Below are 141,356 nucleotides of genomic sequence, written 5' to 3' on the forward strand. Positions count from 1 at the left end.
TCGAACTAAAGTTTTTTATGTAATCAATTTGCTTTAAATATTAATGCATGCACTGAATTGAGAAGATGATCAAAGTAAACGTAAAATTAAATGCAAAAAGTTGAAAAGGTGATATATATGTGCAGGAACAAGACCACAAGAGGTCAGTATTGGTTAGTGTAATGGGCAGGGGAGTGGCTAACGGCGGCAAGGCCACTGCCCCCCAAATTTCTTTTAAACCATTGTAACACGGTATCTCATCTTATCAAAAATAATATTTGGTTCCTTCTTTCTTAATAAAATTTTTATTTGATCCCTCTTTTCTCAAATTATTAGATTCGCCTTTGGTGACAGCCTGTGACTGTGATTTGAGTTGCCATTTTTCTTCCATTAACTAAGGTCCTATTTGGATTTAATTGCATCTTCAATAGAGGTGTGTTTGCTAAAAAAATTTGTGTCTATTGTTAGTAAATATCCATTTGGATGTCAAAGCAGCATCACGATTGGATCATTTTTGTTGCATTTTTCACTTATGATTTTAGCTCCAGTGAAAAAATGCAAATCTTCATCTTTTTTTTTTTCCTTTCTCATTCTTCATTTTATATTATAAAGATAAAAATAAACCTATAGTTTAATTTTTTTATTTTTTATTTGAAAATTACAAAATAATTTTTTATTATAATAAATTATTTATTATAATAAATTAACTAATAAATAAAATTCTTATTAATTTTATAAACATTAAATAATTTAAAATTTTTGTTAATATAATTTTAACTTTAATGTTTTTAATGATTATTTTTTTATTACAATTCACCTTATTATCACTGTTATTTTTGTATTTAAACATATATATTATCATTAACTTTAATCTCACTATTGTAATATCCAATATCACATTATAGTGCTAATTTCACCTTTATCGATATTTTTAATTTTATTAGAACTAATCTCATTATTCATCTAAATGGATTCTAAGTTCATGAGATGCCAAATTTTTTTTTTTTTTTTTTTTGAGAATCGACTTTGCAAATGTTCCTTTTCCCATATTCAAATAGGCGTTGAAATCTTGAGGATATGAAAGCTAATTCACAAGAAAATGTGAACAAAAAATGGGCCTATGAAACGATGCAATTGGTCCTAAACGATGTGACCATTTAATGGCGCAGATACAATATTAATTAGGGCAGCAATCTATTTCTTTTTTTCTTTGATTATAGGTATAGGGTGTAATTGATCCATGATAACTATATATATCTTCATTTCAGAAAATTTATCACCATCCTGTCAATATCATCACATAATCGAGTTGAAAAAAAAGGGTAAAGCTTCACTTTAATGGAGATTAATTGAAATCAGTACTGACCATATAATAAACGACTGTCTCTCCCCTTATTTGAGAGTAAACATTTTTTTTTTTTTCGTTTTTCCTGATCAAACATCTTTGAAAACATATATAAATATATGAAACTGTATGAACTATATACAATTTTAAATATAAATATAAGAAATTGTGTTGGGATGATGATATCAGGCTTTATATTAAAATGAAATTTATTACATGAATTATATACTTACCAGCTAACTAACTGCAATCTTTATCACTGTTAAATTAATCATGCCACATAAAATTGATGCTGAAATGGTTAATTTTCTATAGTAGACCTCATTTCTTGGTCAAAATACATTTTAAAAACCTCTTAGCCCTATGTTATTAATCCTGTTTTTCTACTATATATCAATGTGGCCCTTTGGAGGTTTCATCAATAGAAGTAGACAAGTCTATAGCAATGCAGAATTGTAACAATAGCTAGGAGAGAATGGCCTTGATTAATATTTCATAATCATGTGACTATTTATTTCTTTAGACTAAACCAACAATTAAGAATAAAAGGAAAGAAAAGATACATATATATGCTACTACTGTAAACAAGCCGACTGTGGACCGACAAGCTAGCTTTTTTGTTTTGAGTAATAATCCAATTGCATCAGGAAATTCAAAGCTGAGAGACTGAGAGATACAATGCCGGCATTGGAGTCCAGACTAACTCAAATTATCTCCGCGTGAAATCAATGCATCTAACCTACTTCTTCAACTGTAAAAGCTAAAAACATTATCACCTGCCTTGTCTTTTGATGATTTAATAATCTTCTCTCTCTCTATATATATGCTTACCTGTTAGCATTTATATTACTCACCCGGTATGCTATCATTTCCATAATCTTACTCTCACACACATTTCCATCATTCTTTCTTTTTACGATCAGCTGTAATTTGATACTTACAATTTGCTAGTAATATGGAGAGATGGTATGGGGTGTTTTTGGTTTTGAGTTTGTGCATCGGGGTTAGAGGAGCACCTCAAGTTCCTTGTTACTTTATTTTTGGAGATTCACTGGTGGATAATGGGAATAATAATCAACTATCTTCATTGGCTAGAGCTGATTACTTGCCTTATGGGATTGACTTCCCAAATGGACCGACCGGAAGGTTTTCTAATGGTAAAACTACAGTCGATGTCATAGGTGAGATTCTATAATTTAATTTCTTTTAATTTCCTCATCTGTTTGGCTAATTAAACTTTGGGTTTCTTTCACTAGTGTCTTTTCGAAAGCAACAGATTGAATAGATCAATTTGGATGATATTAATACAACGATTTATAGAGTTAATTTTTTACAATGTTTATTTTTGGAACTTCAAAACTGAAAATATTAGTGTAGTAAAGGCATGTTGTAATATCAATATTCCCCTTGATTTTCTGGGTTCTTTAATCAAATGATCAACATGGCCTCCAAAATCCTGAAGCAGGATAAGCATACGACACCTTTTCTTTTGCCAACAATAAATTATTTTGTGATTTCCATTAGTAGGGCAGCACAGTGAAGTGAATTTCATTTTTCTCTTCTAATCGTCGTCTATTATATGATTTTAACATTATGTTTTCTATCTACAGGTCAGCTTTTGGGCTTTGACAATTACATTCCTCCTTACTCAACTGCAAGAGGCAGACAAATACTCGGAGGAGTGAATTATGCATCCGCGGCTGCCGGAATCAGAGAAGAGACTGGACAGCAACTGGTAATTAATTAGTTAACATTGGATAGTTTCTTTAATATAATAATCTATCATCTATAATTATTGCATCAATAACCAAGCTAACAATTTTTATATGCAACTTTACTAGGGAGCTCGGATCAGCTTTAGCGGGCAAGTGAGAAATTACCAGCAAACAGTTTCACAAGTGGTAAACTTGCTAGGGAATGAAGATACAGCAGCAAATTATTTAAGCAAGTGTATTTACTCAATTGGAATGGGCAGCAATGATTACCTTAACAACTATTTCATGCCTCTTTATTACTCAACAAGCAGGCAATATAACACCGAGCAATATGCTAATCTTCTTATTCAACAATACTCTCAGCAGCTTCAGGTTTAGCATTTTCCAATTTCCATTGATTATTTTACATATATGTATTTCCTTGTTTACCCCACTAATCTCCTCTGATCGATGATTATAATAAAATGCTGTGGATATTTGGTCTCCAGGCTATGTACAACTATGGGGCAAGGAAGTTTGTGTTGATTGGGTTGGGTCAGATCGGATGCAGTCCAAATGAATTGGCTCAAAATAGCGGAGATGGTAAAACTTGTGTGGAGAGAATCAATGCTGCCAACCGGATTTTCAATAACAAGCTTAGAGGTCTTGTTGATCAATTCAATAACGCCAACTCTGATGCAAAATTTATCTACATTAATGCTTATGGAATTTTCCAAGACATGACAAGCAATCCTGCAGCTTACGGTAAATATTGTACCACAAATGTTAGACAGAGCCCATTGACACTGATTGAAATGATTTTTTTGTAAGTACTAATAACTAATGTTTTAATTGTACGTTTTGTAAATTTCAGGTTTTAAGGTAACCAATGCAGGGTGTTGTGGGGTGGGGAGGAACAATGGGCAAATAACCTGCTTGCCTTACCAAACTCCATGTCAAAATAGGGACGAGTATTTGTTTTGGGATGCTTTTCATCCAACTGAGGCTGCAAATGTGATCATTGGAAGGAGATCATACAGTGCTCAGTCTCCCTCGGACGCTTACCCCATCGATATCCGCCGTCTTGCCCAGCTCTGAAGAAGGAGATGAGGCTTTTAATGGGATAATAAATAATATATTATTCATCTAATCCACACTATTTTTCTTTACTTCTAAATTTTGCTACAATCATTAGTGTCATTGTTCTAAGGGATATGGCATTTAATTATAGGTTCAACTATATATCAGAGTCTACAAATGGGTGTATCTTTGTGAAAGTAATTAATGTATAATTTTGGTTTTGTATCATCAGTACTTATAATGCTAATGGCTTTTGGATTTGCAACACCAGATGAGAGTGAGTAGTCATCACAAAGAAATTTATTCCACTTCTCTTCTTTAATTGGTAGTTGGTACCCTAATTTCTAAACAACTTCTCTTTATCCAAATTTCTCTTTCTTTGCTTCCCTTTCATTTAAACATTGTTATTAAATTATAAATTATATTCATAATTAAATATTGTATTCATATAAAAATAATTAAATAAACAAATAAATAAACTAATCATAAATTAAAACATAACTAGACAAGTCCAACGTAAAATTCAATCGACTCTTCACATAATAAAACTTCAACTTAGAAACTCGTAATTGCCACCAAGTCAAAGCCCCCATGGCTAATCTAGACATAGTTTGAAGGTAACTTGCTGCTACTTTCCAGCGTTGAGTTCGGCCCAATAAGCCACTTTTAGAAAAAAGATTTCGTCCACTCCAGTTTGAGCTAGATCTGCCAATCTTAAGGCCCATATCTTCTCTTGTCTTGCCTATCTTTTCGTGATGGAGTTAATCCGGTTCAAACCCGTTAGCTTTTAAAACAAAGACATTAATAAATAAATAGCTTGCTTGCTAATTGTAGTCGGCAAACATTTAAACGAAACTTGTGTGAACGAAACTTCATTTCTAAACGAAACTTCTGGTCACTAACACATGAAATCCTTGTTCCCACGATTTCTAAACGAAACTTCCGGTCACTAACACATGAAATCGTATGTTTGACATTAGCCAACAATTTTGTATTTGGTGCTTGTCTTTTGCAAATAAGCTTTTGCTACGACTCATTTGCTGTCCTACTTTAATTTCTTACCTTACAATTTACAATCCTCAATTTGCCATTTAGTGCGTAGTATTTGTTTCGAGATCTAATTTTCTTCTTGATTCAACCTTGCATTTCTTTGCACCATATTTGCTTTTCTTCAAACTTGGTTTTGGATTTTCATTAGTTGAATGAATATGGCATGTAAAACGACACCCTGTTGGTTGATTCTTGTTCTTCTGGGGCTTTTAAACATTCAACAAATCGAACCTCGGGAACCAAAAGTGCCCTGTTATTTTATTTTTGGAGACTCATTGGTTGACAGTGGAAATAATAATAACCTTTCTACTGCAGCTAAAACCAATTACCCACCATATGGAATTGACTTTCCTGGTGGACCTACTGGAAGGTTTACCAATGGTCGAACGTTCACGGACTTTTTTGGTATGCCCTTCCTCTCTCACGTCTCTAACAACTCCATTTTCATTAAACCAGACTTGGGCTTTTGTTAAATAATTGATTCCCAGTTCTCCCCCCCCCCCCCCCCTCCCTCTCACATGATCAGGATTTTGCCTCAGATGCTTTTTTTTTTTTTGAATTAATGTTAGCTGCGGTGTAGGCATGCATAGTTTATACCAATCATGTCATGCTAATAGGACATTATTTCTCTGATTACAGCTCAATTCTTGGGTTTTGAGAATTTCATCTCACCCTTTTCAACTGCTAAGGACGAGGAGGTCCTCCAAGGTGTCAACTACGCATCTGGTTCAGCAGGAATTCTTGATGAAACTGGGAGAAATTTGGTAATTTCTGACTTGATACCCACATGCATGCAAATGTTTACACTTGAAAGAAAACAAAGGGGGTTTTAAGGTAGCCAATATACGCTTAACCATTTTGATTTACATTTTTTTTTCTTTCACAGGGCATCAACATTGGCTTCAATAAGCAGATAAAAAATCACCTTATAACCGTTTCACGCATTGTTAGCATGCTAAAAGATCAGAACTTGGCTACCAAGCACCTGAACAAATGCTTATATTCAGTTGCAATAGGAAGCAATGATTACATTAACAATTACTACAAGCCTGCTTTTTATACAAGTAGTTCAACTTTTTCCCCTGAGCAATATGCCACAGTTCTTATCAAACAATATGCTAAGCAGTTAAAGGTACTTTAACCCTGCAATTCAATTCTCTCAACGATTAACATCATATCGATTCCATATTTCTATTATTGATAATCATCCTTTTTGATGTTCGATTAAAGAATTTGTACGGTTTAGGAGCAAGGACGGTGACCTTGAGTGGACTGGGGCCGATAGGGTGCACCCCAGATGCAATAATTTCGCATGGAACAAATGGCAAATTATGCGTCGAGGAAGTGAATAATGTCATCCAATTTTTCAATAACAAACTCAAGCAACTCGTTGGCGAGCTTAATGAAACATTCCAGGATGCAAAATTTATCTTTTTGGATAACTTCGGGCCGTTGCTTCGACGTGTTTCTTTACTTGGTACAGGTGCTATCTCAATTCTCAACTACATACGAATTTGTTTCATCATTTTATTATACTAGCAATTTTTCTCTAATTCTTATGATATATATGTTTATATTTCGCCATTTTTGTGTCATAATTGTTCTTGTGGATCTCAGGTTCTTTGTTTAAATTGGCCGCATGTTGTGATGTCGAAATGCGAACAGGTCAATGTATCCCAAACAAAGCTCCTTGCAGGGACAGGAAATTCTTCCTGTTCTTTGATAATTTTCATCCTTCCGAGGCTATTAACTTCTTAGTTGCAAAAAACCACCGAACAAAATTATTTCGACCCTCTTTGAAAGATATCGCTTCTGACATTCGTGGCCTGATACCCTGATTACTCACCATTCGAAATAGCTAGAAGCCAGGAGCTGTTGTTTTCTTTCCAAAGCAGTGAAAACAACTGTTATTTTATTTATTTATTTATTTTTGGCATTTTGACAAATTGTATACTTTAAAGATTAAAAAACTTAAGTAGCATAAACGTTTCCACTTGAAATTTTGATTGCTTTGAAATTTGAATATGAAGTGAATTACTATGTAATAAATGGCCTGAGAAGGGACAACTTCATGTTTTCTTTTCCAACGATATTTCTGCATATGGAATTCAAGACAAGCAGTATGGAAGATTACTTGATTAGTTATTGCTCAAACTTTTTAATAATTATGGATGACTTTGAATTTATATTTGCATAATATTACTAATTTTCAGGAAACTGTCAAACAATGTTCATTCCAATCAACTTTCTGATTGGTATGCATTGTTATTAATGAGAACTAGTTATAGGTTACGTGTAATGATTGAGACAATCAAGGGGTTCATGGATTTTCAAATAATTAAGTCATGTTCTAAGAGTTAGAAAAACCCACTAGCTCATTCTGCACTAGACATGAATATTCTAATTTGTTTTGTCCAGATCAAAAGTTAAGACCCTTTTTATTCCTTTTAAACTAAGCTCTTGTGCTAAGTTACTCAGACAAGCCTTTAGTTAGTTCCCGGATATGTCTACAAAACTAACTAAAAGCTACAGTTCATGCTAATGGTGTTGAGTTATTTAGGGAACATGCAGAGCTTGAATTCTTGTCTTACGGACACAAGTCTTGTCTTTGTGGCTGTCCTAACCTTTAAATTCAACTGTAAATTTTGAGACAGAAAAATAGAATTAGTAAAACAACCACAAAGACAAAGACAAGACTATGTATGAGAAAATAGAATTAGGGATATATATGTATATCATAGAATGAGAAATGTCATGATGACTCATGAGGGATAACCTTTGTAGAATCATAGTGCATGCTCTGAACATATGGAAGAGGAGTTCTTGTCTGACAAACAAACTTATCAGTCTTACACACTCTACATAGCTAAAACATGGCAGAGGACCAGTTCTGCAGTCCTCCATTTAAGGGAAGTTGATTCCTGCCTTATAGCATTTTCATGATACTGGTACCTTTCATCTGACATAATACTAAGATGTTCTTCTCTAAAACAGAAACAGCAGAAAGTACCACTTACTCCGCGAGAATATTAGCTGCACAGGCATAGAAACAAGTTGTTAAGGTCAACTGGGATGGCCATTTGGAATCAGCATTATGTCTTAATAATTAACACTTCCATGATAAAAAATTGACCAATACATAGACATTTTACTAATAAGAAAACTTATATATATATATATATATATATATATATACACACACACTTAAGTATGAATATGGGATAGCAGATCCCAAATCAATGGAAGATTAACACCTAAGAAAACCTATCTAGACCAAAGGAAATAAATAGGAAAAGCAAATTAGAATATTAATATATTGGAAATTACAATTCATAGAGTGCTTGCTGGCAGGCTGATGAATCATATATATTTTGGTAACCGAATTTAGCATGGTTAACATTTCGCTAACTATCCTTCATGATCATTAAGTCAATTTAAAACCTAAATGATATGAGTTCTCTAAAACCTAATGATTAAATCGGATGATAATTGGTATCCAATAGGGCGAGTTGTGTGGTGCTCTCATGTGTTTAATTTTGAAGAAAGACGTAATATTCCATGAACATGGAAAAATACTGTAAATGGTGAATGTTGATTATGTAATTTTGATGTGCATTACCCCAAAAAAAAATGATGTGAAAGATTCTTACACTAATTGAAGGGCCATTGGGTCCTGCTCCGGGTAATGGTTGGCGGGTTGTAACGCATTGACTTGGAAGTAGTTCCGAGAGTCAAATGGTTGAGAATGCATGACATCAAAGTTAGAGCCTCCTGGCATCAAATTCATGTTTTGCTGCCTCTTCTCATTCTCAGCTATCTGCAGCAAACAGTAATTAATGAGGTCCTCATATCACTATATGATTGCCAAATACAAAGACACCAAAAGACTGCAAACTCACACCCACTGGAAAAAACAAAGAGAGAGACAGACCTTTGCTCGGAGAAGTTGGTTATTGTTATGCAAGTCAATTTCCTGCAATGGAGAAATTTACAAACACAAAAAATAGCGTTTTCAGAGGACTCGTGAAATGGTTTTAACAAAATAGTATGCTTCCATCCCTATATCGAGATCATCGCATTGTATATCTAGGAACAAAGTACAATTATATCTGTGGAGGGATTAAATATAGTGTTGCATACAGTAATTGGAATGCCAAGTCTCGGATAAAGCTGGAACTGCTTATATTATATAATGAATGCACTTTTTTTAGTAATTAACCAGATGGAGCTAGAAAATTCCATGTTTAGACGATTGAATGTCGTTTGCAAGACTAGAACAAGCAGCAGCTCCACCATCAGAAGCTATAGCTCCTTGTATTTCAGGCTTTGTACCAATCACAACATAACCGCAAAATTATATAGACATATTTCTGAAACATCATCTGTCTACATAGATCACCCCATACCATTCAGATCCCTTTCCACAGGCAATTAATCGTTTTCAATTAAGTTTGATAGGAAGAGCAACTGGAGTGCCAAAAAATTCTTACCCTCTTCTGCATATACTCAATTTCTGCAAACAGCAGCTCATTCTGGTACGATTTATGGGAAGAAAATTAAACGAAAAGGGAGAAATTGTCAGTGGCAATACCAGACCTAATATAATTAAAGATCACATTTTGCATAGTCATCTTAAAAGAATTATTTTTATAGACATAAGATATCAATCACAAAAGAGAGACCTTTTTAGAACGGATTCTGCTAATTCCTTTTTCTAAACGAGTCTCCAAGCCCCTAAGCTCCTTCATAGGCAATCCTACCAGGGACTCACCCAGCATATGCCTGGAAGCATATAGCATTTTTATAGAAAAAGGTTCCAAAACAAAATCATACATGATGGAACAAAATGAAAACCATAGGGAATAACCTGTTTGTTTTCTGCAAATTTCGAATTTGATTGCGTAATTTGTCAGCTTCTTGCTGGTAGAACTGAGATTTACATCCGCATGGCATTAGTTTAACTCAGGTCATCAATAACTAGAATTGAATGTATACTCTACCAGTTGAGTAAGTATATGAGGTTTATCATAAGACCAATCAATTTGCTTCAATGTTTAGAACTAAACTCAAATTCTCAATTTCCCTGAAAAAAATACTGCATAGACTCAAAATCACAGCAATGGAATTTTCATTTGAGAAGAAACTTTAGACCATGAAATACGACTTAGTTTTGATGCACAATTATATCTCAACACAAAACATTTGAACCTGTAAAAAAAAAAGGAAACTATTTTAAGTATTTTTATAAGTGGAAGGATTCTTTAATAAAGAATGAGAAATGCATAGGACCTATTGATAAATAACCCAACTTTTAATAAGGTTAGCATCTACCACTTGTTTAGCCGATAATTGATCTAAAAAAAAAAGAGCTTATTTCTTCTTTTTTTCATATACAGAAAAGACAAATCGAAGGATTTCAAGTAAAATATAAGAAATAAAATCTGCAAGGAGAATTGTCTGTCAGAGGTGAGAAGAAATAAAATCTATAAGAAGAATTATCTGTCAGAGGTGAGTAAATAATTTCTTTGAATTTTGGAGAAATAATATTGATTGTTAAGTATTGAGGTGTAATTTATAATAGAGAAACCCTAAAATTTTAGGAAATCTGTTATTCCTCTTTAAGATTGATTTGGATAAATCATTTAGACTTTAATTAAGGTCTAATAAAGTATTAGAAAAATTAGTACGTAATGTGATTTTATTCCTGTAAAAATAGGAAATAGAAATTTGATGGGTTTAGAAAGAAAATTTGTGGTTTTGTATGAACCCTAATGTTTGCAATAGTAGATTAATATAATATTCTATATTAAGTGATAAAATATTACTATGATTATTATATACCGTTAGAAAGTTTGTTGAATTTACTGTCTAATGAAATAAACAGAAGTCAATTTTAAGTTTTCTATGAAAATTAGTTTAATTTTTACTTAAAGATATATAAGCTGCCTAGTAGCAGCAGTAGGGATGAATTATAAAATTCCTCTTAATTTTTATATAAGGAATTAAAAATTAAGCCATATATGTTTAGAAAGTTTATTGAGCTTATTTTTCAATGAAATAAGCGAAATTGAATTTGGAGTTTCCTATGAATAAATGTGTAATTTTTATTAAAATGTATACATACTATTTGATAGCAGCATATGATGTGGATTGCAAAAATTTTTATAATTAATCTATAAAGAATTAAAAGATGGGCCATATATGGTTAAAAGCTTATCGAGTCGAGTTTTTAATGCATTAAAAATATCTTAATTTCGAATTGGATATCTTGAGATTGGCTATTTTAGTGAAAGAAGCTTAGGCTGTTAGTATTAATTAGTTGAGTTTATCCTTGTTTAACTTAACTTTTTTTTGTATCATTAGTCTTGAAATGGGTTGATCAATTTTTTTTATATTAAAATTATCTTAAATAGGCTGTTAATTATTTTGAGAGAAAAATTAAGTGGTAAAATCGAAAGAAAATAAGTAGAATCTCACACATTTTACTTGTTTTCGAATCTATGTAGATATGTATGTTTCTAAATGAATGAATGTTTTATTTCTTTATTTTTTATATATGAAAATAGAATTAAACATATGATTATTTTGTGTTTTGCTATATAAATGATGGATCACGCTTATGAATAAAATGATAAAATGATTTATGCATAAATAACGATTTTATAATAGCTATGTTTTTACATCCCTGAGAAGTGAGATCATTGACACCAGACTAGTTCTATAGTCCTGGATAACAGGTAATAATAGTTAGCATAGACATGATCATATGGCCCTGTTAATAGGTTATAGTAGTTAGCGTATGGCCCTAGCTAGCTGATTATAATAGTTAGCAATGATCATGAAGATGAAATTATCGATACAGCTAATGTCACGGGTTCTAACAGTGATCGTAGCTAATGATGAATTAATGATTATATTATGATTTGTGATTATTTTAATGATTGATCTATGATTTGGTTTAATTACGATATTTGAATGGTAACATATTTTACAATGATTTACGAATTAATATGTTTTGATATTGATTTATGAATTTGCGAATGTTTAACAGAACGATGGTTTTTCAAATGTTTTGACATTATGATTTGATGAATGTTTTGAATGATTTATATGATATGTATAAAAATGATGTTTGATCTGGTAAAGTGTGTGAGTCAATACTTGTTGGATTGTGGTTTGCTCATTCTCCCTTTTTTTTTTTTTTATAAATGATATAAATGATAAGTATAATTAGTCTTGTGAGGAATTAGAAGAATCTGAGCATTAGAAAACTACTGACGATTTGGAGACTTGTTATTTGATTGTTTTATAGATATTAAAACTTCTCGAGAACTTTATTTTATTTGAGGATTTTTCAATAGTTATAAATTAGACTTTGTATTACTTTACGATTTTATTTCAAAGTAATATGATATGAGTAATTCCGATTTGTAAGCAAAGACTATTTTTATAGTGGTAACAAACCATCAGTGAAAATAAGAAGTCAGTCAATTGCACTTTTCGATGCTGTGAATGATGCTCTCATTGGGACATCTAAACAATATTTAAGACATTGAATATGGACTATCTGGAGGTGTTAAATTTCAATCTTAGAGAGAAAAAAGATCAAGTTTATGAAATAAAGAGGGTTGCTTCTTCGTGTAGAATTCTCTGCACTTCCATATGTACAAGAAAAACAAACAAATGGAGTTTGACTTTATACCTGAGCATTAGCTTCAGAAACTGACCCAGTATTGGAGGAATCAGAAGAAGCTTTTTTATACCTCTCAATTGTTCTTTTAACACTGCAAACATCGTTAGTTACATAAGATAAATTAGATCTGCAAACAAAGCACGTAATACAGATAATGCTATGAATGACAATGAATGTCATATAAAAATGATTACTTCTACTGTATTTTTTAATCAATTAGTTGAGGAGTTACAATACGTGCAAGCTTTCACAACTATATATATATATATGAACACGTATCAACAATCATGTAATATGTTAATAGAGTATTATATTTTTAATTTTAGTTATGAAAATTTAAATCCTGACAGCATAATTAAAAAAAAAAAAAAAGAAAGTACACAAACACATCAAGATATATTCTATGAAACATAAAGAGAGCTGTTATCTACAAGAAATGTGATATGTGAACGCTTTTCATGGATAAAAGAATGAGCACCAGCACTATTTACACATTATCCTGTTAAACCTACATTAGTATTCACTACCGTAATATTGATGTCACCAAAAAAGAAATGGAATAATAAAAACCTGGCAAATTTTAGCAAAATTGTCTTATTGACCTAAGAGAAAAAATCTATAAAACATTCATGAAATGCTTGTATGAAACCAATATTACCAATCTGTAGCGATGTCATTATGATTAATTCAAAAAATTACAATTGAGTGAGACTGTCTAAGCATTATGTTCTTAGGCTCCATTTATATTGAATAAGCCTTTTGAAGCATACTGAACTGCATTGAATTAAATAAATTAGGAAGTGGCAATTATAATCACTGTAATGAGCACAAAGATTCTGAATGAAAAATTAAAAAAGAAAAAGAAAGAACTTCACATCACTATTTTTGGGTCAAATTTAGTTACATTATGTGAGCAGAATTTACAATAAAAATTGCAAATTCTGTAGAGAAAGAAGACTAATGGTTTTTATCCCCTTAATATCAAACTCTTCAAAAATTTATTTCAATCAACTTAATATTCTTTATATTTCTTCATAAGTCATCAAAACTAAGTTGATCTAACAGGCTGATCATGTATCTTCTCCATACGAAAGCATGAGGAAATTAAAAATAGTAATCACATCTATAGAATGATTGTATCTTTTAGAAAAAAGGGGTAATTATTAAAAACTTTATATAAAATGGTTATTTTACGTTAATGCATGATTTTTTAAAAATTAAATTATATAATCATATTTTTTAAAAATTATTTATTTATTATACATTATGTATTTAAATATATTATAATAAATATCTATCTTTTAATTATTATGTTTGATGTATAATAAATAATTCATTATTTATTATCATGATTACTAGAGAAGAAAGTGATATATTTATATTAAATAATAATTTTAATAATTTAAAAAAAAACTGATAACGTAAAAGAAAAATAAACATAATCAAGTTAGTAATTAAGCAAATAGTACGGTGATTGGAAAAATCAGCATCATTATACCTAAGACTAGCTGAGCTAATTATTAAGCTTAACGGTCAAATCAACCAAACTTTCTCAGTTCACTGAATCTGAATCTAATAGGAAACCATGAAGCCAAGTTTACATGGAGTAGAAAAATAGTTGTTTATTTATTTGACAAGACCCTAGTCACCCCCAACTAGTTAAAGTTCCTCGAGCATGCTGATACCTTAATTTCGTCGAGCAAGTGATTGGCTGTCTGCGCCATGCTGGCACTGTTCTAACAGTAAATTGGCTCAGAGCTCTCTATGGTCAAAACTTTTGCCAGGTTTCAAAATCCCATTACACAAGGGATAATACTCTAAGTCGTATGTTGTTTTAGTTATTAACCACCTCATTTGATAAAGAAAGAGTGTAAAAATCTATGATTTTAATAATATTTTAAAGGAGTAAAATAAAAGCCAAAACCCAAAAGAGATTTAATAATAAATATAAATAGAATAGTAATTTTATCAGCTTCTGTCCCTGTCTGTAACTCTGAGTACATCAGGGCCGTCCATTTCAGCAGCCATAGTTACATTTTTACGGAAGAAGCCAAAACCTCAGACCTCTCCCATTGGCTCTCGGTTGCCGTACGTTGTCTGTTTGAAACAACACTGCTGACTTCACTTTATCTTTTTTTTTTTGAAGTATTTTTTTTCTCTCCTCTCTATCCTCTCTCAAAACTTGCACGAATATATCTAAGCAAGATCTTTAACAAATGCAAACTGCAAAGCTAATGCCAACAGTGAGTCATTATAAAGATGAAACTTTCAGCAGTTTTTTGAGCCATATTTTCATTGGCTCAATCGACTCTCTTTCTCTCTCTCTTTCCAACATAATCTTTTGTAAAAGAATTTTACTTTAGTGAGAAAGAGAGATCTAAGAAGAAAAAAAAAAGGGTATTGGGTGTTTTCTCTATGTAACGTATTTAAGATAAATTTGGGGTTGAAACCATGAAAACCAAAGAAAAACACAGTTTTGGAATCATGTCATAAAACCCATTTATCAGTAGTCAAGAAACTGAAAAAATCGTGTGTGGTAAGACTAAAAGATTCTATAACTAAGACAAAACACCAGCCTAATCTTAGTCTGGGGTCATCAAAACCCTAGATAGATTTAACAGTGCATAGAAACAAGAAAAACCAAGGGGTGGTAATTGAAAAAGAAAGGCAAAAAAGATTTAAAACTATATAAAATTTTGGTGAGTTGTGATGGGTTGCGGGAAGATTACTTCACTTGATTTAAGGGTTACCAATTAAAAGTCTTAGGAAGAGTTGATAGCCTTATGTGGTTAATAATAAAAATAAATAAAAAACCCTAATATGGTTATGTTTGACTGTGAAGAAGGGGAACTCACGTGGTGCAAAGTGGGATTTAGTGAAATTTCGTGTAAGAAGAACCCTAATTTAGATGTGATTGAGTTGAGGCTTGATTTGGTTGTGATTGGTTGGAAAAAGGAGTTTTAACATGTTTCAAAAAAAAAAAAACTGGGTTTTTGAAAACCTAATATGATTTCTTTGATTGGGTTCTTAATTTGGACAAATTTCCTTACTGTTTTTATTTTGGTTTCATTTTGGCCAAGTACTTTTACTTTCTTGATGTTTAACTGACATGCCATTAAGGATGTGCCAAGAGAGCTTGGGAGATTTGAGCTAATGGGAACATGACAGCTTTGCTGTTCTAGGCCCTTCCTCTTAGCCCCATGGTTGAGACAGGCTCGTCCAAGAGAAAAGAGAGGGAGAGGAAATAATTTGGATAGGAAACAGAAGATTTAACAACAATGGAGGAGAAAGGAGCTGATCTTACAGGCCTGCAATGATATAATGTTCCAAAAACCTAGACTTTAATATGTTACTACCAGAAAACATAATGCTTCCCTATTTCTATATATTGCATCAGATCTATGTATCCACCAATGTAGGAACTCAAGAAAAGATCATACAGCAAAACAGAAAGGAAAAAAAAAAAAAGCCCAAAGGCTTATACAAATAAAAAAGACAAAATAGAAGTAAGAAAGACAAGTGAATCTTAGTTTAAGAGAACTCAATCTAAGCTTTACACCAAAATATACGAAAATAATTTTGCCCTTTTAGTTGAATCAACACAAAGATCTGTTGCAAAGCCAAAATTTTCACCCAGCAGACACCCAATATCTCCATTAACAAAATTTTTCATTGTATTTTTCAAAAAAAAAAAAAAGAAAATTGAAACTGAAAAATTCCCTTTGGAATAAAGTGAAAACTGAGGGTTTTTTTTTTTTTTTTTTCAAAAGAAGGAAAATTAAGATGAAAGGGATGAAAATATACCTATTATTAGCATACTCATAGAGGCGGCCACGGCTAGAGAAGACAATCAGGGCTACTTCTGCATCACAAAGAACTGATAACTCATAAGCCTTTTTAAGTAAACCATTGCGCCTCTTGCAGAAGGTAACTTGACGGTTCGTAGTGTTTTCGATCCGCTTGATCTCGATCTTTCCCCTTCCCATTTTCTTCTGGGGAGAGTTTTCATGGGATTCATTGGGGTACACCATGATTGCTAACTGAGAAACAGAAAAATCCATATGAAAAACAAAACAAAGATATCTAAAAAAATATACCAACTGACCATAGACAGTAACATTTACTATCTTCCTTTTATAAAATTACACTGTTAAGTTTACAGGAAAACAAATATAAAAATTCTTGTGCTTCTTGTAGGCTCAAACATATATATGGTGATGATCAAGGAGAACAAATAGTGGATGAATCAGGGTATGAAGTGAAAAAGATTGATTGAACCCCAAAAGAAGTGAAGCAATGGAAATGATTAAAAGGATTATGTTTCAGTTTATAGCTGACTAACCTGGAGAGGAAAGAAAATAAAAGGGCAAGTATGATAATTAAGGACAGAAACAGAAAAAAAAAAAAAAAGCTTTGAGGTATTTCTCTCTTCTTTTATTTTTTGCTACAAATCTGGCCAGAAGAGATGCAGAAAATGGAAGCAGGAAGGGTTGAGAGGTTTCTATTTATAAAAGTAAACAACCAACTTTACTGATTATCATCATTTATAAAAACCAGCCAAGTAATCTGCCATTTTTTTAATACTTCTATTATCTTTTTTTAATATTTGGTTTTGGGTTTTTTTTCTTCTCCTTCTAAGTGGTGTATTATATATATTAAAAAGCTGAAGGAATAAAAAGAAAGGTGAAAGGTGGGAATCATCACTTGTATGGTTCAGACTCCATTATCCAATTTTTTGGGCGTTTTCAAAAAATTTTTCTTTTCATGTGAATAGAAGGAGGGCACTGCATTAGAGAGAGAGAGAGAGAGAGAGAGAGAGAGAGAGGGAGAAAAGGACATTTTGAAAAGGATTATTAATGGTAGTGAGTGGTGACTGAGACGTTGGGCTAAGTTGCAAAGAAACAGACTCAAAGGATATGAATCTTTATGCATAAAGGGAACTCTTATTGTCTGTTGATTAGCATTTTCCAGTTAATCTTTTTATGCTTATTCGTTGAGTTATAGACAGCTTCTTTTTTTTTTTTTTAATTTTTTTCTTGGATAGACAAAAGAGATTTTTTTCATTTTATATTCTTCTTGTTTGAATTTTATATATACTTTGGAAAGATGTCTCTGAATAATGTTTGTTTTTAGTTAACCTTTTGTTTTTCTTGTGTTAAGCTTTGAACTTCCACTTTTCTAATGTTTTTATATGCATAATTTTTGGGAAATTGTTCAAAATTTCAAGTTAAAAAAATTAAAAATTTTATTGATTTCCCAAATTGACCATTAAAGTAGAACATTTCATTTGGAAAGAAGAAAACTAATAGAATGCAATGTTGTAACAATTTTGAACTATTTGAAGCCTAACTTATTGAGCAGCAAAGTTATGCATGGTTGACATTGACCTTGACTAAATAAAAATTATTTTTTATTATTAGTGCATGTATTTGTTGAGTAGGCTAAAATACTTAAAAACCCTTAAGTTTATCACTTACTTAAGATAAATCCATATACTTTTATACTTTAATTTGTATATAATAAATGCTCATTTCAAACTAACTAATGCAAAATTTTTTAGCTCTATTAAACCATGTAAAAATTGACTCTTTATATAAGAAAAGGTTTTACTTCAAGCATTTATGATAATGAGAAACCGATATTTTACATGCATTATGTATTATGTTTAAGGTTTATTTATGTACAAATTAAGGATTAATTAAAGGTTTATTTGTATATAAATTAAATGTTAATAGTTGATTTGAATGCAAATTAAAGATTAAGAGTTTATTTAAGTACAATAAAAATATAAGGGTTTATTTAAATAAAATGTTAAATTTCAAGGGCTTTTTTATTATTTTAGGGCTAAATACAAATACTAATTAGGCATTGAATAAACTATACCCATTCAAATTAAAATTTTGAGATTAAATCTCAAAATTTAACCGTTTCGATATATCCAACTTTTAGAAACCAAATAAATTATTGTTTTTTTATATAAGAGAAATTATTTCATTTTTTTGATAGTGAAAATTTTAAATTTTTCTATCAAAATTAGAAAGGTGACATATACTCCCGTTAAGATATAGTAAAAAAAAAGTGAGACATATGATAATATTTTCATCCCACTTGTAAAATTAAAAAAATTTCATTGTAAGTATAAAAAAATGAACTCTTTATATAAATAATCTACTTTATCACATTGGATAATTTCCTTAAGGTTAAAAAAAAAAATATAACCTTGTAAAGTTTTAGTTTTGACCAAAGACTAGTGATTTAAATCTCTTCCATGTGATCCTCTTTCTTTTCTTGTTTTTTGCTTTTGTTTTTCTAAGGAATGTCTTGCATCGTGAAAGTGTGGTTGTATCAATAAAGTAATGATAAAGGAAGGACTGACTTCCATGAGACATCATTCTCTATTATATGAAGATTAATTATTCATATTTGATGAGTTTTACCACAAAATTTAACTCTTTTATTCCTCATTTCGTAATTTCATTATCTATTTTTAAGATTCGAATTTTAAATTTTCTAATTGAAAATCTAAATTCTAATTGTTTAGGGTAACCCTAGAAGACACACACAAAAAAAAAAAAAAGACATTTGGTATTCTAATCATAAATTTATTCCTCATTTTTTCATAGAGTTATTGAGCTGAATAATATGGGGTCATTTTTTTCCTCATGGCTAGTTGCCAACCCCACTTGTACCACTTCTTCTTCCTTATGTTAATTATAAGAATAAAAAAAAAAAAGTTTATAACACCAATGAGAATTTGGCTTGGTGATAAAGAGGAAGTCTTGAAATCTTAAGTTCAAGTCTAACTATGTATAAGTTTGATCAAACTTTATATTAGATTTGTTCAATTATGTGCTTTTTTTTTTTTTTTTTGGTTTATTTGTTTAAGTGATTCTTTTATATAGATTTTAAAAAATTAGATACACATAAATCTATTTATCCTGTTTTAATTGTACAATATTTAACCTTCTTTCACATTATAATTGATTTGGACGTTACAATGGTTGTTGCAAGTTGGGAAATGGCAATGGCGACAATCATTCTGAAGGAGTTGTCACTCTGCCATACCCACCTAAGCTAGCCAGGCATTAATATTAGAACCATTTACCATGGAAATGAACTGTGTTTCAAGTTAATTTGGACAAAATTTATGGTCCTTTGTTTCGTTGCCTATATTTGGTCATTGATTACACTGTTGACTTTAGGCGTAATCTGTTCATCCATTGTTTTCATTGCTTCAGAATTGCATTCTCTCATTCATTTCAGACTTCTTAGGCTTCCAAAGCACTTTTTTTTTTTAAGTTTGAGATGCAGCTTGGGCACCAATTCTTGCAATCAAAGAATTGGTAGATAAATATTCTTTTTGGTTAGTGTTTTTATTTTTGCTATTTGTCTCTTGTTTTCCAAATTGCAGTATTAAAAAAAATGTTCTAGCAAAATCAATTCAAAGTATAAGTATGCTGATTATGTAAGTTTAATTCTTCAACCAAAGGAAGAGACCTTTTAATTTTTTGGTCTTTGGCACGTGCGTAATGTATGTGTAATTTTTATCTTTAAAATTTCAATTCAATAAATGACTTTTTTATACTATGATAATAATGATAAATATTAAAATTTAATTTTGATTTTGCTATAATATAAGTAAAATTGTATAACTTTTTTAGTATAATTTTGATTTTGATAATATTTGTTATGTTTTGGTAATTTTTGTAACTTTCAATGGTAACTTTTGGTATTAATTTAGTAATTTATGATATAATTTTATAATCATTGATACCAATTTGGTAATTTTTTATAAAATTTTGATAGCCTCTTAATGTAATTTTGGTGACCTTTCATATAATTTTGGTGATTTATAATATATTTTTAGCAATTATTGATAAAATTTGTACCATTATATATTTAACAATGGATTTCCGCAACAAAAGTGCATGTCTCATATAAAATAATTATTTTATATAATAATATTATTGTTTCATTCAAATTTAAAATTTTTTTACTAAATTTTTTTATTGAATAGGTTCATCGTTCATGGTTGATTTATTCTAACCTCCCAAAATTAATGTCTTAATTAACTTGATTTATATTAGTAACCAAGATTTAATTTTTGACAACTTCAACTATAAAAAAGATCACTAATTGAAAAATTAAATTATCATTGATTTACTACTATATTATTAGTGATTTACTTCTAAACTATTAATGATTTACTATCAAATTATCAATTATTTATTACCAAATTATTAATTGATTACTACTAAGTTATATAGATTACTTTTAAGTTTTCAATAATTAATTACTAAATTATCAATTATCAATTATCTACTACTATGTTATATTAATTTGCGTATATCTAAAAAGAAAAAAAAACACAATGTATGCTAAATGATTTGCTATCCATAGTTTAATATGTAATAATAAGTTAAAATCATAAGTTTATTATAATACAAGTATCAAAACTAAATTAAATAAATATATTAATATAAATTAAGTCAATATTTCTAAAATATTCTTCAAATTTTTTAGTTTATGGTAAAATAGTACATCTTAAAATAGGATTTATTAATGATTTGATTGAATGATTGGTGTATGAAATTTTTATACTTGTTAGCAAAATATAATTACATATAAATGTATTGTCAACAATGAAAGTAATAAACTTTGTCCTATGTTTTCATCTTTAAGTATATAATTTGAATATTGCTATTTGCATCCCAATAATTACTCAATACACCTACTTTTAACACTCTATTTTTTACTCAATATACCCCATACCAAAAACTCAAACACCCCATATTCCTTTTTTCACTTCCCATCTCCTTTTTCTTTTTTCCCAATTGAAAACTTAAAGGATTTTAAACCTTAATCAAGCTAAATTCAAAGAAAATTTTAACAATTTGAAGTTAAAAAGTATAAAATTAAAGTCAAATCATTTGTTCTTTCTACTTTTTCATTTGATTTCATATTTAGTTTCGTAAAATTTCATGTTAAAATGTTTGGGTGCAATTTGAAACTTTCCAAAATAGATTTCTGAAAGTTTTTAAAGGTTTTCAAAAATAGATATCTAGAAGCCTTTAATAACTTCCAGAAATCCAAGTTTTATGGAAATAGACATTTAAAAGTTTTTAAGAACTTTCGGAAGTTCTTAAAGGTTTCTGAACATTCATTTTCAAAAACCTTCAAGAGCATTTAAAAATAAATTTTCGCAAAAGGGTATGAAAGACAAAAATGTAATTAACTAATAGGTATTTAAATAATTTTATTAAAACTTAAAAAGTTGGGGTTTATGGAGAAGAAGCTTAGGTGCAAATAGAAGTACTCATATAATTTTAGGTGAAAATTATGTTATACATATACATAATGAGAAAATATAAATATATGACAATTTTAAAAAAAATATTAAGTTTATAATAATTACATTCATATATTTTTTTAAAAAATTTCTTCTATTAAACAAAAAATGGAATATTTTCAATTATTGCTTCATTTTTATTATCATCATTTAAAATGACTTTCTTGATATTTTGATACTAACTAATTTCCTAATTTGGAAAGAGCAAATTGTTGGGATCACTATAATTTTGATGCCACTTATTAGGCATAAAAGCTTCAATCCTATTAAATATCTAGCACAGTATAAGTATAATCAAACGATCAAATAAACACACAAGAGAAAATAATTTAATGTAATTTGATCTAATCGACTTATATTTACATATGAGAAATAAGATTTACTAGTTGTAGAGAATTATAAATATATAAATCATATCAACTACTCAACGATCAATAACCATAGGTCTTTTTAATCCCATCTAGTTTTATAGAGTATTCTTAACCTAAACAAACACATACCCTTATGCATCAATGCACTATACCTATATGGATCATTTTAATCTCCTCTAGTCTATTCACATGCACCATACTTATGTGGACCTTTTCAGTTTTCTCTAATCTACTCAAAATATACAAACATACATACCTATAAGATGTAAATCTACAGTAGTTTTATGAGGTGTCTATCCCTTAAAATCTTACAATTCTCTTATATATTTTTTTTATAACTAACTCTATAGAGACTTCATCTATTTTTAAGTATATATATTTACCTGTTAAGAATATTTTTTCCCTTAGAATTCTTTTTCTACAAGTCAAATTTACTTATTAAAAATTTCTTTCCTATTAAATTTTTTTTTACAAGTCTTTTTATCGATAAAGTAATATCTAACAAATTTCAAATAAATCTGTTATGAAATTTGAGTAATTATTCTCAACAATCTCTATCTTGACACAAATTTCATCAAATCATCTGTTTTCATGCTAGATATGCTTGACTCTACTTGCAATGAAAGTTCGATAATCATATTTTCTTATGTGTCTTTACATTTCATGCAAATCAATCTCCAATCTTTAAAATATAAACTCGAACTCTTCTCTTAAATCAAGCTCTCTAGATTTGTCTCTTCCCATGGCTTGTACCATATTTTGATACCAATTGTTGGGGATCACTGCAGTTTTGATGTCACTTGTTAGGCATAAAAGCCTCAATACTATTAAACATCTAACACAGCAGAAGCATAATCAAATAATCAAATAAACACATAAGAAACAATAATTTAATGTGATTTGATCTAATCAACCTATATCCACAAATGAAAAATAAAATTCATTAATTGTAGAAAAGTACAAACATACAAATCATATCAATTACTCAATAATTAATACCCATAAGTCCTCTTAATTTTTTTTAGTCTTATGGAGTATTTTCAACTCAAACAAACACATATCCTTATGCACTCATGCACCATACCTATATAAATCCTTCAGTTTTATCTAATCTACTTACATGCACCATACCTATTTGGACATTCTTAATCTTCTCTAGTTCATTCATAAACATACAAATATACACACTCATAAGACGTAAATCTTCATTAATCTTATGGGGTGTCTATCTCATAAAATTTTATAATTTTTTTATATTTTTTTCTCATACATAACTTTATAGAAACTCCATCTATTTATAAGTATACAAATTTGTCTATTAAAAATCTCTTTCTTCTTAGAATTTTTATTGTAAGTCAAACTTACTTATTAAGAATTTATTTTCTCTTATAATTCTTCTTCTGCAAGTCTTCTTATCCATGAAGTAGTATCTAATTAATCTCAAACAAATCTATTATGAGATTTAAGTCACTATTTCTAACATAAAAAAATATTGTAATTGTTCATAACAATCCAAATAATGTTTGACTCTTTGTTGTTTTCCTAAATAAGTATTAACTATAGTTGTTTTTGTCAACTCATATAGTAGTAATTTGATCAATGAATGAATGATTATAAATTTGTTAACCTATATTAATATTTTTGCAATTTGAATTTTAAAATCTTCAAATACATATATATATATCATTTAATCTCTAGAAGACTTGAGTATAAGGATTTTCTTCTAAAATTATCATTTGAATCTTCGTAAATTTGCACTTTAATTTTCAATATTACAATATAATTTAAAGAATAAAAATGAAAAAGAAAAAAAGAAATCTGTGGCTGGTCATCAACTGGATAAAAATGACCAATTGATGACTGGCATTTTAAAAAACACATCATTGGATCATTTGGGAAATAAAGCTCCAGTAATCACATATTCTTATGACAACTGCACCTCACTGGTACTTCAGTTGCTTCCAAATGGAGCCTTAGAAGAGGATTTTTTTTTTTTTTTGGTATATATAAAGAAGATGAGATTGATAAAGCTATAGATTTTGACCAGAAATTCATCTTTACGTTTATTCCATGAAAGCTAGTTCTTTCCCCCTCTTCCATCTACGAAACAACTTTTTATTCAATGAATTATATTCATTAATCATGTCCTAATAAATGGTACCGTTAAACACTAATTATTAAAGTAACATTCTTCACCGAAATTTCAATAGGATGATGCAATAAAGGACTGCATCAAGCTGGAAGCATTGATTTTCTTGTTTCTTTTCTTGCTCTATAGTTTGGGATGTGAGAAACTTTCACAAAATTTTGAGTGCACTTTCTATTCGTTGCTTCAATTCTAAACGTTCTCATTTCTAAAATGGAAAAGGTGCTGTAATTATCACTCCTCTCGTTGGTCAAAATCTCTTTGTGGGTCACAGCTAGAAAACTCTTCCCCGTATCTACATCAGGACCACCTTGACTGACGGCAACTATGGCCCTTTTCTCTCTTGCTTCACCACAAAAGCAAAAATAAATACCCGGGAATAAGATTTTTCATGATAATTATTAATACTATTTATTTTGACTATTCTTCGATTGTCTAATTTTATGTTTTTTTTTTTTAAATAATCGGTAATTAAAATTCTTAGATATTAAATTTTGTCATTAAAATTAAAAATTCAATATTTTACCAACAAATCATATGATTATTGGTTAATTTTATGAAATATTTAACTTTTTCGAATAATTAAAAATTCCGACTATTTGGACATAATTTTAACTTTTACCAATTTGCGTATGAATTTCTCAAAAGGCAGGGAAAAATAAATGAGGTAAAAACTAAGTTAAAATTCATCCATCCATGGCTAAACCTACAAAGAGAAAGGACAATGCACCTTCCTTGATGTGATAAATTTCTTGATGAAAAGGGTGAAAAGGGAGAGACAAAAAAGAGTTTTCTTTCCTTGTTGAAAACGTATAGCCAATGCTAATTTTGTCAAAAATCAAATGCCAAACTAAATTGATTGACATGACTTTAAGCAATTCTCAAAATGATCCACCCTTAGAATTAGGATTTTGATTTGGGTAGGCTGTGTTACACAATAATAGAGTAGGCCAATAGAACAACCAAAGCAAGAGGTTTAACATGTTTAGTAGAAAAAAGGAAAGAAATTTATTAGTTTGCTTCATTTTTTCTGTGATAAACAGTGGACTGGTTCCAATTCAAACCATATGTCTTCACTTTTGAGAAATCTACATGATGAGGGGATTCGATTTTCTTTCAAGGAGAATGTTATTATAAGTTTATATGATCGTTGAAAAATTAACAAAGGCTAAGGGAAGTACGGAAAATAAAATTGTTCCAATTACAACTAAACATTCTCTCTGAAATATTAAGAGATTTTTTCGATTGTCTTGAAATTGAATTCGAATGATTATGAGGAGGAGGTGAATACAATACTTTCAATGCAAAGACCTAATCCCATAAATGCAATTTTAGGCAGTCACCATCTCACCTTCTTTTTTCTATGTAAAATCATGCCTTAAGTTAAACTCACACTTATTATTGTGTCTTTGTCATTAATGATGTTAGAAAAAAGTTAATTGTTTCCTTCCAACCTCAATTATAGTTTGAAACTAGCTAAAATGAAATAAATACACAACACACCTTTTTTGTCAAAAAAAAAAAAAAACTTTTCTCAGCTTAAGCCAACAACTAAGCATAAAACTTGTAATTGCCTCCACATTATATATTTTTTTCAATAATATTTTCTCCTTGACCTCGAAGTTCATGCCTTAATTACCATCGTCTTTGTATAGCTTATACTAAAAAATTTTCATAGAGTACTTCCGTGGACTCAGTTCTTCTTCAATTGTTTGATCGTTAAGGATAAGAAAATTTTAATATGTATTTCTCAACTGAGAGGGTCGGGGAGCATGGTGACAAAAAATGTATAGTAGAATCAAGTTCAACCTCATAATATCCCCACATCCTTTCTCAAAGCAGCAGAAGCGGGCCATGCCATCAATTACTTTCGTATTATCATTATTAGTTAGCAAAGTAAGTCCGTATGACATTGATGGCAATTGGCGATAATCAATTTGTACTACAAACATCCCACAAGGGGTCCTACATTAATCGAGTTGTGGCCCCAAAGGCTTGTCAGAGGCAATTCCCAATCTAGAAACTGCCACCAAGCTTTTTGAAATTGTCTTGGGTAAGTCTCAGAAGGTATTTAATAATATGAAAGAATGTTAGGCTAAGTACTGGTTTTTACATAATATACCCGAAATTAATCATGCTTAAGCCAATGAATAATTATCAATGGGTGGCTAGGGTTTCAGTCCAAGTAAAAAATTTCATTCGGACATATTCAGCCCCCCCCCACATTAAATGAAGTTGAGCAGCAAAAATGGTGGCCATGGATCACAGCCACTGGAAATCTGTTTGAAAGAATCCAGAAAGTTTATCATCTGATCTTTTGTTGTTTTTAGAAATTTGAGAAAATATATATTCCTATGCAATGATAATGTTTCCTCTCCTTTTCAGTTTTACACTAACTTGGAGTAATCAAGGAGACACATCCTTGAACATGCATGTCTAGCTTCCAATTTGAAAATGTAATTATTTTTTTCTTTTCCATGTTTCCAGTTCGGTGTTTCTTTGGGCAAAAAGATATTGGCATTGTTACTTGTAAGCTCTTCCTGTTTGTGCTGGCTAGCTTTTGGTTATGAAAGTCAAAAACTCAGAAAATGTTGAATATAAATTCCCTTTTTCCCGAGAAAATCATAACAAACTTTTCATTTCCTTTTGGACAAAGAAAATGTGCCTAGCTACTTCAATTCATTTCATTAATTCACTTCTTATGGTTTTTATTTGGTAAAAGAAATTAAGGAATAGATCTATAGGCTGTCCCAATCTCCAAATTTGGTTACAAAAATATGCATTGTTCTTAGTCACCAAAACTTACATTCTAGATAGCATTCATCGGTGCTTGAACCTAAAACCTTTTTATTGTCGAGGCAAACAACAATTGAATCGATCCCTTGGTAAATTCCTATTTTTCATTAATTAGTCATTTGGGAAATTTAAAGAAAATGTTGAAGAAAATCTAAGAAAGTGATAATTTGTATCATTTCACAACTCTAAATTGGCTTGGGTAAAAGTAACAAAGACTCATTTTAGATGATGCATCCAACATGTTTAATAAGAAGTTAATAATTCGAATCAAAATGACTCTGAATTAGACCTTAGTTTTTTAGAGTAAAATGAATATCCCAACCATAATTTTGAAAGATCCATCCAACCTTTTATCAACTCAAATTGATAAATAGAAGTCAAATTACATTTTAAAAAATAAATAATCCAAAATCTAAAACAACCAGAAGGATAAAAAATTCCAAATAATTAATTAAGCTCCTGTTCAGTTGCCACATTTAACAATTTTCATTTATTAGACTCAATAAGCTAAAGGTTCAAGATAAGATTAAACTCGAGAGGCTCACACAGAAAAAATGACCTAGACACCTCTAAGAATGCCATCTATACTTCTTTTGTCCTGCTAAAATTGTTACCTATTTGCCACTTGTCTTAATTGAGGCAAGCATACATTACAATTGACCTACACCATACAAATCACTTACAAAAGCTTTCAGGTAAAGAGATGGAAGGTAAGTTTTTCCCTACTCCAAGCATTCTCAGCTACTTTCATCAGCTTCTTTTCACCTTCCTCCTTATCTAGTCATTTACTTGAACGTTGAAATGCACCCAAAGTCCTAACTCTACTGTCCCTTTAATCGTTCTTTCTTTCGTGGTAAAGAGTTGGAAGATAAATTTTTTTCTACTCCAACTATTCTTAGCTACTTTCACCAGCTTCCTTTTTTCCGTACCTAGTCATTTACTTGAGTGTTGAAGCACGCCCAAGAATACCAATTTTGACGTCGCTTTGATTATTCTTTCTCTCTTAATAAGTTAGATGTGTGCTTTTTCCAAAGGGCGAAGAGCCAAAGGGCGAAGCACGAAAGGTTGTTGTATCATTGGACTCCTTACATGAAAAAGGTCATACAAGGGAGAACCAGATTGTTCTGGAAGACCAAGAATTAGAGTTGGAGTGGCTGGATAAATGTGCTATAGCAGAGGTCAAGAATCCTCAATCCATTCACATGCCTCAACGACATATTTTTAGTCAAGGCGTTTCTCACTTTTCAGTTGTGATGATGGGGGGAAGTTTGGTGTTTTTAACATTTGAATCAAAAGAAGAAACGATCGGTATGCTGCAAGAAGGGAAAACATGGCTTAGCGAATGGTTCTTTTGGATAGTGCCATGGACTGCTGATCTCATTAGCAACAATAAGTTTGTGTGGTTAAAGTTAGAAAATATACCTCTTCATGCTTGGTCTTATGCTTTCTTCAAAAAAATTGGTGATCTTTGGGGAAGTTTTATATCAATTGATGACAGTACAATGTTCAAAAAACATTTGGATGTAGCAAGAGTTTTATCTCTTATGAACAAAGATGCTTCACCATCCAGTTCAATACATGTTGAGTTAAAAGGGATCCAATACAATATCCGATGTTCTATCGAAAAAAGGCCTGACTTTTTATGGAATTCCAGTGTGAAGAAGATTACAAAGGAAAAATTCATCCTATCCATGTCCAATGAAAGTTCTCCCAATGAGGTTAACTCAAGCGTCAATGGAGAATACAGAGAGGAAGAGAAGCAGTTCACATGCATGCAGGAATATGGAAGTAAAATGAAAACCAGTATTCTTTCGGGAATGAATACAACAGCTGGCAGAACAATATATAAGCCGTCCTTTTCAAATTTGTGACATTCTCAAGGCAGCATTGATGATGTGGGTTGTATGATAATAGATAATTTAGAGTTGCACTCAACAGAAAACAGGTTTATTCAAGTGGAGGAGTTTGAGGTTTCTGATTTGGGGAAATGTGGTAGGCCTATGAAAAAAATGGGTGGAAGAGCAAATTAGCCCAAATCCACATGATTGTGAAAATGAGCAGTTCAACAAGGAAAGACCCATTAATGACGGGGAAGAGAATTTTGGGCTCAATATAGCCTTATGCTCTAAAGAAATGTTTATGGCTGAGGGAAGTATTGTAAACAAAAAGGCTGCAATAACCAATATGGCCCCCAGTGAGAAAAGAAAAACGTTAAATGAAAACCCAACCAAGAAAACAAAAAATGCTGGGAGAAGTAGGAAATCGATGCTGGTGCTTGATTCTGATATTAACAAGAAGGTTCCAGTAAATAAGAGAAAACTAGCTCAGAAAAAAAGTAAAGAGGAGAAGCTCCAGTCACAAAATACAGCTGACCTTCTAAAGCTACAAATGCTAGAGGAAGCTTTCATTTCAGATGAAGATATCAGAAGTAGAAATAGAATCCTACGAATAGAGGCTGAGAAGACATTGGAAGTTGGTAAGCTCCTTGGATTAACTGGAGACATGGACGATGAGGATATAACTAAAAAGCTTATGGCTATGGAGAAGGACGAGGATGCAAAGGCTAACCCTTAAAAATTTCATGCTTTCTCTTCCTTCATGGGGTTTTATTTAGTTTCAATGAAGTTAATTTCAAAAATATTAGAGGAATTGGAAAATCAGAAAAAAGGAGGGCCTTTAAAAAATTGATTTCTAAGGAAAAACCTTCATTAGTATTCATCCAAGAATCGAAATTCCAAGGGGTATCGAACAGAATCATTCAACAGCTTTAGAGGGGAAATGACATAAATTTCAAACACAGTTACTCCATATATTGGGCTTATCAGTATATGGAGTAAAGCTCAATATATCTTCTGTGATTCAAGAAAGATACATTTAGTTGAAAGGAACTTTCTCGGGATTCCCTGGAGTCTTTAATCCTATTAATATTTATGCCCCTAATAATGTCAATGAGAGAAAGTTTTTCTTTGAGGAAGTTGCACAGTTGATAACTAATGATGATGAATTTTGGTGCTTTGCAGGTGATTTCAACTCAGTCTTAAGTGAAGAAGAAAGAGTCGGGACTTCAGATTGCTCCAAATCCATTAATGATTTCAATGTCCAAGGTTCAGAGCTTGTTGATCTGCCACTAATAGGGAGAAAATACACTTGGTACAGAAGGAATAACTTTCCAGCAATGAGCCGACTCGATAGATTCCTTCTATCCATGAACTGGTTATCTACTTTTACATCAGTTAATCAATAGAGCTTAGATGGTTCTTTTTCCGACCACATAGCCATTTATCCGGGCATTGATGTTATGGCCTGGGGACTGAAGCCCTTCAAACTCTTTAATCATTGGCTACAAAATGGTGAATTTAACATGCCGGTGGATGAAAATTGGAACAGTTACAAGGTGCAAGGTTTCGCAGGTTTTAGGCTTCACCAAAAACTGAAACGTTTAAAGCAGGACATTCAATCTTGGAAAAGCTATGTAAAAGGTGGCATGATGGAATCCATAGAATTCTTCAATAGTGAGATTAGCAGTCTGGAGAAAAAACATGAGGCCGATCCTTCCAATGTTAAAGTCAGTACTATGATCAATGCGAAGAGGAAGGAACTATGGCATGCACAGGCTATAGAAGAACAAACGTGGAGACAAAGGCAAGACTGAAATGGCATCAGGAAGGGGACAGAAACACAAAGTTCTTCCATTGTATTGCAAGTAGTAGATGGAGGAATAACTTTATTAGCCACCTATCTTTCAACGGCAGATAACTTAATAGCACTAAGGAAATAAAAAATGCAGTGAAAAAGCATTTCTTAGAGCACTTCGTAAAAGATAAAGGCCCATCTCTGGTATTCTCAAATGCATTTTCGAATGTGCTCACCCCTAGTTAAGCCCTTCAATTAGAAGTTCCCATTTCAGAAAAGAAAGTGCTGGATGTAATTATGTCTTGTAATGGTGAAAAAGCTCCAGGTCCAGATGGCTTTAACATGAATTTTATGAAAAGAAAGTGGAGTCTCTTCAAGTTGGAAATCATGGAGTTTTTCCAAGAGTTCTTCAACACGAGAAAGCTCACGAAAGGGATCAATAGCTTTTTTATAGCTCTGGCGGCAAAAAAACACTCTGCAGAATCTCTAAACGACTTTCGACCAATATCATTAATAGGGAGCATCTACAAAATTCTGGCAAAGACCTTAGCAAATAGATTGAAACAAGTAGTGGGTTCTCTCATTAGCCTGACTCAATCCGCCTTTGTGGAAGGCCACCAAATTATAGATAGCATCCTTATTGCAAATGAGGTTATTGACAGCCTCAAAAAATTAGCAAACGGAGGTTTGGTGCTCAAGTTAGATTTTGAGAAAGCTTTTGATAAGGTCAACAGGAACTTTCTCCTGTACATTATAAGTCTCATGGGCTTCGAAAATAAATGGATTGGATGGATTAGAGGTTGGATTTCTCCGGCTTCAATATCAATATTAATAAATGAATCCCTGACAAATCCTATCGAGATGCAAAAAGGTCTTAGACAGGGCGATCCCCTCTCTCCATTCTTGTTTGTAATGGTTACAGAAGCATTGAGTCTTTTACTCAATAAGGCTGTTGACTTGGAACTCATCAGAGGAATAAGTGTCAGGAATAGAGGTCTAAAGATAACTTATCTTCAATTTGTAGATGACACTATTATTTTTTGTCAACCAAAATTTGAGCATCTTCTTACAATCAAAAGAGTCCTCCGGTGTTTCCAGTTAGCAGCGGGCTTGAAAGTCAACTTCTCAAAAAGTGCGCTGATCGGAGTTAACATAGACTCACAGATTCTATCGGAATGGACTGATAAAATTCATTGCAAAATAGATAATCTACCCACGAAGTACTTGGGGCTCCCTTTAGGCTCCAATCCGAGGTTAATATCTACATGGCAACCTGTCATTGAATCATTCAGAAATAGGCTAGACATATGGAAGAGTAAGTTGCTGTCTTTAGGTGGTAGAATTGCTTTGATTAGGTCAGTTCTAGCTAATCTCCCCATATATTTAATGTCACTTTTTAAAGCTCCAAGAGGGGTTCTAATAGAATTGGAGAAAATGGAGAGACAGTTTTTGTGGGGAGACAATGAGAATAAAAGGAATATGAGGCTGATGGACTGGAACTCAATATATAGAAGTAAGTATTTTAAAAGGACTGGGTATCTCTAAAATGCTGCATTATAACTAAGCAATATTGTTGAAATGGTTTACGTGGTTTGGGAATAAGCAGAAAGCATTTTATAGGGCTGTAATTTGTAACAAATATAACCTCTCTGCTAAGGATTTGTGGCCTGCTTCCTATCCATCTCGCTCGCTTTCTCGGATATGGAGTGATATTCAAAACACTTGGGATGGGAGGTGCTTTTCTAACATTATACAATCTAGTTTTTGTTTTTGTGCAGGTGATGGTGCCAATATTCGCTTCTGGAGTGACAAATGGATTCAAGGTCTATCATTAAAGTTGGCTTTTGGATGAATATACTTTCTCTTCATTAATAAAGATGGTTTCCTAAAATACTATGGTGAATGGGATGGGTAAATTTGAAGATGGCAAATTTTACTTCGAAGGAATCTTTTTGATTGGGAACTTGAAACCTGGAGGCAGTTTACAGCTTTTCTAAATTCTGTGTCACTCTGTAACAAAGCTCAAGACCGCCTCATATGGATGCATACTACCAATGGCGTTTACCACCGCAAATCTTTTCGCATTCAGCTGGAGAAAGCCACATGTAACACAGTCTCTACAGAAAAATATATTTGGAAAGGTTTTGCCCCTCCTAAGTTGAAGTCTTTTGTTGGAAAGCTCTAAAAGGTGGCATTCCTGTGATTGGGGTATTGCATAAGGGAGGCTGTGTGATGAACATAGAAAGTAAATGTACTTTTTGTGGTGAAGCTGAATCCATTGACCATCTTTTCCTCTTTTGTAATTTGGCTTGGAACATCTGGTGCAAGTGTTGCAATCAGTGGAGCATCTCATGGGCTATTCCTGGTTCATTCAATTGTCTTGTCGATTCGTAGACTTACCTCTCTATTAAAAATCAACATCAGATTATTTGGGATACATTGTTCTATGTTGTTGTTTGGTCAATCTGGTTAGCCCAGAACAAAAAAGTCTTTAAGCAGAAAATCAATTCATTTGACAATATCTTCAGTCTGATTTGTACTAGACTGGCGTGGTGGATGAGTGCCAAATTTCTAGATTTAAATTCCCTGCCATCAAACTATGTATCTAGCTTCAAAAGTATATCCATTCCTCTCCATAAAAAAGAATGCAGGAGGAACATCGAATGGTCTCTTCCCCTGGAAAATCAATGTAGATGGATCAGCTATAGGTAAGCCTAGTCCTGCAGGAATATGAGGTGGTATCCGCGATTGGAAGGGAAAAGTATTGCTAATGTTTTCCAAGAATGTTAGAATCAAGGAGTCGAACCAGGCAGAGCTGCTAGCGGTAGTTGAAGCCCTTACTATTGTGGCAAATGCCAACCTGGATCCCTTGCTTGATACCATTATCGAAAGCGACTCCAAAGTTGTTACAGCTTGGCTCAACAAAGTAAGTGAATGCCCTTGAAAGTATAATGATTTGCGGAATAGGCTGTACAATCTCTTCGTTAGGGTAAACAACATCACTTTTGTACATGTTTTTAGAGAAACTAATTATTTTGCGGACTCTCTAGCTAAGATGGGAGTGCATAGATATAACAACTTTTTTTTTTTATAAATAATATCTTTATTTTAATCTTCAAAAAAAAAAAAAAATTGATGTGAGCTTTTTCCAAACACGCATATATTTATTAATCTGAAAATGCCTCAACGTTGTAGGTTATTAGTTCATATCCATTCACAAGTTGCCTAAGAAACTGCCCTTAAAAAAAGAGGGCACCTAAATCTCATAATTAAACCAAGAGATAATTGATTTCAACGCAATCTAATTTTTCATAAAAAAAAAATAAAAAAAATATATATATATATATAAACAGCAAGGCGAGGTATTCTTCGACATCTTGTTGAAGCTAAAATTAGCATCGAAGGGCACAGAGTTTTGAGAAAATAATTTAGCTTTAAATCCGTTAAGATTAGGTTATACTGTAATTAATTAATTTATCATTCGACTATATATTAGAAAGAAAAATACTTTGGGGGCTACATACAAAAATGCCAAAAAGACAAGGCTGAGATTTGTGAACAAATTAAACTAATTGATTATTTGTTGAAAAACCATTATGATGAAATTGAACTTAAAACAATAAAAAAAAAATAAATATGAAGATTGATTTGGATATTTGAGTTGTCACCAGCTTGAACGAGAAAAGAAATGGGTTTTTATAGTTATATGCTTTTTTTTTTTTTTTTAGAATTGAGACACCCAAATTTCATAAAACTGTTAGGTATAATATACCAAATATAATAATAACTAGGTGAAACACTTGTGCATTACTGTGGATTAAATTTATTTTATTTTATTATTTTTATTTATCAAAATCTTTTATAAAATTTATCTAATTAAAAAAAAAAAGAAATCATATAGAGCATCTGAATATCTAAATTGAATTTTTATTCTGACAAAATATAAAAAATAAAAAATGAAAAAAACAAATAAAAAAATAAAATAAAGTCATAAAGAATGCCACATGGACATTTCCATTAAGTTAAAAATATTAATTATTTACATTAAAATATTAAATAATAACTTTTATGAATATAATACATATATATAAATATAAAATTTAAATAATTATAAAATATATACTTTTATATATATCAAGATGACATTAGCAAAAAAAGGACAAGAATGAGTTTTTCTAAAGAATTTTATATCATTGATATAAAAAAGACCAAAAGAGGAGAAAAAAATCAAATTCGGATGTGATATCAACGTCTCCTGCTAATATTATTTTTTTAAAATTATTAAATTAAAAAAAATAACAAAAATACATATTTTTAATAATAATATAAAATGGATAAGATATTTTAAAATTTTTAAAAATATTTTAAAAAATATATTAAATATAAAATATAAATAGAAAAGAAATAATATAAGTAAAAGTCAAAAAACAAATCAAATAGATTAACACGTAGCATAATCTTGATATCAAGTGACAATTACAAAAACATAAAATTCTAAAAAAATATTTATTAAATATGTAAAAAATGAAAAAGCTAAAAAATACGTGACATATTTTTGGTTCTAAGCGATTCTTAAAAAAAATTAAAATAAAAAATATTTATTAAATATTTTTAAAAAAAAGTAAAAGAAAAGTAAAAAAAAGAAAGAACAAAAAAAATTAATATAAGTGGATCAAACAAAAAAGAATATAATCTTTAAAAAAATATATTTTTTATGTTTTTAAAAAATTAATTACATATAAAAAGGAAAAACCTCAAAAAGCAAAATTAAAAAAAGCAAGAGTGTGCTACATGACACAATTAAATCAAATCATACACTAAAAAAAAATTAAATCAGAGTATAACATTAACACATCTGTAAATATTTTTCCTTTAAAAACTACAAATTAAAAAATATATACGATATATTATTAATATCAAGTAACTCTTATAAAAAAAAAGATTGAAAAAAAGTTTAGTATAAAGGTCCTAAACATGAAAAGTAAAATTCATAAGAAATATATACTTTTATAATTTAAATATTTTAAAAAGCTCACTAAGTCACTTAAAAGAAAAGGTTAAAAAACCCTAGAAAAAAAGTATGAAAAAGATTTATACATGTAGACACCCAATTGGGTCCGGGCCCAGATCAATTGGGCTTGGCCCAAAGGGGTAAGGCCCATTTCAATCCTGTATTTTTTTTTCTTTTTCTTCTTTTGTATTTTATGTATTTTATTATTATTATTATTATTTATATCTTTGTGTATTTATTTTTATTTAGATTAGATTTATATGTATTGTATGTATATAGTTATATATTTATTATTATTATCTTTTTTTTTTCTTTTTTTTTTTTTGGAATATATTTTTGGGTTTATCTTATGTTTTTTTTTTTTTTTTATCTGTTAATTTTATCTGATTTTTTTTTCTGAATTATCTGATATTATTTTTTTTTTATTTTTATACTATCATATCTTTTGATTATCTAGTATTTTTTTTATTTATTTTGATTTTAATTCTGGATGGCTAAGATTCAAAGTTGAAGAATCCCACTCTGGAGGGGAATTCAATCAGAAGAGTCCAGTTGGATTCAAAGACTGAATTCCCGTCCAAGGAGGAATTGGGATTGATCAGGAACTCCTGATCAACCCCTATAAAAGGGATCCCCCTGGAACAGAGAAAAGGACACAGAAAACAGTAAGCAAAGCTACTGATTTGAGAGAAAAGGAGGTGTATAGAAAGCTAGGAAAAGTTTAGGAGTGTTCTGGGAGTGAGAAAAATTTTTTAGAGATTTTTGGCAAAAAATTTTTCTGGAAATTTCCCAGAAATTTCCAGATTCCGGCGAAAATTCCGACGAAATTTGAATTTTCCGGCAATAATTTCGGCGAACATTGAAGTTTCCGACGACCAGTCCAGTTTTCGGCAAAAAATCCCAGAAACCGGCGATCTTCCGGCGAAATTTCCAGATTCCGACGAAATTTTCCAAAATCCGACACCGGTGTTCTTCAGTTTCTAGAGAGAAGGGAGAGAAAAAGGAAGAAGAGAGAGAGAGGGGGAGGAGCGTTCTGCCAAAAAACGGAGGAAGGTGCCTTTTATACCCTCCCAAAACGACGTCGTTTTGGGCTTTAAGTTAACCAGGGGATCCGCGCGTTTTGCCGAACCCGACCCGACCCGGGCGTCGACCTGCTTTCTAACCCGTGCGTGCCAGCCCCCTCCGAGCCGAGCCGAGCCAAGCCGCCAAGCCGCTCCCCCGAGCCGTTTTCTCTTCCTTGAGCTGAGCCGAGCCGAGTCGCGATCCGAGCTGCTCCAGGTTTTTTTTTTTTTTTTTTTTTCTCTTTGAATTCTTTTTATTTCTTTGTTTATTTGTTTATTTTATTTTTTATTTATTAGATTAGGTTTATGTAATATTCTTTTTATTTATTTTTTATTTTCTTTAAATAAAAATAAAAAATTCCAAAAAAAAATATTTTTAGGGAAAAGTTGAAAGTATCAATTTTCTTTAAAAGAAAAATAAATTTCCAAAAAAAATATTTTTAGGGAAAAGTTGAAAGTATCAATTTTCCTTAGAAATAAATTTCCAAAAAATATTTTTGGGGAAGAGTTGAAAGTATCAATTTTCCTCAGAAATAAATTTCAAAAAAAAATATTTTTAGGGAAAAGTTGAAAGTATCAATTTTCCTTGAAAATCAAAATTTCAAAAAAATATTTTTTGGGGAAAAGTTGAAAGTATCAATTTTCCTTGAAAATCGAAATTTCCAAAAAAATATTTTTGGGGAAAAGTTGAAAGTATCAATTTTTCCTACAAAAAAAAATCATTCTTTCCTTCCTTTCTATCTTAATTTTGATTTTGTTTTTTTTCTTTTAAATAATCCGACGACGGAGCCTCTGCAAGTGAAACAGTAGTTCTTTCTTGCATACTCCTGAGGTGAGGGAATTTTCTCAATTTTCTGCTAAAAGTATTAGAGTCAATTGAGAATAATTTCCAACGACTAATTACTTGGTAAAATTTTAAGGCTTTTTGGATAACACAAGTTTAAGCTGGTACCATCTTTTGATGGGCGTTGTGAGGGTGCTATAACCTTCCTCACACGTAACCGAACTCCCGAACCCTGTTCTGGTTAGCAGACCTGAACCTATTCTTTTAGGGACCCTTAAACTTAGGTGTTCCCTGAAAGGACAGATTCCTTAGGTGGCCAATCGCACCTAGACAAAAAAGATTGGTGGCGACTCCCTAAAAGTCAATGTCTAGCGATAGATCCCCGGATCTAGACGTTACGACAGCTTGGCGACTCCACTGGGGACTTTGAGAGTCAGGCCAGCAAATAATTTGTGTTATCCAAAAGCCTAATAAAATTGAACCATTTTTGTATATATGTGTTATTATTCATTCCTGTTTATTTATCTTGTTAATTATGTCATTCATGTGCATGTGCATAACATAAGCTCTACACCCGAGCTCCGTCCCTCTAGGAGGGAGTAAAGTACCTATTGCTTTCGTGAGGTCTAATACCTCCGCAGTGGCTAGCGAAATACTCCCACTCAAATTGAACCTTTTTCGCTTGTAGCCTGTAATGGGTGAGGATTAGGGTGCCTTACTAGTCTGTGATGGACAAGGATGTAAGGAACAATTTGAGGACCTTTAGACTTTGACCCTAAAACCACATATAGTGAACCTTAAGAATGCCTAACCTATAGATAGAGCTATCACTCTTCCTTTTTAGAATTGACCAAAAGTATAGGATTCATCCCTTTTATTTTGTGTGATGTGTGATGTGTAAAATTACTTAGTTATTTGTTCTTTTTCTGGGTATACTAACCTTTTTCTTATTTCTTTTGCATTGGTTCATACGCATATCATAAGGTTGCATAAAAGAACATTTGCTTGAAAAACGGTCTTCAACAATTTTTTTTCATGGACACCAATGAACGCCTAGTTTGCTCTTCATCAGTATTAGCACCCTGTGGGACACCTAATGAAGTAAGGGCCCTATCAGAAAAGACTCAATTGAAGATGGGAGATTGCTTGCCAATTGGGTATGAGTCTACTCTGTCTCAAGAAACATCTGTCCTCCTCAAACAGAACAATTTAGAAGATTTGGTTGACATCTGGAAAAAGATGAGTCTGTCAAGACAAGGGCAGTTTTGTCAGAAGCATGGGCATATAGCACACCTTCTAGCAGTGGCTGTTGATGATCAACTAATTAGAGCTGCAACACAATTCTGGGATCCTGCATACAGGTGTTTTATCTTTAACGAAGCTGATATGACTCCCACCATAGAAGAATATTCGGTCTTATTGGGTTTGCATCTAAAAACTCCTGACAAGATATATGTCAAAAAACATAAGTCAGGATTTCGTAAAAGTCTGGCTCAACTCATGGGGATAGACAAGGAAGTTGTGGATTCTCATACAAAGAAGAAACAAGAACAGGTTTGCCTACCTTGGAAGTTCTTTCATGAGTTTCTGATGCAACACATCAATGAAGAACGAGGGTTAGACATATTTGCCTTGGCTATATACGGACTGGTAATCTTTCCAAAGGTTTTGAGACATATTGAGATAGCAGTGGTTGATTTCTTTGAGAGTGTGATCAATGGCTGTAATCCTTCAACGGTAATATTAGCAGAGACTATCAGATCTTTGAGTTATTGTCTTCGAAAGGGAGGGCGCTTCATAGGATGCATACAGCTATTGTACGTATGGATGAAAAGCCATTTTGAACAAGGAAATGGGGCTTTCTCGAAGATTTATGTCCGTAATCGCTTTTCGATCAAAGAGTTCTGTGAAAGTGGGTGGTCAAAGCAGAAGTCTAAACAAGAATGGATAACTTTCTTGCAAAAGTTGGAAGGTGCCAGGGTGAGATGGTTAGCCCCATGGATGAATCGAGAGCCTATGTTATATTAATGTGGAGATAATACAGTGGTTCCACTTCTAGGTTTATGGGGAGTGACGAATTATGCACCGCTCTTAGTGAGGAGACAATTGGGGGGAGAACAGTTTATTCCTATGACTTATGGGCTTCATCAGTTAGATTTCTCTTATAGTGAGCCTAAAGCATTTCAGAGGATGAATGGGATGATCAAAGCATGGAAAAATCCCCAAAGAGTGAGTCCTGGACCATTCACTGAAAAAGTCACTCCAGGTTACTTGGTTTGGAGAACAAAGAGAAGACAGGAAATGGTATTCACTTATGAAGTCTCTCAACCACCGACAGAAGAAAAGCTTGAAGAGATACCATCAGAGTTAGAGCTGGCAACAAAAGAATTTGAATTTGAAAAGATCAAGTTAAAGAAAGAGATTCAAGAACTTCAAGAAGAAAAAGCCCAGTGGAAAGGTAGAGCTGAAAATTATGAAGTTAAAGTTCATAAGATTGCTAGAGAACGTGATGCAGCTACTGAAGATCTAGCAAGGTTACACCAGGAGCATAAGAGGCTATGTGTGAGAGAAAGGGCCAAAGGGATAACCATTGTCGAGCTGACTGAGGAAAACACAAGACTGAAGCAAGAGTATGCCGAATTGGAAGAAGAAAGTACTGAAGCACAGGCAGAAATTAACATGCTAAACAGTTATTTGAGCGGGCTAAGTCAAAGGTTGGATGAACAAGGAGACCACATTGCTGCATTGGTTAGAGAACATAGAGAATTATCATACCAAGTCTGGTGTGGTAAAAGAGAGAACCTAGGGAGGCAGAAATACATTGAGCACTTAACAGCCCAAATCCATAAAGAGGTGCGTAAGGCAAGAGAGATGGTGGAAGAGGCAGAGGCATTAAGACAAGTGGTGGCCCCAGTAGGAGAACATGGACAGCGTCTCTTGAACTTCATAGAAGAAGCCAAAGCTCAGTATGAACAGATCAAACAATTTTATGGCTATAATGCTAGGATGATAAACTTAATGTAGACCAAAGTTTTTTGGAATAAATGAAATTTTTTAGTTGAATACCGTTTTGAGGCAAATGTTCTTTGCATACATGCATTTCTCATTCATTACATTCTCATTCATTGCATTCTCATTCATTACACTTACAAAATAACCATGTGATGATCATGCCAATTTACTGATTCTAAGATATGGTACTCAAGGTTCCAGGATAGCTCCGTCTAGCGAAAATCTTACTCATCGATTCAACACCAGATTCAGAGTAAGGCAAATGGAGCAGGAAAATTCCCAAAGATTTGAAAAGATAGAGAAAGCCTAGGAGAAGATTGAGGGTGAGCTAAGCAAGATTCTGGAGGCCCTCAATAATATGAATAAAGGAAAAGGAGTTGAAGGAAGTACAAGCCAGCAAATTCCCCCATTACAAGAAATAGCTGACCCCCTGTACCCTCCAGGTTTTGGCCCACCTCAAGCTCAGTCTGCTCAAGAGGTCCCACCACAACACTTCGCATATCCAACATATCCTGGAATGCCATCGACTTTCAACCCCGGGCAGTATAACAGCTATATAAATCCTGTCTTCACTGAAAAGGCAGTAGAACCAATTCCTGATCTAGATGATTTAAAAGAGAAGGAGAAGGAAAAGATGAGAGTAGAGGCTGAAGAAAGTTCCAAGATTAACATGCTAGAACAAAGGCTAAGGGCTGTGGAAGGATTTAGCTTCTATGGGTCAGTAGATGCCGCTGGGCTCTGCTTAGTTCCTGATGTGGTTATCCCCCATAAGTTCAAAGCACCAAAATTTGAAAAATATGACGGTACAAAGTGCCCCAAAACCCACATCACCATGTATTGCAGGAAGATGGCAGCTCATGCACAGGATGAGAAACTCTTGATGCATGTTTTCCAAGACAGTCTTACTGGCTCTGCGGCCAGATGGTATGTTCAGCTGGACAGGACTCGCATTCGCTCGTGGAGCGATATGGCACATGACTTTATCAGTCAATACCGACATATCATCGATTTGGCCCCAGATCGTTTGTCTTTGCAGAATCTGGAGAAAAAGGCGAACGAATCTTTTAAAGAGTATGCCCAGAGGTGGAGAGATATTGCTTCTCAGGTACAGCCTCCTCTGACTGAGAAAGAAACTACAGTGCTATTTGTTAGCACTTTAAAACCTCCCTATTATGAAAAGATGATAGGGAATGCAACAAAAAATTTTGCCGATATGGTAATTTTGGGAGAAATCATTGAGAGCGCCATCAAGAATGGCAAGCTAGAAGGGAATGAAGCATCTGGCAAAAGAATCCCGAAGAAAAAAAAAACTGAAGCTCAGGCTGTGAGTTTTGATAGACAGCAACTTAGGGGTTATTCACCCTACCCCCCACCAGAATATCTACCCTATCACCCCACTGTAAATAACACTTTTTTTCACCCATACCAACCACCATACCCCCAAACCTATCAAACCTCTCATAAACCCCAAAACACCATGTACAGTTCTAACATTCAACCTACCCCAAAACCACAAATTCGCCCAACTAACCCTGCTGGTGGCTCGCGGGAGCAACGAACCACTCACGAAAGACCTATTTTTGACCCTATTCCCATGACCTATACGGAATTATACAAGGAGCTCTACAACAATCATTTGATTGCTCCAAGTAAATTGGAACCCCTCAAGCCACCTTACCCCAAGTGGTATGATCCCACTGCCCACTGTGACTACCATTATGGGATTGCTGGTCACTCCACCGAAAATTGCACTACTCTGAAATATAAAGTGCAACGGTTGATCAAGGATGGGATGATCTGCTTTGACACTGAAGGGATGACTGCACCAAATGTTAGTGGCAATCCTTTGCCAAATCATAATGTGAATGTTATAGGTGAAGAGCATGAGCGCCATGTGAAGAAAGAAGTGGTAGATATTAAGACACCTCTCGATCAATTGTTTGATGTCTTACGAAAAGTAGACATGATACAACTGGTAAGTCCACACAGCTATCATGGAGCATATATAGCTGGTACTAGTTGTAAGTATCATAGTGGGGCAAGAGGCCACCCCATTGAGACCTGTAAACAGTTTCACCGAAAGGTGCAAAAACTTTTGAATTCACATCAGATGGAGGTCTACGAAGAAAAAAAAAGCTTGAAGAATGCTGAGGTGTGCATGACTGATAGGCCTGAAAAGCTGTTTCCCAAACCAGTGACAATTCGGTGTGGAAACAAACCAAAATCAGTCATAGACAAGCTCCTCCCTAGGCCGGTAACTTTTAAAGTCCCGACTCCTTTTCCATACAAAGATGATAAAGCTGTGCCCTGGAGATATAGATGTGACACTGTAGTGCAGGGGCAAAAAGAAGAGGTCTCCAAAGTTGATGCTTCCAATATTACTGGTGTAGGAGGCATTACTCGAAGTGAGAGATGTTACACCCCAGAAATGCTAGAGAAGGCTAGAAGGGAGAAGGCTAAAGAAGGAGAAAGATGAAATAATCCAGAGATAGAGCCTGAAGAAGATCAGCCAAAGCCAGTATCAGAAAGGGAGGTTTGTGAATTCTTGAAGCTGGTAAAACATAGCGAATATTCAGTTGTGGAACAGTTGAATAAAATGCCAGCTCGAATCTCATTGTTATCACTGTTGCTGAACTCAGAGCCACATCGGAATGCCTTGCTGAAAGTGTTGAATCAGGCATACGTGGCACATAACGTGTCTGTTGAATATGTGAACCACTTGGCTGGAAACTTAGTCATGCCAAATCATATTTCATTCAGTGATGATGAGATTTCTTTGGAGGGAAAGAGAAATGCTAAGGCCTTGCATATCACAGTAAAGTGCCAGAGCCATATCATAGCTAAAGTCCTTATCGATAATGGTTCAGCCATCAATGTCATGCCTATGTCAACTTTGGCAAGGCTACCCATCGACTATTCTCATATGCGAGATAGTCAGATGATTGTGAGAGCCTTTGATGGGACCAGAAAAGAAGTCCTGGGAGATATTGAGATGCCTTTACAAATTGGGCCATGCACCTTCAATGTAAAATTTCAAGTGATGGACATCTCTCCTTCCTACAGCTGTTTATTAGGAAGACCATGGATTCACATGGCAGGAGCTGTGCCCTCTACTTTACATCAAAAGATCAAGTTCAATGTAGAAGGTCAATTGGTAGTAGTAGTTGGGGAGGAAAACATGCTGGTGACTCAACCATTGAACACTCCATATGTAGAGGCTGCTGAAGAAGCATTGGAATGCTCCTATCGATCTTTTGAATTGGTCAATACTGTAGGTGAAGGATTCCAAAGTCATCCTTTTTCAAATATAGTGGTGAGCCAAGTCATCAATAAAGGTTGGTGTCCAGGACTAGGGCTAGGCAAAAATTTACAGGGAATTAAAGAACCTCCAACAATAGCAAACAATAGCGATAGGGCAGGCTTAGGCTATGAGATGGCAGAGTGGGAAGTCAAAATGAGGCCATCAAGAAAGACACCAAGACTGATGTTCATCCCACACTTGTATGAAACCTTCAGACCTGGAGGATTCATGAACCCAGATGCTAAAAAAAGTGTGGAAGATGATTTTGCCCAGTTAGCCATTAATGCTGTTGAAGATGAGGTGAGGGTAAATCAAGAAGTGTGGGTTCGTCTCTGTCCACCAGATTATGAGCTGAACAATTGGAGTGTTATCGAGATGCCTTCGACTTTTGATTTAGATGCAATGTAATTGTAGCATCCCAATAGCTATTGCCCAAGGCATTGGGGTGATCTTTTTGTTCGGGCCATTCATCATTTATTATTTTTAATAAAGTTAGGAAGTATGCATTTTCATTCATTTCTTCTTGTGTTTTCATTATTTCCATCTTCTCAAACACATCTTGCCAACATATCCCATTTCATTCAATTGCAGGTCTTTAAATGAACATGAGGATAATCATGATAACAATCAAGAGGTTAGCTTTGAGAATTCAATTAACACTGATGAATTTGATAATGAAGAGAATTCTGAAGAATATGTTATGCCTCCGGACCTAATGAGGATGATTGAATAAGAAAATAAGCTGATTGAGCCCCATCAAGAGTTAGTAGACTTAGTGAATCTGAGAGATGTAAAAAATAGGAAAGAGGTCAGAATGGGCACTTCACTTTCATCTGAAGATAGGCAACGACTGACAGACCTACTCCGAGAATTTGTAGATATATTCGCTTGGTCTTATCAGGATATGCCAGGGCTGAGCACAGAGATAGTGGAGCACAGATTGCCTCTAAGGCCAGAATGTAAGCCAGTTCAATAGAAACTGAGACGAATGAAGCCCGAAATGCTACTAAAGATTAAAGAGGAGGTGAAGAAACAATTTGATGCAGGTTTTCTACAAGTGGCTAAGTACCCAGAATGGGTAGCCAATATAGTTCCAGTTCCTAAAAAAGATGGAAAAGTACGAATGTGTGTGGACTATCGGGACTTGAATAAGGCTAGCCCAAAGGATAACTTTCATTTGCCTCATATTGACACACTAGTAGATAACACGGCTAAGCATTCGATTTTCTCCTTTATGGATGGTTTCTCGGGGTATAATCAGATAAAGATGGCTGCAGATGATATGGAAAAGACTACTTTTATGACCATGTGGGGAACTTTCTGCTACAAAGTCATGCCTTTTGGGTTAAAGAATGCTGAGGCAACATATCAAAGGGCCATGGTAACACTCTTCCATGACATGATGCACAAAGAGATCGAAGTGTATGTAGATGATATGATTACAAAGTCTTGTGGGGATGGAGATCATGTCACCAGCCTCAGAAAGTTATTTGAGAGGTTGAGAAAATTTCAGCTAAAATTAAACCCAACCAAGTGCACCTTTGGGGTAAAGTCAGGGAAGTTGCTAGGCTTCATAGTTAATGAAAAAGGAATTGAAGTCGATCCCGACAAGATACGAGCCATCCAAAATTTGTCACCTCCTAGCACACTAAAAGAAGTTCGAGGTTTTTTAGGTAGATTGAACTACATTTCTCGGTTCATCTCTCAGCTTACCTACAAATGTGATCCCATCTTTAAGCTTCTCCGTAAAGATAATCCTGGAAAGTGGAATGAAGAATGTCAAAAGGCGTTCGATAAAATCAAGCAATATTTATCGAACCCTCCAGTATTGGTGCCACCTGTTTCAGGAAAACCTTTAATTTTGTACCTAACTGTATGTGAAAATTCAATGGGATGTGTGCTGGGGTAGCAAGATGAGGCTAGCCGAAAGGAGAGAGCTATTTATTATCTGAGTAAAAAGTTCACTGAATACGAATCCAAGTATTCTTCATTGGAGAAAATGTGTTGTGCATTAGCGTGGACTACCAAAAGACTTAGACAGTACATGCTCTATCACACTACATGGCTCATAGCGAAATTGGATCCCATTAAGTACATCTTCGAGAAGCCTTCTTTGTCTGGGAGAATCGCTAGATGGCAAGTAATGCTCTCGGAATACGACATTATATACGTAAGCCAAAAAGCAATAAAAGGGGGTGCTATAGCAGAATTTCTTGCAGATCGTGCTACTGAAGAGTATGAGCCGATGAAGCTAGAATTTCCTGATGAAGACTTGATGACTATTTCTCAACTGGAAGAAAGGGAGCATGGAGAAAAATGTTGGAGAATGTATTTTGATGGAGCTGTCAATGCCTTGGGGCATGGAATTGGGGCAATTTTGATTTCTCCAGAAGAACAGTACTACCCTGTAACAGCGAGGTTAAATTTTAATTGCACAAATAACATCGCTGAGTATGAGGCATGTGTTATGGGCCTGCAAGCTGCTATAGAAAGAAGAGTGAAAGCACTGAAAGTGTTTGGAGACTCAGCTCTAGTTATATACTAGTTGAAAGGAGAATGGGAGACGAGAGACTCAAAACCCGTTCCATATCATAAGTATATTCTAGAGTTGATGAAATAATTTGAAGATGTCCAGTTCGATCACTTACCTCGAGAAGAAAATGTGATTGCTGATGCATTGGCTACTCTGGCTGCAATGATTCGAATTAATGAGGACATTGACATTCAGCCCATAAAGTTAGATGTTAAGGATATACCAGCGTATTGTTCTAATGTAGAGGGGCAAGAAGATGGAAAACCCTGGTATTATGACATCTTACAGTATGTCAAGGATTAGCAATATCCAGTTCATGCAACAGAAAATGATAAAAGGGTCATCCGAAGATTGGCTATGAGCTTTTTCCTGGACAGGGATATCCTTTACAAAAGAAGCAAGGATCAAGTACTATTGAGGTGTGTAAATGAGACTGAAGCGAAAAAAATCATTGAAGAGGTGCATGATGGAATATGTGGGGCACATACTAGTGGACATAGGATGGCAAGACAGATTATGAGAGCGGGATATTACTGGTTGACGATGGAGAATGATTGCATTGACTATGCTCGTAAATGCCATAAATGCCAGATATATGCTGATAAAATTCATGCTCCGCCGTCTGCTTTACATGTTATGGCACCATCATGGCCATTTTTAATGTGGGGCATGGATGTCATTGGTCCAATCACCCCAAAGGCTTCTAACAGGCACAGATTCATTTTTGTGATGATAGATTACTTCACAAAATGGGTAGAAGCAGCTTCATATGCAAATGTGACACACTCTGTGGTTTGCAAGTTCATAAAAAAGGAGATCATCTGTAGATATGGACTTTCGGAGAAAATCATTTCAGACAATGCCAAGAATCTGAATAGCAAGATGATGCAAGAAATATGAGCTCAGTATAAGATCAAGCATCATAACTCGGCACCATACCGTCCAAAAATGAATGGGGCAGTTGAGGCAGCCAATAAGAACATAAAGAGGATTGTGGAAAAAATGACCGAGACTTACAAAGATTGGCATGAGAAGTTGCCATTCGCATTGCATGCATATCGAACGTCAGTTCGTACCTCTACTGGGGCAACCCCATTTTCGTTGGTTTATGGGATGGAGGCTGTACTACCAGTGGAAGTAGAGATCCCCTCTTTGAGAGTCTTAAAAGAAGTCGAGTTGGAAGAGGCTGAATGGATTCGAGAACGTTATGAGCAGTTAAATTTCATAGAAGAAAAGAGATTGACTGCACTGTGTCATGGTCAGCTATACCAAAGAAGAATGATGAGGGCTCATGATAAGAAAACTCGGCCTCGTTGCTTTCGAGAAGGAGAGTTGGTTTTGAAAAGAATTCTTCCAATCCAGCACGATAGTAGAAGAAAATGGACTCCGAATTGGGAAGGGCCGTATGTGGTGAAACGGGCCTTTTCGGGTGGAGCGTTGATACTGACTGAGATGGATGGAAATGATTTACCCCATCCTGTAAATTCTGATGCTGTGAAGAAATACTATGCTTGAAAAAAAATGACAAAAATGGAAAAATGGAAAAATGAAAAATGAAAAAATGGAAAAATGGAAAAATGAAAAATGAAAAAATGAAAAAAGAAAAAATAGAAAAAAAAAAAGAAAAAGTGAACAAGGAGGACTCAAGGCGAAAACCCCAAAAGGGCGGTTTGAGTCATAGGGGGTTTGTCTAAGTTGAAAACCTGAAAAGGCGACTTAGATAAGGAGAATACAGCATCGAATCTGAAAGTCTGCTGATATGGAGGTTAGCAAATTCAGAAGAGTTCCAAGTTGTTAAATACATCAAAGGGTTGAGTTTTCAGAAAAAATTTTGAGATATGTTATCATGATTATCTTATTGTTCATTTTGGGCTTTGTCCCCATACCTATCCTTGTAATTCTTTCTTGGCCAAAGTTTACCGACATTTGCTAATAAAGAAACATTTTATTCTTTGCTCCTTTTTCTGATGACTGTTTCCCTACCATTCATATCCCTTTCTTCTTAATACCCCATCATGGAAGGAATGTGTAAATGCATTCTCCCTTTCTGAGTTAAAAATAATGATTGATGAATGAATAACAACATAAAAAGATTTTTACATTACATTGAATAAATCGAGAGTGATAAAGGCAGAATCGAGATGTTCAGCTCCTGATTAGGACATTGAATTTGGGAAGAGATTTTTTGTTACAGGAAGAATATGAATGGAAGAAATAATTAAGAGTCACACTAGTTCGATCTTAGAAGAGCAGTGCAATTGGATCCTTGAGGAATCAAAGGGCTTGACACCCAAGAAAGAAAAAAAAGAGCTTGAGAAACTTGAGTACCATACATTGAACAGGAATTGATTGACCAACATTTGCATAGCATGCATTGAAATTCATATGCATTTGCATAGCATACACTACTTTCAGGAAAGTATAGTGTACAAATTTAAGAAGCAGGGGTGTTCCAACATCCCACATGAAAAAGACAGATATGAAAAGACTTTGCAAGTTTGAGAAGAAACTTGTCAGGTAAGTTCCTAATCCTTGAAATAGGATGTCTCTTGGTATCGGGGTTGATTTATAAGACCTTTGGGCATAATCTCCTGAAATCCCTTCAAACACAACTTTCAACTCCTTCGGACATGATCGTCTAGGAGTATTTACTTTTCAAAGTTCGTTGCCTCTGTTTAGAGGAGCAATTTACTTTTTCAAAGTTCGTTGCCTCTGTTTAGAGGAGCAATTTATTTTTCAAAGTTCCGTTGCCTCTGTTTAGAGGAGCAATTTATTTTTCCAAAGTCGTGGTACCTCTGTTGAGAGGAGCAATTTACTTTTCAAAGTTCGTTGCCTCTGTTTAGAGGAGCAATTTACTTTTCCAAGTTCGTTGCCTCTGTTTAGAGGAGCAATTTATTTTTCCAAAGTCATGGTACCTCTGTTGAGAGGAGCAATTTACTTTTCAAAGTTCGTTGCCTCTGTTTAGAGGAGCAATTTACTTTCCAAAAGTCGTGGTACCTCTGTTTAGAGGAGCAATTTATTTTCCAAAGTCGTGGTGCCTCTGTTTAGAGGAGCAATTTACTTTTCAAAGTCGTGGTGCCTCTGTTGAGAGGAGCAATTTATTTTTCCAAAGTCGTGGTGCCTCTGTTTAGAGGAACTTCGGCAAAAAAAAAAAAAAAAACAAAACAAAACAAAACAAAAAAACAAAAAAACAAAAAACAAAAAACAGAAAACAAAAAAACAAAAATTTTAAAAAAAAAAAATCAAAAAATAAAAATGTTGAGTTGAGTCTTGATTGGGTGTCTACGTCTTTGCGCAATTTCTGTTTCACAGAAAATGTGCAAAGAGGGGCAGCTGTAGACACCCAATTGGGTCCGGGCCCAGATCAATTGGGCCTGGCCCAAAGGGGTAAGGCACATTTCAATCCTGTATTTTTTTTTTCTTTTTCTTCTTTTGTATTTTATGTATTTTATTATTATTATTATTGTGTATATCTTTGTGTATTTATTTTTATTTAGATTAGATTTATATGTATTGTATGTATATAGTTATATATTTATTATTATTATCTTTTTTTTTCTTTTTTCTTTTTTTTTTTGTAATATATTTTTGGGTTTATCTTATGTTTTTTTTTTTTATCTGTTAATTTTATCTGATTTTTTTTTTCGAATTATCTGATATTATTTTTTTTTATTTTTATACTATCATATCTTTTGATTATCTAGTATTTTTTTATTTATTTTGATTTTAATTCTGGATGGCTAAGATTCAAAGTTGAAGAATCCCACTCTAGAGGGGAATTCAATCAGAAGAGTCCAGTTGGATTCAAAGACTGAATTCCCGTCCAAGGAGGAATTGGGATTGATCAGGAACTCCTGATCAACCCCTATAAAAGGGATCCCCCTGGAACAGAGAAAAGGACACAGAAAACAGTAAGCAAAGCTACTGATTTGAAAGAAAAGGAGGCGTATAGAAAGCTAGGAAAAGTTTAGGAGTGTTCTGGGAGTGAGAAAAAATTTTTAGAGATTTTTGGCGAAAAATTTTTCTGGAAATTTCCCAGAAATTTCCAGATTCCGGCGAAAATTCCGACGAAATTTGAATTTTCCGGCAATAATTCCGGCGAACATTGAAGTTTTCGCGCGACCAGTCCAGTTTTCGGCGAAGAATCCCAGAAACCGACGATCTTCCGACGAAATTTCCAGATTCTGGCGAAAATTTCCAGAATCCGGCACCGGTGTTCTTCAGTTTCTAGAGAGAAGGGAGAGAAAAAGGAAGAAGAGAGAGAGAGGGGGAGGAGCGTTCTGCCGAAAAACAGAGGAAGGTGCCTTTTATACCCTCTCAAAACGACGTCGTTTTGGGCTTTAAGTTAACCAGGGGATCCGCGCGTTTTGCCGAACCCGACCCGACCCGGGCGTCGACCCGCTTTCTGACCCGTGCGTGCCAGCCCCCTCCGAGCCGAGCCGAGCCGAGCCAAGCCGCCAAGCCGCTCCCCCGAGCCGTTTTCTCTTCCTTGAGCCGAGCCGAGTCGAGTCGCGATCCGAGCTACTCCAGGTTTTTTTTTTTTTTTTTTTCTCTTTGAATTTTTTTTTTTTAGGAAAAAGTTGAAAGTATCAATTTTCCTTAGAAATAAATTTCCAAAAAATATTTTTAGGGAAAAGTTGAAAGTATCAATTTTCCTTAAAAGAAAAATAAATTTCCAAAAAAAATATTTTTAGGGAAAAGTTGAAAGTATCAATTTTCCTTAGAAATAAATTTCCAAAAAATATTTTTGGGGAAGAGTTGAAAGTATCAATTTTTCTCAGAAATAAATTTCAAAAAAAAATATTTTTAGGGAAAAGTTGAAAGTATCAATTTTCCTTGAAAATCAAAATTTCAAAAAAATATTTTTTGGGGAAAAGTTGCTTGAAAATCAAAATTTCAAAAAAATATTTTTTGGGGAAAAGTTGAAAGTATCAATTTTCCTTGAAAATTGAAATTTCCAAAAAAATATTTTTTGGGGAAAAGTTGAAAGTATCAATTTTTCCTACAAAAAAAAATCATTCTTTTCTTCCTTTCTATCTTAATTTTGATTTTGTTTTTTTTCTTTTAAATAATCCGACGACGGAGCCTCTGCAAGTGAAACAGTAGTTCTTTCTTGCATACTCCTGAGGTGAGGGAATTTTCTCAATTTTCTGCTAAAAGTATTAGAGTCAATTGAGAATAATTTTCAACGACTAATTACTTGGTAAAATTTTAAGGCTTTTTGGATAACACAAGTTTAAGCTGGTACCATCTTTTGATGGGCGTTGTGAGGGTGCTATAACCTTCCTCACACGTAACCGAACTCCCGAACCCTGTTCTGGTTAGCAGACCTGAACCTATTCTTTTAGGGACCCTTAAACTTAGGTGTTCCCTGAAAGGATAGATTCCTTAGGTGGCCAATCGCACCTAGACAAAAAAGATTGGTGGCGACTCCCTAAAAATCAATGTCTAGCGATAGATCCCCGGATCTAGACGTTACGACAATACATAAAAGTAAAACCTTAAATGACATGTCTTAATCCAGAGAAACAAGATTGTTGACCATACAATACTCAAATTAGTCTAAAAAAATCAACTTAAAAAAATCTTTATTAAATATTTTTTATTTAGAAAAAAATAAAAAGGATAAAAAAGTAAAAAAAAAAAGTAAAAATATTTAAGTTAGTGCTACACATAAAAATATAATCTTTTAAAAATATATATTTTTTATTGTTTAAAATATATTTGTTAAATATTTTAAAAGTAAAAATAAAGAATAAAAAATAAAAAATAAAAGCACTACACGTGGCAGTCCAAAACTAACTCTACTTTGACCGTATATTAACAAAACTTAGTTATAGGATATGCCTACACTGGACAATAAAAAAACAAAAAAATCAAAGCATAACTTGGGAGCTTACCAAAATTTATTGTTAAAATTTAAGTGGCCCATAAGATGTTCGTAAACGTCAATCTGTCTCTTTCAACTTCCAAGCCGAGTTGATTTCTTCAAACCGCATCAATTTCCTTTCTTTTTAACCCCATCCTTTTACTAATCAATGTGACTGGGCCCGACAGGGAAATATTTACCAGGACAATGGGCCTATGGGCTTTGAAGATTGAAGTAAAGAGTATAGATTTGTTAATAACTGGTCCAATACTTTTCTTTTTGGAATTTAATTGACTGCTTACAACAAAGGAATAAGATAAGTGCTGGGAAAAAAAAAACAAAAATTTAAGATCAAGAACCGGTGATATTCATATTTCCTTTCTTGTTTTGGGGCATGCGAAGCGGAGGCAATTGGGTTTCAACTTTTTTTTTTAATCATTAGAATTCTTACCCACAAGGGATAGTAAAAATTTATAAAAATGTAGATGAAAAGATACCACGCGATGGCCAGTTATGCAAATGACTTCTCAGCCCACAAGGCAAAGGGGGAGAATAATTCTGAAAGATTTCAAATTCAATGACTAAAAAAAATTTAGCATAGTAAAAAAACGGTATGCTCCTGTTTACAACTTCATCTTTCAGCCAACAAACTGAACAAATAAAAGCAAAAGCTTTTGCACATTTATTAGCTTTGGAAGATCAACCGTCTGTCACTCATATGCTGCTAGTAGAACGAGATGAACGACTACGGCTACTTGGACTATAATGATCTTTCTTCAGCATTGCCTCTAGATTCTGAAAGCATTGTAATGGTCTAACCTGTACGTATTGGAAGCAACCATAGAGAAAAATTATCAAACTAATGGTAAAAGAATGGCAGAATGGGGCTTCGGAGAAAGAGGGAGGATACCTTCCAATGCCTTTTATGACTGAAACTGTTGTGAATGGATTCCAGTCTTGTTATAATTTGTCTGAATGTTGGTCGCTTAGCAGGCTTCTCATTCCAACAATCCTCAATTAACCTGTAATCATAAGCATACCATCAGTATATTTTTTTATATATCTATGTCCAGCCCCTAGATGCATATATCGCCCTGACAGAGATATGCAATGACTAATATGCTAAAACCTAATTCATAGAATTAAAATTTTTTCAAAAGATTACAGGTACCTTCACATTAGAACATCGTTACAGAAAAGCATATGGGATTATTATTATTATTGTTTTTGAAGAGTTATGCATGCATGTGGAATAGGTGTGGTGCCATGACAAAGTTTGATGACAAAATAAAGACAGGTGAAAATTTACTATACATATTATAGAAGGCGGCAAAATTTAGTACTCACTCTTTGAGCCCATGGGCATAATGCTTAGATGGAGCTTTGAAAGGTGGACGCTCCCTTACAGCATATGCCTTAGAAACTTCATTGTCTTGCTTTGCAGAAAATGGTGGGTAGCCTTCAATCATCTGCAATATAGCACACAATACAATAACTTATCAAGCCTGTTGCAATCATTAAACTTTGCAAAAGAACAAAAACAAGAATAAAAAGAAAAAATAAAATAAAAAACAGGACAACACAAACAACAAAAGAAAGGGGATTGAGCACGGAAGAAAAGCTAAAACCCTATTGTGCCTTCCCTTGTCTTATGGGAAAAGTGGAAAGAGAAATGAATTTGTCCCGCTAATTATTTACAAGTGTCAAACCTTAGCCAAATTAACTACTTCCCAATATTGTTCTTTTAAGACAATTTAGAGCAGCAAGAATGAGTAACGTATTGTCTAGCTTCAGTTTTTCAATCATGATACAGCAATGAAAAGTGCCAACTACCCAGAAAAGCTAGACTTATAATTGTCATTTCAAATCATTTTTGAAATATTCAGGTTATTTATTTATGTATTTGCCTAAAATATTTTATATCCTCCAAGATTTCCCGTACATATCTTGACTACCACTCACTGAAAGTAGTGTACAAACAACTTGCACAATTAAAATAGTCCCTAACCATGGTTAAGAACTAATAAAAACTGCCGTAATTATCATAAACTCTGCTTTTTCCTTAAACACGAGGTAAAACAAGCATCCAACGTTCAGAAATATTCTTCTCGATGATCAGCTAGGCAACTGACTCAAAACTTCATACATTTACTGATCATAGAAGCTGAAGACCGAAAGAAATTTACCTCCTGTAGGATCAGAGCAAATGAAAACACATCTACTTTGGTATCATAGTCATAATTACTGAAAACCTCTGGAGCAACATATCGGCCTGTATCAGTAACAACTAACATGTTTCAGCTTACAGAGAAAAGAGTTTTCCAAATACAAGATAAAGTTCCAATTATCCAGATGATTTCAAAAAATGACTGCTTAGACATGTAAAATAGAAATAACGATGATAACCAGAACCAAATGGAAAGAAAACTCACAAGATGTCTCTAGACAAGTTAGAGGTCTATCTTCTTTAACAGTGAGCAGCTTGCTAACTCCAAAATCTGCAACTTTCAGATGTCCCGAGTCATCCCGCAAAATGTTTCTGTTATTTCAATTGTAAGCACATAAAAAGTGCTGACCATTCCAGAAATTCAAAGGCAAACAAAATGTCTTTTATAGTAACCAAAAGCTAATTTTTGTTCATGGATATGCATATTTGTTAGGGAAAGAAAAACCCATCAGAACAAGAACTTACGAAGGCTCAAGATCACGGTGAATTATTGGTGCTGGTTTATTCTCATGCAAATAATTCATTCCCCTGCAAAAAATTGTGGAAGATATCAAGTTCAACCATGAGAGACTAGCAGCCAGCAAAAACATGCATCAAGTAGATCATGCATTAATCAGTTTTATTTCTCTGACTTAACTATAAATTTAAGCTTTGGAGTGATCATCTCAACTACAATCATCTAAGACTAGCAAGCAGTCTTGTGTGTAACCACCAATTTTTTCCCTATGCTAATGCATCATCATTTTGCAGCTTTTACATTTGCCTATTCATATTCTTCACAAAGATAGCATAACATGCAACTGAATACATACTCATTTACAATTAGCAGTAACTTCCAAATGAAAGTTGACATCTAACTGTCCATATATGACAAGGAAAATAGCCATTTGTCAATGTAGCATACTCAAGAAATCATAATCAAGTCCAGTGCAATAACACAATAACAAACCTTGCGATATCAAGTGCAAATCTCAAAGCTGTCATTGGTTTCAATGCTCCTTTTCTCTTCAAAAATGCTCGTAAATCTCCCTGCAAAACAAAGAGCAATTAAGATTTCAAAAGCCAATTCCTAATGATCAATTTAGATTTAAAACAGATAAGCTAAGAGATAGCTCTAAGGCAAATATTTTACAAAATCTTATTATTCATCCGCAATTTTACTCTCCTTAAAACATAACAAACAAAATTAATGAAACAAAGTAAAGATCTGGCATTAGTATTCCCAATCAATGCCTTAACTGACATTTCATACACAACAAAAATAATTCATAACAACCCAATTTCACAAGAAGTTGAGATCAACATCAGCAAGCCAAAAAGCCAGACAGAAATAAATTATTTATAGAAAAGAGTCCATAGATGTGATGATAGCAAATAAGATGCTGGATTAAAACCTTGGGTAAATATTCTGTCACAATCATCATGGGGCTACTTTGAGTTATTGCACCAAGAAATTGGACTACATTTGGATGTCGAATTTTCTGGAATAATGCAAGCTCATCTCTAAATGCCCTCCTGAAAAAACCAAACAATTCATACATCATATTGCATGGGAAGAAAAGGAACAGTGTCTAGTCCAATGATTCTTAGCCCTAAAGGCAGGCATCAGGCTTTAGGATTTGAGTACCCAATAAAAAGGTCCAGGATCTAAACACCCACTATAACAAAAGACAAAAGTATATAAAGCAAAAATATGCCAACCCCCTCTTCATTTCCTCGTTTGACCCAAGGTCCCTTCCAGGAAAAAATAGAAACACTGGAAGGACACCTTCAGTTTTGAACAACTTACACTTTATCCTCATCTGTAAGAACTTCATCCCCAAGCTTTTTTACAGCAACATCTGTTCCACGCCATGACGCCATACAGAAGGTTCCCTGTAATTTAGTCATAGAGATGACTTAGATCAACAGCAGCTAAGAGAAAAATTGAAGATGTAATAGGTCGGACTCATCAGATTATGAGTTGACTGTTGCATTTATATGCAATATGAAGTTACAAAAACAGCCTAGTTTTTTTAGTAGGCACTTTGCTCGTAGACTTGCCTAATTGGCCTTTATGTGTCTCTCACCAAACATGCATTGCCTGAATAATGAAACATTTTACTCTATGCAACAAAAAATTATCTTCTACTAGTCATCTACTTACTCGCCATTGTCTGCTCAAACTTACCACCTCAACTAGAAGAAACAAAAGAACTTACAGGGCAACAATGGTCCCATTATTTTAAAAATTCCAAGCATTTTTCACAAACTTTGATAAGCATTAGCTTAGAGAAACAGGTCCAATGCAAAATTCTTTCCTCCTTATCAATGCAATGTGGCCAATATTAGCAAGTTCCCAAGACTTCTCAATTCACCAATAAAAGTAATCCTATATATAACTATGATTTAAATGATCAATTACATATAATCAGAAAAGAGATTACCTTAGTAATGTGAACGCTATTAGTAAAATCAAGTTCTTTTGGATCAATTTCATATTCTGGGACTTCACGCGCGTGATTTACATGCATTGGAGCCATCTATAACCAAAATTCAACAATCAATATCAATAAAAAAATCAGCAAAAAAGAAAAAAATTACTTCCAAATGAAAAATGCAAAAACTTACCAGAGGCTTAGCTCCATGTTTCTCCAAAAGCTTAATCACATCATGATTCTTATAATATATAGCATCCGCCAAAGGCTATTTAACCAAAATAAAAATATATATTAGAAATAAAAAAGAAATTTAAGAAAAAGAGCAAAATAGGAGGCGATTTTGGTTTTTGCTTACAGTGCTTCCCCAGCGATCTTTAGATTCGACGTTGGCGCCACGTTGAAGGAGTAAGGAAACGACGTCGGTGTGACCTTGACAGGCGGCAACATGGAGAGCCGTCCGATCATCGATGTCGCGGAAATTAACGTTGATCCCCGAGTCCAAGAGCTCGCGAATGCCGTCCAAGTAACCTTCATTGGCTAAGTACATCAACCTAACTCCGTCTATCTCTTCTTCTCCTTCCTCCTTCTCTACTCCATGCGGCTCGCCTCTGTCACTCTCCGGAGCCATCGATGATTGCCTCCCTAACATAAACCTCACCGCCGCTTTGTTTTCCATCACTTCTTTTAAATCAAGAACAAGGGAATCAAGGAAAGATTACTACTTTGCTTTGTATATCCAAAATTAGTATGATTTTTAATTCGATTAAAGTCTTAATTAGACAAGATTTAAACTGAATTAGGATCTAATCAGAGTCGAGAGAGAAAGATTTTGAGGAGGTTTTAAAGAGAGTTCAAAAAGGAAACGAGAGCTGGACCGACAGTTGTTGAAGTTTCAGTGGTAGGTAAAGTCGCGGTTTTTTTCCAAGGGATGTGGCATTGACGCTCTTCCGGCGCGTTAGGGAAACTTCAGCGAAATGGCGCAGGATAAGAGGTAGTTTACTTTCTACATTTTATATTTGTGGAAAGGTTAACAATCGGGACCATTAATGAATGATCGGACGGTTGCAGTGCAGGTGAGATGTGAATAATTTAACGTGGATCCCCTAGGGAAAACGATGTCGTATTGTACTCCATAAATTAAGACTTAACTGCAGTCGGGTCAAATACAGGTGTTTATAAACCTCTCTTAAATTATTTTAAATTCTTTTACATTTAATACATTAATTTCACCAAATTTGAAAAAAATAATATTATTTATATTATATTTTTTAAATATTATAACATTTTTCTTGTAGGTTTTTTTAGCACGTGAAAAGTTTATGTTTTATGATCTATATTCTGTATGGTAGGCAACATATGTGCGACAATGGAGTCTTGCTCAAACTTCTCAGCCGACCTTAGAAAAAAAAATTTATTTCTTTGAAACAGCCTCACCAAAAAAATTAAAAAAAAAAAAAGAAAAAAAAAGTTTTCGATATGGCAGAAATTGTTGGTTTTTGGATATAGAAAAGTCTGAACACAAAAATAAAATGTTTGAGATTTAAAAGCTTTATTATGATTACATTTTGCCTTCATATTTGATGTTTCCTAAAGACCCCAAACCAGTTCAAAATTTGTCTACTTGCAAGCAAAGGTTCTTTCACCTTTGCATGTTTGAATTTTGAATCATAACTTGGAAGAAAAAGTCACATTGTTAAAGGTTGCAAGTGGGAATTGATTATTATGTTCAAGAATTGAGATTAGAATCTTCATGGATAGATACTTTTGGATACCCTTTTGACTGGGTATGGGAATTGGTTAAGGTTCACTAGCCATTCCAAGTATTCACGATTATCCTGGGAAAAATGAACGAGTCTGTTTTGTTTTGTTTTGTCGACTATTAAACATGTAATAATAAAAAAGATAAGTATAACATGAAAACTTCCTGCATTTAGGCCGCCACTATTCTGAATCTATTTACATGTTTCCAGAGTATATTTCTTTCCAAGCTACGTTCCTGGTAGTTGAAAGTATAAGCAAGGAATAAAAGCTAGCTCATCCAGGATCCAAGATTGTTCAAGCTGTGAATTGACCGTTAGCCATTTGTTTTTTCACATATGCTTACTAAAAAACCTTTATTCCAATGTCAATGTAATTGGACAAAACATTTGAACAAGAATTTGTGGAGATTCACATTCAAAACTTTGTTCATTAATAACTAGGTTCCTCTTTAGTCATATTTTCCTAGGAAAGTTCATGTCAATAAGGACGTCAAAAGAAAAGGACATTTGAATATAGATCATGAATAAGGAATTCTAGAAGTTGAATTTTGTTAGCTTCTAGATCTCTTGTAATAAATTATGAAAGAGTCTTCAAATTGTCAACAAAGCTCTTGATAACCATGCAACTTCGCCTAATTTAGACATATGAAATGAAATTCCTTTTATTCCTTTCATATATTTTTCTCTTTTCCATTCTTAAATGGTAGAATTTTAGCCATATTAGATGGGATGTTTTACATGCTTGCCCTTTTGGTTTTCGTCTTCAAACTAATTAGAAACCATAGCAGACAGATCATTTTCTTGACATGTTCTCTGACGCCTTGCCTGTATGCACGAGTTATCTAATTATTATAGATAATGTCTATTTTAATTATAATCACATACTTCCTATTAAGAGAAACTGGCTCCATAAGACCGCTGCTTCTCTTCTTTAAATTATAAAGGCCTTGACTTAAGCAAACTTTCATTGACCCCAATAAACAAAGCAGAACACAACTAACAGTAATTCACTATGAAAATAAGTTGCAGGAGTCGATGGACTTGGGAAATTGCCTAGCAGGAGTTCTCATAACTCATAGTAATTACTCAAAACCGGCACAGTTACATTATTATTGTAGGCAAGATGATACGGTCAGTCTTATTACAACCTATATGTATTGTACAAAGGAGGTTATAAGGTAAACTCTTATTAGGTGCTGTATGCATTAGGAACCGAAGAGAAAGTGCTAATTGGGGCTGAGGTTGCATTCAGCAACCTTCTCCCAGGATTTGTGAGCTTTGTCCTCAGTGTCTGTTTTATACAATGCAAGGCGACTTACCTGGAAACTCAGGCTGCTGATGCTCTCATCAAGCATATTAGCTTTTTCTTGAGCTTTCTTCTTCTCTTCTTCTGTCAGGTCAACGTAAAGGAGGCTCAAATGTGGCTCGTATGGTACAAGAAAATAGAAGAAGTATTTGTCAATTTTCAGTTTGTGACCAACAGATTGAATGTCATAATAAAAAGACAAGTATAAATATATGATCTTTCCATTAAAGCTTTGTTTTGATTTGGAAACCTCAATTTCAAAAATCAGATGAGGATATCTAGAAAAGAGCCATGCTCCATTCTCAAAGACAAACAGCAATTACCAACCAGCTCATCTAACCACTGACCAAAAGAAAGCAAGGACATGGATTCAGGAACACATGATTCATGAAATAACAAATAACTTTCTTTTGCAAGTTGAAAGCAAAGAAATCAAATTGAGTATATGCATTTAGGCACAACATTAAAGAACTGAAACAAGTTCAACATGTGCATTTTGCCGTTTTAAAAATCAGCGGAAAGATGCACCAAGTAATAACAATTTTAAACTCACCCATTCTGCCCATTTTGCCCCTCCTTAGCACCCCTGGACCTCTTTCTTTCTTTCTTTCTTTCCCCCTCTCAATGGAAAACTTGTAGCAACTCAATGTGTTATCTTTACTTGCTTAGTTACTCCACATTCCATAATTCTAACCATCTCTGCAGCTGAATTGTACCAAAACCTCAGAGGCAATGCTTAGATGTTTCTTCCCTTTACTATTTTATAAGAGAGCACCAAGGTTTTGGTTGATAGCTTTCCAGGCAACCGTGACCTTTAAATCACCTAATATAGCTAGGGGTTACTCTAATGAATTCCAGCATTAGCAAGCAGTAGTACTAAGTCATTGAAAATTTTGGGTGCCCAAAGAGGTGTTCTAGAATATCTACCCCACTGTCTCATGATACCCTGATCCATGCCATGAAACATAACTGACATTCCCAAGACGTTAAAGACAAGGGTTAATGTCATGAATGTCTCGTGATCTATAGTGAAATGTTAAAAATGATTCCTAAACTTTAAAATCTCTGAAATAATACTTGAATTATGAAAATCTTAACTAACATGATACTTGCTCTTAAGATTTTAGTTAACATGAACAAACAACACTTAAAGTTTCATTTTAGTTAACAAATTAATCATTACAGATTTTTAAAGATGAAGTATCACTGTCACATTAAAAATATTTAACTATAATTAAGGTACCAACGGTGACGTTATCACTAAAAAAAGGCAACTTACGTAACCAAAATGGCCCGTACAATGTGCACTAGCTTCCACATCCAGGAAAAATGCATAAAAACCTTACTTCAACTACTCCAAAAAAGAACTGTTCTTTGAATTTTTATAAATTGAAGGAAACCCAAAGAAATAAAATGAAATGGGAATTACCTCAGGAGTGGGATTGATAAAGAAAGTTCCAGTGGCCACACAGTCGAAAGTAGCAATATAAGCCTTGAGCCCATCACAGGCTGACCTGAACTCGGCCAAAGCATCATCAGCCGTTAAACTGATGGCCCCAACAACCGTGACGTGGGGCTAGAACTGTGGCCCACCGAACTCGGATCTTAAACCTTCCATCAACTTCTTCACCCTGGCAGTAACGTCTTCCAGTAGAAGTGCCCACACCGAATACTCGTCTTTCTTAACTACGGCTTCTGGGGTTCCCATGAAGGTGAAAGAAGTGGCAGCGAAGCGAGTGGTAAGACTTTAACAGAGCAGTTAAAATGATGGCTTGGAACTCGAAGGCTTTCCGAGACTGAATTTGGGTTTTTGAAGATGAGAAAAAATGGGTTTGGGCCTTTTGGGGTAAAGTTGCAACTTGAGCAAGGTGGCACATTGGATTTTAGGAATAGAGGTTGTGATTAATATCGATGGAACATTTGAAATTTGACCTTTGTTTGAAATTGTGTTAATTATCAAATTTAATGATGAAATTTAAATTTATCATAATATATTTGCTTTGGGTGTTAAGTTTGTGACCAAATTTAAGAACGCAATTGAATTTTGGAATAAATTAAGTAATTGAAAAGTAAAAATTAATTACACAATCATTTATATTAATCAAGATTTTAAATACTACCCGTAATATGATATAACAGCTGCTATTTAGCAGTAGCATCACCTATCGCTTTCGTTATTCACCCACAATAGAGATGTGATTGGTAATCATTGAGATCATAAATAACGACATAACAAAAAAATATAATTGTAACGGGATTTTAAAGTTGTTATTTATGTTTTTCTTTCACCAAATAAAATGAAAATACATTTCAAAATGGTAAAAAATTCATACCCCAAGTCCAAATCATTTAATGAAATTTAAGTCTCAATCAAAATAATTAGGATATAGAGAGTATAAAAATAAAGCTTTAGTAAAAAAATTAATCTTCAAATCGTCAAACTCATTTCACCACCCTATGAGATCCTTGAATTTAACAATTTAAGAACTGTATGATTCAATAAATCAATTGCTAAAAGCTCCCAAATCAATTTAATAGAAAGGGAGAAAGTTGAAATCATTTGAGGGAAAGACAAGAAAGAGGTTGGACATGGTCGTGGGTGACTATGTTTTGGGATGAAGAAGCAAAGTGAACAAAAAAACAAAAGACAAGAGGAAGATTGATATCGTATATAAATTGATTTTTATTTTTTTATTTTAACCATCTCTTTCTTTTACTTTTGGGAAATGAGTATTTGAATTTTTTTTTTATGATTTGGATTAAAATTTAATAGAGTTGTTAGTTATTAAATAGTAAATTTAATTTTTAATTATCTAAAAAATTTTATAATAAAATTTTAATATTATTAAGTATATTTATTATTAATTTTTTATACGTAATATTTTTAGATAGAAAGTTTTACAACAAAAGCAAATAATAATGGGAAATAAGTTTTTGGCAATATTTTGAAGATTTTAAATTTTAGATGAAAAATTTGAAAGAAAATGAGAGATGATATGTACAAGTGTTTTTACATGTATTTATACCACATAATTAGATTTTAATCCATTTACCTTAATAATTGTACTTAAAAATATTTAAATGTTCATTATTATTCTTTTTAATTAGATTAATTTATAATATTAATTTTATAATGATAATTTCTCATCAATCATATGCATTTATAGCATTTATATCGATAAAATTCATAGATATATTAATGAACAACATTTTAGATATGTAAATTGATTTATGAGTCAAAATTAATATATATAATATTTATTTTAATATATAAATTAAAAAATTAAAAAATTATAAATTACTTTAAATAAAATAAATATGTTTATAATTATTATTTATTTCATTTATGATAAGTTATTTAAAATTTTAAAAAATACACTATTACGATGAACGTATTTATTATTATTATTTTATTCATTATATCCACGATAATAATAACCAAAACCCTACCAAGCGACCGCGCTTTAAATCCGAAATCCCTTACACTGATTATTGAAAAACTACACACACAATTTGAGTCAACTCAAGTTCCCGACTCCAAATCCTATAGCCAGTCGCCAAAGCGGATGCAAAGGCAAAGTTTGTTCAAGGGAAGGGTGCTCTCAACTTCATTTCCGTTGGCTCAATGTCAACAACAAAACCCTTCCCATGCTGTTTACGGTAGTCCGCCTGTGGATTGATCCACTCTCGTTCTTCAATCTCCAACCTTGATTTCTGAATTGCTTCAGTTGAGATGTTGTTCTTGTCATCCCTTTTCTTGACCAGCTCTGGGTCGATCTTGCCCAACTTCACTCCCTGTGGAGACATCATCAATGCTGGTGCACGCATGGGAAGCCTATCACCTTCACAAACACCCAATATCAATTTGTGCATTTGATATTCAAATAAAGGGATAAATGAACTTATATATATCTCTGTCAACCTGCCATGTGCACTAAAACTTGTCATAGGTTTTAGCCAAATTATCCAGTTCTAGTTTCCCTATCGTTTCTGGAATCCCCGGATTGACCCAGAGGCCTGATTTGATCTGCACCAAATTATATGCTCATGATCATGACTAATACTATAATTTATCAACCCCATTTACGGTAAGAACTAAGAAGAAAAGGAAAATAGAAAAAGGGATACAACATGCAACCTCATAAGCATGGTAATGCCAAAGCTTTTGCTCCTCTTGAGGAAGAGCTTCAAATAATCGATCGGAAATTATATATTCAATTCCTGCATAGAAATAAAAAACTTAATAAACCTTTCGTTTTATTGTCACTTACTTCAAAATTAAGGGGAAAAAAATTGACCAATCAGGCAGGCATTAGAGTCCTGAGAATCATAACCAGGGCACGGAGAAAGTCCTGGTTGAGCCTGCTAATAAAGTGGTGAGTCTCAATCTGACGACTCATGTCGTGACTATGCAAGGCAAAGTTGCATACGTGCTAGCTCATCTGCTTCACTGGTGTCAAAGACTGCACCATGGATGCACCCTTGTCTATTGCGTGCTGCCCCATCGTTATCGGTTGCCCGAGTGGGGTTGGCTCGGTACCTCGAGCAGGTGTTGGAGCCGGTGACTTGTCACTGGAGATCACCGGACAGGAGTACTTGTCACTAGAAGCCATTGAAACGCGGTGTTTTAACTCCTTTATTTCTATGCGATCACGCTAGTGTTTGGCGTCGGGGTGTGATTTTGAAGATTGTTCTGAAATGTTGGGAGGTTATAAGGAAAGAGAGAAAGTGGATGGGGAACGTGGGGGGTTATTTGGGGGACCACCTTGACATGCATGGAGATTAGGTGGCTGAGGATGGCGAGCTATGTGGACAGGGCTTGTGAGGGAAACTTGGGAACGACGGGGCTATACTGTTTACAGTATCTTACAAGTTCCAAAATGCCAAGATTTCCTGTGGCATCAAATTTGGTGAAACAAGTATTTAAGGATCGAAAAGAAGAAAAGGAGGAAAAGAAATGACCAGGGTTATCACTTTTTCATTTTCTCGCTCCTAGCCACTATCGTACAGAAAAGAAATTAATAAAATTAGTTTTGCGGGCTATTTGCCAAGTTAATTTGAAGAAATGCATACTTGATAAGTTGATTTTGGTGTTTACTGTCAAACAACTTGACATGAAACTAAATTGTTTCCAGAACATGGCATTTTAGTTAATGAACATAACAAACACGTTTCAAGCCCGCCACATTTTTTCACCAACTTAATTTGAAATAAACATCAAAAGAAAGTAAGAACAAATCTAGAAAAGAAATGTCCATTCGTAGATCAGTTGGATTCTTCTCATGATACTCTACTTAGTTTCCTTCTGTCTCGTCTCCAGCTTTGTTATCGACAGGAGAAACCACAGGGCTCTCAGACTTGTACGTATAACATCTTGAAACAAGCAAATAGACAATGAAATTGGCCAAACTCAATAAAGAAAGCAACAGGTAGAAGAGATTCAGATGATTCCTGTTAATATTGTTTCCTGCTAACCAGCCTCTACTTTTTGTTATATCTTTTGTTGTGCTATTGACTATCTTAACCAGAATGGAACTGAGATAGTACCCAAGCGCCATGGAAGTCCACAAAAAGCAAGTAGAGACCGTTTTTACTCCTCTGGGAGCCTCGGAATAGAAAAATTCAAGAAGACCCACATAGGTGAACAAGTCGGCAATTCCAAATATGAAGTACTGGAATGAGAGCCAGAATACGCTAATAGGCAATGGTTCGAGCACTGGTGTAGCATCTACCATATTGTGGTCTCGTGCCACCGCTTTGCGTTTCACTTCCATTATTGCAGCCGAAGCCATTGATATGGAAGAGAGAATGAGTCCAACGCCTATACGTTGAAGGTGAGTGATCCCTGTGGAATGTCCTGTGAACTTCCGAAGAAGCGGAACAACAATTTGGTCATAAAAGGGAATTATGACGATCAAGAAACCAAGGGGAATTATTGGTAGAGATGCAGGTGGTATGTGGAAAGAGCCAACGACGGTTGTGTCCATGGTAAGGCCTTGTTGGACGGAAAAAGTTTGGAGTTGAGCTAGGCAAAGGGTCATGATTATGGTACAAGCAAAAATTGGGATCATTCCAAGTATGAATTTTGCAGTTTCTACTTGAGTTACCGTGCAGAGTTTCCATGGATTTGGAGTCTGCCGTGTAGATGCAGTTTGAATGGCTGCTTTGTCCAGGAACCTGAATGCAATCATAAACAGTACAAATAAGACTCTTATACCTCTTTGATTGATTATTTATTCAATAGCACCGGGACTTCCTTTTATTAGAAGGAATCGAACAAACCTGTAAACGTCTCTGTGAGGCAGGAAATCATCTTCCAAGGCAGCTTCATTGTCCTTGTCAATCTCATAGAGCTCTCGAGGGTTCTCAGGCAGTTGAAGATTTCTGTTACGAATGGCTGCAACAAAAACCTTCAACAAAACCAAAACGAAGTGAATTAACTAATTTTTGACAAATAGAACATGTAAAAAAATGAGAAATTTGATTTTCATATAGAATTGATGGAGTTTTCATGCAAACCTGAATGATTTGCACAATGACACTAGTTCCTTGAGCAACATGTATCCTATACAATGGCCATCCTGCTACGGCAATGATTATACCCAAGAATAAGGTGATGGCAGAGAGCCCGAATCCCAAATCCCATCCTTTGTGATCATCAATCCAGACAATGAGCGTTAAACTAACTGCACCACCAAGGCACAATGCTAACAATAAAAAGTTGAAGAAACTGGACATGTGCTTAGCCTCTCGGGGGTCTTTCTCGTCGAATTGATCAGCTCCATGTGATGGCACCGAAGCTTTAATCCCTCCTGTTCCGGCAGCAACCAAGTATAGAGCAAAGTAGAGGAATGCAGCATCACCACTTTTTAGTTTCTCACAGGGAGATGTTGGAACAAAGACATTACAAGTAGGTGGCTTGAGGCTTGGATAGTGAGCTTGCACTGAGAGCAATGCTAGTCCCTAGATGCAATGATCATTCACAAACAAAACGAAATGAATTACTAAGTAGAAACAAGTTTGTCGGCTGCGTTATGAAATTTCTAGTCTTGAGGAAAAGAATGAGAGCGGTCCCATTCCCCTACTCCCAAGTTTTCTCTCTTGGGTCAATTTAGAGGAAAATGGATAACATAAGCTGATCATAAAATTAATGATAACAGCTTGCATACCAAAAATTCAATGGATCCTGATATGAGGACGGTTCTAAATCTGCCAATACAACTGTCTGCGAGGACGCCAAACAGAATAGAAAGGATATAACCGGTCCCCATGAAGTTGGTTAGAGCATTGGCTGCATCAGCTACTTCGAAGTGCAAAATCCCATTGAAGTAAGTCACCAGGTTTACGGCCAGATGAAGGTTTGCCAAGCTGTCAAATGCAAACATCGCTGCAGAAAACAAGAAATTATATCTATGAGTTTACAACTGAAACTTTCTTTTACTTTCTTTTTTCATATATATTTTTTCCTTTTTGCAGTACTAAGCACTATTCACTTACCTAAAATGAACAAAGCAGCTCTCATTCCACCATGCTTATACTTCACAGCTGTTTTCCCCTTCCAGTCCACCTTGCCATCAACAAGCTCAAGTTTCTCCTATAACAAAACCAGAAAAGCATTATGATTTTCTCCTTTTTTGGAAAGGAAAAATCCGAAATTTTCCAAAAAGACTGTGAGCAAATGAAACGAGGAAAAGAAGAAAATACCATAGCTACTCAATTAGCTTGCAGCTAGGACTTGTTATGCCTAGTGCAAAAGATATAATTATCAGTGTTAGGACTACTTAGAAGCAATGAGAGAGCTCCGTATATATAATGCTCCAAATACAGTAATTAGACCTGGGCCACAAGAGAATGACATGATACAAATTACAAAAGAAAAAAAATACAAAAGTGACATCGTAATAAATATTATATGAGTTTAATAAAATTTAAAAATATATATTTTGTGTTTTTCATATTAATATAAATTGTAATATATAATTTTTATATAAGATATAATATTTTACATATTAATATAAATTGTAATATATAATTTTTATATAAAATATAATATTGAATTCATAAATTATCAATATTTTACGTGTTTCAAATACTCAAATAATATTTACCAACTAGAACGTCTTCTGCTTTGTTTTAAAGCGACTGCATCTCTAGCTGAATATTGCCGACTTCACTAATGAGATATTCCCACTTGCAAAGATTGATCTAGCGAGGAATTAAGCATGCATGTAAATAACATAATGACATGAAAATTTTATAGTATATTATTTATACAAGTGTTTGACTGATTTAGAAATCGAGATCTTTAACAGAAGCAATGAACAAGCAGAAGGAGTTTGCGCTTATTCCAAATGAGTCACAACGCTGGAGTCTGTTGTCTTTGTTTAACCGGGCAGACTTGTTCTCCTGGGCAGAAGGATGTGGCTCTCACCGGTATTTATAAATCCAAGTTAAACGTCGCTCACAAAGCTGTCAACAGATTATGAAAATCACACAAATTTTTTATAAACCAAACGTCCCTTTAATTGAAGCTTTATGGCACTTGTTATTGTTACGTTGTTCTCCAATGTGGGTCCGATGGTGATTCAGAAAAGAGAGTATTTGTGTTGTTGTTACGGAAAACTGAAACAGAATCTGACAAACTCCGACTTATACACGGGATATATTCGCATTGAAGAATACGATCTGGCATGGATAGACATAGAGAACTTGGTGCATCAAGTGATGCTGACAAGGTCAGAGGATGCTGTTCCAAGACACCTCTTTTTGTCATTACACTCACGGATCAATGTCCATTGGATCTGCATTTTATCCTATCAGCCAGGTTTATTGAGTCCTTTCGAATGATGGCCGGCTTTAGTGTGTCAATTCTGGCTAAGACTTTATAGGGTCAGGCTTTAGATACATTTGCATGTGTGAATGTACATGTATAAGCGCCTGTGGTTCTACTTATTAACATTATGATGCAATATATTGAGATGAAAGTTGACTAATGAGTGATTGAAACTGATCTAAATATAGGAATGGAAAAACCTAAAAAAGAAAAGAAACATGACCACCCAACAATGTTGTGCAATCTTCAAAGGAGAACCAGAACAAGCACTTCATATAACAATGTGATGTTTATTGGGTAACATAGCCTGGTTTTCTAATAATCGAATATTGAAACTAAATTGAGGAAATGAGTTAAATACCTAATAATCTGACTATCAACTGTAACGACAAACAAAGAAACAAAAGAGCACAATGTACAATGAAGGAGGATCACCTGTGCAAAGAATGCTTGACTATACTTACAAGTGGAAAAAGGGTAACCTACCAAAAGAACAAAAAATGTGATCAGTAATTCAGCAATGAGTACTTAATGCGCAATACAATCTTCCCCTTGTCCACCCCAAGCTTAGCCCCTGTAACCAACCAATGACCTGGACTATCCTGTGGTCCTTTTGACATTTCAGTCGAGTCCACAATTTTAGCTAGTTTCCCAACATGCCTTGAATTATCTTCCTTCTTATCCTCAGAAGTTCTCTCATTTGAAACTGATGATGAAGATCCATTGGCTCTCTGTCCACTAGAAAGGCTGGAGGGACTATGATCCCATACAGATCGCCTTATTGTACACCCTGGTACCTTGGAGAAGAGGAGTTTAAGGTGTAATACATTTTTGGAACCGAAGTCCCAAACACCAAGCTGAGCCCCTGTGACAATATGAACGCCTGAGAGGTCTCCAATGCAAGTGTCAGTGTGTTCTATTGGCGCAGTGCTTACATGGGAGAAGTTTTTCCACTTGATGGGCTCGAACCAACGGCTGTCTTGCTCCTCAGGACCTTGCCACTTGGGTGCACCTATGGCCATGTGAGCATCCCAATGGGGTTGAAGGATTTTTGGAAGAGACACTAAATGCTGCAAATAAATTACAAGTCTGTTCTGCTTGTTGCCTTCTAATTTAAGCCTAAGCCCAGTGACTGGTTTACGGCCAACTGTTACCTGCAACACCGTGCCATGCTAATTTAGCTGAAGAAAAAACTTTTTGAGGCTCTTAAGTTATTTGGTGCGGCTCCAAGAAATATTTGTCATTTATTTACCCTTTTTTTCCCACTTGGCAATAAGGAAAATGTCAATGATTATAGTATTTGTAAATTAGAGACATCCAGCACAACCATAGAGATGGAGGTAGTATCCCAAAATGCTACTCAAAGGTTTGAAAGCTCTCTATATCACACACACAAGCATACATCTAAATGGTTCAACAATTTCCTTCTCAGGGTTCGTCTCTTAAATTTTAGTGACATAACTTATAATTGGGGCCTTACAAAACATTTGCAATAAATCAATTCACAGAGACGACAAACCAGAATTCAGAGATGTGTCCCCCAGGGGCATCCTGTTTTCTTTCAATTTATTAGGAGTGTTTTTTTTTTTTTTTTCTTTCGTTAAGGAGTAACAGATATTGGACTTTAAGGAGAGAGATGCAATCTAATATGCACACAAAAAAGCTATAACCCGTGCAGACTTTTTCTCATAACATCCAATAGTGTAGATTTTAGATTTACAGAAAATACCTGATCTGGGCTGATATAAAGCTTGGGACCCATTAAGCTAAACTGAAGGGAGGTACACACAGGTTCCTTCCTTTGAATGTTGCTCTGTTCTGGAGCCCAAGTTCGAGCAATTTGAAAATCCAGGAAATATTGTAAATCCTCAATAGGTGGCTTGTCTGTTAAAGGAAATAGAATCTAAAGAGGATGAAAGATAACATCTTCAACGTCTATGTAAGATAATCATAGTGGATGGCAAGCTGGGAAGAAGTTCACATTTAGAGTTGAAAAGTATGAAACTGTTGAATGAGAACTTACACTCCAAGTATAGTTCAATTGCACGGGCCAAATGTTTTATACCAGGCACTCCTTCAAGAAGAGAAACAATGGGAGTAAATGTCATGTTGATAACATTAGGGGCTGATTCTACAGTCTCGGCCCACTTGGCATGACTCTGCTCAAGGTCATCACCTCCTCTCCTCCTAAAAATGACTGTAACATCCTACAGCAGGAACTCTTTTAGCAACAGATTCCATCACATTAAGGCAAACATAATTTACCCAATGAAAGATACATATAACTGAAGCAGAAGGAAACTTTCCCCCCTCCCCCCCACCCAAAAAAAAAAAAAATAGCATTCACAGCAAGAAGGTTAAATAATAAACTGGAAGTTGCATAGTAAACTCAAGGGATCATTATATTTAGCATGTGTTTTGACATTGAATCTATGAAGTGAACAACACCATAATACTAACCTTGTCCTTGTATTTTAACAGTGCAGCACTTGACTGGCCTTTGGAATCCAGAAACCTTTGATCCCTAATGTCTTTCACATAGTTCTCAATGTCAATTACTGACAAAGGAGATGACTGGTGCTGTCTGATGTAAACAACGTCTCTCCCACCAATTGTAGCAGAGGTAACAATGTGTGTACCATAATTTTCAATAAAACTGAAACAAGGAAAACAGATCAATATCAACAATTATAACCTGAAGCTATCCACCAACGCGGAATTATCTATGGTTTCTATTACCTTGTCATAAAGAAGAAAAAAAGAAGATTAATGATAAATATGATACAGAACTGACAGAAAAGGATTTGGAGCAGGAATCAAATTTAGTTTGACCTCAGAGAATGCAAGCAACAAATAAAAAGTTTCTAATCTGTAAAGAGATTTCAATAAAAAGTATAGCAAGAAATGTACAGCTGAAGTAATAAACGTTCACTCTTTAAACATAACGCCCATGTCATTTACCTTGCCAAGGATGCGGGATCCCAAGTGTAAGGAACAGCACGTCTGACTTCCTCATGCAGAGCTAAATTTAGCTTTGTTAATTTGACCTTACATAGGGGAATTAAATATCCAACCATGGCAAGGGATTTTGTAGCTGCTGCATCAACTCGCCAAGAACCAGTGAAATTGAACATGGCATTAAAGCTTCCAAGTGGAACATGCCCTGATATACCAGATTTCTCATTAAAGTATCCTGACATCTGGAATTAAAAAATAAAGATGTCCATTAAAGGCAGGTTTCTAACTCGAGCTAAACAAATGCCACTAGAAGTAGAATGATTACTCTTAATTGGGTGATTTTGTCCTCTACACTAAATTGATAAAACTAGAAGTAGAATCTTTCTTTACCCTTACTAATACACCAATACATCAACACAGACAAAAAATTCCTACATATAGGATATTCAACCAGGTGATGCCATTCATAACCAAACAGAAACGAGGGAATGCTTTAACCAAACAGTTTGGAAGTGTCTAATGGCTTTAACCATAGGACATCATTAACAATGTGAGTCAAGTCCAAATCATAGATGAGGCAATGCTTGGGCAGTGCCCTGGTGAAACACCAATTGCAGTTTAACTTATGACAACTACATCTCAAATTGTTATATGAAATAATATTGCGCAAGTAGAATATATATATTCATTGAATGCACTCAAAGCGTGTATTAAAATATTAGGAATAACCACATCATGACACCAGATGTTGCAAGCATGCCTTACTTAATCTAAAAAACTAAATGGTGTAAATAACAGCATTATACTGGCTAAGCATTTACCGTTGTCACATTCAATTTCATACTGAACAACTGTCACCAGCATAAGAAAATTAAATTAAATTCATAAAGTCGATTTCATATGTTTCAAGAGTCAAAGTCAACTTGTTTACTCTAATGCTTTAGAGGTGGCACAAGAAAATTTTTGCAATCAATAATTACAGTATGCCATGAATGTGCAATAGATAATAGAAAAGGAAGTTAATCCAGACAGACACCATGGAATATACTTGCCTAAGTGGGTTAAACTGTACCGAATTCATATAGCATTTGCTTGGAGGAACAGAAAAAGTCCCCTTGCAACTATCTGTTTATCTCTCACTTTGCTAATCAGAAAACCTAAGGCTGGGAATATGTCAAATAATTGCAATTTTCAAATAACTAAGAAAAATGGAAATCCCAGCATACCCAAATGAACATCAAATTTTAAGCTTTGAAACAAATACCCAGTAATCCCTTTGTCCATCCAACCAAGACAGAAGGCCAATAAAACAGCCAAACAGGGAAATTAAAACTACACAGATAATGAATCATAAATAGGAAAAGATATGAACACCATACAAAGCAAACAAATAAGATAAGAAAAAAAAACCCAACCAAAAACAGATCAAAAAGGGAACAGCAGCAGCCTACCTCATGAAAGCTACAAACTGATTTTCTCTCGATGCCACCTTTGCCCATTGACCACTCAATGTCAACAGACACATTGGGCACAATAACACCACCAGACAAAACAAGATCGTTGGTATGATCTTCATCAAGTTGAACCAACCTTGACCCAGGTGCCCCTTTGCAATACAACAGCCTTGTATCTGAAGTGACATCAAATCCACGACCCAGAGCTTGAATTGAGCTACTAAGTGTAGTAGTCAAAGCATCTAGGCTAGAATATGAGCTCAAGCAGCTGCCACCTCTTGTTCTTGGGTTTTCCATAGAAAAAAAAAGGAAAAAGTGTTTTTTTGCTTCACAGGACTCTACAAAATGAAAGGTTTTTAATTTGTTTCAAGCTTCTGTTTCATGTTGTTGTTTATTGAAAAGAAATGTAATAAAGACAGGGTTTTTTTTTTCTTTCTTTGTGAGTTTTGGAGTTTGGGAGAGTTGGTGAGTTTTGTTAATGTTGTTGCTTTTCTTGTTCTTGCTCCAAGGGGAGGAGTAGGAAGTTGACTACAATGATCGCGAAAAACGCGCTTTTCTCTTTTTTTTTTTTTTTTGTGTTATGTATGAACCAGAAAGGATTCTGAGTTGACTGGTCTTTCCATAGATCTTGTTTTTTCCGTAATCTCTTGTTATTATTTTTTTTTTTTTTCAGTGTTTGTGGCCCAGGGTTCCCTACAAAGTACAAAGTGTGCGTAACCCTGTGTTATCAGATAGAATGTGCTATGCTTTTTTCTTTGACCTATTATCGATACAGTACTACAAGTACAAGAAAATCTCTTCTTTGGGCAAAAAACCATCCTCGGCAATCAAAGTCCTATTTTTGGTTTAATTTTCAATTAATCGCAGTACTTGAATGAATTAAAAAAGGCCAGTCCTTTTATTTTTTCAAATTTATTAGATAAGTTTCTATCTTTTTAATTGTTAAATCCAATTAAAATCTTAAAATATTATTTTTCTCCTATTAAATTTTTAAATACTAATTTTAACTAATTAAACTCTTAAATTATAATTTTTATTTAATTAAATCTCAAATTTTCTAATAAACTTTAGTAATTTTCATAAAAATTAATTGCTTAATTAAAAAGAAATAAAACTTAAAGATATTAATTGAGTAGGATAAAGAATAAGGCTATATTTGAAAATGTGAGAAAGTATATGGACTTTTTTAATAATAAACAAAAAATAGTAGTTTTCATATTATATTTAAACATGTTGGATTAATAAAATTGACCATTTTATAACCAGAAAAGCTTGGCTAAAAACAAGGTACCTAGGAATGAAATTAAAGCACAAATAGTTTTTTTAAATGCAAAAATAATAATAATAATAATAAATAATCATTTGTAATAAATTTGTGAAAACATGGTAATAAATTCTTAATAATATAGTAGCAAACAAATTATAATATAATAGTAAATTTGATAAATATAATGATAAAAAATTTACATAAGCTACAATAAAAGAATAAAAGTATTTCTTTATATTTTTGCAGATATCTTCATTTTTATAATACCAAGAACTATATTTTTAAATTTTAAAATTACGTCAACTTAACATAATAACTCGTAATTAACTCACAAATTGGGATACTAAAATAAATTTGTTAGATTTTTTATTATTGTTAATCCTTTATAATTTAATACTCCTTCTATCCCGATTATTTTGTTACATGTTAACTTAACATAAGAATTGGTCAATATTTTTCTTTATCTTTTCTAGCTCTATTTTGCAGTTAGTTTCTAAAAATCCTTTTACCTCTCCAGTCTTTTACTCCAGGATGAATTCTATGGATATCCATACTACAATGGAGTCTGTAATGATAATTACAAATGGAAGACAACCAAATAAACACTTAACTAGAGAATAACGACAAATTTTATTTGAAGCTCTATTGAAATAGGGTAGTGATGGAAAGTTAAAAAATGGTTTTATAAGTAGAACTGCATACATGTTTTCAGTCTCAACAAGGACTGTGATTAGGCTATTGGATCAAGAAAAACAATTTGTGGAATAAGGTATTGTATTTGATGTTAAGAGTAAGTATCAACAAAGGGCTCTTTCAAAAAAGAGGATTTCCATTGACCAAATATTCAATCAATGGCCAAAGCTTTAAATATGTCAAAGTCGACTCTTCATCGTCGAATCGAGGAAGGTGTTATCAGGCCACATACTAATGCTTTAAAGCCTTATCTAACTTATGAAAACAAAATAGCAAGATTATAATTTTGTTTATCAATGATTGAGCAAGGTACTCTGACCACAAACCCTAATTAATGCATATTGATGAAAAGTGGTTTTATTTTTCAAAACCATCAAAGAGATATTACCTTCATCCAAATAAGATCGAACCTTTTCGTACTTGTAAAAGTAAATGATTTATCACTAAAGTGATGTTTTTAACTGCAGTAGCTAGACCACGTTTTGATGATTTTGGCAATTGTGAATTTTCTGGAAAAATAAGAAATTTTCCATTATCAACTAGCTGGAACTTTAGAGACCAAACCTATTTTATCTGTAACTAAATATTTCACAAGATCATATTAAATTAATAAAATGTTACTAGCAATCAGAGCTAAATGGCCTCCTTCCAGTGAAGGAAGAATTTTCATTCAATAAGATAATGCAAAGCCACATATCGACATTGATGATAAATAATTTCTTCAAGCTGCAAGAATGGATGGATTTAACTTTTACTTATTTTTTCAACCTCCAAGTTGTCCTGATTTAAATGTATTGGAGCTTGGATTTTTTAGAGCAATACAATCTTTACAACAAGAAGAAGCTCTTACAACAATTGATGAGTTAGTGACAACTATAGAAAATTCTTTTAATCAGTTGTCACTAGAGCTTGAATAATGTGTTTTTAACATTACAAGTTTGCATGGTTGAAATTATGAAGATTAATGGAGGAAACAATTATAGGCTGCCACATATAGGTAAGCAAAGGTTGAAAAGAAATGGAGAACTTTCAGTCCAACCTCATTGTAACCAAGAAATTATGCAAAAAGCTTTGCCGCAGATCAATTTCAAAGTTGAAAGCAATAGAAATGTAGGATTTATGAAAAAAATATATTTTTGGTTAGATAGATAATGATATTTTTGCATGTTTTTAGAAAATTAGAAATGTTACAAAGTTAGATAGGTAATGATCTTTTTTTTTTTTTTAACCATGACACTACTTTTGTAAATCTTGACTATATATGACTTGAGTAAATACGGTGCTTTTGTATAAAGATGAATTGATATGCTCCAGTAAATGTAAAAGGATTTTGTAAAGATTATGTAAGCACTTTGCGATGAAAAGTTTTAAATATAGATGGATAGTTTTGTTGTAGAAGTTGTTTTTTCTAATTTTACTCAATTTTATTACCAGATTACTTTCTAACCCTTGAATTTTATTTTTTAATTCTTGATTCACGTGACCACTAAGTATAATGGTGTAAAAAAGTTATAGTTATGATGTTGAAAATTTTTTTAATAATTTTAAAATTAATATATAATAAAGAGCAAAGAAGGAAATATAGATGTTAAAATTTGTTGATTTTTCAAATTGACATTTTGAATGGGACAATTTTAAAACTCTAAAACGACAGGTTTATTGGTGCGGAGAGAGTAGTAAATTCTTTATAATTTAATAACAAATCATTAACAACTTAAAGAAACTATTACTTATGATACACTAAGTAAATCACTTATAATTTAATAGCTAATCAAGAAAAAATAGATAAAAATTCAATAATATTTTCATTGTAAATTATTTATAACCTACCAGTAAATTACTTATAACTTAATAGTAAATCTCGAATAACTTTTTTGTAAATCACCTATAAATTTATAGTATATCATCTATAACCTAACAATTAATCACTCAAAACTTAATAATAAATCTTCAATAACCTAATAGTAAATCACTTATAATATAATAGTAAATCTCTAATAATTTAGAAGTAAATCCCTTATAATCAAGTTGTAAATACCATATAACCTAGTTATAAATCACTTATAATTTAATAATAAATCACTTATAATTTAATAATAAATCATCTATAATTTAAGGGGAGAAATCAACTTACACTAAAAAGTTTTATACTTTTTTTCTAATAATTGATTTTAATAGATCTAAGAAATAAGATTAATTTTTTTTTCCTTTTTTTCATTTGTTTCTTTCATCCTTTGAATTTATTGAAATCAATTATTAAAAAAATATGTAAAATTTTTTTAGTTTTATATCAAAATAAGTTAATCATTTCTTATAACTTAATAATAAAATATCTATAATAAAAAATTACCAATAAAATGTACTAAATCCCTTATACCTATAATTGTAAATCCCTTATAACTTAATAATAAATTACTTATAATTTAATAATAAATCACTTATAATTTAGAATAATGAATCACTTGTAACCAAGTAGAATGCACTTATAATCAAGTAATGAATCACCTGTAACATAATAAAAACTCACTTATAATCAAATAGTAAATTACTTTTAAATAAAAAGTAAATTACTTATAATCAAGTCTTTAATTTAATTATTAAAAACGTTTAAAAAGACATTAAAAATTTGATTTCGAATTAAAGTTTTTTTTTATTTATACTAAAATTTTATCTTTATGATATAATAAAAAAAAATCTCCTATAACCAAGTAACTGGTCAGTCATGTATAACGAAGTATTAAATGACCTATAATCAATGAATAAAACATTAGAGCGGTGGTCAAATCGATGATGAGACCTCTGGCCTCCAATTCAATGAGTCTAATAGGTTAGATCGGTCGGTCCAAAATTCTTTCAAAATTAAATTTTACAAAAAAAAAAAAAAAATCAAGAAAAATCTAAAAAAAAAAAAACGTAATTATATAATGCAACTAGGAGACAAGTCTATCCCAATCTAAAATTTAAAATCAAAGTTCCAAATTTTAACGAAAAAAAAAGTAAAAAAAAATTCATTTGCGTGTCTTTCATCAATTTCATCAATTATTATCATTAGGATCTGGGTTTTGAGATGAGCCTTATGTCTTATATATTATTTGGGTTAAAAAATTCAAAGTTCATTTTAATTTGGATTGAGAAGTAATTCAAGAAAATATAATTTAATAATAAATTATTATAATAAACTAAATAATAAATTTTGCAATTCAATTAATAATAAATAAATTTCAAATCTGTACCATGCACTAAATATATTTATAAATCAACAAATTTATTTATAAGTTTTTTTGTTTCTAAAATTATAATCTAAGTTTTAAAGTTTATGGACAACTCAAATTTTATACTTTTATAGATTATTTTACTAAAAATTCATTTAGTATAATTCTAGAATTGTCTATGATAATTTAAAATTACGTAAAAGTCTATTACTTATAAGTATAAATTTTATATAAAATCTTAATAGATTTCTTGTAAGTGAAACGCTGGTGGTATGGTCCTTTATTTTTTATTTGGATTTTGTACATTTCAATAGAGTAAAATAAGTAAATTATATGTTGGATATAGTTATGCAATCATTAAAATTTTTGAAAACTCAAATTATAATTTATTAAATCTAATTAATCTTTAAACAAAAGTCAATCATATTCTTGATTTCAAGGAAACAAAAGTCAATCATTTTCGTCATATGAAAATCAATTTCATGCAGTAACTTTTTTCATTAAAAATTCTTCCATAAATAATTGTTGGGACGAAAGTTTAAAAAATAATACAAAACAACTAAATTAATTATATTTATTTAATTTTATTTACTTTAATTACTTTTAATTAAATTCATATAAAAAATAATAAAACTTACAAAACAATATAAAATAAATTAATTAATTAAATGTATTTATTTATTTTCACTTATCTTAAATCACACTAAAACAAATTCATTTAAAAAATAATAAAACTTTAATTGTTATTATATAAAAACAAATTCATATAAAATTTAATTTCCCTCTCACTTATTGCTGCAAATGTCTTCGATAGATACGATCAAAAAAGGAGCAAAAGGTGCAAAGAAAGCAAAGAATTAGTTGCTTTTTGAAAATTTGATATGGTTTTGGCAATATATATGATCATTTTAGCAATGATTTTTAAACTATTGGATTTCATTAGCAGTTTAAATGGTACCAATCTCCATTTTGAATGTAAAACAATGTGGAAATTCTCTTGTAATTGAGGTAGTATTGAAAACTAACACATACTTAATATCTATGTGTAAAAATTAAAAACTAATTCATTAAAAAAATAAAAAATAAATACAAAAACAAATGAAAAAAAAGAAAAAGAAACAAACAAATGGAACAAATAAAAAAAAAAAAAAAAAGAGAAGCAAAACAAAATAAAAGTATTGAAATAGATCTTCAAATTAACCAATACTCTAACACACCAAAGCTATTCTTATTTATAATGAAGTTGGATCATAAAAATCAAGAATTTAATTTAATTTAATTTAATTTAATTGATAGTGATTTGAGATAAATAATAATAAGATAATAAATTTTGATTACAATTTGATTTAAACTTATTTATATAAGACAAGTAACAAATATTAGACAAGATCTTTTAAATTTGTGACATAAACGGAACTTAATGGTAATCTTTATAAAATCAAGTCTATATGATTTGCATTAATTTTTGGGCAGTAATACATATTATTTACTCCTTTATGTTCTGAAATTTGAAGTTTGAAATTAAATTATCATATATTTTTCATTAATGTTATCAATAATAAAGAATATTCAAACTCAGAATTAGATGATAAAAATAATATAAATTTAAATAAAATATCATCTTATATTTTATATAAATATATAAAAGTTAAAATTTTTTATAAAAATAGTAATCATCCTATGTGGATAATCTACTTTTTTGACATGTGAATAGTTTACATTAAAGTCATGTGTCAACTAATTAATGCATTTGATTTAATTTAATATATTTTTAATCTAAAAATAATTTATTTTAATTAAACTAATAATTAATTACATTTATTTGTTTTGAATATCTAATATCCTTGTCTTCTACGAGTGAATTATGATTAATTTGATTATTAATACAAAAAAATCAAAATTTAAGAAGAAAGCTCATTAATGGTGAATTTTTTTTCTATATCTTCCAATTGGTATTTATGATCATATGAACTCATTAGTTTTCTAGAACAATTAACTTTCAATATAAAATTTCAAATCTTGAATTATGGAGCGTGGAGTATGGACTTTCCAAAACAAAAACATAAACAAATTGATTTTTTTCGAAAAGAACCCATTATAATTGGTTTGCATAAGTTATGCTAAAATTTTTTATTTAGGTTATGCCTAAATTAATTTGCAATTATAACTTATATAATGCTTCCCTATTGATTAAGTTCTACCCAAAAAAAATCTCTACTATAACTAGGCTATCTTGATACATTAAACTACATAAGAGTATTCCCTAATTGCATTGGCTTTGCATTTGAGTACAGCTCCACCCCAATACATTGAGTATTTTTAATAATTTATATTTTATGTTATAACATATAGATCCATAAATTTATAACTAGACTTAACAAATTAAGAAGTCACTATCAATCTTTTTTATCTAGGTGTGATTAGTCACCTAAGAAATTTATTCTCTTAAGGAGCTCTTAAGCTTGACTAAGGATCCCTAAAAGAATAAGTTTGGGTCTACTAATCAAAATAAAGTTTGAGAGTTCGGTTACATATGAGAAATGTTATAGCATTCCCACATGCCCATTCAAAGGATGGTACCATATTATTTTAAATTTATCATATAGTCTTGAGTTTAATGGTTTCAAATTTTTATGTTTGAATATAGAAAATAATTCTTAAGATTTCTCTATCAATCTGGTAAAATTTATAAAAATATTTCATCACCTCAGGAATATTCAAGAATCCCGTTTGATATCTTGAAGAGGTTTCGTCGTCGAAAAAATGTTTAATTATTTATTTATTTTTTGTTGAAAATATATCTAATTATTTCATCATTTGGACCAAATTAGAAATATATTTTTTTTTGAATTTCTAAATTTTTCACCATTTAGGTCTATTTAGAAATTCTCTTTATTTCTCTCTTTTTTTTATTTCTAAATTTTTCACCATTTGGGTCAATTTAAAAATTTTTTTTTTTGAATTTCTAAAATTTTCACAATTTGGGCTCATTTAGAAATTCTTATCATAACGTCTAGATCCGGGGATCTATCGCTAGACATTGACTTTTAGGGAGTCGCCACCAATCTTTTTTATCTAGGTGCGATTGGCCACCTAAATAATCTGTCCTTTCAAGGAACACCTAAAATTAAGGGTCCCTAAAAGAATAGGTTCAGGTCTGCTAACCAGAACAGAGTTCGGGAGTTCGGTTACGTGTGAGGAAGGTTATAGCACCCTCACAACGCCCATCAAAAGATGGTACCAGCTTAAATTTGTGTTATCCAAAAGCCTTAAAATTTTACCAAGTAATTAATTATTGAAAATTTTTCTCAATTGACTCTAATACTTTTAGCAGAAAATTGAGAAAATTCCCTCACCTCAAGAGTATGCAATAAAAACTACTGTTTCACTTGCAGAGGCTCCGTCGTCAGATTATTTAAAGAAGAATCAAAATCAAAATGAAAATAGAAAGAAAGGAAAGAATGATTGTTCTTGTGTATGAAAAATTGATACTTTCAACTTTTTCCCAAAAATATTTTTTGGAAATTTATTTTTAAGGAAAATTGATACTTTCAACTTTTCCTCAAAAATATATTTTTTTAAAATTTTGATTTTCAAGGAAAATTGATACTTTCAACTTTTCCCTAAAAATATTTTTTCAAAAATTTTGGTTTTCAAGGAAAATTGATACTTTCAACTTTTCCTCAAAAATATTTTTTTTTCGAAACTTTATTCTTAAGGAAAATTGATACTTTCAACTTTTCCCTAAAAATATTTTTTTTTTGGAAAATTTGATTTTTATTTGAAGAAAATAGAATAATAAAAAATAGAAATAAATAATAAAAAATAAAGAAAAGTAAAACAAAAATAAAAATAAAACTAAGATAAAAAGAATATTAAATAAACCTAATATAATAAAAATAAAAAATAAAAAAAAAAACTTGGAGCGGCTCAGATCGCGGCTCGGCTCGGCTCAAGGCAGGGAAACGGCTCGGGGGGAGCGGCTTGGAAGCTCGGCTAGGCTCGGGGGGGCAGCACACGCGGGTCAGGAAGCGGGTCGACGCTTGGGTCGGGTCGGGTCACGGTAAAACGCGCGGATCCTCTAGTTACTTAAGGCCAAAACGACGTCGTTTTGGGAGGGTATAAAAGGCACTCTCCTCTGTTTTTCGGCAGAATGCTCCTCCCTTCTCTCTCTCTTCCTTCCCTTTTCTCTGCCTTCTCTCTAAAGGTTGAAGAACACCGATGCCGGATTCTGAAAAATATCACCGGGATTTGGAATTTTCGTCGAAAGTTCACCGGTTTTTGGGATTTTCACCGAAAACTGGGCAGATTGCCGAAAACTTCAAGGTTCGCCGGAATTGTTGCAGGAAAATTCAAATTTCGCAGGAATTTTCGTCGGAATCTGGAAATTTCCCAGAAATTTCCAGAAAAATTTTTCGTCAAAAATTTCTGAAAATTTTTTCTCACTCCCATAACACTCCTAAACTTTTCCTAGTTTCCTATACGCCTCCTTTTCTCTCAAATCAGTAGCTTTACTTACTGTTTTCTCTCTGTGTTTCATTCTGTTTCAGGAGGTGCTTTATATAGGGATTGATCAGGAGTTTCTGATCAATCCCAATTCTCCTTTGGACGGGAATTCAATCTTTGAATCCAGTCTGGATTCTTCTGATTGAATTCTCACTCTCAGTAGGATTCTTCAACTTTCAATCCCAGCCCTCAAAAATCAAATAAAATAAAAAGATAGATAATTAGAAAAGATAGGAAAAAAAATCAGATAATAAAAAAGGATTAGATAAAATTAACAGATAATTTAAAAAATAAATAAGATAAACCTAAAAATATATTATAAAAATAATAATAATAATAATATAATAATACATATATAACTATATAAATAAATTACATATAAATATTAACAAAAAAAAAATAACTAAATAAATCAATATATACATATGTTAGTACATAATAATGATAATAATAAAATAAATAAAACACAAAAGAAGAAAAGAAAAAGAAAAAAGAAAAAAATAATAATACAAGAAAAAATTACATCGGGCTTACCCCCTTTGGGCCAGGCCCAATTGGTCTGGGCCTGGACCCAATTGGGTGTCTACAATTCTTTTTATTTTTTTTTGGAAAGAAAATAATATGATAATTATTTTTTATTGGAATTTCATTTAAATTCTTATACCATTTGGGACAAATTTAAGGAAATTTCTCACCTAGAGATTTCTTAAAAAATTTATCATTTGAAATTTCTAAGAATCTCATACTTGGATAATTATCAAATATTTTCAATCAAAATTGTTTATTTTTTATTTTTTTTTGAATTGAAAATAAATATTAATTATTGTTATTGAAACTTTATCTAAATTATTTCACCATTTAGGTCAAATTTAAACAAAATTTATCACGTAAAAATTTTATAAAAATTTACATCATTTGATAATTAACATTTATTCTCCAAATTTGTTATTTTTTATTTTTTTTCTAAATTTAATCATTAAAAAAATTTAAAAAAATAAACACATAAAAATAAAAATTACCAAAAAAACGAATTGGCTCGGCTTGCGGCTGGAATTCGACTCGGCTCGAGATAGAAACAATGGCTCGGGGAACTCGGCTCGGCTTGAGGGATCGACTAATGCGCAGGTCAAACGTGGGTTAAAAGTTGGTGGTACTACGGGTCAGGTTACCTGAGTAAAAATACGCAGATCCTAGGGTCTTCTTAATGCGAAAATGACTTCGTTTTAGGCCTTGTATAAAAGGTAGTCCCAGCCTTTTTCCTCATATTTCACCTTCCCCATCTCTCTCTTCCCCTTTATTTTCTCTCATTTCTCTCTAACCCGGTTGAATCTCTAGTTGAATATCAATTGAATTTTGGAAAATACCTCTAAAATCTAGGTTGGTTTACCAGACGGTCATCGAAAAATTCAAACTTCATCGGAATCTTCACCGAATTCTAGAAACCTTCATCTAAAAATTCAATCGACATCGAAAAATTCACTAGAAACTGAAATTTTTCATCAAAATCTGGGAATTTTTTAGATTTTTCTAGAAAAATCTCATTTTTCCCCTAAACCCAAAAATCTTCGAAAACTTTTTTATTGCTTTCTGCTTATGATTTTTTTTTATTTCTGTTTTCATGTGTTCTTTTTTTTTTGTGTACCCATGTATTTATAGGGATTAAAACCCTAAACTTAGAAAGGATTTCAAGCTCTTTTGAGTTTTAACTCCAAATTTTAATTTGACTTAAACTCTTCATACACTTTCACTCAAACTCAACACCTATTTTTTCGATTTTTCCCATTTTTCCATTTTTTAATTTTTTTTTAATTTTTTCATAAAATTAATTAGACCTCCGGACAGATTGGAGTGTCTACAGCTGTCCATCTTTATACATTTTTTATGCAAAAAAAATTGTGCAAAGACATAGATACCTCACGTATGATCACCCTAACAAATTTATCTTTTTTTTTAAAAAAAATAAACAAAGCTCTTCTAAACAGAGACTAAATGACTTTTGAAAAAAATTAAATGCTCATCTAAACAGAGGCACCAAAACTTTAAAAAAGTAAAATGCCCTTCTAAACAGAGACACCATAACTTTGAAAAAGTAAAATGCTCATCTAAATAGAAGCACCATAAATTTGAAAAAATAAAATGCTCTTCTAAACAGATGCACCACAATTTTGAAAAAATAAAAGGCTCATTAACGATCATGTCTAGAGGAGTCATAGATCAGATATGATGAAATTTGTAATGAGAACTCAAAGATTCATAATTTGAGTTCGAAAATCAAATGTTCAGATTCACAAGAACCTTTCAGCTTCGTAAGAATTTACTGAAATTTGATTATCAAAATTTCAGTTTCATAAGAATTCAAATTTGCAAGATTTCAAGATTCTTATTTACAAATTGCAAGATTCGCATCTAGCATTTAAAGATTCTCATTTGAATTTTAGAGATTCACATTCAAAAGTTCAAAGTTTTTCATTTAAGTCCAAAGGCTTACATTTGACAAATCTTAGGGTTTCACACCTCAAAAATTCTCATTTGAGTTCGAAGATTCATACTCGACAAATTTTTAGTTTCACACCTCAAAGATTCTCATTTAAGTTTGAAGATTCACATTCAACCAATTTTGGATTTCACACCTCAAATATTCTCATTTGAATTTTAAAAATTTTTATTTGAGAATTCAAAAATTCTTATCAAAAGATTCTCAATTTCTTTTTCAAGTGACTTAAAATTATGCATACAATGAATGTCATGATCAATAATGTAAATGTTTTCTCAGTGATGCAAATGTAACAATCTAGAATGCCATATTCTTAACCATGATTCAAATATTTACTGCATAATGCAAATGCATATCCAAACTAAAGTTTTAAATATTCTCCAAAAAATAATGCCAATGTAATGCATGTAATGCAGATAGCAATGTCATGAAATTCTAATCAAAATGTGGTAATATAGTCCTCAAGACTCCACCATCTTATGTTTTCTCCTTGTTTAGTTTCTCAACACTTTGGAACAAGTTTCATCAACTGATCATCATTATTTTCATCGCTTGATCACTATTCATAGGCTTTTCAGCACTAACAATTCTAAAACAAGTTTCATCCATTGCCCCATATCATTTAATTACAACTCACAAGCTCCTCAATACTAGTAACTTCAGCATAAATTTCATCTATTAACCTATATTATTTTCATCACAATTCACAGGCTTCTCAATACTAGCCATAAATTCTATCCTCTGATCCATAGTATGTTCATCATTTAATCACTATTGACAGGCTATGTCGATTAATTCATCCCCATATTCATCACTTGATCATATCATCTTTTCAAATTTTTCCATCTCTTCATTTTGTCGATCAATCCATCACCATATTCATCATTTGGTCACACCATGTGCCTTATCAAATCATCATTTTTAAGTTTCTACCATCTCTTTCTTTTTTCCCTTATCATCTTAGATTTCTTTTTCAAAGAAATGCAAGACTCTTTTATGCACATTGTCATTCATTCATCATTATTTCAAATTATGATAAATATAATGTAACCATACATTTTCTTGATTTATTTTAGGGATATAACAGTAAGGGAGCATAAAGAGAATTGAAAGAAAGGTAATCAATGAGAAACGAGTTTGGTATAAAAATAATTGGGCAAATGATCAAATTTAAACATATCCTTGGGAATGGTATTGAATAAATAGAGTAACAATAATGAATACTCAGACAATTCTTAACATTAATTCAGAATTCTTTTTCAAAAACTCATTCCATTGACTTTTCAAAATCACATTGAGCTCATTGAACTTTGTCCCAACTTTGAGGGATTTTCAAATATCTTTGACCTTTCATATATGTGAACTGTCTATCCAACTCTTAACACAGAGATTTTATACCCAAATCAACCTTTCGGGTTTTCAATTTGAATTTTTTTCTCTCTTTTTTCATTTTTTTCTCTTTTTCATTTTTTCATCTTTTTTTATCCATTAGTGGTATCCCTCACACTTCAATCTCTAAAGAAATGTAGCAGGATTTCATTATTTCATCGCGAGCATGCCTTAGTCCAACATATGATCATTCAATTCGAGCATTCACACTTGATCCAAATAAACTTTTAAAGGTTATAATGTAGGCCATGGTGAGGGGTCATAAAAGAAATGGGTAAAATAAGCTCAAAACATGTGTTTAAAAGGGTTCAAAACTAAATGATCATTTCTCATCATTCGAAATAACTTGGCATTTTGCCCCATTCCACATCATTTACCTATTTTTTTCTTTGTTTTTCATCTTATTTCTCATAAAATGATTATCATTACTTTGCCCCAACTTGTTTGTGGTATTTTTCTTTTCTCTTTTTCTTTCATTTTGCTTTTTTTTTCTCTCTTTGAGATCTTTTATAATCTTTTACCTCTTTTTTCTTTTTTTAAAAAAATTTTTTCAGTGTAAAAGATGATCTTTGGTCAGAGTTCTTTAGAAAAAAAAATCATAATAAGCTCAAAGGGATAGCAATGAATGATTTTTTGAATGGTAAAAGAAAAATGACCATTTTTCATATCAAATGTGAATGCTTTCCTTGAACTTTAACTATTGAACAAAAATAAGCTCATGGATCTTTACACATTTTTCAAGACATATCTATTCCACATCTGCTAGTAGCTATCTTTTTTTGCTCAAATAATCTTCTCAGATCAATGTGAATGAGTTTTCAAAATTAAATTTCAAAATTATTGTTATCATTGTCTAAATATTTATCATTTGAAATTTAAGAATGGGAATGAAAAGTTATGAAAGGTGATAAAAGCATGGAATAATGGTTGAATGAAAAAAAAAATAATGAAATGCATTATCCTTACGTTTTATTAAAATGATAACAAATGAAATCCTATTGCATAAAAAAATCCTAACATTACTCTAAAAAAAAATCTTAAAATAACAAGAAACTTCCAACCAGCCTTATCTTCATTCTCCAAAATTGTATCCCTGTGCAATCAGGTGAATGATCTTTATTAACATATTACCCCTTGATTCACTGTAACTCTCCAGGCCTTTTCGGATCAACGAGTTCTTAATTCTCACTTAGAGCATTGACATTGTAATTAGGCAATGGATTGCCACTAACATTAGGTATTGTTGCTCCTCCTTGATCAAAACTTATCATTTTATATTTAATTAACCGTTGCACCTTATGCTTTAAAGCAGTGCAATTTTTAGTGAAATGGCTAGCAATTTTATAGTGATAGTCACAGTGGACTGTAGGATCATACCATTTGGGATAAAGTAGCTTGAGTGGCTCCATTTGACTGGGGACAATCTAGTGGTTATTATAGAGCTCTCGGTATAACTCTGTATAAGTCATGATGATTGGATCAAATACGAGTTTTTCTCGAGTAATTCGTTGCTTTTGTGAATCACTTACTAGGTTAACAGGACGAATTTATGGTCTTGCAAGAGGTTGAATGTTAAGGCTATATGTGGGAGCTTGAGGGCTAAAAACAGGCTAGTATGTGAATGAGTAAGATGGTTGTGGTATGGGCTAGTATGGGTAGGATGATGATAAGATAGGATAAATTTAAAAGTTTATGGTTTGACTCTCTATGGCAATCCTCAGTAGAGTTGTCAAACTGTCATAACATAAAGATCTGTAAATTTATAGCTAGACTTAACAAATTAAGAAGTCGTCACCAATCTTTTTTTATCTAAGTGTGATTGGCCACCTAAAGAATTTATCCTCTTAAGGAGCTTATAAACTTGACTAATGGTCCCTAAAAGAATAAATTCGAGTCTACTAACCAGAATAGGGTTTGAAAGTTTGGTTACATGTGAAGAATGTTACAGCACCCCTACATGCCCATCCAAAGGATGGTACCATATTATTTTAAATTTATCCTAGGGTCTTGAGTCTAATGATTTCAAATTTTTATGTTTGAATATTAGAAATAATTCTTAAGACTTCTCCATCAATCTAGTAAAATTCTTAAAAATATTTTCTTACCTCAGAAGTATTCAAGAATCTCATTTGATATCTTGAAGAGGCTTCATCGTCGGACAAAATGTTTAATTAATTAATTATTTTTTGTTAAAAATATATCTAATTATTTCATCATTTGGGTCAAATTAGAAATATTCTCTTTTTTAATTTCTAAATTTTTCACCATTTAGGTCAATTTAGAAATATATATTTTTTTAGAATTTTTAAATTTTTTACCATTTGAACCCATTTAGAAATTCTTTTTATTTCTTTTTTTTTTTTGAAAAAAAATATGAAAGTTATTTTTATTGAAATTTCATTTAAATTCTCCCACCATTTGAGACAAATTTAAGGAAAATTTTCACTTAGAGATTTCTTAGAAAATTTACCATTTAAAATATCTAAGAATCTCATCTTTGGATAATTGTCAAATATTTTCAATCAAAATTTTTTATTTTTTATTTTTTTGGATTGAAAATAAATATTAATTATTGTTATTGAAACTTTATTTAAATTATTCTACAATTCGGATCAAATTTAAACAAAATTTATTACCTATGAATTTTATAGAATTTTACAATTTGAAATTTCTATAAATTTCATCATTGGATAATTAACATTTATTTCTGATATTTATTATTTTTTTTATTCTTTTTCTAAATTTAATCATGCAAAAAAAATTTTTTAAAATAAACACAAAAATAAAAAAATACCAAAAAAACAAATAAGCTAGGCTTGAGACTGAAATTTGGCTTGGCTCGAGATAGAAACAACAGCTTGGGGAATGTGGCTTGGTGGCTCAGTTCTGCTAGGCTCAGCTCGAGGGATCAACTGATGTTCGAGTCAAATGCAGGTCAAAAGTGGATCAACTACGGGTCGGGTTACTCGAGTAAAAACACGCGGATCCTGAGATCTTTTTAAGGTGAAAATGGCATCATTTTGGGCCTTATATAAAAGGCAACTCACTGTTTTTTTCCTCAAATTTCACCTTTCCCCTCTCTCTTTTCCCTTTTCTTTCCTCTTTTGTCTCTATAACCTGGTTGAATCTCCAATTGAATATCAATCTAATTTTGAAAAATAACGTCAGAATCTGGGTTTGTTTGTCGGACAATCACCGAAAAATTCAAACTTCGCTAGATTCTGGAAACTCTCATTGAAAAATTCAACCAGAGTTGAAAAAGTCACTGAAAAATTCAACCAGCACCAGAAAATTCACTAGAAACTGAAAAATTTCATCGAAATCTAGAAAATTTCCTGATTTTTTTAGAAAAATCCCTTTTTTCCCCTAAACCTAAAAATCTTTGAAAAACTTTCTGATTGCTTTCTGCTTGTGATTTTTTTTTATTTATGTTTTTGTGTGTGTGCCCATGTATTTATATAAGGATTAGAACACCAAACTCAGAAAGGATTTCAATCCCTTCTAAGTTTTAAGTCCAAAATTTAATATGCCTTAAACTTTTCATACACTTTCAGTCAAACTCAACACCTATTTTTTCAAAATTTCCCACTTTTTTATTTTTATTTTTTTATAAAATCAATTAGATTCTTGGACAGATTGAGGTATCTACATTTTAAATTAGGAGTGCTTTGATTAGTTTTAATTTTTTACTTTTCTCATGTAATGAAAATAAAAGCTTTGCTTTTAATTTGAACGATTACCTTATTACTTTGTATCTTTTTTCTTTACAATTTCCATCTCTATTTTGTTTGGTCATGCTTGGTGCAAAAATCCCCAAATATATTTCATGAAATATGGCTTCCAACTTGAAGATTTGAGTGTAACCACAAAAAAAAAAAAAGAAGAAGAAAAACAATAGTTTTCAAATTGGATTAGTTTCACTCATAAGTCAAATGTAAGTGTTTTTTTTTTTATCTCCTTTGCCTAAAATTAAAAAAAAAATATTGCACTTTTTTTTATGAAATTTCGTTACAATATTTTTGTTGTTTTTGCTAATTTTCTCTTTATTACCCAAGTAATTGTAATGTTCTTGATATACACTGCTATATTGATTAAGGAAACTTTGTTAATTCAAGGTTCTCTACAATATATGTAGCTAGTATATATAATTGATAAATGATACCTATTTGTTATCTAACATTAGGAATTTTCTCATTTGATATATGTGCAGGGCTTTGGGCATCTACATTTCCTATTGATACAAAATCTGGTTTTTTTTTTTTTTAATATAGGCTATAAATACTTAATGATGATAGAGTAATTCTTCCTAATGATGTAGCAGATTTTTTGTTGTTTTATAACATGGCTTGCTTTATTTTGTATATTTCAGGTCTTTTAATTTTTTTCTTCTATACTGAGATAAAGAAATACGTTGATAGTAATGGACATTTTTAATATAGTCTACATGTTCTTTTTCATTTTTATTTCCATTCTCATTTTTTTGAGGCTTTGTTGTAATGTTATTAAGCATTTAGTTATTTGCTAATCCACAAACTAAATTTTTTTAATAACCAAAGTTTTTTATAAAAAAAAAAGTAATTATCCTACTAGATAGTCTAACTTTTTGACACACAAAAAAAAAAAAAAAAACCTTGATAAATGTCATATGTCTATTACTTAATTTTTCTTATTTAATGTGATTTGATTTTGATGGAATTAATTATATTGATATAAGATAACATAAATTTTTTAAAAATGAATTTTAATTCTTAATTGATTTAATTCTGATTAAATTAATTACACATACTTTTTTAAGAAAATATTATAAAATATAATTAACAGTACTATATTTCTATGTTTTAACATAAGAAATGATTTTCTGTTAATTGATATAACCATATTTGATTCAAATAAAATAAAATGTACTTTTCAATTAATTAATTGTTGCAGCCCTAAATATAGAAAGCCAAAAATATTTGCTTGATTTTTTTTTTCTATAAGCTAGCAAAGTCTCAATTTTTATCCTCAAATTTTTTTAATAATAATTTAGTGAGAATCAAAGTATCTCTTTTATGATCATGTGTGAATAATTTTTATTCTCAATTTTTTTAATAATAATTTTTATTCTCAACTCATTTTAATATAAGTAAATGTAATTGTGAATTGAACTACTTTATTTTAAAGCTTCATATTTATTGTTATGCATGGGTTTTGCAAATCATTTTTACATTAATCTTGATCGTTCTTTGATATTAATAATATTTTTTTTATTTTTGTTATAATTCTTGTTAAATGCATAAGGAAAAGGCTCAAACCTTTGAAGAGATTCAAATCTAATGAAAATTATATATGTTCTTTTTTTTTCTTTTCTCAATGAAAAATTAAAAGAATTTATTTCAAAGCATGAGTAATAGAAAAAGTAATGACCAAGCTCAATATAGAGGTAAGCTTATGTACTACATTTTCAATGAAAAGAATAAGCATGGAAAATTAATGTCATATATTTTAATCATTTTCTTAGTATCATATTTATATGTTTTTTTTTTCATTAATCTCCTCACATGTATTTTATTTTGCATTAAAATGAAAAAAATATGAAAAAAAAAAATCAAGACAAAGATGAAGAAGAAGAAAAAAAAAATTAAGAAAGAGTAATGAAAGATAGTGAGTGACCTACCTTTGTTCAAAATGCAATTTTAACAAAAAAATTCTTCATAAAATTAAGTGTTTTTTGTTTTTGCTATATATTGCATCAGTTTAATACTTTTTTTATAAGTTTTCTTTTCATTTTGGTTGATAGAAAGCTGTAAATGTTTCTTAGTGAAACAGCAATAATATAATTTCAAAAATTTTGCTAGCCAATTTTATAAAATTTAATTGATTTTGTTATCTATTAAATATTTTAAAACTAATAATTAAATTTGCAATAATTAATAAACACATGACTTCAAGTTAAGTAATTCATATGTTAAAAAAAAAATCTATTCATATTGGATTTTCTTTTTTACTAAAAGTTTTTATTTTTATATATTTATATAAAATAATTGATAATTTTAATTTTTGAGTGTTTATTTGTTTATTTGGGGCGCGTGTTGACCATTTGGTTGGTCATTTACCTTTTTTACTTCTGACTCTGATGAAATCTATCCACACTCACAAAAAGGGTAGTTGCATGGCCGTTATTCAACTTCAATTTTCCAATTTAAGCAATTACGATTTGAAAATGTATGCAACACGTGAATTTCATTCGATTTCAATAAATAATTTTTATTCATAATTTAGCATATATATAATTTATAATTTAATGAGAGAAAATTTTTTAATTTTCTATAAATGTCACCTTTTTTATCCGAAAATTTTAAGTTCAAATTCAAAATTCTGATTTTTAATTGATAATTAAATTAATTATGTCATCTTATCTTATATTTGATATACGTAAATATTAAGAAAATAAAATTTTATTTATTAATTAGAATTATCCCTCTTTAAAAATTTATATAATTTAAATTTTTAATTTAATTTTTAAAGATATAATAAAATATGTAAATTTAATATCATAAATTAAAATTAATCTTTTTTATTTTAAAAAGATTAAATCATCCTACGCTTAGAGGATGATTAATTCGCTTAACAATTTTAGAAATTATTTTAGATATATATTAAATATAATATAAAATAATTATTTTACTATCACATATATTATCTTATGTATAAAACATGATATATATTATATAAAGTGGGTCGGATAATCAAGGCCTATTCACATTGAATATAATATAAAATAAACTTTAAGTTGATGTTTTTTTCAAAAAGTTTTGATTTATCATATATTTTTCATAACATGTTTTGAAATTTGAAATGAAATTATCATATATTTTTCGTTATTATTGTCAATAATAAAAGATATTCAAGCTTGAAATAAGACCATAAAAATAATATAAATTCAAATAAAATCTCATTCTTTGTGAAATAGTAATAATATGATTCCAAAAATTTTGCTAGCCAACTATATAAAGAAATTTAATTGATTTTGTTGCCTATTAAAAAATTTAATAACTAATAATTAAATTTGCATTAATTAATATACACATGACTTTAAGTTAAGTAATCTATGTGTTAAAAAAATATCAATATTAATTTTTTTAAAAATTTTTGACTTTTATATATTTATATAAAATAATTAATAATTTTGTTTCTGAGTGCTTATTTGTTTATTTGGGGCGTGTCTTGACGATATGATTGGTCAATTACCCAAATTACTTCTGGCTCTGATGAAATCTATCGACTTTCACAAAAGGAAAGTTAAATAATTACATTTTATAGAAAGTGCCATAGCTCTGCCGTTATTCAAATTCATTTTTCCAATTTATGCAATTACGATTTGAAAATGTATCCAGCACGTGAAATTCATTTAATTTCAATAAATAATTTGTATTGACAATTCGTGTTATCATATCTTGTGTTAGACATGATTTTAAATATAATATTAATAATCTTAACATAATCACGATACGAATATTTAAATGATACAAATAATTTAAATACGAATATGATATATTTACTTTACATGTTATATGTAATACAATACGATTAATACATTTAAAAATAATTTATACTTGAATAATATGACTTGATACGACACGATTAATACGATTATAAATGAATAACATGATTAGACATAATTAATCAATTTATTTAAACAAAAAAATTTAAATTAGTATTTAAACGAAAAATTATTTAAAAATTAAAATTTTATAATCTATTTAAATATTAAATGATACGATAAATACGATTATTAATTTATTTTTAAATAAATTAAAGTAAATTATAAATTTTTTATGTTATAAATAATACTGTGTTTTAAGTGTGTTATTCGTATCAACATGATTAAAACATGAAACACAATTACATTAAATCCATATAAAATTTTTTTCGTATTATTTTTGTGTCATGTTTAAAATTACTAGATGTATTCGTAATTAAGCATACATATAATTTATAATTTAATGTCACCTCTTTTATCATATGATTTCGACATGAATCCAAAATTTTTAAGTTTAAATTCAAAATTTTGATTTTTAATTGGGAATTTTATCATAAATATTTCTTTCAATTCATTTGGGCTATTTTTTTATTTTTATGAGTGTGATTGGTATATAAAATTATGATAAGATAAAATAATATTATTAATATAATTAAATTAAATATATTATTTTATCTTATATTTGATGTGTGTAAGGATTAAGAAATGATAATTTTATTTATTGATCAAAATTATTCTTTTTTAAAGTTTATATAATTTAAATTATTGATTTAAGTTTTAAAAGTATAATTAAATATGTAAATTTAATCATATGAATTAAAAATAATTTTTTTTATTTTTGAAGGATTGAATCATCTTATGCTAAAAGAATAATTAATTCTTTTAATAATTCTATCAATTTTTTAAAATATAAACTAAATATAATATAAAATAATTATTATCATATCATTATCATTATCTTACGTATCAAGCATAATATATATTATATAAAGTGGATCGGATGATCACCGATCCAAAAGCTTATGGTCTGCCCAAGTGTTTCACATCCTATATGCCCACTATATCGATCATTATTTCCCCTCATGTCCACCAATTTCCACTGAGCTCCGGACCCTCCAACCACTCCAAACTTAGGTGACGGTTTCTCATCATGTTTTGCATTGTTCAAAAGACTAAGATGAAATTAATGGAGCATACATTACAAATTGACCTTCAAAAGAGGTGCGTGCTTCATTCATTCTAGGAATTGTAATTGGTCAAAATTATTTATCCACACTCCATCGGAATCGTCAATTTCTTCATCATTTCATTCCATTAATAAATTGTTCAATGGTCAGTTTCTTCACTATTTACTTCCAATACATTGTTCAAATCTTCACTAGTTTCTCCTGCAACATGTATCTCGTGTGGGTTACGAGCAAAAAACCCATAGAAAGAATTTTGGACATTAAAATTGTAACGTTTCAATATTACATTGGGATGCTTTAAGAATTTATTATGATATATATGTAAAGGTTTAAACTCAAATTTGTAAAGTGTCTTTTATGAGATAAAATCATGAGAATTTTAGGCTAAAGTAAACAATACATCTTAAGTTAGATGCAGATCTCTATAAATGGTATTAGAGTTGTTATTAGTCGGACGGAAGCTAAGTGTTACACAGTAAAAACCACCTATAGAATCCTAATGTCTGATCACCTATGTGCTTTGTGTGTTGAGCTTGACGTAGCTTTAACAGGGGTAGTTTGTAATGCCCCAATCCTATAGTAAGATGCTTTAAGGATCTGTTATGATATATATGTAGAGATTTAAAATCAAATTTAATGTCTGGTGTGATCTATGCGTATTTTATGTTAGACTTGCCTAACATTTAGTATAATTAACATTTAGTATAATTTGATGGATTTGTGTGATTTGAGAATCTGTTATGATATATATATATATATATATATATTTAAATCCAAATTTAACTTCTGATCTGTGTGTATTTTATGTTGGGCTTGTCCAACGTTTAGTGTAATTCACATTTATTATAATTCGATAGATCTGTATGCTTTGTGTTAAACTTGACGTAGCTTTAATAATAGTAGTTTGTAATGCCCAAATCTCACATTAAGATACTTTAAGGATTTGTTATGATATATATATATATATATTTAAACTCAAATTTATGAAGCATTTTTTGTGAAATAAAACTGTGAGATATTGAGTCAAAACGGACAATACCTCATAGATTGGATATAGACATCCACAAAAAATGCACGTGGCACGTGGCTTAGTCCTTAATCAAAACATCATGTTTCCCCCAATTTCCAGTGATAATTTACCCCTTTTTGTTATTTTTTATTTTTATTTATAATTATTAATATTTAAATTTAGATCATTAAAATTAAAAATTCAACAATAAGGGATGCTTTTCAGTTACTTTGAAATCATGTATCTTCTATCATGTGGGAGTGGGAACATGCAAGAAATATACTTAGCACTGAAATATGGATTCAAAAGTGGATACGTCTTATAGGACTCGTTAAATGTTCATTCATTTTCCTTATAATTAAGTTATTTTTTTACTAATTTCCTCAATCAGTTCTACGCGTTGTGTGGTTGACTCCAAGCAAACTACATACCCTATTGGAATCTTCGAGGTGATTTCTAAAAAAATTAAGTTGGGAGATGAAGGAGATTTTAGATTTAAGAATTCCTAATTGAAAAAGAGATTTATAAAAAAAAATGATATGACAAATGAGTAATGACAGATATACATCAAGAATAAAAAAAATTGCCGTTTTATTTTTTTTTTAATTATATATTGATTCATTGATCCATTTATCTATTTATTTCAATTCATTAATTTTTTTATATGAAATGTATTACTTGATTTTTATTGATGTTTAGTTATGCTTATAATCTTCACATATGAAAACAAAAAGTAAATTTGAAGGAATCAAATATATATGCCATAAAAATGGGATGGCATGGAGGTATATATTATACTTTGCAGAGTCTCAAAGTCGAAAGAATAGCATGAGCAATAATATATATGGGATTGTAGTGTTAATAAAGTTGACCCGTTGGCATTAAATGGGAAATGTGTTTTCCATTTAAAAGATGTCTTGGTTGGTGCCTGTTATTTTATTCTTAATATATGGTCAAGTTGGCAGAACATATAGTTCCCCTGTAGAAGGGGGGCTCTTGGAATTAGTATATATATGTAGGTAGAAAGCATGCAATGCCATGAAAACCAATAGGTGAGAAAGAGAGTAGTAGCAGTAGTAGTAGTAATCAAGCATTGAGGGAAAATATGTTGAGAGGAAAGCTGTTAATTATTTCTGTTGTTTTAATTCTGCTTCTGGTAGTAAGTCATGAAGCTCAAGCCATGCAATACGAAGCTCTCACTCAAACTAGAGTTGATCTAGACCCCAGTGATGGTATTTTTGTTTGAGCAACATAGTTGACAAGACATTAGTTTTCTTTTTTATGTCGTATAGGCTTAATTATTGTAGTAGCTTCTAATACTAGGCTATAGAAGTTGATCTGTTTCAGATTTTTAAAAATTTTTGATCTATTTTATCAATCATTAAATTAAATATTAAGATATTTTTAATATCTAAATATTTTGTGCGGGAAGACTAACATGTTTATATTTGCATATATGCTAGTGGATGCTATCAATAGGGTTGCTCATGCTTTGAGGTTGACTTGGGAAAGCGACGAGAGTGAATTCTCAAGTAAGGGTTGTAATTCCTCATCGAAGGTGCTCTGCGATTGCAGTTTCAAAAATCAAACACTTTGTCGGGTGACGAGAATGTACGAAAATCTCTCTTCATTTTATACTATAAAAAATGTGCGTGGAATATATTTCTTTTCAATATCAAAAAAAGAAAAAAAATGATTTAATTTGTTTATAACTAATCTTTGGTTGATGGAAATTTTAACTTAGCACTTACTTTTTTAAAAGAAAAATTTTAACCGTTCTTAGCTGTTTGACATTGACAGTGATTTTTCTGACATGCATCTAAAGGGTGAAATTCCTCCGGCTATAGGAAATTTGACCTGCCTGATCTGGCTGTAAGTATTTTTTTTTTAATCTCCTCAATAATTATGTGATTGATAGTGTTTTTTAATTTCAATAATCTATATTTAAAATTTAACCTTCTCAATTATAAATTTTTGGTATCGTCTTTCAATGACTGGAGCACCCTAAAAAGATTTTCCAGCTCTTTCTAAGAAAAGAATCAAACAATTATCCAATCAAGATAAAAATCAGTAGTGTTTGATTTTATCAAAATAGGAAATCATTGGTGTTGTCTCAATCCGAAGGATTCTAAAATTTTGTTAACCGAGTTTGATATATATACACATATGCATGTTCATGTCTAGATAATCATGTTCATGTCTATGACTATTTTCATTTGGGTAAATAATGCTTTAAAAGTATTGTTTCATCCTGTTTCTTCTTCTTCTTTCTTTTTTTTTTTTTTTTTGGTTGTTGCTGCATTTTCAGCGACTTGGGTTCAAACAGGATCCATGGAAACATTCCTGACTCATTAAGAAATCTGAATCAACTTCAATACCTGTAAGTTCCTTTGTTGTTCACATCCCATTAAAATCTGTCTACTAGCAAGCTACGTAGTATAACTCGTGTTATTTTGATCATTTCTTTTGATTTTTTGACATAAACTCCTAAGTTTACAATCCTAATTTATGACAGCGATCTTTCATCCAATGATCTGGAAGGGCCTATACCTGATTTCTTTGGCGAAATGAACTCATTAAATGTTCTGTGAGTACTCCAGAATTCTTCACACATGCAATTTTTTAGTCTTGCCATTTGTTTCCTCACCTTAATTTGTCATTATGGATTACGTTGTGAATTTATTTGAACTTTTTGACATTTTCTTTACTAATTTTTCTCTTTCATGGTACTTTTGTTGAAGTATTCTAGCAGAAAACTGGCTAAAGGGTTCAATACCACAAAATCTGGGCAATTCATCATCTATTAAAACTCTGTAAGTAGCAGAGTCCTGATCGTTTTCTATTCACAAGCATGTCATATATCATACCATGAAAATTGATCTATCCTAATTCTGCAAAATAGGTTTTTAGTGTATTATCATTTATTTTTTTGCTTGCAGGGACTTAGCAGAGAACCTACTTTCTGAAAGAATTCCTGAGAGTTTAGGAAACATTTCGAACCTTGAGTTCCTGTAATACCTTGCCATCACTGAGCTCCCATTTTCTGCAACTTCTTGCCTATACTAACCATTGCACCATTCTGTTTTTGACTTGCTTTCCTCAGGCGTTTATCTGACAACCAGTTAACTGGGACACTTCCTAAATCTCTTGGAAACCTACAGAATGTCTATCGCATGTAAGGTTTTCTTTTTCTTTATCCTCCAAGTTGAATAGAAACTGAATTTTCTTGAATTTGATTGCCTAACTGGCATGAATATATATTTGCTTTCTCTATAATTGCAGGGTGCTGGCAAACAATAAATTTCAAGGACAGTTGCCTCCATGTCTGGCAAATCTTACAAACCTAAGGCAATTGTAAGGGAAAGTTTTCCTCTTTCATGTTCCTTTATCTCGCTTCAGACTGTATCTTTGATTATTGGTTTTTCCATTTGCAGCAATGTTAGGGGGAATGAATTCATTGGTCCAATCCCAAGATATATTGGAAACTGGAATCAGTTAGAAATACTGTAAGCACCAGTTACATTTTTTATGCTGACTGAATGTTCTGAACTTTGATCAGAATATTTGCTTAGAACATTTTGGTTTTAACAGGATACTTCAAGGGAACCATTTTGAAGGGCCTCTTCCGGATACAATATCCTCCCTGAAGAATGTCACCGAGATGTAATGCTCTTACTGCAGCTGGATGGGTCCGAAATTTGAATTGAACAAATATCATTGTTTCTAACCTCTGATATCCTGTTTGGTGTTGACTGTCCAGGCGCATTGCTGACTTGTATGGAAGAAATGGAGAAGTTTTTCCATTTCCAGATATTTCAAGAATGATACATCTTGAAACTTTGTGAGTCTTATTTCTGAAATATTAATTAGCCTTTTATCAGGACATATTTTCTTTATGGTAATTTAATTATAACACTTGCCTTTCGTTAGGGTCCTGAGAAACTGTTCAATCAATGATTCAATCCCACGATATATTGGTGGTTTCCAAGCCCTAAGCCATCTGTAAGTCACTTTCTCTAGAACATGCTAGTTACTCTTGGATAACTGTAAAAAAATTCAAGTAACATATATATAAATAATGATATGCTGCGTAAAGTTGTGTTGGCCAATGGCCAAGGAGTAAGATCACGTTGTATCATTTTGTAGATGAGATGTGCTCTCAAAAAAGATGAACCTCTTTGACTTAGCTTCAAGTAAATTTTTAATTCCAGGAAGTAATCATCACTTTTCACATTAGTTTCTACATATTGAAATCTTAACAGGCAGATAGAAGATTCCTGCCACAATCAAAAGATTAGGTAACTTTCATTGATATAGATTTAAAAAGAAAAACAGTTTAACAGAGATGGAAATATTATAAACGAAGTATGACAGAGACATCACCTTTCCATATAGAAGTGAGCTTGAGCCGTTAATTATTTCCACTTCTCGTCATCTGAATTATTAGAGTATTAGATGAGAAAAGGGTTCTTTGCAATATCAGCAATAAGCAAGCATCATATTCTCTGGTATTTCTGGTTCTTTTTTTTTTTCTCTCTTGTTTCTCTTTTTATTTGAATTATTTGACGTAGGGACTTGAGCTACAACAAATTGACTGGTGAAGTCCCAGATTTCCCCGAGTATGGAAACCTAACAAATATGTAAGAGAAGTTGTTTTAGATTTGTGTTTACAACATTTTAAAACTGTGTTTGTTTTGATGTGAAACTTAGTTTAAAGAATTTAACTATAACAATTTTCTTTTATGTAATTATTCATTGTTTGAACATCTAGAGACAATTATGTTATTTGTGTGGTTAATGTCCTTTTACCCTTTTATCAGATTTCTTCGAGCAAATAAACTAACAGGGCCGATTCCTACATGGTTTTCCAACAAAACAGAAGCAAACCTGTAAGTTTCAATTTCATTTTTACTTTCACCAATGTAGATAATTTTGGTATGTAGTTTTTTCATTTTAAATAAGGAAAACCAACTCTAATTCTTGCAGCTGCAGATAGTCTTGAATTATTTCTTTTGAAAAATAATAAAAACAAGCAGTCTTTAAATATATCATAAATTGTTCTTGAGTTAGAAATCATTCTGTTTTTAACGATTTTAAGTGTGATGCTGTGCAGGGATTTCTCAGAGAACAATTTCACATATTCATCTATAGTAAATTACAGATCCAACAGGAATATGTAAGGCAAATGAGGAAAAGAAAATTACCCTTTTCTTTATAGCTTCTCCATTAATTATTACTTTTTTCCCATGCTTAAATTTTCAGGAATTCATTTGCATGCTGCTCTCCGTCAGTAGAGTTGTAAGCTCCGGCTTCAGCTTCTTTCTCCATTTTTTTCAAGCACTGGTATATATCTTGTTTGTGAATTCTAGTTCTAACCCATTTTTATATTTTTATAGGGATAATGCATGGCAAAGGAATAATTTCTCCTGTGATGAAGACAAATTGGAAAGTAAGTAGCCTTTTTGTTTCAAATTTGTAATTTCTTTCCTTCATTTTGTTTTTTTTTTTTTGTTTTTAAATAGGCAAGTTGCTTTTCCTTGTGTTAAAATTCCTATTTACTAGTTGTTTTAATGGCATTTTGAATCCATCATCTGAGCTTAATCCGATTACAAGGTACTCACTTTACTAAAACCTTGATTTCTGGAATAAAAATTTGAAAGTTCCAACCATCAGTAGGCCACTGTCTGTGGCTTAAGTTGTTTCATGTTGACAAGATGAGTTTCACTGCATTTGAAAAGCAACGTGTGTTAATCATCAAGAGCAAAATTTGGTTTGCAGATGATCGGTTGTATATCAATTGTGGAGGTGAGAAGGTAACAGCAGGCAGAGGTACATTTGAACGCGATACGCAACCGGAAGGAGCTTCAACATTCTATATCAGTGATGACAGGAAATGGGGTTACAGTAGCATGGGAATATATGACCCAACGCAAAGCAAGTCCATGAGTTACACACACTCTATTGAATCCCATGATGAGTGTGGATTTGAAAACAAAGACGCATCATTATACAAGACAGCTCGTGTTGCTCCAGTATCTCTGAAGTATTTTGGATTCTGCATGAAAAATGGCTTGTATATAGTAAAACTTGATTTTGCTGAGATCACATTTAAAGAGGAAGCTGAACATAAGAGCAGAGGAAATCGCCTTTTTGATGTCTTCATTCAGGTAACCTTTTTTTTATTCATTAATCAATCTATGAGAATTCATTTTATGCTAGCTACAAAAGTTGTACTTAGCTGATTGGTACTGCAGGGTCGAAAGGTCTTAGCTGATTTTAATATCAAAGATATTGCTGGAGGTCTAAATAAGAACGCTTCTCAGGCGTTTCAAGCAGAAGTCAGGGAAAACAGCCTTGAAATCCACCTATATTGGGCCGGGAAAGGCTCAAAACGTGGCCCCTTTGAGCTTTATGGTCCTCTTGTTTCCGCTATTTCAGTAGAGCCTGGTATACTCCTCTCCCAGCACACCTCTCCATGCTAGCTGGTCTGGTTTCCTTTCTTTTATTTTCCCCATTAATTTTAACAACTACCAACTTCATGTTTGTATGCAGTTGTAAAACCAGTAAAGCCTCCCAAAAAACTTTCTCCTTTAATTATTGCTGGGATTTCAGGATCCATTGTTCTATTCTTGGTTCTGATTTTTATTTGCCTCTGGAAAATGGGTTATCTTCGTGGCAAGGAATCAAAAATTGAAGGTAAAGACTTAATAAGTTAGAGTTAAGAGGGGTTTGGCCACTAAATTATGTTGTTGAAATGGTTCTTACTTGGTTGTTTTTTTTTTTATTTTTGGACACTATCAGCACAAAAAGAACTTATTTCATTGCCTGGTGGAGGACTTTTCACTTATCGGCAACTAAAAGTTGCCACGCAAAATTTTAACAAAGAAAACAAGATAGGTGAAGGAGGCTTCGGAGCTGTCTTCAAGGTATAGACCCCTTTTTTCTTGCTGCTTGGCTGTCTGTCAGCATGGTTTTGATAAGAAAGCTTTGATTTTGGCATAAACAGGGGGTGCTTCCCAATGGGACAGTAATAGCTGTAAAACAGCTCTCTGCAAAATCAAAACAAGGGAGTCGTGAATTTGTCAATGAAGTGGGCGTTATATCAGCTTTGCAACACCTAAATCTAGTAAAACTACTAGGGTGCTGTATAGATGAAAACCAACTACTTCTAGTTTATGAGTACATGGAAAATAATTCCCTTGCACATGCATTATTTGGTAAGCCTTTATTTAAACAAGCTGATACACTTATATATGAAGATTTCAACATACTTATTGCATAGCATATGACCAAGCAGGTCCTGAAGAACTGAGGGTGCAACTTAATTGGGCAATCAGGTCTAAAATTTGCCGTGGGATAGCTAAAGGATTGGCATTTCTCCATGAAGAATCCAAACTAAAAATTATTCACAGGGATATCAAGACAACAAACATTCTTCTTGATAAGGATTTTACAGCAAAAATATCTGATTTTGGATTTGCCAAGCTTCATGAAGGGGAGAAGACCCATGTCATTACTAAGATAGCTGGAACCACGTACTGACAGAAAACCATTTTATCTCTGCTGTTATGCCCTTCTGAAAAATGAATTTCATAATTTCTTTCTTGACCAAACTTTTTAACATTTTTTTTTTGTTCTTACAGTGGATACATGGCTCCTGAGTATGCCATGCGAGGCCATCTGACCAGTAAAGCAGATGTTTACAGCTTTGGAGTAGTCTTGCTTGAAATTGTCAGCGGACAGAATAGTGCCAGTTACAGGCCAAATGATGAGAGTGTTTACCTTCTAGATTTGGTAAGCCATATATTAACTTCTTCTCTTCACGTTAGAGGATTACGTTCCTGTTTATCTTGAAACTGAACTTGCTAACTCTGCAGGCTTATGTCTTGCAAGAGAAGGGAGACCTTTTAGCTCTGGTTGATCCAATTCTGGGTTCTGAGTACTCAGCAAAAGAAGCGAAAACGATTCTGGAATTAGCAATGCTATGCACTAACCCATCTCCTACACTTAGGCCAAGTATGTCTGAGGTGGTAAAAATTTTGAAGGGAAAGAGTCGACTTAATTATACTCCATCTCTTGCCCCCTATTCAGCTGATGGTTTTGCACGGGCCAAGGCCATGGCTAGCCGTTCATTTTCCAATTATTCCAGGAGCATGTCCAGGGAAGAGCCATCTAACCCTGCAAGTTGCGACTTTAGCATTAAGGAGGAAGAAGTGCATATCTCTGCCGATTACACCCCAGAGATCACTGATGAAACTGGAAGATCACCACTTAATAACGTCTGAATCGGTGTGGAAGTAACTTGCATATGTTATTTCAATTCAGACATTTGCATCTGTTATAAATAGGTTTATCTTACCTTAGTGGCTACTGTTTTCGATGTAGCATAACCTAAATAAGCATGGTTTTGTGTCTGAAAAAAATCACTCTTAGGATTGATAATAACTTGACGGATTTTGTAGCCTAATGTATGTCATAATCATTCCCAAGTTAATGAATTTTCTTACTTTACCTATCATGCTGCTAAGCTCTTTTTTTTTTTTTTTTTTTTTTTTTTTTGTATAGCTGAAGATTTTATCAAAGGTAGCAGACTGAATCTGCTACAAGCTGGTAGACCTCCCAGAAACAACAGCTAACTAACCAAGTATCTAACAGTTATGCCCCAGTTTCTACAAAGAGTAATAGTAGCTGATTGAACATAAACAATAGGAAAACAGCAAAACCGAGCACGAATATCCATTACGGTCCTTGTGTTTCTTGTGTTCTTTAAATTGGCTGAACACATTCTGACACTAAATGGTAAATTAATAAATTACTTCCTAAGACAGTTCCGTAATGGTCTAGCATTATGGTCTAGCATTTTACAATAGCACTACCTAAGACAGTGCTGTTCAGTTCTGTTCCTTTTACTTGTATGAATTAGAAAAGTTGCTGTCAACAAGAAGTTAACTACAATGAAATTCAAAATTATTCTTCTATAGATCGAGGGCAGATGTAGAAGATGATCCTATACATATAGAATCTGATGATTGAAGGAGGGAGTGAGTTTCACTGCTCTGGAGTATAACTTGATCGAACTCTGTTAAGGACTTAAACCTCATTTCATCACCATAAAGGCTTGGTTCCCGGATTATTTCATGAACATCAGTACGACCTTCAAACATGCTCACAACTGCAGACATTGTAGGCCTAAGCGCTGGTGATGGATTAGTGCACAACATAGCTACCTTTATGATTCTCATTGCTTCTTCTTTGTTAAACTTTGTACCCAATTTTGGATCCACTAGCTCCATAAGATTGCCTTTCTGTTGTAAAACAAGAGCCTGAAATCGAACATATATAAAAGGGGATAAAGATGAGAAAATGAAGGAGAAAATTAACAAAAAAAAAGGTTCTTTTCTCTTCTTATATCATCTTGGCAAAACTCGAAATTGCAGCCTTATGGTAAAGAATTTTATGAGCTTTAAAATATTACTTTTATTTTTCCCAAGAGACTAGTTTCACACAATCTATATGGTAACTGAATTTGATCTTCTGGTGATATGTATTTTCGTTCGGTGTTGTGCAAGTGTTTCAGTAAATACAAAGGATGCAATTTCATTTCAATGTGAAAATGATGTCCGGTTTGAAAACTGAATGAACGCAATTTGACTATGCAAAGAAGATATTATGCTCAATGTGACACACAACACAGAGACAATCGCCAAAGCAAGTCACCTGGTCTAAACTCCACAGAATCTTCTTTTAATTGCAAGGAAAGTAGTGAAGATCATTCTTACCCAGTCCAGAAGGCACACGTAATTTTCATTTGGTCGGTATTTCATGTTGTTCTTGCCAGCAACAATTTCCAATGCAACTACCCCAAAACTGTAAACATCTGCCTTATAGGTCAAATAGCCCCATAATGCATATTCTGGTGCCATGTATCCTCTGCAAAGATAAGTCGGCCATTCTGTGAGCTATAATTTCAGATGTTACTGGTGCATGATTTACTTCTGTTGCTAGCTTTATACATGTTTATGCTATGACTAAAACTACAACGATTAGTGACACTCTTTTAAAACATACTTACACACAAGCACATGCACAGACACATACAGTTCAATTCTGGAAACCATCTACTGGATTACATACTCGAAAAAGTTCCTTTAAAAGAGATTACCTTTTATGTGGATAAAAATTAGTGCAATGGTGTATGTATTAGAAATCCTAGTTACTCCTACCAAATATTGGAGCAAAGAATGTTCTTGCAACTTTACTTTCTGAGCAAAACTTCTCTATATGCAGAATTTAGGTGCTGCATTATTCTTGTATGTGTAGCAACTCAACTTTAGGGATAACACTAAAGCCAATATTTATTTACTATGCTCACCCATATATCATTAGAAAAAAGAAGGAAAAAATGGAGAAATGAATATCTTGATATCCAATTGATTTTGAAAGTTTTCAGTTGGATGCTCATATAGCCAAAGGATGGAAATTATCTAATTATCTTGCAATTATTGAAAGAATGAGAAAAGAAGGAAGCTCACATTGTTCCAGCAACTCTGGTGCTGATGTGGGTGTTTTCCTCTTCATCAAGCCTGGCTAGACCAAAGTCAGAGATCTTAGGATTCATGTCCTTATCGAGTAATACATTAGTAGCTTTGATGTCCCTGTGAACAATTCTCAGTGGAGATTCCTCGTGCAGGAAAGCCAGACCTTTCGCGATTCCAATACAAATCCTCTGTCTAGTTGGCCAATCCAGTATCAGTTGGACTTCTTCTGTACCTGTCATTGACATAAATCACCAATCAAGTGATTGATTCCTTTCTTTGTCAAATAAGGAAAGGCTTTAAGCTTACCAAATAAAGCATGTGCAAGACTATTGTTTTCCATGTATTCATATACTAGCAATAATTGATTTCCTTCAGCACAACATCCATATAGTCTAACAACATTTGGGTGTTGTAGACCAGATATCATGCCTATTTCATTCACAAATTCACGATTTCCTTGCTTTGATCTTGAAGACAGCTGCTTAACCGCAATTATGGTACCATCCAATAGTACGCCCTGGATTGAAAAAAAAAAGTGAATTTTCATATTTGCATCTCACTCATGCAAGTTTTATCAGTATTTTTCTTGGATAACAAGGAAAGGTGGGGGAGAAGAGAGTGAGTAGAGTGTTAAAAAATAGAGACGAGCTGTTTGTTACCTTGTAGACAGATCCAAAACCACCTTCCCCAATTTTGTTTGCTGCATCAAAGTTGTTTGTGGCCGCTTTGATTTGTCTCAAGGTAAATATACCAGTTTTCAGATCTAATCCTCTAAGTTCTGTTCGAGGAACAAGGTCAATATGCTGCTTTATATAACGGATACGTAACATTGATTTCTGGCTTAGTGTTTTAGTGCTTTTCAGAAAGTTAAATCACTCATGACATCTGAACGAAAGAATCAGATACAACAGCTGCAGATACTGTTTCTCCTTTGATTATGCAGAAAAAAGAATTTGTTACAGGATTGTGACTAAAATATTACTATTCTTTTATGCCCTAATTAAAACTCCAAGTTCGTCACTTCAAATTGGAGGTTTTTCTTATTTCACTATCGTCAGACTGTATAGGATACATATTACCTTAAAAACTACTGTCCACAGTTTCCACACCTCCTCTATGCATTTTTATGGTATTAGTGAACTTGATCAATCGAATCTCCGCTTTGAGTTTCATTTTAATTTAACAATGTTATTGACACGAGTGATGATCTCAATTTCTATGGTAAGTAACAGAGAACATAATTGATCATAACTATGACAAATCATTTTTAATCCTTGTATAGTTTCATAACACCTTGAAAAAAAATGACAATCTGAATGGTACATCTGTTCTGTAACTTCACAGCTACTCCTCTTTGTTTTACTTTCAGTTGAATTTAAAATAATAATAATAATAAAGTATCTAAAAGAGTGCAGTAATGCTACTATTGATTTTCTTCCCAAACATAAACTTGATGAAGTTGATATACATCACCTTCTTCCCTTGATATTCTGTCCCACAACAAGCCTTTCCACCAAAGAGCACCCAAAATCATGAGAACTAGGAGTAAAAGCAAAACTACAGCTCCAACCACAATGAATATCTTCTTTTGTCTATCATTTGGAGGTTTAAACTCTACAGAAAATCAACAAACCAATCACATTCAAGTTGGTTTTTTTATATGCTAGTTCAAAGAGGCATGCATAACTAAAGCAATCCAACAATTCAAATTTGTAAATTAAGTTATTACATAGTGAACCAAAAGCACAAATTTTCTGATAGATATAGAAAGCAATATATAAAATGAACCTAGCATTGGCCTTGCTTGAAGCTTCAATTTTATGAAATAACAAGTTATTCATTCTTACTCAAAGATGTTTGCATGCATCTTTTTTATATCTATCACAAAATGAAAAATATCAAGCTCAAAGAAAGATACCACTGTAAGAAGAAAAAGAAGGCCTCCATCAAGAGTGTGTAACTTACCAGATTTCACTGAGATAGCTGATATCAGGGGGCCATATGTTCCCCTCTTTGGGGCAGCTGCTGTCCCTTTCCCAGCCCAAAGAAAGCGGATCTCCAAAGTCTTATCCCTCACAGTAACAGCCGTAAATTCATGAATGTATTCCTTATCAACCCCTTTTGCTTTACTTTCAATGTTAAAATCCTCCAACCTGCGTGTTCCCTGCAACAAACTAATTCAATCAAATTATTGCTGCAGCATATAGGAGAGCATGTACAATGAGATTTAATACCTGGATATAAACATCAAATAACCGCCTTCCAAGACTGTAGAAAGAACTATTGTCTCTTATTACTATTTCTGCAAAGTGAAGTTTCACAGTATAATTTCCGTTTCCTAAGCAGCGGATATAATAAATGAGCGAAAGGGGAGACAGGCGTGCTGTTGTGTACAAGTCAGAGCCATTCATCCTGAGTACGGATACGTTATGTGCTACATAGTCATCCGAACTAGGGTTCGTATCCCAGAAATGTCCTGTGCTACTAACTTCCCAATTGGATCCCGTGGGAACATATTTTGCTGCACCCCCTTGGTCATAATCTGCTTCATAGTTAATGTTTCCTATAGTAGTTTTTCCCCCACCACAATTTATATACAAAGAATATTGATCTGCATGGAAACATAGCAAATTAGTGGTTATTAGATATATACAAATTAACAAAAGAAATGTGAGGGAAATTTACAGTACTGTTGTCATCGGCAGGGTCTATGTAGGGAGCACCAAAATGAGGGAGAATATCAAAGTGTGCATGAAAATATAATTGAAGCATATAGTATGTTTTGATCAAAGAAATGTAAATTACGTTTTGAACACGGATAGCTCTGCAGGCACTCACTGAGTTGTCTGTATGATGATAGAATAACAAAAGAAATCAATTTATGTGAAGTAGCACGGGGGTTTTATTAAACAAAAAGTTTGGTGAGTTGGAGCTTACAAACTCTTTCCTCCAGTAGAGCTTTTGAACAAGTTTCTGATAGAACAACAAATAGTTTCTTTTCTAAGTTTTGAAAAGTTAAAAAGAAAGGATATGCATTTTGAAAGTTCAAGGAAAAACTTGGAAAAAATTGTTCTTACAATGTTTCCCGACAAGTGGGTAGTACTGAGTCTTCTGAAAAATTATTGTAAGAAAGATCTACCGCACTGCAAAATAAACATATATTTCCTTAACGATATTATAACTGCATGTTACATTGTTTTGATAAGAAATAATAGCTGCATCTATGAGATCTTGACAGAAAAGCAAACACTATAATTCGTATATAGCTAACTGAACATTTCAATGGATGCTACTTCAAGCTTACTTAGACAGTTTCAAAAATTTATGAACTTGCGGAGTTAGATCAAGTCCACAGTTTATTTTCCTATTTTATCTTTTAGACAGTTGTGAAGACATATTAGAATTGATCACTAATGAGGTTTTATTGGGCTACATAACAGAATCAAATATATACGTAATAATGATTCATCTACGGCATGCTGTATGTTGCAGCATTCCAGACTCTTCAGACTTGATCTCTGGCCAGGCCACATAGTTAACATCACTTTTTCATTATACCAAGTCGGGGTAGAGCCAAACTGAAGCTGTTTGAAATTGAAGACTAAGAATAGATATCTGTTGCCATGGCATAAGGGGGTACTTGGCCCTTTAAATGGCATGTTATCCATAAAACCTACGCTTATTAGTACGCGCGCATATTTTTTCATACAAGAATGTAGGAATGTAAATTTGTGCCAAGAAGTTATTAAGAATACGTGAAAATTTAATTTTCATTATTACTTGATTAGTTCACTTTGTCTATTTTAATTAAGTTTTTTATATTCAGAATGATAAGTGATTTGAGTAATTACATCAAATTTATCAGATATTTTTTTATTCTATATAGAGAGTAAATTATTCATTTGATTAACTATTTTAATGCACGAAAATTTTGGACTTTAATGCTGAGAATATTCAATTTTTAGCTTATATATTTTCATGCAATTCTAGCACTGTAATAAAAAAATATATAAAAATAAAATAATTTTATTCTAGAGATTTTTTCATGATATTAGAGCACGATATGAACTTTTGAAAATTTTTACTCAAAGTCCAGCATGACCAGTCGAAAAGAGAGTTCGACATCGGAGGTTATCTCTAACCTTGAAGCTAGCATTTTCCAATCACTACAAAATATTACAACTACTATTCAAACATGTTCTTTATCACAAAAAGGTAATTTTTTAAGTGTCTTGAGTGTAAAACTAAAGAAATCAAATTCATATATTGTGGATTTAGGAGTTTTAGACCATATGACTAGGGATGTATCCGTATTTAGTAAATACAACACATGTCATGAAAACTTTACAGTTTGAATTGTTGATGGGTCACTTTCAAAAGTGATCGGTACAGATTTTGTTATTATTTTCAAAGAAATAACATTTGATTCTGTTCTGTTTATTCCAAATCTAAGTTGTAATTTATTATCTATAAGCAAACTTACAAGAGACCTTAAGTGTGTTACTAAATTTCTTCCAAATATGTGTGAATTTCAAGATTTGGACTTGGGGAAGATGGTTGGCAATGCTAAGATGTGTGTAAGATTCTATATCCTAAGAGTTAATTATTCTGAAAAACAATATTAAAAGATCTCTTGTGTGACTTCATCCTCCTGTAATAATAAAGATAGTACTATCATTTTGTGGAACTATCAGTTAGGTCATCTAAATTTTTTGTACCTCAAAAGGTTGTTTCCATCACTATTCAATCAAAATCCTAACAACTTTTAATGTGAAGTTTGTCAACTATCCAAACATACTCGTACCACATATCTTAGTCAGCCTTATAAATCATTCCATTCATTTTTAATGATATACAGTGACATTTGGGATCCCTTCAAAGTAAATAACATTATTGATCATATTAGGGTTATTTAGGTATTCCTTATGAAGGAAAAATCAAAAGTGGGTAAGCTATTTCAAAACTTCAACAATATGATCTAAATTCAATTCAAAACCAAAATCCAAGTGTTGAAAATCGATAATGGGAGAGAATATTATAATTCAATTCTTAGATCATATCTAATAAAGCATAGTATAATTCATGAAAACTCATGTGTAGACACTCTTCAGTAGAATGGCGTTGCTAAAAGAAAGAATCGACATTTATTAGAAGTTGTAAGATCCCTCATGATGACTACCCATGTACCTAAATATTTTTGAGGTGAGACTGTTTTTACTACTATATATCTTATAAACAGAATGCCTTTTCAAGTCTTAAAATTTCAAAACTCTTGCCAATTCCTTTTCAGTTCCTATCCTCACTTTCGAATCATATTGTCTATTCCCATTAAATTGTTTGGATGCATTTCATTTGTTCTTACCAACCAAAAAAATCAAAGCAAACTAGGTTCTAGATCCATCAAATGCATATTTCTTGGATACTCTTCGAATAAAAAAAGATACAAGTGTTACTCACCAATAACAAAAAAAATTCTACCATTCCATAAATATTACCTTTTTATAAAATCAATCTTACTTTCTAAAAACTGTCATTCAATAGGAGAATCCAATCACACGAGAATATCAGCTTTAGAAAGATCCTATTACCAAACCACCAAATACTTCTCAAACTCCCTTTCAAGTCCAAAACATCTAACCAGATCCTCCAAACCCAAAGTCCACACAAGGGAAAACAAATAAAGAATTGATTGTCTATTCAAGAAGACATAAAACTGAAAGATCTAGGAGAATGGACATCTTCAAAGGAAAACCAAGAATCCGAACCGATTCTAGAGATACTTGAAATCAACATAGGTAACACTCTTATTGAATCTAATTCAATTGAATTTTTTGATGATTTTGATCAATTGATTGCTCTAAGAAAATGTGTGAGATCATATACTCAACACCCAATCGTAATATGGTTTCTTATAAAGGTTTATCATCCAGTTATTGAACTTTTGTTACCAAACTAAATAATATACAGATTCCAAATAATATTCATAAAGCACTCATGCAACCAAAATGGAAGATACTATTTTGGAAAAAATCAAGGCCCTAGAAATGAACAAAACACAAGAGATTTCAGAATTACCCAAAGGGAAAAATCCAGTTAAGTGCAAATATATTTTTATTGTCAAGCATAATGCAGATGAAAGTATTAATAGATTTAAAGCTCGCTTTGTTGCAAAAAGGTTTACTCAATTTGGTGGTGTTAACTATGAGGAGACATTTGGTCCATTTGCTAAACTTAATTCAATTTGGGTGTTGTTATCATTGGTAGCAAATCTAGATTGGCCACTCCAACAATTAGATGTCAAAAATATATTTCTTAGTGGCGACCTAAAAGAAGAAGTTTATATGAAAATTCCCCAAGGATTCGCAAATTGAGACAATTTTAGTAAGGTATGTAAGCTTTAAAAGTCTTTATATGGCCTCAAATAATCCCGATGTGCATAGTTTGATAGACTAACAAAAGTGATAAAGAAGTATGATTTTTCATAATGCCAAACTGATCACAACATGTTTGTCAAATACTCATCTGAAGGAAAAATAGCCATTTTTATTGTCTATGTGGATGACATTATTCTTATTGGAGACTATATGGAAGAAACTAACAACCTAAAGAACCTCCTAGCCAAAGAATTTGAAATCAAAGATTTGGGATACCTCAAATATTTTTTTGGCATGGAGGTAGCTCGCTCAAAGAATGACATCTCTATTTCTCAACGTAAGTATGTCCTAGACTTACTAAAGGAAACTGGAATGCTTGGATGCAAACCAGTTGACACCCATATGGACACAATAAATAAGGTAGGAATGGAAGAAGGAAGTCCACCAACAGATAAGGGCAAATATCAAAGATTTGTTGGGAAACTCATATACCTCTTTCATACAATACCAAATATCAATTTTTCAGTTAGTATGGTAAGCAGATTCATGAACAACCTAACTGAGGAACACTTAAATGCTGTGTATCAAATCTTATGGTATCTTAAAAAGAGTCTGAACAAAAGGTTATTTTTTAAGAAGACATCATGCTAAAATGTTAAAATTTACATTGATGCCAATTGGGCTAAATCCGTTATTGACCGAAGATCAACTATTGGTTATTGTACCTATGTGTAGGGAAATTTGGTTACTTGGCAAAGCAAAAGGTAATCTGTGGTGGCTAGAAGTAGTGCAGAAGCTGAGTTTAGAGCCATGTCTCATGGCACATGTGATGGAATTTGGCTGAAAAGAGTGCTCAATGGAGTTAAAGGTATTTGCAGAAGAATCCATGAACATATTCCACAACAACAAAGCTACCATAAGTATAGCAAAAAATCATATTCATCATGATAGGGCTAAACATGTGGAGATTGATCGTCACTTCATCAAAGAGAAGATAAACGAAGAAATTATTAGATTAGTTTATACTCCCACATGCCTTTAAAGTACAGACATACTCATTAAGGCTTTCTATTGAAACAACTTCGAGAATCTGAAATTTAAACTGGGCATGATTAACATCTATTACCCAACTTGAGAGGAAGTGTGGGAATCTAATTTTCATTATTATTCAATTAGTTGACTTTATCTATTTTAGTTAAGTCTGAGTGATTTAAGTAATTACACCAAATTCATTAAATATTTTCCTATTATATGTAGAGATTAAATTATTCATTTGATTAGTTGTTTTAATATATAAAAATCTTGGATTTTAAGATTGAGAATATTTTAATCTATATATTTTCATGTAATTTTAATATTATAATAAAAATATATAAAAGAATAAAATAGTTTTATTCTAGAGATTTCTTTGCTATATTAAGGCATCATAAAGATGGAACTAAACATGAATTACCTGCGACTATTTGAGCTCTTGATCCAGTCAGGAATGGGACCGCTGAGTGAGTTGTTTGTCAAATACCTATTTAGTTAGCATCATAATCACGTTATAATTAAAACGCTCACTGCTAGAACTTTGAAGCTTGAAATGTCGTAAAAAAAAGAACACAGAAAAATATAGAGGTTGAATATTTTACAAGATTAAAATATAATGCTTCAAGCCTTTCCACCCATGGAAGGCTAAATGCCACCCTTGGTAATTAGTCTACTTTATAAAGATGATAACAGAAGATATGCTTAGCATCTGAAACAATTCCTCCATGTGAGCTTCAGATAAGGAACGGAGGAAAATATACTGGGAAAACCTCAGTGAATCATAAGCATGACACTTTTGATTATGAAATGCTTACATGTACTCAATCTTTGTTGGATTCCCAAAATTTGGAATAATTCCTACTAATCTGTTGAAACTGAGATCACTGCAAGAAATTAGAACAGAAAAGAATATTTATTCACTGTTGGTGTAATGCATTTAGTAGGCAATATGCTCGCTACTTTTTGTGAAGCTTCAAGTCATATAAACATGAAAAAGAAGCATAACAAATAAATAGTTGATTATCTGTTTGATCAACGCAAATCTGAACTACTGTGAATGTCGATTAAAATTTAAAATATCAATTAACTTCATAAACAAGTGCCTGAAGCTCTAAATAAATATTAAGCATGGAAGGTTGCCAAGCAACAAATAAAAGGAAGTCTATCTGGAACAGACCTAATCACGAATTGTCAAGTTCAGTGAAAATGATATGTTCTGGGAAGATTTTTGTGTTCATAGGGCATCTTGTCATTACTTTAGAGCTGAAGCATGAAGATTTGACATCACTGAATTAATATGTTCTGGTTGGTGTTGCCAACAGTAATAAATTCCACAGAGTACAAAACATTGGGGTTATGAGCAAATTCACTAAAGGTTCATCTTAAACTCACTTTAAGTCCTTCAAAATAATAATATTTCATTCCTAGGATTTCTTCAGGTGCTTTTTCTTTGTTTCATTTTCATTTCCTCCTCTTTTTCTTTTTTATTTAATTTTATTGGGAAGGAAAAAGGAGACAGAGGGAAGTGAGTGAATATATGTAGCTAAAACCAACACTACATGATGAAATTGTTAGAAGTGAATATATTATAAGAAATATTATAATCTACAAGGCAGATAGTTGCAACTAGAATACAGGAAGAGCAGCTTTACATAATTCTTAGTTCTGACAATTCTGATAAATAATCAGGTATTTTTCCAGATATGCCACAGCTCCTCAACATCCTGCAACATAAATTAATTCCATTAAAGACCAATTACAGCAAAGTGTACATTCTTCTGAGTTTCAAGAATCTTATTACTGTAGAAATAACTCACAAGTTTTGTATGCTTTTCATGTTTCTTAAGGATGGAAACTGTGAAACTCCTCCATTTAGGTCACTAATTCTTCTGCATGAAATTAAATCAGAATACATTTGTAAAGGTAACAAAAGCTTGTTTATAAATCATAAGTAAATATCTTATCTTCCGAAAGGAACTTATGGCATTCATGGAGATTGTGACCTAAGAAGGCATGCAAACTTACAGTTCTGTTAAGTTATTTAAGGAAAAGATGCTAGGAGGAATTGGGCCCTGAAAACCACTGGCTTGGATCTCTCTGTTAACCAAGAATAAATTAACTACAAAAAATTGCACTGGAAGCCTCCTGAAAGAGGAAAGAGGAACAAGATACTTACAACTTTTGGAGTTGTTTCCAATTTTGAAAAAAATCAGGTATCTTTTCAGTGAAGTTGTTGCTGCTAATCCTACTGCACATTGACAAACATGAAAATGGGATTCAGTGACATCAAAAGCCGAACTTTTGTTGACAAAATCTAATACTGTAGCCATAACACTGAATAAGCACTAAGGTTACAAGAACTCACAATTCTCTTAACTTGGTCAAACTTGTGAGAGCCCAGGGTAACGTTCCTTTGAGATTGTTAGCATTAAGAACGCTGTAGTCACCAATGGAGAAGACCAAATCAGTGTCAAAATGGTTATACTCTGGGATTATTCAATCTGTTAGATGATATCTTTTGAAAACTAAAGAATTCATGCATAGACAATCTGTTCGACAATGAAGGGAAAAAGGGACCAACAGCTTCTCCAAGTTAAACAATTTCCCAAGTTCTTGTGGAATATGTCCAGAAAAATTGTTGCTCTCAAGGGTCCTGAACATGCAGCAGTCTATTAAAACTTTACACCAAGGAAAAAATGATAAGTAGAGATGAACAAAAAGATAGATGAACATACAGATTTACGAGTGTGGTAATATTCCCTAAGTAGGATGGAATAGGTCCCGATAACCGGTTGACAGTAACAGACCTGAACATGAATCTCCAGAAAAACCTCAATGAATGTGTTACACAATTACTAAAAAAACTTAAACATGAATTTCAAACGTCGCTTACAAGCTCTCTAACTTTGTAGATGTCCATTCGCGTGGTATTGTACCATTCAGGTAGTTCCGTGAAAAATCACTATAAAGAAATTAAGAAAAAAAATCCATTAACAAAAACAGAAAAGGGCCACCATTTGGAGTAATTTTTAATATCTAATGTTAATTAAAACACAGAATTGCGAGCCCTTCTTACGCGACCCTAATGTGCCGTAGCTTCACCAACGATGGTGGAAGTACACCAGGCAGATCCTGTCCTCTAAGATATCTGCAATATACAAGCACACAAGAACCAAGTATTATTTAGCTATATATATATATATATATATATACACTGTATGTATAAACCTACTAAAAATGGGTATAAGTGAATTTCCATATCAAAGTAATCACTGTCCCATTGTTTTTAACTCTAGAGATCAGAGGGGCATGTTGAGGGCGTCTGAGAATGCCAGTTTGCAGTAACTCATGCGAGCAGAAGCTCAACCCTCCATTACATCTTAGTAGTAAATGTTGGGAATATTGACCTAAATCCCATAAGAGATTTGTTTGAGATTTGTTAGAGATTTGTTTGGGATTTATCAGATATTGCTTGATGGACAAGAAGACTTGCAAAAGAAGAATTTCAAGAGAAAGAGGATTCTTAATAGGTAAGTTTGACTTGCAGGAGAAGAATTCTAAAAGGAAAGGAATTCTTAATAGGTAAGTTTGACTTGCAAGAGAAGAATTCTAAGAAGAGAGGGATTCTTAATGAGCAAGTTTGTATGGTTATAAATATGTGAAGTCTCTACAGGGTTAGGTATGAGAAAAAGATGTAAGAGAGTTGTAGGGTTTTGTGGGATAGACACCCCATAGGAGTATTGGGGCTCTACGTCTTATGGGTGTGTATGTTTGTTTGTGAGTGGACTAGAGGAGACTGAGAGGGTCCACATAGATATGATGTATGGGAGCATATGGGCATGTGTTTGGTTATGTTGAAAGAGTGCACAAGGGTTTGGGTTTGTGTTTGTTTGGGTAGAGAATACTTCATAGGACTAGAGGAGATTGAGAGTGTCTTATGAGTATTGATTGTTGAGTGAGGTTGATGATTTGATGTATGTTTGTAATTCTCTACAACTAGTGGATCTTGTTTCTCATCCGTGGATGTAGGTCAGTTGGACCGAACCACGTTAAATTGTTGTCTCTTGTATGTTTGATTTATTATTTGATTTCGCTTCCGCTGGTGTGATTGGATTGAAGGCTTTTAGCCCAACAAATGATATCAGAGCTGTAGTATTCCCCAACAGTAAATTATCTTAAACTTCTCGAAAAGAAATATATACTAGTTCAAAGATTGTCCCCTTCAACTCTACATATTATACCCAACTAGTGAAGAACAACATACCATAAGGTCCGTAACTACAATGTGAATGGCTAAGGTTGAAATTAACACTAGAATTCCAAATAGTTACGATTTATGAGAACAAGTGCCAACCAAGTGCCCAAAACCCAAAAACAAAATACAATCGGGTCTCGAGGTCGTGGGCTTTGTTGGTAGGAGCATGAGCCCTAACCCATGATCCCAGTCAAAGTCAAGCAGACAGTAACTACTAACCAAAAGTAGTAAATATGGAGCATACGTACATGCTATCGACGTGGCAGACATTACCAGGGAAGGAGCAATTACAGAAGAGAGTATTATTGTACAATTTCCTTGGATCTATTTCTGCAGTTCTCCAGCTTGAGTCATTACTGCAAGGGTCTACACTGAAATCCCAGTTTGTTTTCCCTAATTGTATGGCAATTTCACGAAGAGCACCCACTGCAGATATCAAACACTCCGGTTCAGTTAAACTAATCATCTAAACAATATGCTCAACGTTAAGGCAAAGCAAAGGCTCAAGAACAATTTTTTTCTTCCCTTTGGTGCTGTATAGCAACGAGAGAACCAATTATATAGTGTTTCCATAGGAAGGAAAATGAGAACAGGAGACCTTTAAAAGTGGGAAGAATCCAAGAAATGAACTTGAAAGGTGAAGGAATATTAGAAAAAGAATAGTTCCAAAAGCCCACTTAATTACCTTCACCACTTGCTAGCTTTCCTGCTTGTGCTTCAATTTTGAGAGCTAATTCCATCGACATCAACATGATTAGCAGCACAAGCATGCCTGATATAAGCTTGGTTCCTAACATATCACCGGCTCTTTCCATCCTCACATTCACCACCCGTTTTCACACTTCCTTGGGCTCCCTTTTAGCAAATTTATATATATTAGGAAAAAGATTGAGAATTTGGGATAGAATATGGGTTCATTTTATACTGAATAAGGTGGTAAAAAGTATGTAAGATACATATTATGGATAAAAAGTCCAATCAATTAAACATTCACGTTAACAAAAATAAAATAAACAATCAATTAATTACACAAAAAAATAATAATTTAACATAATTTGATTAAATTAATCTACGTTCACGAATAAAAAAAAATTATTAATTATAAAAAATTATAAAAAAATAATCAAATCAAACACTAATAATCAATATTTATATACCCTTTCAATCTCTTTTAATTTTATGAAATATTATCAATATAAATAAACACATACTTATGTACATCCATGTATCATCTCATTTTTCTTTTAATCCATTCAAATATACACACCTAAAAATATTAATTTTTTTTAATCTCATGAAATGTCTATCTTATAAAAACTTATAACTCATTTATATCTTTTTTTATATATATAATTAATTCTATAAAGATTCCATCAATTTATAGGCAAATAAATTTATTTATCAAAAATTTTTTAAAAAAATTTTTTTTTTTAATTTTTTTATTCATTAAATAATATCTAATCAATTTTAAATAAATTTTTTAATAAAATTTGAGTCATACTTCTAATAATATATATTTTTATAGTGAAACGTAAATCAAATTAATTGTAGTGCTAATATAAAAAAAAAAAAATATTGGGTTCTAACTCCAACATAGTTGCCACAAGCTGATCTTTCATTACTTTATATCTTTGCCGGTTGGGCTTACTGCCATTTGAATTTATATAGATTTATTACATGCTGACGTGTACTCAGTCTGTATCCTGAGTTAATGCATGATTTTGATTTTGATTTAACATTTGGAATTCGTTTGCAGAAGAATAAACAAAAGGACAAAGATACAATGTGAATGAAATGAAATTAAGGAGAGAGAACTACTTTTCTTATTTTCTAGAAACGAATAAAATATAAAAAACTATTATTTAGTCTTTTAACTTTTTTAACAGGCTTATATAATTTAAGAGTTTATATTTTATATAAAATTAATTTATACGTTATCAAGATATTATTTTATTAATAAAAATATTTTTAAAAAAACTTAAGTTTTTGTGTATTTATTATAAAAATAATAAAAATTTATATTTATTAAGTAATGAAATGTCATTATATAGTTCATTGATTATGTATAAAATTACATATTAATAATATATCAAATATAAATAATAATTTAATTGAATAAAATATAGAAGCAAATAAGTTCTTATTAGCATTTCTGTTATCACGATTTATTTGTGTTTGGATTTAGGGTTTATTTCATTAAATGTATTATTTTATTTATCAGAGTCAAAGTTTTGTCTTGGTTTATTTCATTTCATTCACATTGCTCTGTACTAAACAACTGGAAAATAATTTTTTCCGTCTGAACTTTTTTTTCTCCTTTTTCTTTTTTTTCTTTTTCTTACAATTGGACACAGTACTAATCAATATGAAACTGACATCTCAATTATGGCTATTGCATGGTTTCAGTGGCCTCTGTCAAGTGGCAACACATGTCGCAGTCATAGATTAGTACAAAAAACTTGGACCATCTCAAGCATATTATTCAGATGTGACAATGAAAAGAAGAGAGGAAAGTAGGGTTAAAAATGAAACTGGAAGTATGGATGTTGTTTGCTCAAAAGTACTGTTCAATAAGGCAGGCATAGTATATATAACAAACTTGATTGAAAAAAAAAAAAATCAAATTTACAACAGAAAAGGAACAAACTAATCATGGTAAATGCAAACAGAAATGACAGGAACAAAAAAAAAAAATCTTACCTTGTGCTTACCCAGTTCTGTGCAGCTAACTAATCTGATCACCTTGACTTTACGACTCCATTCATTTGTGAATACTTTTAGTCAGTGATTCCCTTGCCCCAGATGAAATAACCTGGGATTCCCTGGTTTAATGGTTTCTGATACTTCTTACCTTTCTTGTCGATTTAGGATCTTGCATGCAAGGATCGGCTCTGCAACATATATACATAGCATCATGATTAACTGATCAGTTGACTGTAATGTCCCTACAAATTTTTAGATCCTCTATTTTAACAAGGTGTTAATAATAATGTTAGCTCAAAGACTTCATGAGTTCACATGCAAAGTCCAAGTGTGTAACTTCTTAACCATATTATAAAATATTGTCAAATGTTTGATCCTAAAATCCTACATAATCCAGTTGCAGGGAATTGTTTGGTGTTAAAAAAGAGAGCAGAATGAAAAGTCAACAAATCGATAAATGAGAATTGTCAAAACAATGTTTTTTAATTTATAGACTTGTCCTTGTTAACATTATCTCGAAATTTTCAATTTTCCCAGCGACCTTATTAAAGAGAAAAAAAATTCCATCAAAAGTTTTGATTTAATTGATTAGAAAGTAGATACACGTGTCACGGGTCGAGACTTAAGCTTCGAACTCGTGCGGTTCCGAGACCCTGGCATTCACCCTTCCGGCGTCTTAGATCAGCCTTTCGTCACGGTTCACACCCTTGTGAGGTATTGTCCGCTCTGACCCCCTTGACCTCACGGTTTTGTCCTAAAAAAGGCACCTCACAAGATGAAAATGGTGTGAACCTTTTTATACCTCAGTGACCCTCCTATTATGTTCGATGTGGGATTCAGGACTCCTCCTTAGGTCGAGGTGCTTGGCGTGGATCGAACGGTTTAGGGCTGACCTGATACCACTTGTCACGGGTCGAGACTTAAGCTCCGAACCCGCGCGGCTCCGAGACCCGGACATTCACCCTTCCGGCGTCCCAGATTAGCCTTCCGCCACGGTTCACACCCTTGTGAGATATTGTCCGCTCTGGCCCCCTTGGCCTCACGGTTTTGTCCTACAAAAGGGGCCTCACAAGGGAAAAATGGTGTGAACCCTTTTATATCCCAGTGACCTTCCTATTATGTTCGATGTGAGATTCAGAACTCCCTTTAAATCCGTGACACATGCATCATCCTAATAACTCCTTAAGTTGGCACAAGCACATGCTGTCGGTTCAAGTGTTTATGGCAATGAAACAGTTAGGTGAGGGTCAGGCTTCATGACTTAAGTGAAACCAGTCAAAATCAACTTGCTTAAAGTCGCAGAGACAAAGGGTTCGATTAGTGGGGTACTACGTACTCAAGCTGTAGGATTTCTTCGGAAATTAGGCCAATGTTTGAATATTTGACTTGGTCCATTCCAATCTCAAGCGTGCTTGCTGTTATTATTATTAGCTTATGAACATTGAATTTTATTAAGTATAACATAAGAATTTGCTAAAGTTAATTTTGTAAATAAGATTCTTTTCAATGTTTTTATAATTATGGATACACTGATCTCGATTGCAAATCTGCATAGGATTTATAGTCAAAACTATATATATGCATAAATTATTCTAAATCATAAGCTTTAACTTTTAGGTGCCCCCTGGATCAAGCATCGCCAGACAGTGCTATTAGGCACCTTCTCAATTGTCACAATGTAAAGGAGGATACTGTTACTGAAACTATAAATCCTCTCCCGATCGTCTATGAAATAATAATCCATATATAAATACCATCTTTACACTACTAAGAACCAACATTCATTTGATATAATCCTAGACAGACATTGAGGAAGAGCCAGGCAATACCGCTGAATCTGATGACGGAGTGAAGGTACTAGTTTCACTAGGCTTCCGAGGTTGCATCTGGTTGATTTGGTCTCTTAGGGCTCCGAACCTTGACTCATCACCAAAGATACTTGGATCCATGATTAACTCAGGAACAAGTGATCGACCTTGAAGCATTTTTACCACCTCAGACATGATAGGTCTAAGTGCCGGTGATGGATTAGTGCACAATAAAGCTACTTTTGTCATTCTAAGTGCCTCTTCCCTGTTGAACTCGCTCCCCAACGTTGGATCTACCAACTCCATTAGATTTCCCTTTTGTTGTAAAACAAGAGCCTAAACATACAAAGAGGAAAGCAAAGACATTACAAGAGAACAAGGGAAAAGGGACAGAAAAGGCACGCAAGAACTAAGCTGCAATAATGTAACAGATGTAAAGTGAAAGGATAGCTAAAGAAGTCGTGATTCTGTAGAAGTTTTACAGTGAGAGCTCTATCTATGAAAAAGGAAAACAATAAATTAGCAGAGTGCATGGAGAAGTTCAATTTACCTTAACCTCAAGAACAGAATCAAAAATAGAATATTTAGAACTTAAAACAGACACTCGATCTTACCCAATCCTGGAGGCATACGTAATCCTCTTCTGGTCTATATCTTGTATTGTTCTTTCCAGCAACAATTTCCAATGCAACAATCCCAAAACTGTAAACATCTGCCTTATAGGTCAGGTAGCCCCATAATGCATATTCTGGTGCCATGTATCCTCTGCAAAATAGGAGCAATAAGCAAGGCACTGCCAAGCATGTAATATGTCTGATTTTAATTAAGTAGATTATCAAGATAGAAATCATTGGTTTCTTCTGCTTCACAGTATATTTCAGACGTGAGCATTAGGAGGTGAAGGAAACAAATGAACAATCTCTCCCATTTCTAGACAATAAGATTAAAACTCATTTATTATCCCTATGAATCATAATTGCATAAACATCTTTCAGATACTAAAGCAAAGTATTTATTAAACTTGTAATTGAATTTGAAACGAGAAACAGAAAAGGAAAAAAAAGGTAGAGTTTATCAGATTCAGCAGAAATATACATAACTCAAGGAAATGCACTGATGAGCAGAAGATTCTTTCAGAGAAAAACAGAAGTGAAAAAGGTAGCTCACATTGTTCCAGCAACTCTGGTGCTTATATGGGTGTTTTCCTCCTCGTCAAACTTGGCCAAACCAAAGTCAGAGATTTTAGCATTGAGATCCCCATCCAGCAGCACATTGGTAGTTTTGATGTCTCTATGAACAATTTTTAAACTTGATTCCTCATGTAGGAAAGCCAAACCTTTTGCTATGCCAAGACAAATTTTCTGCCTGGTAGGCCAGTCCAATTTCAACTGGCTTTCCTTGGGACCTGTATTGACACACATGGCCCAACCAATGAAATTCATCAAATAGTTGTCAATATACAGAGTTTAGAGCTTTTGGTTCCTATGGTTGATATGAGATCAACACCATTTTTTTCTGGAGGGTGGAGGCAGTTAAAGGGAGATAGCTGCTTCGGCTATGTAGTCAATAGGTAAAAGGATATATGAAGCTTACCAAATAAAGCGCGTGCAAGGCTATTATTTTCCAAGTATTCATACACCAACAATAACTGGTTCCCCTCAACGCAACATCCATACAACCTCACAAGATTTGGGTGTTGTAATCCAGCAATCATGGCTAGTTCATTCAGAAATTCACGGTCTCCTTGCCTTGATTTTGAAGAAAGTTGTTTAACTGCAATTATAGTACCGTCTAGTAGTACACCCTACAGCAATTGTATATCAAGATTAAATATTCAACACTGTAAGAACAACTTCTAAACATCATCAAACAGAAAGAAATGAAGACAAGATTGTCAAAGAGAAACCATGGAGTACAGGTACCTTATAGACAGATCCAAAACCACCCTCTCCGATTTTATTTTCAATGTCAAAATTGTTAGTAGCAGCTTTCATTTGTCTAAAGGTAAAAAAGCCAGTCTGCAGATCTAATCCCCTCAGGACTTAGCAAAAGAAGGGGAAAAAGTTAAATTATAATGTCAATAAGCATGCAAAGCATACAGTTGTGCAAAGAAACCATCTAAGATTAATTATTGAAGGTAAAAAAATTATATCTTAAAGTTCAAGTTTATTTAGAGTACCTTGTTCTCTTGAGATCTTGTCACCAAAATAGCCTTTCCACCATAAAATGCCTAATATTACTAAAATGAGGCATAGAACAGAAACTGCAGCTGCAACCACAAACTTCATCTTCCTCTTCCAACCATTTGGATCTGGAGGCTTAAAATCTACAAAGCGAGGATAAAACTGGTAAAAAAAGCAATTCTCAAACTACAACCCCTGAAGTAACACGGCATATACATATGTTGATAGAATAATAGACTTATTCACTATTTGAATTTTGAAGTACTTGGTAACTAGGATATATTATGGAATGGTTAAAGCAGATAACTAAATTGGATCTTTTGTTTCTGGAACAGTCTAAACTTCTGCTTCCAAGAACAAAGATCCTATGTCAGGCAAGAATAGTTAAGGGCAACTCCAGTATTGCTTTACATCCTTTTGCAAGTCAATCCTCCTCAAGCACTAAACTACTTAGAGAACAATTGGGACTCAAATAACTAGGAGATGGGAGAAAGAATACTAATTACTTGGCAGCTGGCACATATGAAGAATGAGAGTGTACATATATAGAATACCAAACTTACCAGACTCTACTGAGATAGCTGAAATCAGTGGACCATAGGTTCCTCTTTTCGGAGTAGCAGTTGTCCCCTTCCCAGCCCAGTGGAAGCGTATTGTCAAAGTTTTGTCCCTAACAACGGTTTTAAATCTCTTTATAACTTCCTGATCAACACCTTTGGCCACATTTGCAATATTGAAATCCTCCAATTCAAGTTTCTCCTGCAATAAATCAATTCAATTAAACCATTTCTGTAACATGCAAAATGCACACTTCACATATAATCCTATTAGCTACCTGAACATAAACATCAAATATTCGTCTTCCAAGACTTTGAAAGGAACTATTTTGTCTGATAACTATCTCTGCAAAGTGAAGTGTGACTGTATAATTTCCGTTTGCTAAGCAACGAAAATAATAAGTGAGAGAAAGAGGAGAGAGGCGCGCTTTTGTGTACAATCCAGAGTTGTTTGTTCTCAGCATGGAAACATTTTGTGCTATATAGGCCTTTGCCGTTCCGGAGGTATCCCAGAAATGCCCAGTGCTACTAGTTTCCCAAGTCTCCTTGATTGGAAAATATTTGGCCGGACCACCTGAGTCTTCATCCCCTTCATAATTGATGTCCCCAATGGCGGTCGCACCTCCACCACAATTTATATGCACTGAATACCGATCTACAAGTGGTGGTATAATGATGGTAATTATATTTGATTAAGCATAACATGAAAGAGAAATATCTATCAATGCCACATTTGATCTCTACAGTGATCTCAAATATGGCATCACCTCAGCTAGTGAAAATCTTCATAGTCTATTTGCATTTTAACTCAGAATTACCTCTCGAACAAGGGAAGTTCTTCAGGCAGTTATCAAGTCCTCTGAATTAGAGTAGAAAGACAAAGAACCATCAGCTTTCTCTAAGAGTGATCCAAAAGGGAAAGCATAAAAATAACAATAAAAATGTTTTTTGTACATTCAGTAATTTACAAACTCACAAGTGTTTCCCTCCTGAAGAGCTTTTGAACAAATTTCTGATAAACAGCAAACCAATCACTTCAATATCTTGAGACATCTACAAAGTTAGAAAAGTAAACACAGCACAAGGAAGCCAAGTATGGAGAGAGTTTTTCTTACAGATTTTCACGACAAGGATCGGGCTCAAAGCTTTCAGAGAAATTATTGTAAGATAGATCTATCTGACTGTAAAGAAGAATAATAAGTTGTAACTAACTGGAACTTGAAATGTTGAGGTATATATAAGGCCATTTTGATTAATATAATAGTTTAACTGCTATAACTTAAACAGTATTTCACAGGAAAATTGTTTGTCTTAGCCATATGGCCTCAAATGTATCTTTGATGTCTTTAGTGATTTAGTGAATCAGAATCACGCCATTTTTCCTGGATTTTTATTCAAGGGTGAGAAGGTTCAAAAGGAGGTTGTAAATAAGTAAATAACCTAAGATCAAATCAAACCATTACCAAAGGTGGGAGGGTTTAATTGCTAGGGAAGGATGCTATATCAACTCCAGCTACTGGCCCAAAAAGGGGCACAAAATTCCTCTCTATAAGTTGTATTGAAACAATAGACCTATAATATTTATCTGCAAGTTCAAATCTTTTTATTTTTAATGCTTTTTGTAGAACTAAATGGAACTTCTACCATGACAAACAAACATCTCAATGTCAATCCCCCTTGAGCCTGATTTTCAAAATATCAGTTTATCATGTGTACTTCGCCAATATCATGAAACATAAATAGACCTTTAGAAACCAAAACGGAAAGCAAATGATTCCAGCTAGATTAGCTGGAAATTCTCTAGGAATAATTCTGGAAACATGATACTAAATCCAGATCAATCAAAGATATTAGATGATTTTGCAGGCAGGCTTAATGCTCTGTAATTGGGCCTTGAAGGAAAGATAAATTAATTTTGAGAACTATGCAATTATATGTTTGTTAGCATGTGCAAATCATGTAACAAAAGTATGAGAATTCATTCAGAAGTCATTAATGAAATGCAGAAAATAAACTGCTATGATGTCAAAATTGCCAAAATAAGAAAGAAAAAGGGAAAGCAAACATACTAGCGGCCATCTCTGGTATTCAGCCAGTCTGGAATGGGGCCGGTGAGCAAATTACTTGTCAGGTACCTATTCAGTAAGCAACATATAAAACCACAGATATGCACTTGTATTGAAAAAATCTCGAAAGATTATTTTTTTAAAGCGACAGTGAATAAATTTAATCAAAATTTAGAAATTTTCCAATACTAATTTGCAATTTTTTTCTTTTATTTTTCCTGTTTCTGAAATTTTTCTTTTAAATGTTAGTATCAGCAGACTGGTTTTATTATGGCAATGATGTTTTCCATTTAAGTACACCACTCAGATAAATAAACAAATTATGATGTTCTATGTTACCATAGGAATAAAAAAGTTTAAATTTTAAAATTTAAACTAGCCTATTAAAAACTGTTGTTTAACATAAATACACCAATGGTTGTGTCAACAATCAACTTCAAGATCATGTATAATAAGTTTTCCTTCTCATGGATTCAAAGATGGAGGATTCTAGATTGCACACAAATACACCTCAGGAGTTCAAAGTGCTTACATGTATTCTGTAGTTGTAAGGCTGTTAGAACCTGAAATTTTGCCTTCCAATTTGTTGAAGCTGAGATCTCTGTAAGAAATAGACAAATCTGATATGACAACTGATGATTTAGTTGAAATGTGAAATCCATTAAGACATAGATGAGTGCATTGAGAAAGAATGATGTCAGGAAAAACATTAAAGCACATTATGGTTTGGAGTTCTCCAGCTGCTAATTAATATTTATAGTAGAGTTCAGGAAATGTCTGCAATAAATATTTCAGAGTAATGGAACTGAACATCACTTTAAAGGTGCAAATTTCTTTGAAATAATACAATGAAAAATTATCAAGAAGCATAACCGATAACTAAAAAAAGAAACAAACACCAAAAAGAAAGAAAGAAAGAAACTATTGTACATATTTTCGACAAAGCAAAATCAGGCCTAGCTGTGGAACATCAAGAGTTGGCATGCAAAGCTAACCATTACATTTAAACAATATAATGAAAAATACACTTAGCCTCCAAGTGCTTGAAGTACAATAAATTTATAAAAATACACATGTGAATGTATAAGAACTGACACGTAAAGAATGAAAATTGAGATGAAACAAGAAGAGTACAAAATCTGTAGTCGTGACAATTCCCATATATATTCTGGGATTGGTCCAGATATATTGCAGCTCCGTAGCATTCTACAAAAAGAACCATGTGACAATGATCATTGCAAGTAGGGACTAATACAACATTGTTGAAGATTTTTGCAAGCTTGGTAATGACTTACAATCTGCGCAAGTTTGTCATGTTTCGTAAATTTGGAAACTTTGAACTCTCTCCATGTAAGTCACTGATCCTTCTGAATAATATTTGCATCATAAACATTTGTTAAAAGAGAAAAGGCTTTTGGTGATGTAATTTGAACGTCTAAATTTGGACATGAGAGAATGATGAGGTTTTAGAGATTAATAGATTCAGATTACTTTACAAGGTCTTAAAAGGCAAAACTCACAGTTCTGTCAAATTATTCAAGACAGCTAAGTTGGGAGGGATTGGCCCTTCAAAACCACTAGCTTGAATCTCTCTGTCAGCAGAAGAGATAACAGCAATAAAGATTTCACCCAAAAACTGCATTGAACAGACTTCAGATATGTAATGCGGAAGGAGGACACTTACAATTTCTCAAGTTGCTTCCAACTTTGAAAATTGTTGGGTATCTTTCCAGTGAAGTTATTACTGCTAATCCTACTGCATGAACCCTCATAAAAGCAAGATTTCTTACCAAAACAAGCTTATTAACAGTATAACTACAGAAAGTTCTCTTGAAACACTTACAGTTCTGTTAGTTTGGACAGATTAGAAAGTGCTGAGGGAAACTCTCCAGTGAGATAGTTAGCACTAAGAATGCTGCATTTGCCAAAGAGGAAAATCAGGCCAACTTCAAGTGAGTCAAGTGTTGCTTGATTATTCTATTTGTTTATAAAGAGAAACGTCAATCATGTACAACTATATAAGAGGGAAAGGAAGCCTAACAGATTTTCCAGGTTAACCAATTTCCCCAGCTCAGGAGGAATAGTTCCAGAAAATACGTTGTTCTCAAGGCTCCTGAAAATATAATACTAATGAGAAACCTTATAATGTTATACAGAAAAAAGAGAGAAAAAAAAAAAGCAAAAACAAAAACAAAGAAGAGGAATAGAATGAAAACAGATATGCAAGAGAGACGACTGAAAAGGCATACAAATAGACAAGGGTGGTAATGTTTCCCAAATAGCCTGGAATCAACCCCGATAAGTGGTTCATAGAAAGAGACCTGAAACAGATACATTCCTATCAGTTGAATATGAAATATGAAAGCTAGAGTCACTTTCTACTCATGATCAATATAAAGTGCACTAATAGCTTACACAAATTCCAACTCCATAGCAGCCCATTCACGGGGTATTGTACCATTAATATAGTTTCGATGCAGATCACTAGAAGTAACAGAAAAGATGTTAACATCGATAAAAGCTAATGGTATTCATTCTGTTTTTAAGATTAAATAATCAGTTGTAACCTTTTCTTACATTGTTTTAAGGTACGATAGTTTTGAGAGTGAGCGTGGAAGAACACCGTTAAGATCCTGCCCTCTAAGATAGCTGTCCCAAAGGGTATGAAGACTTTTAGATGCATTGCCAAATTTATTTGTTCATTTCCAAATATTAAAATGTTTTGATTTCATAGAATTCAACTAGAAGAGAAAATCTTGTGGACATTTTTTTGAGCATTTAATTGCACCTCATTGATTAAAAGACAACAACATAGTCATCTCCATCTAGAAAAATATAATCAAAATTTCTGTGCACTGCTTATTACCTAATCAAGGAAGATGATTCTAATACTGATTTTTCATACAAAGTTCATACATCATATGCATTTTTCTGGAAGAGGTACCTCCATATTCCTTAGTAAAGGAACATGCTTTTTTTCACTGCTCAAATTAAGATGATAAATGCAACCAATCACAGATATATATACCAAAGCTACAGCATTTAAGGGTAAGGTTAATGAAATTAGAATAAGCAATTTCTTCTAACCAGTGAGTAGGAAATAGGACCTACATGCCATCAATATGACATTCACCATTGGGGAAGGAGCAATTGCAGGTGACAGTACTGTTATTTACTGCCAGTTCCACATTTAGCGGCGGTGATGGTGTAAACCAGGTTGACTTATTGTTGCAAGGGTTCTCATTGAAATTCCAATCCTTCTTTCCAAGATCTGCTGCTATCTCATGAAGAGCTTCCACTGCAAAGTAATAAAAATAAAACCCATTATTGCAAACAGGCCTCGACGCAATTATATGCTTTAATTGTGCAGGAAAGAAACAGAGCAAGTTCATTTCAAACATTTTCGTACTCTTTTCCTTCTTGTTGGAGAAGTGCAAATTGCGAAAGGAAATTTTTTGGACATTTATCAAAATCTCAATGTCATTTACTTTCAAACAAGAGATTTTTTTTTTTTTTGGCCAATTCAAACAAGAGATTGAGAGTTGATTTTTAAACAAAAGATTGAGATTTTTAAACTGCAAGCTGTGCTTAGTACTTACTTTCAGAATCTGGAGGAAGAGGCGGCTCTTGAGCTTCAACACTGTTTGTTGTCATGCACATGAGAAACAATGTAAGAATCATAAGCTGGAAAACATTGATTGAAACGCGACCAAAGGTTTCCATTTTTGTTTTTCTCCTATATGCTCAGTTACCTTTTTAAGTTTTTCTCTCTCTGCATCTAAGAATGAAGTGTATATTAGGACACTGAGACAAGATGGGCAAAGGGTGGTAGAAAATTGTTTCTAAGTTCCATTGTTGGAGGAAACTTGGGAGGACAAAACGTTGATTCGGTATTTTTCTATGATGGCTCTGTTTGACTAACATACGAAGCCTAATCAATTCTTTTTTATTTTTAATGAAAAAGTTAGTCAATTCTTTTTTTTAAGAAACCTAATCATTTTTCTTATTTTTTAGAAACAAATAAAATATAAAAGATTTTTTTTTTCATTATATTTTATATAACGAAAGTATGAATTTATATTTAATATATTACTAATATATAATTCTATACACTTTCATTTAATTACATAAAGTCATTAAAAGAAATGCTAATAAGAATTTATTTGCTTTTATATTTTATTCAATTAAAATATAAATTTATATTTGATATATTATCAATATATAATTAAATACATTATTATTAAATTTTATAAAGTCATTTCATTATCTAGCAAACATAAATTTTTATGATTCTTTAAAATAAACACACAAAAACTTAATTGTGGTCCTAATATAAAGAAGAAAAGAAAAATTATTGGGTTCTAATTCCTGACATAATTATCACAAGCGGATCTTTCATTACTTTATATCTTTGCAGGTTGGCCTTATTGTCATTGGAATTTAGATTGACTAAATGTATGTTGATGTATACCAATCTATATCCTGAACTACTGCATGATTTTGATTTTGACATTTGGAATTTGGAATTTGTTTGTAGTCGGAAGGAATAAACAAAAGGAGAAATAAGAAAAGATCCAATTTGAATGAAATGAAATTAACGAGTAAGAACCATTTTTCTTATTTTCTAAAAACAAATAAAATATAAAAGAAATTTTTAGGTCTTTTGACTCTTCTAACACACTTATATAGTTTAATAGTTTATGAAATACTAAACTCAACCACAAATAATACATGATAAAATAAATGTTGATAAGAATTTATTTGCTTTTATCTTTTATTCAATTAAAGTATGAGTTTATGTTTGATACACTATTAATGTATAATTATATAAATTGACATTGAATCATATAAAGTCATTTCATTATTTAGCAAACATAAATTTTTACGAGCCTTTAAAATAATAAATTGTATAAACTTAGGATATGTATGGTACAAAATATTAAGATAGAATAAGATAAAGTAATATTATAAATATAATTAAATTAAATAATATCATTTTATTTTGTGTTTGATGTGTACAATAATTAAAATAAAATAATTTATTTATTAATTAAAATTATCATTTTTAAAAGTCTATACAATAGAAAAGAAACAAACTAATCATGATAAATGCATACAAAAATAACAAAAATAAAAAAATCTTACCTTGTGCTTTCCTAGTTCGAATGTGTAGTTAATTAATCTGATCACCTTGACTTTAGGAACTCCATTCGTTTATAAATACTTTTATTCAGTGATTCATTGCCCCAAATGAAGTAACCTGGGACCTCCAGGTTTAGTGGTTTCTAATACTTTTTACATGCAAGATCAACTCGGATGATTTAGGATCTTGCATGCAAGGATTAGCTTTGCAACATATATACATAGCATCATGATTAACTAATCGTTTGATTGGAATGTTCTTGTGATACCTCCAATCTCACATTAAAAGAATATGAAGATATGATATGATATATATATATATATATATATAAAGATTTAAATCAAAACTTATGAAACATCTTTTGTGAGATAAAATCGTGAAATCTTTAGATCAAAGCCAACAATATCTTATATGTTGGGTACGAATCTCTATAAATGATATCAAAGCAGTCAACAATCGTATGAAAGTTAAATGCTACACCATGATATTAAATTATGTTTGATAAATGTTTTGAATATTGTGATGCCCCAATCACACATTAAAAAAATGTGATGATATGATATGATATATATATAGAGATCTAAATTCAAACTTGTGAAACTTTTTTTGTGGGACAAAATCGTGAAATTTTTTAGTCAAAATAGATAATATCTCATAAGTTGGATTCAAGTCTCTATAAATGATATTAGAGCATTTACCAATCAAATGACAGCTAAATGTTATATTGTGGGAGTCACATTTAAAATTCTACGAGAATTAAGTGCTACATAATGAGAGACGCATCTAGAAACGAGAGTTAAGTGCTACATCATGAGAGTCACCTCTATAATCCTAACATTTAGTGTGACCTTTATTTTATGATTCTGTATGTGTTTTGTACTACACTTGACATAGATGTTAAGCTTTAACGAGGGAAGTTTGTGAAATGTCAATCCCATATTGAGATATTTTAAAGATCTGCTATAATATATAAGTAGAGACTTAAATTCAAACTTGTGATATGCCTTTTATAAGACAAACTTATGAGATTTTGAGTCAAAACGGATAATACCGTATAGGTTTGGTGCAAATCTATACAAATGATATTAAAACGATCACCAATCAGACATGAACTAAGTGTTACATCATAAGAATCACCTCTAAAATCTCGAAAGAGTTAAGTGCTACACAGTATAAACCATCTCTTGAATCCCAACATCCAGTGTGATTATGGTATTGTGTGTGCTTTGTGTTAAGTATGATGAGAACGTCAAGTTTTAACAAAGAAAGATTGTGATGCCCTTAATCTCATATTGAAAAAATGTGAGGATATGATATACTATATATAGAGAGATAATCCCATATTGAAAAAACGTGAGGATATGATATGCTATATATGTAAATATCTAAATTAATATTTATAAGATACTTTTTGTGAGATAAAACTATGAGATCTTTAGGTCAAAATGAATAATACCTCACAGGTTAGGTGTAAGTCGTCACAAATAGTATAAGAGCGGTCACTAGTTATAATCCTAAAATTTCAAAAGAGCTACCTTTAGAATTTCGAAAGAGCTAAGTACTACGCGCTGGAAGTCATCTCTAAAATCTCAAAGTTTAGTGTGATCCTGATTCTGTAGATCTGTGTGTACTTTGTGTTGGGTTTGATTGGGATGTCAAGCGTTTACATAGGAAGATTGTGATGCTTTTAATCCTATATTGGAAGAAAATGAGGATATATTATGGTATATATATGTAGAGATCTAAATCTATACTTGTGAGACACCTTTTGTGGGATAAAATCGTGAGACCTTTGAGTCAAAATGGATAATACTCCACAGGTTGGATACAGGTCTTCACAAATAGTATTAGAACAATCATCTATCAGATAGGAGTTAAGTGTTATACTGTACGAGTCACTTTTAGAATCTCGAAAAAGCTAAGTGATATATGGTGAGAGTCATCTTTAAAATCTCAATGTCTAGTGTAGGAAGATTGTGATGCTTCTAATCCTACATTGAAAGAAAATGAAGATATGTTATAATATATATATATGTAAAGATTTAAATCTATACTTGTAAGGTACTTTTTATGAGATAAAATCGTGAGACCTTTGGGTCAAAGTAGATAACACTTCACAGGTTGGATATAGGTCTCCATAAATAGTATTAGAGCAGTCATCTATCATATGGGAGTTAAGTGCTATATCGTACAAATCACTTTTAGAATCTTGAGGGAGCTAAGTGATATATGGTAGGAGTCACTTCTAGAATCTCAATATCTAATGTGATTTTGGGCTTATGATTTTGTATGTTTTGTGTTGAGTTTAACGAGAACATCAAGCAGCTTAACAGGGGGAAGATTGTGATGCCCCTGATCTAAGGATGACAACGGGTCAGGTCGGGGTGTTTTTGCTCGCCCCGAACCCGACTTGACTTTATATTCATAAAATCCGAACTCGACCCAATTCAAAATTTTTTTTTATTTTTTCATACCCGAACCTGATCGACCTAATATTGTATAAATTGTATTTGATCCTACCCGACCCGAAATTAATAAAATATTATTTTTAAAATATAAAATATTATTTCTTAATATAAATATAAAATTAAATAAATATATAGAATTAATTAATTAATTAAAAATAAATTATATATATTGGGTCGGGTCGGAGTTGGGTTTTAAAAAAATCCAACTCCGACCCGACTCGAAACTTGATTTAAAAAAAAAAAAAAAACTCAACCTTACGAGGTTGGGTAAGATCGGAACCCATCAAAGACAGGTTAGGTTGTCAACATTACCCTGATTCCACATTGAAAGAATGTGAGAGATGATATGATATATATGTAGAAATCTAAATTCAAATTTATGAGACACATTTTGTACGATAAAATCTTAAGACCTTCAGCTCAAAATGGATAATATCTCATAAGTTGGGTATAAATGGTATCAGAACGGTCACTAGTGGGATGAGAACTAAATGTTATACTATAAGAATTACTTCTAGAATATAAAAAAAGTTAAGTATTATACAGTGAGAATCACCTCTAAAATTCTAACGTTTGATGTGATTCTAAAAACTAAATGTTACATTGTAAGAGTCACCTCAAGAATCCTAAAAGAGTTAAATGCTATACAGTGAGAACCACATCTAAATTTCTAACGTTTGATATGATTTTGGTACTATATGTGCTTTGTGCTAGGCTTAATGAAAACATCAAATTTTGATGAAAAAGATTGTGATGCCTCTAAAGAATGTGAGGATATGATATACTGTGTATGTAAAGATCTAAATAAATACTTGTAAGATATTTTTTATAAGATAAAATAGTAAGATTTTTTTGTTAAAATAAATAATTTCTCGCAAACTAAATATGAGACAATACTACATTATAAAAATATGAGGAAATAATATGATATACCACAAAAGATATAATTACTTTATATCTTTGTCGGTTGGCCTTGTTGCCATTTGAATTTAAATTGACTACATGCATAACTATACCAATTTGAGTTAATGCATTATTTTGATTTCGATTTTGATTTTGACATTTGGAATTCGTTTCTAGAAGGAAGGAATAAACAAAAGGAGAAATAAGAAATATACAATGTGAATGAAATGAATTTAACGAGGGAAAACTATTTTTCTTATTTTTTAGAAACAAATAAAATATAAAAGGATATTGCTGAATTAGTCTTTTGACTCTTTTAACACATGCTTTTATAATTTAAGAATTTATATTTTATATACAATTAATGTATAAGTTTTATATATTATTAATGAATCATATGATGTTATCTTAATCATGAAATTTTTTTAAAAAAAATTAAGTTTTTATGTGTTTATTTTAAAGATTAATAAAAATTTATATTTACTAAATAATAAAATATTATCATATGATCATTAATAATATATAAAAATATATATTAATAATATATTAAATATAAACTCATAATTTAATTGAATAAAATATATTAATTGAATAAAATATAGAAGCAAAAAAGTTCTCATTAGCATTTCTTTTATCATGTCTTATTTGTGTTTTGGGTTTCAGGGTTTATTTCACTAAACGTATTATTTTATTTATCAGAGTCAAAGTTTTATCTTCATTTCATTCTCTACTAAACAACTGGAAAATAATTTTTTCCATCGGGTCTTTTTTTTCTCCTTTTTCTTTTTTTTTTCTTACAATCAAATATTGTATTAATCATTATAAAACTGACTTCTCAATTTTGTCTATTGCATGGTTTCAGTGGTCCCTCTCAAGTGGTAACCCATATCGTAGTCACAGATAAGAAAAGAAACAAAAGCATGAAAAACTTAGCCATCTCAAGCAGATCATTCACATGTGACAATGAAAAGAAGAGAGGAAAGTAGGGTTAAAAATGAAACTGGAATCATGGATGTTGTTTGCTCAAAAATACTGTTCAATAAGGCAGGCGTGCTATATATAAACTTGATCAAAAAAATCAAATTTTCAACAGAAAAGAACAAACTAATCATGGTAAATGCATACAGAAATGACAGGAACAAAAAAAAAAATCTTACTTTGTGCTTTCCTAGTTCTGTGCAGCTAATTAATTTGATCACCTTCACTTTAGGAACTCCATTCGTTTGTGAATACTTTTAGTTAGTGATTCCCTTGCCTCAGATGCAAAATAACGTGGGACTCCCTGGTTTAGTGGTTTCTGATACTTCTTACCTTTCTTGTCGATTTAGAATCATGGATGCAAGGATCAGCTCTGCAACATATATACATAGCTTCATGATTAACTCATCTGTTAACTGTAATGTCCCCACAAATTCGTAGATCCTCTATTTTAACAAGGTGTTAATAAACATGTAATGTCTGGAGATCAATACATAATATGATCATATTATTTTAAAGTAAAACTTCAAAACAATATGAAGCTCAATTTATAATCATTGAAAAATCTTCAAATAAAATAAGATTTTCAACAAAATTTTAATATTTGTAAAATAACTAAATAATAAGTTTTCAAATAATCAATGTCGAGATTACAACTAAAAAAAATAATACTTCATAAAATCTTATTCACTAAATAGTTCTCTAATTCTCAGATTCTTATAGCTCTTCACAAGATTAATCATACTTATCATTCATATCATTTGTAAAAGAAAAGAAAATAGAGAATGAATAAACCACAGTTCAGCAAGTATAAACTCACACACCTTACCAGATCATATACCGTTTTCATACATACTATATAGATTATTCCAAAAACATTCATCAAATTATATATCAAAAATAATTCAAAAATCATCATTCTGTCAAACATTTCGTAAGTTTATAAATCAATATAAAATATATTAATTCATAAATCATTTTAAATATGTTGTAATTCAATATCGTATTTAAACCAAATCATAGATCAATTTGTAAAAATAATCACATATCATCATAAATCATTAATTCATTATTAGCTACGGTCACTGCTATAACATGTGACATTGGTTGTATCAACAATTTCATCATCATGATTATTGCTAACTATTATAACTCACTAGTCAAGGCCTAATGCTAACTACTATAACCTGTTAGCCAAGATTGTGTGACCATATACATGCTAACTACTATAACTTGTTAGCCAAGGCTGTAAAATTAGTTTTCATGTCAATGATTTCACTTCTCAAAGATGTAAAAATGTAGCTATCATAAAATCGTTTTTCAAACATAAATCATTTTTTCATTTTGTTCATAAGCATGATCTATCATTTATATAGCAAAACTCAAAATAATCATATGCTTGATCCTATTTTCATATATCGAAAATAAGGAAATAAAACCTTCATTCATTTAGAAACATACTTATATACATAAATTCGAAAATAAGTAAAGTGTGAGATTCTACTTATCTCTTTCTGATTCCACCATTTAGTTTTTTTCCTCCAAAATAATTAACTGCCTATTCAAGATAATTTTAACATAACAGAAAATTAATTAACCCATTTTGAGTACTAAAAAAAAATTAAGTTAAACAAGAGTTAACTCAATTAATTAATATTGACAGCCTGAGTTTCTTTCATTAAAATATTCATATCTCAAGATATCCAACTCAGAATTAAGATCTTTTTAATGCGTTAGAAACTAGATTCGATATGATACTAATGATTTTTTATTTTTTTTAATATTATGATTTGATGAATATTTTTGGAATGATCTATATAGTATGTATGAAAACGATGTTTGATTCAGTAAGGTGTGTGAGTTTATATTTGTTGAGCAGTAGTTTGCTTATTCCTCATTTTCTTTTTTTTTTTTACAGATGATATGAATAATAAGTATGATTAGTGTTGTGAAGAGCTAGAAGAATCTGAGCATTGGAAAACTACTTAGTTAATAGGATTTTATGAAGTATTATTTCTTTTTGTTGTAATACTCGATATTGACAATTTGAAGACTTCTTATTTAGTTATTTTACAGGTATTAAAACTTTTTGAGAATTTTATTTTATTTGAGGATTTTTCAATAGTTATGGATTAGATTTCGAATTGTTTTGAGATTTCACTTTAAAGTAATATGACTGTGTTATATTTCGATCTCGAAACGTAACATAAAATGGTATTAGAGCGGTCATCAGTCGGTAAAAACTAAATGCTATATCGTAAAAGTCACTAAGTACCACACGGGACAATAAGAGTCAATAAATACTATACAGTAATAATCATCTCTAGAATATTAATATCTGATGTGATTTTAATCTTATAATTGAACTCGAATTAACAAAAATATTAAGCTTTAAAGATAGAGAGATTCTCGAATTAATAAGAACGTTAAGCTTTAAAAATAAAAAAATTATAATACTCTCAATTTTACATTAAAAAAATATATGAATATAATATGATATATAAATTTAAATTTAAATCTATAAAATATTTTTTATGAGATAAAATTATAAATTTTTTAAATCAAATAAATAATATCTCATAAATTAAATATAAATATTTTCGTAACGTCAGTTCAAAATTTTCATAAGTTCACACGCAAAGTCCAAGTATCTAACTTCTTAACCATATTATAAAATATTGTCAAATGTTTGATCCTAAGGTCCTACGTAATCCAGTTGCAGGGAATTGTTTGATATTAAAAAACAGAGCAGATTGATCCTAAGGTCCGACGTAATCCAGTTGCAGGGAATTGTTTGGTGTTAAAAAAGACAGCAGAATGAAAAGTCAACAAATCGATAAATGAGAATTGTCAAAACAATGTTTTTTAATTTATAGACTTGTCCTCGTTAACATTATAGACTTGTCCTTGTCAACATTATCTCGAAATTTTCAATTTTCCCATTTCAGTGATTTTATTGAAGGAAAAAAAATTCCATCAAAATTTTGACTTAATTGATTAGAAAATAGATACATTCATCAGCCTAGGAGCTTCTTTAGTTGACACATGCACATGCTGTCGGTTCAAGTGTTTATGGCCATGAAACAGTTAGGTGAGGGTCAGGCTTCGTGACTTGAGCGAAGCCAGTCAAAATCAACTCTTAAAATCTCAGAGAAGGGTTCGTTCGGTGGGGTACTACATATTCAAGCTGTAGGATTTCTTCGGATATTTGACTTGGTCCATTCCAATCTCAAGCGTGCTTACTGTTATTATTATTAGCTTATGAATTTGAATTTTATATAGTGTAATATAAGAATTTGCTAGAGTTAATTTTGTAAATAAGATTCTTTTCAATGTTTTTATAATTATGGATACACTGATCTCGATTGCAAATTTGCATAGGATTTATAGTCAAAGCTATATAT

General features: G+C 32.2%; 10 protein-coding genes and 2 pseudogenes across 25 annotated transcripts; 4 read left to right on the forward strand and 8 right to left on the reverse strand.

Moving 5' to 3' along the window:
* Positions 1–1,924: 1,924 nt before the first annotated feature.
* Positions 1,925–4,365, forward strand: LOC111318679 (GDSL esterase/lipase At1g29670-like). Its single transcript, XM_022921554.2, has 5 exons — positions 1,925–2,505; positions 2,935–3,059; positions 3,166–3,411; positions 3,528–3,783; positions 3,893–4,365. The coding sequence occupies exons 1-5, from the start codon at positions 2,280–2,282 to the stop codon at positions 4,114–4,116; spliced, it is 1,077 nt and encodes a 358-aa protein (XP_022777289.1). The 5' UTR covers positions 1,925–2,279; the 3' UTR covers positions 4,117–4,365.
* A 624-nt stretch (positions 4,366–4,989) lies between these two features.
* Positions 4,990–7,238, forward strand: LOC111274929 (GDSL esterase/lipase At5g45670-like). Of its 2 annotated transcripts, none has more exons than XM_022859953.2 (5): positions 4,990–5,553; positions 5,788–5,912; positions 6,035–6,280; positions 6,379–6,625; positions 6,766–7,238. In XM_022859953.2, exons 1-5 carry the CDS (start codon positions 5,301–5,303, stop codon positions 6,984–6,986), a joined length of 1,092 nt encoding a protein of 363 aa, XP_022715688.2. In that variant the 5' UTR covers positions 4,990–5,300; the 3' UTR covers positions 6,987–7,238. The 2 variants fall into 2 exon arrangements, with proteins under 2 accessions (XP_022715688.2, XP_022715687.2); XM_022859952.2 differs by having other exon boundaries at positions 4,999–5,553; positions 6,379–6,631.
* A 611-nt stretch (positions 7,239–7,849) lies between these two features.
* On the reverse strand, positions 7,850–17,482 carry LOC111274930 (agamous-like MADS-box protein MADS1). Of its 4 annotated transcripts, none has more exons than XM_022859956.2 (9): positions 17,184–17,482; positions 16,646–16,881; positions 12,851–12,932; positions 10,016–10,077; positions 9,831–9,930; positions 9,639–9,680; positions 9,080–9,121; positions 8,799–8,965; positions 7,850–8,181 (listed from the first exon to the last, which is right to left on the reverse strand). In XM_022859956.2, the coding sequence occupies exons 2-9, from the start codon at positions 16,870–16,872 to the stop codon at positions 8,178–8,180; spliced, it is 726 nt and encodes a 241-aa protein (XP_022715691.1). In that variant the 5' UTR covers positions 16,873–16,881; positions 17,184–17,482; the 3' UTR covers positions 7,850–8,177. The 4 variants fall into 4 exon arrangements, with proteins under 4 accessions (XP_022715691.1, XP_022715694.1, XP_089611305.1 ...); XM_022859959.2 differs by lacking the exon at positions 17,184–17,482 and adding an exon at positions 17,002–17,134; XM_089755179.1 differs by lacking the exon at positions 17,184–17,482 and having other exon boundaries at positions 16,646–16,981.
* Positions 17,483–29,296: 11,814 nt separating this feature from the next.
* Positions 29,297–34,135, forward strand: LOC111318680 (uncharacterized). Its single transcript, XM_089755961.1, has 2 exons — positions 29,297–30,065; positions 30,524–34,135. Exons 1-2 carry the CDS (start codon positions 29,637–29,639, stop codon positions 30,542–30,544), a joined length of 450 nt encoding a protein of 149 aa, XP_089612087.1. The 5' UTR covers positions 29,297–29,636; the 3' UTR covers positions 30,545–34,135.
* Positions 34,136–53,247: 19,112 nt separating this feature from the next.
* Positions 53,248–58,246, reverse strand: LOC149511310 (serine/threonine-protein kinase 12-like). The gene is made up of 12 exons (XM_089755432.1): positions 57,710–58,246; positions 57,545–57,619; positions 57,361–57,456; positions 56,724–56,809; positions 56,329–56,449; positions 55,884–55,963; positions 55,400–55,462; positions 55,140–55,246; positions 54,894–54,979; positions 54,055–54,176; positions 53,618–53,729; positions 53,248–53,526 (listed from the first exon to the last, which is right to left on the reverse strand). The coding sequence occupies exons 1-12, from the start codon at positions 58,028–58,030 to the stop codon at positions 53,422–53,424; spliced, it is 1,374 nt and encodes a 457-aa protein (XP_089611558.1). The 5' UTR covers positions 58,031–58,246; the 3' UTR covers positions 53,248–53,421.
* Positions 58,247–60,177: 1,931 nt separating this feature from the next.
* Positions 60,178–62,253, reverse strand: LOC149511311 (cyclic phosphodiesterase-like; annotated as a pseudogene).
* A 1,533-nt stretch (positions 62,254–63,786) lies between these two features.
* Positions 63,787–65,033, reverse strand: LOC111318681 (oil body-associated protein 2C-like; annotated as a pseudogene). Its single transcript, XR_016334153.1, has 4 exons — positions 64,719–65,033; positions 64,559–64,641; positions 64,335–64,447; positions 63,787–64,264 (listed from the first exon to the last, which is right to left on the reverse strand). The product of XR_016334153.1 is annotated as an oil body-associated protein 2C-like (transcript).
* A 681-nt stretch (positions 65,034–65,714) lies between these two features.
* On the reverse strand, positions 65,715–68,271 carry LOC111274222 (protein NRT1/ PTR FAMILY 4.3-like). The gene is made up of 5 exons (XM_089755378.1): positions 67,918–68,271; positions 67,590–67,807; positions 66,940–67,383; positions 66,703–66,830; positions 65,715–66,597 (listed from the first exon to the last, which is right to left on the reverse strand). The coding sequence occupies exons 1-5, from the start codon at positions 67,940–67,942 to the stop codon at positions 65,715–65,717; spliced, it is 1,698 nt and encodes a 565-aa protein (XP_089611504.1). The 5' UTR covers positions 67,943–68,271.
* Positions 68,272–69,488: 1,217 nt separating this feature from the next.
* LOC111274931 (MACPF domain-containing protein CAD1-like) lies at positions 69,489–74,190 on the reverse strand. Its single transcript, XM_022859961.2, has 6 exons — positions 73,663–74,190; positions 72,215–72,453; positions 71,714–71,909; positions 71,277–71,460; positions 70,983–71,137; positions 69,489–70,407 (listed from the first exon to the last, which is right to left on the reverse strand). The coding sequence occupies exons 1-6, from the start codon at positions 73,960–73,962 to the stop codon at positions 69,760–69,762; spliced, it is 1,722 nt and encodes a 573-aa protein (XP_022715696.2). The 5' UTR covers positions 73,963–74,190; the 3' UTR covers positions 69,489–69,759.
* A 24,729-nt stretch (positions 74,191–98,919) lies between these two features.
* On the forward strand, positions 98,920–105,458 carry LOC111274932 (putative LRR receptor-like serine/threonine-protein kinase At1g53430). Its single transcript, XM_089755924.1, has 23 exons — positions 98,920–99,324; positions 99,460–99,531; positions 99,686–99,757; positions 99,884–99,955; positions 100,048–100,119; positions 100,227–100,298; positions 100,379–100,450; positions 100,536–100,607; positions 100,705–100,785; positions 100,875–100,946; positions 101,516–101,584; positions 101,765–101,833; positions 102,058–102,120; positions 102,207–102,242; positions 102,341–102,393; positions 102,723–103,111; positions 103,199–103,391; positions 103,497–103,640; positions 103,746–103,870; positions 103,951–104,161; positions 104,242–104,479; positions 104,588–104,738; positions 104,822–105,458. Exons 2-23 carry the CDS (start codon positions 99,512–99,514, stop codon positions 105,227–105,229), a joined length of 2,754 nt encoding a protein of 917 aa, XP_089612050.1. The 5' UTR covers positions 98,920–99,324; positions 99,460–99,511; the 3' UTR covers positions 105,230–105,458.
* A 152-nt stretch (positions 105,459–105,610) lies between these two features.
* On the reverse strand, positions 105,611–120,028 carry LOC111274935 (putative LRR receptor-like serine/threonine-protein kinase At1g07650). Of its 3 annotated transcripts, XM_022859971.2 has the most exons (24): positions 119,829–120,028; positions 119,392–119,569; positions 117,965–118,036; positions 117,782–117,850; positions 117,624–117,695; positions 117,470–117,541; positions 117,254–117,325; positions 117,065–117,136; positions 116,914–116,985; positions 116,706–116,777; positions 116,541–116,612; positions 115,704–115,772; positions 115,310–115,375; positions 110,560–110,625; positions 110,420–110,455; positions 110,288–110,328; positions 109,717–110,093; positions 109,448–109,646; positions 108,956–109,096; positions 108,142–108,260; positions 107,789–107,999; positions 107,477–107,714; positions 106,724–106,874; positions 105,611–106,267 (listed from the first exon to the last, which is right to left on the reverse strand). In XM_022859971.2, the coding sequence occupies exons 1-24, from the start codon at positions 119,956–119,958 to the stop codon at positions 105,920–105,922; spliced, it is 3,015 nt and encodes a 1,004-aa protein (XP_022715706.2). In that variant the 5' UTR covers positions 119,959–120,028; the 3' UTR covers positions 105,611–105,919. The 3 variants fall into 3 exon arrangements, with proteins under 3 accessions (XP_022715706.2, XP_022715707.2, XP_089612048.1); XM_022859972.2 differs by lacking the exon at positions 119,829–120,028 and having other exon boundaries at positions 119,392–119,711; XM_089755922.1 differs by lacking the exons at positions 105,611–106,267; positions 106,724–106,874 and having other exon boundaries at positions 107,473–107,714.
* A 3,355-nt stretch (positions 120,029–123,383) lies between these two features.
* Positions 123,384–132,384, reverse strand: LOC111274934 (putative leucine-rich repeat receptor-like serine/threonine-protein kinase At3g14840). Of its 9 annotated transcripts, none has more exons than XM_089755909.1 (25): positions 132,213–132,384; positions 132,060–132,100; positions 131,548–131,758; positions 131,038–131,109; positions 130,876–130,944; positions 130,710–130,781; positions 130,502–130,573; positions 130,304–130,375; positions 130,145–130,216; positions 129,981–130,052; positions 129,756–129,827; positions 129,595–129,666; positions 128,993–129,061; positions 128,464–128,529; positions 127,510–127,575; positions 127,371–127,406; positions 127,213–127,253; positions 126,673–127,049; positions 126,401–126,596; positions 125,834–125,980; positions 125,577–125,695; positions 125,248–125,458; positions 124,822–125,059; positions 124,269–124,419; positions 123,384–123,990 (listed from the first exon to the last, which is right to left on the reverse strand). In XM_089755909.1, exons 5-25 carry the CDS (start codon positions 130,890–130,892, stop codon positions 123,643–123,645), a joined length of 2,586 nt encoding a protein of 861 aa, XP_089612035.1. In that variant the 5' UTR covers positions 130,893–130,944; positions 131,038–131,109; positions 131,548–131,758; positions 132,060–132,100; positions 132,213–132,384; the 3' UTR covers positions 123,384–123,642. The 9 variants fall into 9 exon arrangements, with proteins under 9 accessions (XP_089612035.1, XP_089612034.1, XP_022715702.1 ...); XM_089755908.1 differs by having other exon boundaries at positions 131,572–131,758; positions 132,213–132,375; XM_022859967.2 differs by having other exon boundaries at positions 129,556–129,666; positions 131,572–131,758; positions 132,213–132,375.
* Between the last annotated feature and the right edge of the window lie 8,972 nt (positions 132,385–141,356).

This window comes from Durio zibethinus, chromosome 26 (assembly GCF_047325235.1).
Source record: "Durio zibethinus cultivar Kanyao isolate XHJ-2024 chromosome 26, ASM4732523v1, whole genome shotgun sequence".
Classification (NCBI taxonomy): Eukaryota; Viridiplantae; Streptophyta; class Magnoliopsida; order Malvales; family Malvaceae; genus Durio; species Durio zibethinus.

Bases quoted from the DNA above. Each gene is read 5' to 3' on its own strand.
- LOC111318679 (XM_022921554.2), top strand. From the start codon at position 2,280: ATGGAGAGATGGTATGGGGTGTTTTTGGTTTTGAGTTTGTGCATCGGG. The intron at 2,506-2,934 runs GTGAGATTCTAT...TTCTATCTACAG, and splicing joins AACTACAGTCGATGTCATAG to GTCAGCTTTTGGGCTTTGAC. The intron at 3,412-3,527 runs GTTTAGCATTTT...TTTGGTCTCCAG, and splicing joins AATACTCTCAGCAGCTTCAG to GCTATGTACAACTATGGGGC.
- LOC111274929 (XM_022859952.2), top strand. From the start codon at position 5,301: ATGAATATGGCATGTAAAACGACACCCTGTTGGTTGATTCTTGTTCTT. The intron at 5,554-5,787 runs GTATGCCCTTCC...CTCTGATTACAG, and splicing joins AACGTTCACGGACTTTTTTG to CTCAATTCTTGGGTTTTGAG. The intron at 6,632-6,765 runs GTGCTATCTCAA...TGTGGATCTCAG, and splicing joins TGTTTCTTTACTTGGTACAG to GTTCTTTGTTTAAATTGGCC.
- LOC111274930 (XM_089755179.1), bottom strand. From the start codon at position 16,902: ATGGATTTTTCTGTTTCTCAGTTAGCAATCATGGTGTACCCCAATGAA. The intron at 9,931-10,015 runs GTTATTCCCTAT...ATATGCTTCCAG, and splicing joins AATTTGCAGAAAACAAACAG to GCATATGCTGGGTGAGTCCC. The intron at 8,966-9,079 runs GTCTGTCTCTCT...TGTTTGCTGCAG, and splicing joins ACCAACTTCTCCGAGCAAAG to ATAGCTGAGAATGAGAAGAG.
- LOC111318680 (XM_089755961.1), top strand. From the start codon at position 29,637: ATGTTTATGGCTGAGGGAAGTATTGTAAACAAAAAGGCTGCAATAACC. The intron at 30,066-30,523 runs GCTAACCCTTAA...GGTGCTTTGCAG, and splicing joins AGAAGGACGAGGATGCAAAG to GTGATTTCAACTCAGTCTTA.
- LOC149511310 (XM_089755432.1), bottom strand. From the start codon at position 58,030: ATGGAAAACAAAGCGGCGGTGAGGTTTATGTTAGGGAGGCAATCATCG. The intron at 55,247-55,399 runs GTAAGTTCTTGT...TTGAAATAACAG, and splicing joins CACCGTGATCTTGAGCCTTC to AAACATTTTGCGGGATGACT. The intron at 53,730-54,054 runs GTGAGTACTAAA...TTATGATTACAG, and splicing joins TATGCCCATGGGCTCAAAGA to GTTAATTGAGGATTGTTGGA.
- LOC111274222 (XM_089755378.1), bottom strand. From the start codon at position 67,942: ATGAGAGCTGCTTTGTTCATTTTAG. The intron at 67,384-67,589 runs GTATGCAAGCTG...CATTGCATCTAG, and splicing joins CAGGATCCATTGAATTTTTG to GGACTAGCATTGCTCTCAGT. The intron at 66,598-66,702 runs GTTTGTTCGATT...GATTGCATTCAG, and splicing joins CCTCACAGAGACGTTTACAG to GTTCCTGGACAAAGCAGCCA.
- LOC111274931 (XM_022859961.2), bottom strand. From the start codon at position 73,962: ATGGAAAACCCAAGAACAAGAGGTGGCAGCTGCTTGAGCTCATATTCT. The intron at 71,910-72,214 runs GTAAATGACATG...TCCTTGTTTCAG, and splicing joins GATCCCGCATCCTTGGCAAG to TTTTATTGAAAATTATGGTA. The intron at 70,408-70,982 runs GTATTTTCTGTA...ACGGTGTTGCAG, and splicing joins TTTATATCAGCCCAGATCAG to GTAACAGTTGGCCGTAAACC.
- LOC111274932 (XM_089755924.1), top strand. From the start codon at position 99,512: ATGAACTCATTAAATGTTCT. The intron at 102,243-102,340 runs GTAAGCTCCGGC...ATATTTTTATAG, and splicing joins TGCTCTCCGTCAGTAGAGTT to GGATAATGCATGGCAAAGGA. The intron at 103,871-103,950 runs GTATAGACCCCT...TGGCATAAACAG, and splicing joins GCTTCGGAGCTGTCTTCAAG to GGGGTGCTTCCCAATGGGAC.
- LOC111274935 (XM_022859971.2), bottom strand. From the start codon at position 119,958: ATGGAAAGAGCCGGTGATATGTTAGGAACCAAGCTTATATCAGGCATG. The intron at 116,986-117,064 runs GTAAGTATCTTG...CTTGGTTAACAG, and splicing joins TGGAAACAACTCCAAAAGTT to AGAGATCCAAGCCAGTGGTT. The intron at 110,094-110,287 runs GTAATTTACATT...GTTTCCATGCAG, and splicing joins GAGCTATCCGTGTTCAAAAC to ATCAATATTCTTTGTATATA.
- LOC111274934 (XM_022859965.2), bottom strand. From the start codon at position 132,183: ATGGAAACCTTTGGTCGCGTTTCAATCAATGTTTTCCAGCTTATGATT. The intron at 127,576-128,463 runs GTATGTTTGCTT...TCTTCTTTACAG, and splicing joins AATACCAGAGATGGCCGCTA to TCAGATAGATCTATCTTACA. The intron at 125,060-125,247 runs GTAAGCTTCATA...GTGTCAATACAG, and splicing joins CCTTGCACGCGCTTTATTTG to GTCCCAAGGAAAGCCAGTTG.